The sequence below is a fragment of the Ricinus communis genome, chromosome 7, assembly GCF_019578655.1.
Source record: "Ricinus communis isolate WT05 ecotype wild-type chromosome 7, ASM1957865v1, whole genome shotgun sequence".
Taxonomy (NCBI): Eukaryota; Viridiplantae; Streptophyta; class Magnoliopsida; order Malpighiales; family Euphorbiaceae; genus Ricinus; species Ricinus communis.
The window spans coordinates 27,711,735-27,847,973 of NC_063262.1; the positions used below are offsets into that span (position 1 = coordinate 27,711,735).

Here is a 136,239-nt window from a genome sequence, read left to right on the forward strand (position 1 = left end):
AACCCAAAAACAACACTAACTAGACACTTAACTACCCCAAACAATGCCTATTACATTATTGCCAAACGATACCTTAATGTGTTTAACACTATTGCAACAAAAAAAAAAAAAAAACAACACATTAATAATAAATAGGTAGTTCTAAAAATAATTTTCTAAATTAAGATATTATTTATTGCATAATTACGATTCAACAAATTTAATCTTAATATATGCATTAAATATGCAAACAATACACTATTGGGCATCATTTATTTTTCTCATTTTCATCACTTTCATGTAAACAAAAAAACATAAAGTTACCACCTTAGTTGTTTTTAGTTCAAAAACCCTAATATATATTTAAAGTGGCAAGAGTGGATATTCTTCCATAAAAATATTCTTATACCGACATATATATAATCAATTAAAAAGCTTAAAACACTTTCTAAACCTATAAATAAAAAATTAAAGAACCCTTATACATAATTATTGGATGAATATAAAATTAAACAAGTACTTTTATGCTGCTAATTAATCACCCACATGGTAATGAGTACATCATGTGGAGGTGTTTGAAATCCATGCCTTTGTATGTTCTAATTTCCAAAATAGAGCATGCATGACAGATTAAATTAAGTTTGCTATTTCTCTTGTCCTGAAACTGTTGAGAGTGAGAGAAGAATATATATATACATGCCATAAATTTATTGGTCTATCAGCAACCCACATGCCACAGTTAATATGCTAAGAGTAGCACCCAACTTTCTCATACACATTCACACTACCTTTTAAATTACATAGGCACTTGCACATATAATATTAATATGATTATGGGCTTTGAATATTCCCATCCAAATCTCATTCTATTTATTATAAAATATGGAAGAGGATAGTAATCAATTAAATTATATCCAAGAAAACACCATGCTTCACATATTCATTACCAATTATAAATCTGGTATATTTGGATTACATTTTATATAAAGAGTCAGAAAATTTCTTACTTATATTGGATAGAGAATGTATATATATATATATATATGAGTATTTTATATTTTATATATTATTTAAAATTAATAAATATATATTAATTATCTATCAATTTGAGGTACGAATAAGAATATACAATAGATTTTTATGTTTTTAATTGCCTCTAGAAATTCTTTTTAGCTTCATTTATTCATATTTGCACTCAATTTTTTATTCAAAATATTTTTTATATTAGCCAAAATTTTTAAATTATTTATCTTCAATTTTTCACCATTATATATTATATTCTGAAGATTTTTTTATAGAAATTTCTAACATAATATATTTTCTTTTGCTGCCGACTTAAAGCCATTTATAGAAACTTGCACCAACTACAAGAAAATAAAATTTTCGGATAAAAAGATTTTTTTCAATAATATGTAATTATATTATTTTCAAATACTTAGATTTGAAATAGTTTTTCGTACACCCAAATAAACTTATCTAACTTATTTCATAACTATATTCTTTTCTTTTTTAGCCGAAAAAAATGAAATTTAAAATTTCAATTTATGAAAAAACAAAATAGTAAAAGGAACTAAAGCATAGTTTTCTTTTTCTCTTTTTAGACTTTTGTATATTTTTATTTTTGTGGACATAAATTATTAATTTGCTAATATTTTTTTTATTTCTTATTTGGAATTTTCGTGCGGCTAATGGGAAGCTTAGAACTGAATGCCCACATGGGCGGTCCGTACTGTCCGTCAATTGCTGACATGGCCGATTTTTTCTTTTTTTGTTTTTTAAACATTTCATCATTTTGGGAATGCACGTTCTCCCATGTGAGCTTTATTTTAATTCCTACTCAAGTGGGCCCGACCATCTCCTATTGCAAACTACTAGCCTTTTGATTCTCTTCTTTCGGTCGTCCTCAGCCATTCGATCAACATACATTGACTCCCACTTTATGCTGGGCGCTTTCTTGGTAGGACCCGGGAGATGCAAAAGTCTAATATCTGATTTGGGTATTTGTGTGGCACGAGTCTTCAGCGAAACATTCTCACCACTGACACGTGGCTTTCAGGGACTAATGCCATTTCGAAGACCACTTAAGCCATTCATTTCCTTTTAATCTTCTTCACTATCCAAGGGCATTATAAAAAAATGATTAAATGAGTGATATAATTATAGAATTTATATTTATATATATATATTATTATTTAAATAAAAAATATGTAAAATATATTTTATTTATGGGAAATTGGAGTATAAGATATGGGTAATAGGCAAGTCATTTCTATAATTTTTGTGAAGCAAACATGTAGTAAAGCAGGCAAATGATCACTTTTTGTGCATTATTATACATCCACATACCATATGGATAAGTACCACTTTTATTTTGGGTCATTTGTTGAATAGTATTATGATCTTTCCTTCGCCTAAAATCGCAAATAATTCAATGGAAATGCCCCCATATCTATTTGGTTGGTGGCCCTAATGCCCAATGGATTCTGCTCATACTTTTAAAAAATTAGCCTTCCATGTAAAGTATTTGTTTCTTTTATTAAATAAATATCATGGTCAACCGTTTATATACATTATATATATCTATTATTTTTAAAATCAATTAAAAGTCTTAAATTAAAGGGTTGCAACTCATTACTCTCCTTGCTTATCATCTTTATATTAAATTAGAAGATGATTATTTTTATTATGTAATTAATATATATTATTAGATATAAACTTTAAAAATAAATTGTAAATATATAATAAAGTATGAAATAATTTCACTTTTCACCTGAATTAGCTATAGGATCTATTTAGTTAAGTTGTTTACCGATAGTTGATAACTAGTATTATTAGATGAACTAGTTTAATACTCACAGTTTGGGTCAAATTTAATTAAATGTGTTTTATTTATAAATTAATTTTATATTTATATTTTTAGCTAAATTTATTATATCTTATACAATAATTATATTAATAAATTTTTTTATTTAAATTATTATATTTTCTACTATAAACTACATAATTAATAGAGCACATATATTAAATATTTATATTAATATTAATTTATATGTCAAATATAAATATAATGACTATCTTAGCATATATAAATATAGACATGGCAATGGAACCAGTTAGTTCCGGTTCTAACCAATTTTTATCGATAGTTGATAGCTAGTATTATTAGATAAATTACTAATATAGATATGAATAAAAAATTTATTTTTAATGATTGGTAACTAAAATTATTAGTTTAATGAGTTAAATATATTATATATAAAATATAATAAAAATTTAATTTTATATAATACATAACTTTATATTAATAATAAAAATATTATATATGATATTATATATTACTTTAAATTTAAAGAAAAATAAAATATATATTGTATTTTATTTTAGTTGTTTAAAAATTTTGAATTAATATTTTTAAAAGACAAAATATAACATTACATTGTTATTTTCATCTAAAAAAATTCACATGAAGTTAGTATTGGCTAGAATTAAATTTATAACAATTAAAATTAAAATAATGATAAGTTAATTATATAAATAGAGTTGTTGGTCAAAAGCTGTAAATTAGAGTTGTTATATGGGATTTTTTAATTATCTATTAACTAGCTATCAATAACTGTTAAAAATAATTATCAAACAATATTAAATTATTGAAAACTAAAAAAACTATCAATTACTCTCCCACTGCCACACTAAAGGGGTTCTTAATATTTAGCTTCTTTTAACTAAAAGCTTGCACATGAAGTAGAGGATATATAACTTAAGGTCTGATGGATATGATCCTAAAAAATCATGGGTAGACATATAATTGACAACATATAAATCAATCAACTTTTGTCTTCAAATTCAGAAAAACCATAGGTAAAGGATCTAATCAAGACACCAAATATATATTGTTTGTAGTCTTGCTGGTGCCATCCATCTTGCCATAAATATAAATCAATTTTTGGGTTTCATTCATTAATAATGATGTGACCCAAATTATGAATTAATGATGTTAGTTATACAACACTTTGATAAAAATGTCTTTATTATTAGTATTATTGTTACTCTACTTAATTTTTATACTCTACTTGATTTGAATTAGAGAAAGAAACTTGTACGTGCAATGTAGATTAGGCTAAATGTGATATAATTAAAAAGAAAAAGTGTAAGTGCAATGTTAGATTAGGCTCAAAATGGTATAAAATGAATGATTATTATTATGTTTACTAACATAATTGTTATTATTACTTGATGGAAGACCATATATATAGAAAGCCCTATCCAATATTTTAGCAAGGATAATATTAGAATTTCAAAGAAAAACTATATTCTCATATAATCTTAATATATAACAATTAGAATTGCTTCTTTATTCTTTAATTTTGACTGGTTATAGAATACCTCTTTGAGGGCTAACTTAAATTCTTCTTATGTCACCTCAATTTTTATTTAGTAGTTTTGATATTAATATTATTGTTATTATTATTTTTTTGAGAGTGTACTAATTAGTTTTAGCCATATCCAATATATATATATAACGAACATGGATGAGAAAAGGTATGTGATTAATTGTGATTTAGGGAGATAAAAGTTGAGTTATACATGCACCGATAATCAAGGTTTGTTTGGTATTAAAGTGCAAATTATCATTTAAACCCTAGATAGTGATGTCTTAGCCAACAATAATACATTATAATAGATGGTCCATCTTCATACTTCATTCCACCAACACTAATTATAAGTTTGTTGGTTTTGGCTTTTCTAAATTACATTAATCTTCATAGATCATTTAATATATTTGACTCGATTTACATCTTTAATGTATTTGGTTGAAATTTGTAAAATTTATTTACAGATTTAAAATTTACATTTGACCGAAATAAAATCAAATTTGTGAAATTAGTTATAATTAAATCAGATTCTAAGAAAATAGATAAAATTTTCAAACGGATTGTACATTAGCAAGTTAACACACACACACACATATATATATATAATTTTTTTTATATCTTTTTAAATATGTTTTAGTTCCTTAATGGATTTCAACCAAACAAAGCAGTAAATTAAATGCATTTTAAGCATAGAGCATAAGGTTTGCACTATTGATTTTATGGTATTAATTGATAAAAGGAGTAAATTAAGATTTCTTCTTAATCAAAATTCTTGTGCACCATTGAAAGTTTAAGAGATATTGCTTTTAAATAATCTGTTTCTTCTTTTTATGTGAAGAAAATGACATATAAAAAGAGATAATATATATTAAAGATTAATGTTTAACTATCTGGTCAAATTCTATCTATACGCTCTAACTAGTGGTATAACCACTTGAGAGTGAATGGGGTCAATTCTTCTTGCAACTTCCAAAACTAATAAAAGTATTGCTTATTAATTTGTTAATAGTTTTAGTAATCAATTTATAATGTATTTTAATTTATAGTTTGTATTTATTTTTTATTCTCCTATGTCACTGGATTTAACTAATTAAAAGATATATGCTATAATTTTTTTATGCAATATTTGGTTGAAATCTGTAAAAGAATTCATTTTATTTGAGAAAAAAATATAAGAGAGAAAATATAATAAAAATGATAAAATTAAAAGAGATATCTTAATATTATGGAATGTACTGATCTATTAACATGAAATTTATTTGAAAATTCTATCTGTTTTGTTGGAATTTAATTTAGCTATAACCAATTCTATATAAATTTAATTATATAGATACTAAATTAACTTCCATTCCATTTAAAATATATAAATTTTTAGATTTGTAAATGAATTCCATAAATATTATGAATTTCAACTAACACCGTCTTAAATGTCAAACTCATGGAGGTCCAAAATCATTGTAATTTCTAGGTTTATTGCTACTAGCTGTGAGGATATGTTCTATATAATAATGTATGAGTAATGGAGACATTCGTCCTACAAGCATAAGAATAAGAATAGAAGATGCCATTTACTTTAAAAGTTTATTGGATTAAGCTGTAATCAAATCAAATTTCATTCTTCTGAAGGTATAACATTTTCAAGAAAAAGCCAACATTTCAATTTCTTTAAAACTTAATTATGTATATATATAGTACCCTACACATGCAATGGGTTGCCTAAAGGATAAGGCAAATGCAACAATATCTACAGAAACATCAAGAAATTCTTGTCTTGATGTTAATAACATGAAGTTTGAAGGGTGTCAAATACATCACACCATCTCAACATGCCATGTGCTTGGTGGCCAATCCATGATAATGACAAATTAACTTCTCTTTCTTTCTTTCTATATATTGATCCATTACTTATTATACTAATTTAATTCATTCGTGTAGTATTCTATGAGTAATTACGTATAAGATTTTGGATTGAAAATCCCCACTCTACTTGTAGCCTTAAGTAGTATTGAACATTATCAACCATAGTGGAAAGTAATCATAACAATTCTTAAGTGGGACCATAGAGATATAGGTGATGCCTGGACTGGACTGGACTGGACTGGACCAGGACCAGGGAGTAATAAGAAAGCTGAGCCTAAGGTTGGTGTGCAAGATGGAAACAGACAGCAAGGCCATTAAGGGAAGGGAGTTTTACTGGTTGACAATAATACTGTCTAGCAGTAAAAACTAACCCTAGCTCCCAGGCAAGCTCTATGAACCAGTACGTGAAATCAGAGACTACGGCTTAAAAATGAAACTATTATAACCAAAACATCCTTTGATGGTACCAAACATGTGGCCCTTACAAGTATAAGGGGATAACCAGCGTAAGGCTTCCACTGACACTCGCACTGTTGTGTTGTGTTGTGTTGCATGGTCCAGTAGTCTCTACTGTTTAAGAGAACTGGTGGCGGAGTTAGACCCACCAAACCCTAAGAGTTAGATGAACTTTAAATAGGTAAACTGAGATTGAAGCTTAAGAGAATTGTTGGAGATCTGATCAGTAACAAGAAATATGAATTCGCATGAACTAAGTATAAATATAATAAGCCCATGCCGGGGAATATAAGGATAATGCATTTTCATGCACTAAATGATATACTATGCATACCACACCAAGAAGAAGACAATGTCAATGGCAAGAAAAATAAATGTACATAGATTTGATTGTAATAAAAAAACCAATGTCCATAGAACGTTCTTCTGCTCTTGTCTTTAAAGGTTAGTTTTGGGTAGGACCTTGGGCTAGCCCAACATTGAAACCCAAACTAATACACAAAAACAAAAGAAGAAATTTTAGACAGAATTATACAACCCCCGACTTATGTGCACCACCACCATCAATCAATATTGATATTGTATTAAGAAAGTTTTACATAGAAAATTATTTTGTCTCTTCGCTGCCTTTAAGTATTTTATCTCAATTATAATTTATTCTACGGTAGTTTTTCAAGTTAGCCTTCACTGGTAAAAATTTCTGCTAACCAGGAGTGTAGGATCATCAGCTAGTAGTGTCAAATTCTAACTGAGAATAGGTTTAGGTACAGAGTTGTAATGGCTTCAAGCCTTGGCTCTTGGAGATTTGCTGTTGTCTTCCTTTAGCCACTGCCAGTCTAGTTTCAATGTGCTCGAGCAACTACCCTTCTACCAACATGTCCCCAGAATTTAGATTGCAAGACAGAGAGAGACAGACAGATAGAAAACACGTTGGCAATCGGCAAAATAACATTGCCATTCAGATATTCCATCCTTCTCAGGTGAGCCAAAATCCTGCCTGCATGGTAATGTACAAACCATCATAAAAAGATCCCCAAACTGATCTTTAATTTAAAAGCAACAAAACGCTTAGCAATCACAACAATAACAGTGAACTGAGAAAGAAATTGATGTAACAAAAGGTTGTTCAAGTTAGATTATGAGTTTTGACTTGGCAGTTTTCAGAACTACAAAGTTACAGGTTTGAAATATAATTTAGTTTTAAGGAATAGTTGAAATATACAAAGAGCAGCTCATGCTGTAAATTTATAAACCCCGTAAAAAGCAACCAAGATCATTTGTTTGTATACGCCCATTTCTTTAATGAATAAATGAATAAACAAATAAAAGCAAAACTGCAGGCAACCTCTTCTTGATGGCTTAATGAGGAAGCCCATGGCCCATTAAAAAGGTTGGGAAAGTCAGCATCTAATTGGATTAGGAATGCAAATCAGCATAAATAAGTTATTAATGAACCTTAACAAATGTATCAACTATTAACAACTTGAGTCTCAAGCTCCAACCTAAATATCCAAGTCATTTGGTGCTGCAGGTTAAGTGAGCTTGGACCTTTTACTACCTAAAAGCTTAAATCTTCACAAATGCTGTCTGTTCTTTTTCTTCTATGTACAAAATAAACATGGAATCTAAACACCAAATGCAGAGTGTAATCCTGATGCTGAGGAGTTAAAAAGGGGGTAAGAAATTGGAAGGTCAGCCATTTTAATGGCTAACTTAGGTCAATATCGACCCTTTCTGGGTTCCCTCTTTCAGTTTGGTTGTTCACAAGTTCTGTGCCCAGCTGCCCTTTGTCTCCGGCACCAAATGCATACAGTTTCCCACTGTCAGTGAGTGCAAATGTATGAGCATTCCAGTATATCGAATTTGTCAGGCTGATCTGCACCACTCGTTCGTTCACCTCCTTCAGTGAGGTTACAAGTTCTGGGCTCAAGACATTGGCATGCCTTCCCTGAGAAAGAAAACACAGATTTTTATCAGTTCCACATGTTGCTGTCACTATTATTAGTCTGCCAACAATGAACAAACCTTTCAGAATGGGGGACAAGTTATTCAGATCCGGAAACCAAACAGTTGGTGCTTATAATGTCAATAAAAACAAACATTACATTGAACGACTTGGTAATTTTCACAGATATTTCAGGAACTGAGTCGCTGATTTTGAAATTGCATTCAAGGGGGAAAAGTTATGTTACTACTTATTTAAGCCATGCATATTAAATTGAACATATTAATCACTTAATGAATAAAGAAAACAAGGACTTGTGGAGAAGAGAGCCAGACCTGTCCATCAGCATTAGCAGCAGCAGCAGCATTATGCCCTAGACTAGCAGATTCACCACAACCAAATGAGTATACATCACCCTCCTCAGAAACTACAAAGGTTGTGTAATCCCCTGTAGCAACATGAACAGCTTTAATGTTGCTCAATGCGTCCACTACCTTAGGAACTGACTCACACTCCTCATTCCCATGACCCAAGCACCCATAACGACCCCAACCCCACGTGCAAACCCGTCCATCACGCCCTACCACAGCAGCATGCCAAGCACCAGCTGCGACCACCATAGGCTGAAGGTTTAAAAGCTGAAATTGTTCAATTAGTCGAGGATACTTCTCATCAGTTCTTGACCCATGCCCCAGCTTCCCACCCAAGCCGCAACCAACAGAGTACACTGACCTGATATGCATAAAAAAGAAGAAGAACAGAACATAGCTTAGTAACTACATTCATTGGTATAAAATACTAAAATACTAATCATGTACATGAAGTCACAAAAGGAAGTTGCCATATGTAACCAATTAGAAAACTGTAATTGAGGATTTTACACTGTGTGACTGCCTTCGTCAATGCCTCATTACAACTGTAACCATCAGAACAAACTATTTTTTTATTGAACCTTTTCCCAATGTATCCTACAATGTTAGATTGAGTAACTCACATGCCACTGGGCTGACAAGCAAGAGCAAGAAGGTAACAGTATCCAGCTGCAATCTGTACCACTGGAATATTTTCAAGTGCACCTAACAAAGGGTGAGGTTCAACATCAGTTGGCTCAGTCTGATGACCAAGTTTGCCATCACTGCCCCAAGAAAATGTGTAAACCCTGCCTTCTCTAGACAATACAGCAGTGAAGAAATTTCCTATTGCAGCTTGCACAACAAATATGTTTTTCAAAGACTCAACGAGTTGTGGAGTTGTAACCAATTTAGTTCCTTGAACTCCATACTCAGCTTCGCCGAAGGAGTCCTTTCCAAAGGCATACACCTGTCCAGCATCACTAATTAGCATTGTCCTGCCAGGCCCAGCAGCTGCTTGGATAATTCGAATGCCTTGCAGGGATCTGCAACATAGTGAAGTTCCATTAACTTTCTCTAGACAAGTATCTCCCTTTGCTTTTTTTCTTTATTTTCCTGCATTGACAAAATCCGGTCTTAAGTAATGATCATAGAATTAGCAACCTGATTTGTCGAGGTCGCCATTCCTCTTCAGTATTTCCATGACCAAGTTGTCCTGAGCTATTAGAGCCAAAGGAATACACTACTCCCTTCGATGTCACAGCAATGCTATGACCAGGTCCAGCTATTGCCTGAGAATTCTCCCTCCTGCAACATGCTTCTCCAGCCAGTAAAAATCTCAGGACTAGTTTCCATGAGCCCCCACATCTTTGTTTCAGATCTCGACGTTCTTCAGAAGTCATTGGCTTAAAAATGGCTCTCTTTTGGCACATATCAAGAGCTGCAAGTTCTGAGATAGACAATTCATAGTCGGGGGCAAAGTTTGCAGGCTGTCTAAAGAAGGAACATGTTGCCTGCCATAATCACATTCAAAATCAAATCAGCAGCATTATCAATTCTAACGGTAACAACTAGTTTCGTGACAAAATATCTACAGCAAAAGGGCACTTGCCTCTAGTTTCGCAAGATCTTGAGGATCCAAATTACAAGTAGTGAGTACATGGAGAACAATTGATGGACTGGCAGCTAAGGGGAATTCTCCAGGACTGGATTCCCCGAAACAATGGCGTTGATTTCGTTGAAATGTGGATACAGGAGCAGCAACAATTGCAGTAATGGGCTGGTCAGTTGTTATGTTATGGTATTGTATACTTGAGGTTCCACTCGTTGTGGCATCCATGGGCACTGCTAAGTTATTGCAGTGCCCAAACTTGGCAGAGAAAATTGTCTAAGTTGCTGAATAGTTCATAGAGAAACAGATATCAAAATCACCAAATTAGTCTCTACAATGATCCAACGTAACACCTAAAGTCGAAAACTTTAATACTGTCACTAGTCTTAAATGGTGAATAAGATTTGGTCCAATTTATCTACCTTAAAAAATTATGCACTAATCAGCAAGCTTCAATTCTCAAACCTACAAGTACAAAACATCCCCATAAATATCTTTACATGGCAACAAGATAAAAGGTTGTTTAAAGGCATCAAATTAACATATTAAGCAAACTAATGAATAAGATCATCGAACAAAAGAACAAGCAAAAATGATAGAACCAAAAGAAGCAAAAAGTGTGACTCGATCATCCAAAATTTAAGCTTGGTTAGAACAAATTTAATATCCAATTGAATTGGAAAGAAATGGCAATAAATAGAAAACACCAAACAATTTAAAGGTGGAGAGCTCTAAGAAGAGAAAACTTTGAGGAGAAGAATACTATTCTTGAATGAAAGGATATTCCACACCTAAAAGAAACCCAGAAAGCAAAGAATTCCATAATCAAAAGAGAAACTTCTGTTCACGTAAACTCATTACAACACACAACCAAAATAAAGTCTTTTTGACCTGATGAAAAATGACCCCCATAAGCAAAAGAAATTATAAAACAATAAAAAAATCAGAACCCATATCAGACCAAGAAACAGAGGATGTGATTGATTATCAAAAACACTCCATACCAAAAAAAATGATGTTTTTAACGAACCCAGATAAAAAAGAACCAATAAGAGATATAATACAATTGACAAGTAGTACACTTGACCAAAAACAAAAGGCACAAAATAATTCATAACCCAAAAGGGCCAGTAGAAAAAAAATGGAAAACAGAACAGAAAACACATGGTTAAACAACTTGATCATCTGTACATTATGATCATTACAGATCGTGATATAGGAATTAAGAAAGGAAGATTACACATAATCAAGGTCCATGATTGATCAAAACCCATCTGCATCTGTCAATAATTGAAGAGAATTACAAGGTTTTTAGGCCAAAAACAGATCAAAATTGAACAACAGAGAGTTAGTATGTTTGTGATGATCAAAGATTGTTCTGTTTCTCTAAAAGATTGAGAATTTAGGCCAGATTAAAAGTGAGCAAAGAGAAAATGAAGGGAATTTTGATTTTCTTTTTTTCTTTTATTGTTTTGTTGAAGAAAAGAGTGAATATGTGAGAGAGAAAGAGAGAGGAGAGGTGTCTTTCTTGGCTTGCTTTATATCTATACGTTTTATAAAGGGATGAGGTGTCTGTCATAGCATAGCATAGATGGACGATGGTGAAAGAGAAAATTAATAATTTTGGAAGAAATATAATGATGCAATTTTGCACCTCAGTTTTCTTTCTTGCCCTCTCAAAACTCTGGTAACTTTGGCTTTACCATTTCCTGTGGTTCTACCATAACTTTGGCTTTTCCATCATTTTCTTGCTTACACCTCATTACTTCGTGATTCACTACACATACATTTATAGTAAAATTTTCTCTATTACTCATATTCTTCTACCAAACTGATTTTATTACTATGTATAAAAAATTAGATTGTTTTATAGTTTTGAGTAAATATTTTTTCGTTCTATAGATGCATGTGGTTATAAATCATGCTAAAAAATATATATTATTATTAAAGAAATTTTAATTTGTAAAAATTTAATTATTTTTACTTAAATCAGTCATTATTATCACGTTATATGTATTTAATAATATATTTTTAAAGTATAACAATTTGAAATACTGTTATTTACCGTAAAATTGATCTAATTAAATTAGTAACTTCTTAATCCGTAATTCGACGGTCAAATAGTGAAATTAAAAGTTTTTAAATTTTAAATACACATTATCAAATGTAGGCAACATGATAACAATAATCGAAGTAAAAATAGTTAAGTCCTTACAAATTAAATTTTTTTAATAATGAAATTTTTTTTATCCTGATTTATAATTACTTTTTTTTATTTAAAATAAAAATATATATTAAAAATTATAAAAGGATAATTTTTTTTATAATTATACTTGTATTTTAATATAGACAAATTTTTTTTTATTTATAATAATTATTATTATACAAGTGATTTAAAAGTAAAATATATACTGTTTTAATATTATTAATTAATAGATCATATTAATAACTAATTGTAGCAGATGAGAAAAGAAATAGATACTAATTTCAACAAACTGTTGTTTAGAAATGAGAAAAGAAACAAATATAATTTTGGAAATCTTTTTACTTTAAAAGGAAGATGTCCAAATTATTAAGTATATACAAATTTTAAGATGGGGTAATTAATTCTAAAGAATAAATTATTATATCAGTCACTTTATATAAATAACTTAAATTTACCTCAATCTTATAATATAATATATCATAAAACTTTTGCAATATAACAAAATTATTATTATATTTTCTTAAGTTGATACCTAAACAAATTATAGTTTGTTATAATATAAAATTTATTTTTACTTATGATCGGCTTAAATTGAAATTAAAACTTTTATAATCATGTAGAGATTGTTTCGATATAAAATATGATTTTAGGAAGATTTTCATAAATATGAAAGGTAATATATATTCTAAAATTTGAATTTATAAAATATCGACACCTTGCATCTCAATTTAATTTAATTTTTTGTAATAAATCATATTTTAGACAAAAAATAATGCTCGCACTCACCATAAAAAGCAATAAATTTTTATAAATATTAATAGATAAATATTATTATATTTAAAATTAAAATTTTATTAATTTTCACAAATGAAGATATGAATCAGATTTTTATTTTTTAATTGACTTCAAAAGTGTTACTCAAAATTTGACCAAGAAAATAGTAAGGAAATGCATAGATTTTACTACTACATCCCTTTTAACCATTGTAATAAAAGCTCTGACCATAAGAAAATGATCTGAATTGATAATTAGGAATAAAATTTGGATATTATTCAAACTAATATTTGGAGAGAAGATTAATCAATTAATTATTAATTTTCATTGTAAAATCGATGAGTCTGAAAGAACATCAATAAATAAGAAACTTCAAAATTAATTTATCCCATCTCATTAATTAATTAAATTTAACATAATTGATACTATATTATTAATTATTAATCAATTCATCTAATGTTTTTTTGCCCATTTAACATAAAATATTAGTGCAGATCTTAAGTCCACATTCTCTTTACAAAAGTTTTGATTAGCAATTTAAACTAAAAAGAAAAGTTGGAATAATTATTTTTGGTTGCAAATTCTTTTGGAATAACTGAAGTAAATGTAGTATTATTTAGTATATACTATAAGTGTATGATATATCTTATAAACTTATAATAGCTAATATTAATTTACTCTTAATAATTTATTAATAAAATTGATTATTAAATTATTAAAATACGATTTGTTTATTCGTTACGGGCTTTTGTCGAATTTCATAATTTAATTTATGGTATTTCATAACTATGAGATCCACCATTATTTAAATAATGGAAAGCTTCTCCCTTCGTTACAAAATCACAAATTTGAATGAATGAAAAGAAAGAAGAAAAAAGAAGAAGCCATTTCCATAAGAAGACTTCCAAATAGAGAGAGGTAAACGTGTGAAGAAAGGAGAAAATGGAATTGCAAGGCAGTGTTTGAAGTGTACAAATATAATTAAGAAGAAGGGAATATGGGACCATATTTACTTTGTTGTTGCTTCCTGCATACCTCTTGTTATTGGAAATTATTCATGTGAGTTGTGAGATGATATAATCTTTCCCTCTTTGTAGACCCAATCTGTAAGAACATGCCATCACAACTTAGGATACTTATTTCCTTGTCCCTAGCTCAACTCAGTACCACCTAATTCTTTAATCAACAAGACCCTTAATGGGAGTATAATTTGTAGGTATGTTAGGGCTGCAAATAAGCCGAGTTACGATCGAAGATCACCTTGATAAAATTTCATTTCGATTTATTTAATGAGACTCGTTTTAAGTAAATAAGTATAGTTCAAATTAGAAAAAAATCGACTTGTTAAACTCGTGAATCTATTTTTTATAAATTGGTGAACTGGCTCGTGAATTAAAATATTTTATTTACAATGATTACAAAAACACTTCCTTAAAGTTATAAAAAAGCATTAAAAAAAATACATTTTAATAAATGTTATAAATATTTTAGTAAATTTTATATTGTTAATAAAAATGATTATAAGTTGGCTTAGAAGCTTGTAAGTCCAAACTAATCAAAACTTGAACCGGCTCATTGGTTTTATTACACCTTTACCGAATCAATTAATTGTTATTGGCATTTAATATTCATCTCAAAATCCTCATAACTTTTCATTTAACATAATCAGAAAATGATTTCACATTCAATTTCATATTTTAGTGGATAATTGGCTTAATTACACTTTCTTTAAACCCTTCGATCTCCACCATTTAAATAGAATTTGAACCTCTTAAAACGAATAGAACATTTTACAAAAAGGGTTACTAATTAATTATTTGGAGATGTATATTTACATTATATTGGCATCATAAATAAAGGGTAATTATTTAGTCAACCTTGTCAGGGATGCCAATTTTGAAATCATGTGAAACCCTATGGTATGATGGTGTGATGATTGATTAAGAAAACGAAAATGACATATTCAATCTCAAGATTAATTGTCTTAAGTAGAGTGATTAGAGCCAATTGCCCTGCTCAGAGAAATTGAGTGTCTCTTTTCCACAAAGTTGCTTCCTTTTGCTATCAAGAAAGATGAGAAATTGGTGTAAAACTACATGCAGGTGAAGTTAAATGCTGCACAGAAACCCAATTAATAAGGTTCGTTCGTATGCAAATGGCGAATATTTTTTAAAAGTTTAATTATTATCTAAATTCTAAATTTTATATTTTTAAATAATTTTATTTAATTATTTTAAGATTTTAAAATAAATAACCGTATTTTTAAAACACTTTTTGATGACAATTTTTAGAATTTTTTAGTAAAAAAAAAATGTGGCAAGTCAATGCTGCTTACTAACATAAAAATTTAATGTCAATAAAAAATTTATTGTATTCAGATATGAAATGTGTCAAAAAGATGGACATGTATAAGACTTTTAACATTCATATTGTTAAGTATAGAATAAATTTTTTTTTACTGACTTATAATTATTATTTTTTAATAAATACAGTCGACTTTTTATATCATTTTTCTTAATGTGAAATTTTTAAAATTGTCATCAAAAAGTGTTTTTGAAAATAAAAATAAATTATAAACATAGGTTTTTATTTTAAAAAGTGTAAAATTTATGATTTAATTGGTAATTAAACCTATTTTTTAATCTTGATATGAGATCTGAACTCAGTCGAATTTTATTGATGAAAAAAATAAATAAACTGTATGTTTTGTTAGATTGTATTTTACTATAATAAGAGGTTGAGAAAAAAAAAAAGAAAACATAGATTTAATATTAAAATTAAAGAAGGGTATGCCCTTCAAATTCACCATCTTTCTTTAGACCTACTTTTAGATGCATCAAATAAATTTATTAAACTTCCACTCAAGTTTGTTCCAAATGATCTTTGAAAATGTGTTCCTTCCCACTAAAATTTGACATGCATTAAAAAGTAAAGAAAGGAAGGACAAAAGATTAGAAGTTGGGTGTGAATTTGTTATCAATCTGCCATAAATTAATGGAACAAATGCATCTCTCAATAGCTGGCATGTGTTTTAGGGGGCAAATTATGGAACAAACCTTTCATTGTGTGACCCTCTTTGAAGGACATCATGCCTAAAAAGAGAAGAAAATTGCTTCTAATTAGAATCCATTCTTAACCCAAATACCAAATTTCATCATGCAATGAAGGGTAATTATTATTATTATTTTTCTCCTTGTGAATGACCCTTTGTTTATAACTGGGCTTTCTTACCAAAATTGGAAGTAGAAAAACAACAATTGGATCAAATTTCTTCAAATCTTTTTTTCTTTTGGCTCCATAAGTCTTCTAAATAAGATAACTAATACATGAGTTTGGATGAGAGAACTTATCAAAAAAAAAAATGAGAGTGCTTATCATCTGAATATTTTTATAATGAGAGTAGTTGGGAAATTACTCATTTTGGGCATTCTAGCTAACTTATTGTCATCCTGAAGCTACTCAAGTTGTTTTATATTTATATAAGAGAAAAATAAGCTTCATTTTGTAAAAGAAGATGATTAAAATAAAAGTAAGAACTGCCAGATACATGTTGATTGTCTACTGATACAATTAATATTATATTAGTTTTAATTTATGTTTGGAACATTGAAACAATAATGAAGGGTGGGTTATGGAGTTATGGACTACCTTATGCCTCCATATGAAAAGTTTGTATTTTATTTCATATATATTTGTGCAACTCCAGTAAAGGGAACTCACTCTTCCCCCACTTAACACTTTTTTTTATGTTAATCAACCAATGCCTACATCAGCAACAGTAATTTGGAAGCTGCCCAAATAAGAAGAATAATGTATTTATATTTAATTTTTTTTTGAATTACGACCGAAAATAAAATTAAAATTAAAATCTAATTCAATTGAGATATGTATCTACTATCAGATTAGATTTACGGCTACAACTATGTATTAATTAGTTATGTAACAAAGTTTTGTTCGATCACTTTCTTGAATGCTATGAAGAAAACCATATTTTTGTTTTTTCTTAAGTACTATTTAATTAGTACTTTTGTACTAATTAATATATAATGTTATTTTATTTATTATAATCTCTTAAAAATTTATTTTACTAAATTTTAAAAATATTAATCAATATTGTATTACCGCATCAGATATTACAGTAAATTAGTATAAAATGATTAAATTAAATAGCATTACTCTTTTCTTATTATTCTGGCTTCACAATAGTCATTGAATTTGATTTCATACGTACGACTTGCTTGCTAGCTTCTTCTTTTTTTATTGATTTTCTATTTAAGAGTCACTATTTTATTCTATTTTTATTTATGTTTACCATTTAGGAAAGATATTAATATCAAAACCAATGAGGATCTAAGGGCTAGGTTATGATTTTAAGAAAATTTAATTTCATATTAAAACTAACAAATGCTGTGATTCTAAACAAATTATATGTATGGTATGAGATAATAAAAGAATATATAATAAAGCCATTAAATTAATTATTTTATACTAATTAATATAGAAGTAAACCAAACAGACAACTTAGTCCGCAATCGAGTAATTGGTCCATCATATGTTAAGGGATTCTTACTCCATGGTTTTATGACATCCTTGGTTGCATCACTCCGATTATTTACTTTTAATGAATTCATATATATATATGTTTTGACCTTTAATTTAAACATGTTAGAAGTGCATTTAAAATTATATTAGACCTACTTTCAAAGCACTGGCTACCAAAAAAATTTGAAATTAGATAAATTGTACCACTTTAAGATCCCACTGATCCTTAGTTTAATCAAAGTACAAATATCAAAAAGAAATCCACCAAGATGATAAGAATGAATAGTTTTCCCCTTGGATTCCATTCTCTTTTAACAAACCATAGCTCAGATAAGGCCATGATCAATTTGTCAATTTTCAAGTGCTGCCTTATCATTATGCCATTTTTTTTTTTTTAACCAAGAAAAGAAAAACTTTGACTTTCTCCCAATATGCTTACTCCTGTCAATGCATTTATAATTCTTTAGTTACTATAACTTGTGTTTACATTCTATTGAACTCTTTTTACATGTGAGAAAGTTAGTAGATACAGGAGTTGTTTTCATGGATTACACTTCCAAAGGCAGACCACCATAATGATTTTTCATAAAATGATTTGATAGCAAATTAACCAAGTAGAAGGCTTGCACAATAATACTTAATCAAGCATTCATGTGTTCCAGCAATTGGAGATCAAAAGGACACTTCAAATCTTAATTCACAATCTTTTGTAAATTTGGTGTCTGCCTCTGTCCCATTATTGGGGACAAGGCACCTTGCTGTCACCAATTTGTTAAAAGAAAAGAAGAAGAAGCACAAGTTGATTATTTTATAATTTATTAGAGGTTAACTGATATTACAAGTAAATTTTCATGCATAATATTTGTTTAATTCAATTAAATTTTCTTTTTTAATTTGTTAGAAATTCAAACTCGAGACTTTCCTAATTCTCAGATGGATGATGAAAAGAAGACTCAGACCTGAAAATTTCTCAATTTTCACAAATAGAACTATCAATTAGACCACCATTTGATTGGCCAACAAAAGTGCAGAAATATGGCGTAATATTATTTGTTTTATTCAAAAAAGAAATAAAGGAAAGGAAGAAAGGCAAGCATATAGGACTGAAGAAGCGAAGTCATTTGGTGGATTGAGAAATGCAAGAAAAAGCAAAGAAGCAAGCAATCATGTAGGTGCATGGTCAAGAATGCAGGCAGTGATCAAATGGGACGTGCTACAATTTGGGTCAACCTGCTCAAAGATGAGCACTAATAAATAATAATGGTTCCATTTTTGGCTTAGATGATCATTTGTCATCTAAGCATATATACATATATATATATTATAATCATTTTCTTGGCCAGAGAAATATCATAGGTAGAAAATTATTTTACCGAGTCTGCCCACATTCTATTAATTAATTCAGCATGCTGTTTTAAAATATGCGTAAGATGAGTTACAACGTGTACGGCAAGACATTCCAAGCATGTTCATCTGAGAGCCTCTCTTATTTCTATCATTCACAGAGAAGAGAGATACACTTGGAAAAGCTTACAATAATATTTGGACAACTACAGCTGGATTACGAGTTCACTCGTCAACTGTATATTATAATTATTGAGTTTCTGTACTACAAAATAGAAATGCAAGGAGTAATATTTTAGACATTTCCTCGCTCATAATTTAATAATTCTTCGCTTTTTGCTTTGAAGGAAATGGAGACTTCTATTTTATGATTCTACAGTGAACCTAAAAGAATATATAACAGCTCTTAGCACATACCACTGAGGACCCCCACCCTCAAAACTTCTCATTGATCTAAAGATTCCACCACCATACTGGCCATTGTGAAGCATCGAATATCCCGCACCAGGCATGTAAGTGAAGGTTCTTTGCTCTTGTTCACCTTTCGGGATAGAACAATACCAGAGCTGGCTCTCCGCGTTCAACATAACAGGTAACAATCATTCCTGTCAGTCTTTGTTATATGTGCAATTTCTCATAGAAACACCCCATGGATATTCGAGAAGAAATTTCCAGCTAGTTCACTTTCTGCCGAGTCAATCAACAAAGAATATTGGCCATTAGATATACATAAACCAAGAGTGAAAGCTAAGGTCCGGAATGCACAGTGGAGTAATAAAGCATTTATGATGAAAAGGCTCGTCAAATAATGAAGGATATGCCTATTCTAGAGCTATATTTGTACCTTCTGTTTATTTTCATCGGACTGTTGTTCAACCCTCCCAGAGGACTCGGAATTGGAAATTTCACCATTTATAATAACTCCAGCAGCAGAGGAATCGTGTGCAAACTTGTCATCAACCACATCAGCACCAGACATGCTAACCCCATTCTCCCTCTCAGATGCATGTAGACTACCATTTGCTGTTTGACTACTTATTGCAGCCGCCTCTTCAGCTTTCCTCTTCTCTTCTTCTCTTTGTTGTTTTCTTTTGGCCTCTTGCTCCTTTAGCTGTTTAAATCTGAATGAATGGACAGATTTAGACCATAAAAAACCATAATCGGCGAACAATATAGCAAATTGGTGAGGAAGTGAAGAACCTTTCCCCAGGACGTAATCCTTCTGGAGTCAGTTTCTCAACTTGTATAGCCTTAGCTTTTGTTGAATCTAATTCAGAGACAGACTTCTGAACCTGAAGTTGGTCTACAGACTTCTGAACCCGGAGATGATCTTCTTGGCTAACAGGATTTTTTGCACCCCCTAACTTCTGAAGCCATACTTGTTGTGCTGTACTCAATATGTTATTTGTTAACCTGCAAGATGTTATAGAAGTTCCAGAAAAACACTGGAAGAAATAATGTAGGAAACAGTTTCTCTTGTATGTCTCAAAGAATATGCTGCAATGCTCTTAGAATAGCAAGCCTCTTATCTGCTTACCAATAAAGACTTAGACCAGAGGGAACTGAAAGAGCAAAATAACCAATCATTAATGGAAGGAGCTGTGTTATAGCTTGAGAACTCTTCATGTTTGGGTCATTATTCTGCAAGTGAAGAAATGTGTTTAAAGATGAACAAGTAATGGATTCTAGCACATCATAAAAGCTAACTATTACACTACCATCCAATATAGTTGAGGAAAACAAGAAAAAAAAAAAAGATGTCAGAATTAGACATAAGACATGTCACGGGCCTCCTAAGGCTTTAGTATATTTCCCAAGTTTCTCAGTACATGCAAAGGAAATAAAGCAATCAACACCCAATGCCTTGATATTTACAATGTTCATTTTCCATGTCTATGTTGACACCACTATCTTGGATTTAATATTGAGAAGGAGAAAGAAAGAAAATGACAAACAAATAACTCGTCATATGCTCTTATCTCATAGGGATTTTTCTCTTTCTATTATAGTGCTACTGTTAATAGATTGCAGAGCCCAATATAATAACATCAATTCAGAGTCACAGAAGAGAAAGTTGATAATTGAAGTATTTGTCATGTCATTAACCACTGCAATATAATTGTTGTCTATGAACTTGACATGCAAGGAAGTTCTAAATTGCTAAGAAGGTGAGAATTCATAGTCTTAGTAAGACAAGATGCATAGCCATAAATCTAGAATCAAACGAGTTGGAAGTTACTGACCTGTGATGATTGCATAATTTGGACAGAAATATACTGTGAGACAACCAGCAGCACAGGCAAGACAAGGTATGCGAAGGTATCATACCATCCAAGTGGTGGATGTCCATCCTGATAAGAACAATCAAGAATCAGTTCTATATCTCCAGGAAAAGAACATCATTAAACAAAAATTTTAAGAGAGAGAAACACAACTAGAGATATCTAAGGTAAAAGAACAGCAAATAGGAACAAAAAAATACACGCCGACTGTTTTACTAAATTAAGATATACATTCTTAGTTAAGAGACTCACATAAACACCGGTTCAGCTTCTTCCTAATAAACGTAGCGCAAAACAATGCTTGCATAGAGTATGATGACCACATATTCTTGAGAGATTTAGATATCTCCCGTAAACAATGTTCAAAATTTTAAACAAGTAACTTACAACAAATGGGAAAAGCCACGAGATGCCACTGCCATTTTGACGGGCAGCAACTGTAGTTGGACCAGCAAGGGAGGGTATCCAAAAGAAGCCTTCAGTGAGAAGCCCCTTGTATCAGAAATAAAGACTCATTTAGAAGAAATAAATAAGTAAAAATTCATAAAGCTAAAAGAAATAAAGATAAAGAAATGCAAAAAGAGAATGCTACCTCATCTGCTACATTGGAAAGGGCTCTATATAATCCAATCCATACAGGTATTGTAGCAAGAGTGGGCAGGCACCCTATTGACAACAGTAAAAAATATGAAAGAGATTGGCAATAGTAAAGGATCACATGAAGAGATAAAGAAAATTCCTCTTCACAAACCATTCAGTAACTAGACAGTTACAGAAAAAAGTGTCGTCAATGAATAGATAAAAGCATTAACCCTTTCCCTTAAGACTCGCGATTTAGAATAGTAAAGGATCACGTGAAGAGGTAAAGAGAACTTCTCTTCACAGTAAAAGAAAAATGTTGTTCAATGAATGGATAAAAGAATTAACCCTTTCCCTTAAGACTCATGATGGTCTCCTGTAAATGCCAATAAAACATTTTACATAATGCCTAAGATTAATCCTTTAGACATAGCAAAGTCTCAATCATCAACAACTTGAACAATTTTTAAAGCAGATACTTTTACACGGAAAGTTACCCAACTTTACAAAGAAGAGGGTCAAAACAGATACCAATATCATTGGTTTATGAATGCTAAATGTGTTTAGCAAGAAACCGTTATCTTTAATCACATCAATGTTCATTGACGAAGAAACTCGATTCTCCTCAGCAAAAGCATAAGAGAAGTCTCCGGAATTCACAATTATCCAGAGTTTATATCAAATGTAAGAATAAGTATACCATAGAAGTACCTGCAAATGGATTTATGCCAGCTAATTTATATAACCGGGCTGTCTCCAGTTGAATTTTCTCCTGTCAGTAAATCAAAGTATTGAACTTGGTCAGTGAAATGGAACAAACTCAAAAGCTAGAACTGCTATTGATTTTGTATCGGCACTACCTAACACAATTGTGACTTACATTTTCCAAACAATAGTATTAATCTAAACTTATTCAAAATTAAACAAAAAAGAAACAAACATACACCTGATTTCCAGCATATTGTTGTTGAATGGCCTTTATCTGAGGCTGCAGCGATCGCATTGCCATAGCAGATTCTACCTGTTCAAAAACAAAAATTACAAAAAGACATATACCAATCTTTTTTATTTATTGAAAAAAAAAAAAGAACTTGAATATTAGCAGAACACGAACCTGCTTCTTAGTCAAAGGAAAAGTGGCAGCTTTAACAAGAACAGTTAACAATATAATAGCAAACCCATAAGCATAAGGAACGTGCAAACCAGACAACCCATTTTGCAAAACCTGAAATGGAATTAAAATAATACAAACCCTATTAACTAAATAATCATTAAGCAACAAAGAGTATACAAATTAAGTTAAAAAGAACAAAAATAGATGATACCTTTAAAACGGTCTCCATATAAGAGGTAATACCAGAGAGCCAATCATTATTGTTGGTTTGTTTGGTTGTAGTGTTAACAGTATCAGAACTAGAAACAGCAGCATCAGCAATCGTGTAAAGAAGACTCTCAGCTTTAGTAAACAAATCTTTGATTAACCCTTCATCTGGGTCAGGAAACAAACCGGGTTTGAACCCATAACGAGCAACGAAAACCGACCCACGAAGAAATGGTTTGTGGGTAGTTGAAAAGGAACCAAATTGAGGTCTGAGGAGTGGGTTGAAAGCGGTGGTTTTAATTTGGTTATGGAAAGGGGAGAGCACGAGGTTTGGTAATGAAGAAGACAAAGAAACAACCACCATTTGATTTTTCTTAGTTCGGAAAAAAGAAAAACCCTAGATTTTAAGGTTAATTATGTTATGAGTTAAAGAGGGTTGTTTCACTGTTCATCAGTATCTATCTATATGTCTGGTTTTTATAGTGTTGGTTCTAAATTGTTAGCGAAAAAAGGAAAGGAAAAGGTGGGTTCTTTCTTCTTTTTCCCACTTTTTAGATAGTTTGGGAGCTGCAGATATACTTCAAATATCTAGTTTTTCTTAAAAAAAATAGTTCTCACGTGGCCATTTGAGCATCTCATATCCAATCTTTTTATGTCATTTATTAATAATTTAGGATTATTATCAACTTAAAATTCTCAGAAAAATATTAAGATTCATCGTGTGGTTGATGCCTGCAAATTTTAGACAATCAGTATCATTTTGTTCGTTTGTTTTGTTATATTTGTCAAAGAATATCCCTAATGTTATTATACATGACAGTTTAAATTCTTTAATCAGGTACAGATATTAATTTTCTTTTATAATATCAGAATAACAACCAATATAATGCTCTATATTATATAATTACAATTACTTAAGTAGATTTTTATTCTTATTAATTCAATACATTTATTCAATTTTGAATTTAATATATATTAACATATCGTGTTAATATTATATATAGGATTAGATAGATTTATATATGATTTAAATACTTTCGCTTAACAGTTTAAATTTCTTGATTAGATAAAGTTTCAAATAAGTATTGCTCACCATTTAATTGTAATTTTTTTATTAAGACAGTGATTATTATTACTAGTATACTGGTATATAAATGTATTTCTTTTCTTAATTGAAATTATGCTGGTTTAGATGCTTATGTGCAACTTTGAATCCAATCCAAAACTTTTTTTAGATAGAAGGATGCAAGAATTACTTTGAACATTTATCATGGCTTTGTTATAATTTTCTCTTTCTTGATCAGAAGAAATTCAAACTCAAAATCTTCTGATGAACATCTCAAATATTTATTGCTTCTTTCATAGAAAGGCATTCCAAGATATAAGGATCAGTGATAAAAGGAAATCCTATTGGCTTTGACATCAACTAATTCTCTAGAGGGATCTTTATCAGCCAAACCAAACTCTCCAAGATTAAGGGACTTGTTTAAACTAGCATCAACATTATTTTTTGAGCCAACTATTTGGAGAAGCTTTCCCAGATAGAGTTCAGTTCTGGTTATGAGACTCAGAATCAATGCTGGAATTCTGTCTAAGCTGACTTGAGGATGTCAGAGGAGGACTTGATGTTATGATCATAAATCAGAGGGTATCTGGCCTTCCAAAGCTGCCAGAGAATATAGATTGCGGATCTGATAGCTTTTTAAGCCATTTATCCTGGTTTTTAAGAAGATCTTATATTTTCTCAGGCGCAGCAGCATTGAATTCAATCCGTTCGAAGGCAGACAAAGACTGGAAGACCATCTTGGTAAGGTGACAGTTGAAGAAAAGCTGTCTGATTGTTTGGAGGGCACCACAAGAAGTACGGAATAGAGGTCTTTGTTGAATCTAGCTAATAGAATGTCACCTGTGGGAAGGCAGTCAAACGGGAATTTCCATATAACGAATTTGAGCTTGTTGGGGGAAGCTCCAGTTTCCAAATGTTCTTCCAGGTCATAGATTTATCTCTTGAGTAGTTGATCTTGATTGCTTATAGATTTATCTCTGAGTAGTTGATCTTTATTAGTTTAGTTGGGTTAAGTGAATAGAGTCCAAATACAAACCTTGGAAAAGCAAAATGGGTTTGTTGGGCCTCTAGGTTCAAATATGAAGATGAACTGATTAAAAACTGGGGTCAAATATGGGTTAAAAGTAGAAACACAAAGGCAAACGGGTCCTATAATGTTCCAGAATTTTGTTCTCAGTTGGGCTTGAGCAAGACAGCCCAAATATCTGGTTTATTATGTGAAGAGGCACCAGCAAAATGGCTAAAGATAATTCAATACAATTCAACAAGTGATCACCCAATTACTACCCATTTATATACTGACCTTTTTAGGCCCCCATTAGGCTGCAGAAATGAGAGTTTACACCTTATTAACATTAGTGATTCTATTGATTAAGAATCTTAATCCAATATTATTTAAGTTTAAGCAAAGGGTTAAATACCCAATTTCCAAAAAAACATGTGGTGTTAGCTAACAATACACTTGAGTTGAAAGGAAGTGATAAGAAAATGGAGTGGGGTATGGAATATGAGGTCCATATCTCACCATTTCCAATCTTTTGGATAAGAGAAAAATCTAGAAAACATAATTCCATTGGACCTCAATTCACTGACTTGGCTTTTACAATCCTTTTGTGTTAGCAATTTCTCAATCTCACACACATCTATCTACTACCTCATTTCAAGAAAAGAAAAAGAAAGTAAAAGAGTTGCTAGCAAGAAGCAGAGAAGATCAATCCAGATGGCAGCAACAATGGCAACAATGGCAATACTGAATACCAAGTGCTTGAGCAACATCAACTCAGGCAAAAACATCAACAAGCCAACAACAACAAAACCTATCTCCCTCCTTTCCATGCAAGAACTACCAAAAGGTTTAACCATCTCAAAACCAACAAATGAAAACAAACTTCTTGCAGGAACAGCCATAGCAGGAGCAATCTTTTCTACTTTAAGTTCATGCGATCCAGCTTTTGCTGCTCAACAAATAGCAGAAATAGCAGAAGGTGACAACCGTGGCTTAGCACTTCTTCTTCCAATAATACCAGCACTAGGTTGGGTGCTATTCAACATTCTTCGACCAGCACTTAACCAAATCAACAGAATGAGAGAAACAAAGGGTGTGATTATTGGGCTTGGATTAGGTGGTCTGGCTGCAACAGGGTTCATGGCAGCAGCACCTGAAGCATCAGCAAGTGAGAACATTGCTATGATTGCTGATGCAGCGAGTGACAATAGGGGTCAGCTTTTGTTATTTGTTGTAGCTCCTGCTATTCTTTGGGTACTTTACAATATTCTACAACCGGCTTTGAACCAAATCAACAGGATGAGGTCTGAATGATTATGAAATAATTAAGGATTGTGTAATCTGGGGTTTTTGTTTGAGATGGGTGTAATATTGGTAGAATTTTACTTGTAATTGCACCTTATCTTAATGCAGAACTCTCTCTTCTCTTTTGGTTTTTACTTTCTATTGTAAGTGTTACTTGTTTAATTAGTTACATGCATGTATAATTATGTAATATATATGTGCATATATAGCCCAATTAAGTTGATTGCAAATCCATAAGTGTATAGACTTGTAATTCTTTCTTATATGTACTTTTTCTCTTAGTTATGGAATTAGATTAACTCCAAGGGAATAATTCCACTTGGGTTAAGATTACCAAGAAATTCATTGAAACCTTCCCCAATCTAGAGAAGAAGCTAGCATTTGAGCATCTAAAAGATTCCAGTACTAAAAAGCCTAAGCTCAACTGAGAGAGTGGAAATTGTCTTGGCTTATTTGGCATCATTACTATTTGTTTATTTATTATTTCAGAAACTCAATGGAGAAGCAATAGAGTTAAGTGTTCATTCTCCTAATTTAATGGTTGAATTTGCCAGTCAGAAAATGACCTGTGATGGTATCTCAAGAATCAGGATCTCATTTTCCCAGGTCGGTAGCTAGCCTTGAAGTTTCTGAATAGCTTCGGGAGTATGATGGGTAAAAGGGCAAGACAAAGAGAGGCAGAGAGGACCTGCAAAACAAAAAGAAGACAGTCCAACACTGAAGTCAATTATATATATAAGAGAGCTATTAATAACTAGAGAAATGTTCTTCTGGGTAAAGAACATGAAGACTGATAGTGTGGAATGTGTAAAAGAGTTTCAGAGAGATCGGACCATGAAAGTTATAGGTTGTGAGAGTTGGTTCATGAGGGTTAGGTCATTCTCACATAGGGAAGGTTCTTCCTCTTCAGGATGCTACTTGGAAGCCATGCACGAAGTAACTGAAAGTCTCCAGACACAATAATGAAATGACAACTCTGACTGGGGAGAAAGGGAGGCGTTTTTGATGACCAAGTGAAGCGTTGGCTGGCCATAGAGCTAGACGAACAGGATCCTTGTAGGAAACTTGACAGGAGGTAGGGCTCTAAGAGGTTCGTAGATTTTATAAATCGCATGGCATAAAATAAATAGGAGGTTCCTGGAATGAGGTTCTATGAGTGAAGCGGAAGCTTGAGCCTGAAAGCAAGGAGCTGTCTTAAACACCCATCAACTTCATGGGTACTTTTATCCCTAACAATCCAAGAGATTTCTAATTCCAGTCAGCTAATTCATCATTCATTAATAGTAATAAAAGATGGCTACCCATATTGTATAATCTATAGTTCATTAATTTTCTATAAATTAAACAAAAATAGTTGAATTCGATTTGATTGAAAATTGAGAAAAAAATGTTTCAGAAAAGAAGGAATATAGCTCACATTTTTTGGTTTTATCCAAATCCCATTCATGCTCCATTAGTCCCTAAAGGAGAATGAGAATGGGAATATGAAGAGTAGACATCAGTGAAGCTAATCTTTACCAAATGCGGCACTGTGATTGGTTCTGTTCTTTCTGATTTTTTTGGAAATGCTCATTGTTCTTTTGAAGTTGAGTGGAGGGCTTAATTACTTGTTAATTTATTATTATTCTCTAATTAAACTAGACTTTCACATTGCACTAGGCACGCAACTAATTATTGGTGGTACACTTAATGTGTTACTATAAGATGCAACATTCTTAATGGACTTACAATTAATTTAGACATTTCTAGCACCATATATATATAAAAAAGAAATATACAAATAACTCATATGCAATCAAAAAGTATTCATAATTTATAGATTTTAAATATATTTAATAAAAGTCTTGTAAATTATACTGTTAGAATTGTAAGTATCCCACATCTTAAAAAGATCGAAATGAAAACATTTAATCCGTTCTATAATAATAATAATAATAAACTGATTACTTAGTAGCCGTCCAAAAATATTAATAAATAAATCATACATTCACACCACATTGCAAGTATCATCATTTTCATGAAAATGCTCCAATACCATAATCATACAAACAAAAAACAAACAGTTTCGTTCCGTAATACCCACCACATGTTTCTTCATCATTGGCTCCTTCTCTTTGGAGCTTGAATCCTTACCTTTTGTTTTTCCTATTATACTCTCATGCAAGAACATTACTAAAACAGACAGAATTCTGTCCAAAGAGTCAGTTTTAGAGAGAGAGAGAGAGAGAGAGAAACCTTATTACATGCAGCAAAAAAAAGAAAAACATGAAACCAACAAAACCACCTGTACTGAAATACTTTCTTGTTTCCCTTTTCCTTTCTCTTCCTCTCCTTCTCTTCTTCTTCTTCTTCTTCTTCTCTCTCAAAACCACCACCAACCCACCACCGGCAAACGACCGTTCTTCCACCGCCACAATCACCGGTTTGAAAATCCGACCAGGGTACAAAACCTACGATTCATACATACAACGTCAACTAAACAAAACCCTCAATCCTAAGCTAAGAAAAACATGGTTAACACGTGATTGGGATCGTAAAGTTAGAGTCTTTGCACATTTTTTTCAAGATTTGAAACAAGAAAACCTTGTTTTTAACAATTCTAAGGCTTTAAGCATTGGAGCTCGTGTTGGCCAAGAAGTTGAAGCTTTTAAACGTATTGGCGTCACTGACTCTGTGGGTATTGATCTCGTGCCCTATCCGCCGTCTGTTATAAAAGGTGACTTTCATCATCAACCGTTTGATGATGAGACTTTTGATTTCGAATTCTCGAACGTGTTTGATCATGCTTTGTTTCCTGAGAAATTTGTTTCTGAGATTGAACGGACGTTGAAGCCTGGTGGGGTTTGTGTTTTGCACGTGGCGGTTAATAGACGGTCCGATAAGTATTCTGCTAACGATTTGTTTAGTGTTCAACCGTTGATTCAGTTGTTTAAGAACTCGGAGTTGGTTCATGTCCGGAAAGTTGATGGGTTCGGATTGGATACTGAGGTGGTTTTCAAAAAGAAGAAGGCATAATTCTTCTTTTTTCAGTTTGTTTGGTTTTTGTTATTTTTTAATTCTTTTATTTGTAATCTTCTTTTACATCTATAGTAGTTTCTTTTTCAATATTTTAAATGTTCGGTATTGTCTTATTTGTTTGTATAAGTACAATGTAATGAAATGTTCAGAAAGAAAAAATGTCAAAGCATTTCTTTTTCATGTAAATGCAGTGTAGTTGCAGTAAGAAGCTATGGATCTTTTTCAAAATACTGAAAAAGAATAAAAATTGTGCTCTGTAGATTAGTTTGAATGGTGTAAATGAATAGCTGTAACAATTCTTGCATTTCTTTTTCTGCATTGCGTAAATGGTTTGTTTTCGATTAGATTATGGATATGCAGATCACTTAATTGTTGAACGAGAATAATAAAAGATATTATTAGAGAAACTTAGCCTTAAAAACTCATTGGAATGGGAAAAAAATAACAAAATAGTAACTCCATTTGTTGAAGTGCTCAAATATGCAAGATAAATTGCAGAAGTTGAAAAAGGCTACAGTAAGAAGAGGAATATGATGTTCGAGCTGATGCAACATCCCATCATTGGGTTCTGCAAGAAATGTGAGTATGAATATTACAGGATGCAAAAGAAAAATTGAGATTTGCCATAGAAAAGGAAATAATAACAGGCTGTTTTGCACTTGTAATGGGGTCCCAAAGCATTCTAATTATATGATCTGTAAGAAATTGAAGGTTAAGTGAAATTAACGTAAAGCTAATAGAATAAAAAGGATAACTAAGCTTGCAAGTAAAATGAATTGGTTTTGTCTTTAGCAGACAAAAGGAAATTCCCATCATACTTCCACTCTAAAAATATAAATTAATGCCAAGGACTCCATATAAACTAAAAATCAAAAACAAGAAAAGATGTTTGAACCAAATACATCTACGAAGGTTGTTTTGTTCGACCACGGTGGCCATGAATTTGTAATTTGCAGTCTTATAGAGACTGGTGCAAGACTAGGTACATTCTTCCTAAAGATTCAGTTTCGAAGAAATAAGAATCTAAAATCTAAATTTCTTTCATTGTAGTTGAATGCTTCCCATATCGTTAACAAGGGGAAAAACAAAAATTTCACAACATTAATCGTGACTATCTTGGCAAGCCGAAAAAGATCCAGGAAAAGGGTGTTAGCCTCTGTAGCGGCCATCACTGAGAAAACAAAACTCCTGGAGAAATATTTTGCTTTTCTAAAAAAAAGATGACAAAATTACAAGGTGATTTATGGCTTCGCTTGACTATCAGGGACGAATTCAACTGGTTGGCTCTCGGTGTCCTCGAGTTGTAATTGAGCAGCTGTTAGCTTAGCCTTCTTGTATCTGCTTGAACTTCTAAGAATTGCATCCAAGGTCAAACCAGAAGAGCTGTTTCAATAAGATGAAAAATATGCAGGTTTTTAGAGAATGTTACATCATGAAAACACTATATAAATTGAATTTCTTTCTAAAGCAAGTCTCTGTTTCTCTTTTTCAATATTTAGAAGCTGAATAGTAGGCAAATGCAGCACCATAACATGATCAAAGACCTAGAAAGTAGAATTTATTGCTAGTAACAATAAGAGAGGTAATATGTTGCCTGTTCCCCACTTACAGTGGTTTTCTGATGGTTTTTTGACCTCCATCCTTTCTTTTGCAGCTGTTAGATCCTGTGGCAAATTTCAATTGAAAGGCTCAGCATATTGTCATTGCAAACAAGATGTAGACAGCTAATATGAGATTATCAATACTAGTGCGGCATATACTATCATTTCAATGCTGTTAATACGCCAATGTCTTGCTTAGAGAAAGCCAAACATCCACTTACTGATATGTCAAACTCAGCATCAGGAATAAATGGGAAAATGGGAAAACAAGCACCCATAACTTGGCTCTTTCATATATTCTAAAGGGTATCAGCCAAAACTAACAATTCATTTACAACTTAGGCAATCATAAGTCCAGAAACATATTTTAGATTTACCATTTAGGGGTGAGTTAAAATCTGCATTGCTTTCTCCATCTGAGTAGTCAGAAGACAGTGATTTATCTGATGGAGTTCTGGTGCTGGCATCTGAATTATCATCTTCAGTTGAAGAAGCCTCATCAGTGACATCCTTGAATATTGAATCTGATACCCCTATTAAGCTCCTTTTATGTTGTGACCCATTCACAACTTCCCTACTATTAATTGTAGAAGTTCTTCTGCTATTCATACGATTATCATCCTCATGTAATTGAGGTCCATTAACTCTTCTATTCAGGAAATTCGTGTCTTTAGAACTTTCCAAGCTAGAAACTGATCCAGCCTTTTTATTCTTTGCATGAGTACTGGTAGCAGAGGGCTTTAGAGCATTAGATCTAGTGTTTTCAGAAGCAGAATCAAGCTTATCAGACTTACTAGGCAGTGGAGCTTTTACTTCGCTATCAGAAACCTTCAAAGGCTTTGCTCCAACACCATGGTCCTCAGTTAAACTATATGAGTTTTGCAAGTCAGGTGAAGGACCATGAGAATGTGCACCAAGCTTCTTTTTGTTTTCGTTACCTTTCATCTCACCATATGCTTCCATTGTTTTAGTTGCTTTGTCAACAAGCGCCTCATCAGAACCAACAATTTTATTGCTCTGTTGCCTTGGCACAAAATAATTCTTGAAGTTGATCCCACTGCTTTCACAGGAAACATCCAAATTACAAGTACCTTCAATTGCATGGCCACTTTTAGAGGGATTTCCATTGACAGCAGCTTCAAGGCACCTCCCCTCCCGGTTGCTTTTTGTTTTATGTGGTTGACCTTGCGAAGATTGACTTTTGAGAGGACCATTAGATGAATACTCTGCCTCCCTTATCTTATTACCAGCTGGTGCAGAAAGTTTCTCATTTTCATTTTTCAATTCTGGGAGATCCTTTACATCTGAAGTTCGCTTCTTCTTAGTTTTTTTTCTTGATTTCCCATCCATGTTTTCAGCACTAACTTCAACTTGTCCAATCTGTTGTACAGATTCCATTGCATTCCGTATCACATCATCAATTTCCTTTTCAGTAGCCAAAAGAGATGCACTTGTTTCCATTTCTGATACTTCTTTCCCCTCCTTTGGAGGCACATTGCTTTCCTCTTTATTAACATTGTCACCAGAGTGATCTCCATTGGTAGCTTTATGAGGCTTGGTAGGAGATGTGCCACTAACAAAACCTTCAACATGTTCTATAACAGATGTGGACAGTGTTCCACTTTCTAACTCCTTTGCTTTTCTGGATTTCTTTTTTTTCTTTGATAATTTTGACGGATTGACAGTTTCGCTAACCAATATAGAGGTAGCAGCTACTTCTTTGGTTTTTGAGGTTAGTTCATCCAGAGCAGATGGTTTGTATTTTTCTGATGGCACAGTTTTAGAAGATAAGTTCAGTGCCAAATTTTGTTGTTCTTCCACTCCATTGCTCTGATAAACAACATGATTTTGATGATCTCCAAGGATCATATTCTCATGCCCAGAAACTTCAATCCCTTTCTCTGCATTTTCAGATTCTAGAACCCCAAGATATGGATTGCCTTCCACATCGATGGCAGAGCGATTTTCTGAAACTTTCACACTTCTGGTATTTGATGCAGTTGCTGATCTATAGGTGTCATGTCTGCCTTCTATGCTGCCAGCATCTGAGTTGCTCATATCAATCTCTACAAATGATCACATAGATATCAGCATGTTGTCGCCATGTCCTCTTTTTGTTTTTTTTTTTTTATTTTTTTTATTTTTTTCTCAAATAAGAGGATAGTGGTGATAGAGGACAGAAAGGAACAAAACACTAATAGGAGAAATGCACAAGTGCCTATTAAATTTGTATGCCAATATAATCCACATAACTCACCTTGGGAAGGCCTTTTAGTTAGTTCAAGGAAAGGGTCCCCATTCTTTTCTATCAGAGAGACTACTCCACTCTCAGAACCTATCCCTTGTTGTCCAGGGACAAGATCTGCATCAGGTTCTTCACCCAAATCCTTAGGGTTAATTCCCAGCCCAGAGCTCTCACCCCTAACATCTGAACTATAAGAAGGAACTGCAGCAATTTCTTGATTAAGGGCATCTTTTAATTTCCTTTTCCTTTTCCTCTTTCCAGTGCTTGGACTTGCTGGCTGCAATTTGACATCCTCCAGAGTTTCAGTCAATGAACTGCCTGAAGTGGGATTTTTAGTATTTGATTTGTCAACTAGAGAATGTTGAGAAAGTGATAAAGGCTCAATCATCTCCTTATTAGAATCAATAATCAAAGTTCCATCTTTTTTCAGTACATCCTCATCACCATGTTTTTCCTTTTCAATTTTACGCTTCTTCTTTGCTGGGCGCTCTAACTGCAAAGTATCTTCCACTGATTTATCACATTGCACATCAACACTACCTCTCCTCACTTTATTTCTTTTGAGTTCAACATGGTTACCTAGCATTCCAGTCCCTTCAGCACACAGAACAGCAGTCACTTGCACTTGGGTGCTTGTCCCACCAATAATATTTCCATTTTCCATCTCACCACCCTGGGAAACTACTGACACCACAGTCTCTTGCTGTAATTCATTTTTACCAGCTTTGGGTACTGAAGCATCCTCTTTTAAAGCAAGCTCATGGAGACCATATTTACTTTTTCTTTTACTCTTATGCTTTTTCTTTGTATAAGATTCAGTTTCCAGAACTGTTTCTGGCTGTATAATACCCTGCACATCACAAATCTCATTCCTGGAATTGCTTTCCCTACCTCCAATAGGTGTTCTCTCAATTTCATTTTCTTTCTCACAATGATTAACATCACCATCCAAAGACTTAATTTTGCTATTACCGCCAGTACATTCTACATCAACAACATCCCAACTCAACTGGTCATCAGCAACAGGTGTCTTCCGTTTCAAATGCCGGTTATCAACAACATCAGACAATAGCTTATTTGGAAGAGCATCACTTAAAAGATTAACCCCATTGGCACAATCATTGGTAATCATACCAATGCAATCTTTGTTCTCCTCTACACTAACAGAAGAAGCATCAACCTTTACAAACCAACTTTTATTAACACCATGAAAAACACTTCTCACAAACATTGAATCTGATAAATGATATAAGCACCCTTTTCTCTTTACCTGAACTTTATAAAACCTTGTCAGAATGAGACATGATATAAGATATTAACAAAAAATTAAAAAAGCATGGATTTTTTATATCAAGTACTTTACTTTACCTTTAGAGCATGGATGTTTATTTCGCCAATTTGAGGAAAACATAATGAATGCTCATGAATTATTTTCTCTGCAAATTAATAGCATAAACAAATATAATTAGCACCATAAACAACTTAATTAGGGTTTATTATATCAAATTGCAATAACTTTTGTAAATAGAGAGAAAGCTTTAAAAAGAATACGCTTAAGATCGGAGACTGTGTCGGAGAAGGAGACGATGGTAGCGAAGTGAGTGTTGAGGCTGGTGTCTATAAACACGGCATTGTACGGAGTGGCATCACGCCCTGGCTTCGCCATTTTCGATATGAGACCACACTTAATCGGTTGCGTGTAGCATAGGAGACAATGCTTTTAGGGTTTAGGATCGTCGAGGTGTTGAGGTTTTATGTAGTGGCGAAGTGCGTTTTTCTTTCTTTTGTATTCCCATGGCGGCATATCAGCAACGGAGAAGAAAAAATAAAATTAAAAAGAAAAAAAAGAGTATAAAACGGCACCGGTTAAGGTGTTGAAATTTTAAAAAGAGAGAAAATTATTATTTTTATTTTCAACTATATGGTTAAAATTTTTTAGTTTTTCAAAAGATTTAATATTATTATTATTCTAAACTATGATGAGTTATAATTACTTATCATGGTTTAGAATATAATAATAACTTGAAATATTTTTTTAAGTGTTTTTTTAAAAACATTTTTAATATTTTAAGATGATATTAATAATAATAATATAAAAGTTATTTTAAAAATTACTTATTAATTAATATTTTAGTTACATGTACAACCAGTACTACAAATCTAATTATTATAACTATTAGGATTAAAAATCATTATATAGTAAGAAAACTAAATAATTAATTAACATAATATTTAAAAATTAATATAGTTATGATATATTTTCGTTTTGCTAATGGATTTAATTATGCAGATTGATTAGTATAAGTCAAAACTAAAGCAACTATTTATTTAAGCAATGAAACACACATGAGGTCAATGAAGAGTTATATGAACAGTAACAAATGTTCAAGCTCGTCTTCTCAGAAGGAAAACACACAATTCGAATTCTGAAAAGTAAAGAGTATTTAAACTTAGGCAACACATGAAGCTTCAGTCTAAACATAAGATTGAATTTCCCGCTGAGAAGGCTTCTTCCACCACTCCATCATAAAGGAGGATAGATTGAAGAAACAAGTTTTCCATTCTAATCACATAAAGAATGCTTGAAAGCCCTTAAAAAAATGAAAAGAATGTTGGCTCCAATACAGTAATACAAGGGCTTCAATAATAATTGTAACAGTAAAGCCTTTTAATAATAATAATGATAATAATAATCATAGTAGCTCTTCATAAAGATCGTGTTTCTGGCCAATGAAGAGTGAATGTCATCTGGACGACTGGAGTTTGGGGACAGTACAAAATGCATGAATTTGAGGTTGTTCCAACAGAATTTTGTCAAAGGGACAGAAACATTCCAAAAAAACAAAAAGAAAAGGAAAGAAAAAACACAGTACCACCATGCATGAACTCAAATTTTCAGCATTAAAGGGGTTCTTTAAATAATGTATCATCAATTTTACGTGTTCTGCAAGTTCTTTCTTGCATGCAAAGCAAATAGCTGAAAAACGTAGTTCATACGACTAAAAATGCTAATGATCTCCCAACAAAGGTGATTGAAGTTATTAAATTTAAGTACTAGTACCAGGCATTGGCAACCTAAGAGTTCAATCCACCAAAAGATTTAGCCTACTGCGATCAAACACCAATAACTCAGTTCATACAACAGAGTACAGTTTACTCCTTTTTCCTAGCATCTTTTTGTTGTCCTCTCTTTCGGATTCCAAGGTTAAACTTGTACCGCCAAGCATCCACAGCAAATTCTGGCACTATAGATATCAAACCCCAAATAAGGGAATGCGGCCAGTAAGGTGTGCAGCGAGGTTCGTAACCTACCCAACGCAGCCCTGCCCGGGCATAATCATCTGTAGATGGAACAAAGAAGGATGATCTCCTTATTGATGCCATCTTCGTTGCCACATAGAGCGGGACCTGGATTAAGAAGTTCTTGGGTTCAGTAAAACATACACAAAGCAAACTGATATAGTCCATGATAGTAGCAAAGTTCTGGTGCTCAACCCAACTTTTGATAATAGGCGCACTAATATTGCAGTGCTTCTCATCCACCATGATTTTAATGTCAATCAGAAGTGATTATTAATTTAAATGTTTACACACGCCAGTATACTACAACTAGAGACAATGTAACTTCACCTCCATTGGCCCTCTCACCTCACAATTGCAAGTCATCTACAGTTGTGCTAGGCAGTTCTTATAAAGGAAAGAACCAAGAATGAAATCTAAAGGACAAGAGAGAGATCCAAAAGAACAGGAAAATAAGGCAGACGAAGTCCAGTTCATGAATAAAATAGGACTCCAATTACATGCAGCAATTTGTTTTGGTTTGGATCTCATGTGATATCAATGATTTTCAGACTTTAAGGGATTGCCTTGTGGAAACTGCATAGCTTATTATATGCAGTCAATAATTAGAATTAAAAAACTAGTTAACAACCAGAAGACATCTATAGGACCAGCAATTCTTTCAAACTAACACTCAAAAGACTACTGAGTCACAAGTAAGGGATGCGTGTAAGAAGGCATTCTTTTAGTTGTCTCTATAAGCAAAACGTATAAAGTATGGATATACTATATTTTGATTACTGAAAAAGAATAAAAGATAAGACTTTACCAACCTAACCACTATAATTAGCAAATCCAGTCATCAGAATTATCATTGACACAAGAAATTATTGCCTTGGATATACTAGCAAAATAAACTCTATCTAAAATTTTGATAGGCAAATCTGGTTCTGATGAAACCAGCTTCCCTTTGTTACTAAAGAACTACATGTTGGGTTTAAGCAGAGCAAAGGTCAAGTATTCCCCAACCAGGGCAAGTAGCTTCTTGCATTGGATGCACAACTGCACCATTTCTATCAACCCACGTTCAAGTGGCTAATCATAAAGATGGAACCAACTGATATTTTAAATTACATAGTTATTTTATATGAAAGAATGCAATTATTATTTTCGTCTGTCTATTTCTATTAAAAGATGTGACCTCTACCAAATTTTCCATGTAAAATAACAAATGCGAATTCTCAGTTCTTATTTAGATATAAGCGCACACTTTTATACAGATTTCATATAAAAACAACCAACCACATAACCATTAGTGAAAGACTGAAAGAAATAGTACCTGACACTGCACATCGATCCCACTTTTCTTGTATTCAACATAAAGGCATCTGGAGAACTGATCTATATACCTGATAACAAGCAAAAACATGAAACACCTTAAACCATCAAAACAAACTCAAGATTATCCAATTCAAATCTCTAGAAATGACTTAAATTGCTATAAATTACTGTGAAATAAATCAAAAGAAAAGCTTACGCTTTAGTGGCGGCATAAACTGCATAAAGAGGATCAGAAGGAATAACAATTGCAGCACCAGAACCAATATTAATAATAGCACCTTTTTTCCTCTTCAACATCCCAGGCAAAACAGCATGCGTAACTTTTGTAGTACCTTCTACATTGACTTTAATCAAATTCTTTAACAGTTCCTCATCAACTTCATGGAAAAACCTTGCATAAGGATATGAAACCCCAACATTATTAATCAAAACACCAACATCTAATCCTTCAACAGTATCCTTAATTCTCTTAACACCCTCGTCAATATCACCACTAAAATCTACAACAACAGTCTTGATTTGCACTTTCCCATATTTAGACAGAATAGAATCAGAAACATCTTTAAGCTTATCAGGATTTCTAGCGACTAACACCAAATTCAAACCTTTTCTAGCCAATTGAAAAGCAAAACCTTTACCAATACCATCAGTAGGTCCCGTTACAAGAGCCCAAGATCCATATTTCTTCAGATTCTTAGCAGGCCTAAGGAAATTAACATAAACCCAATTGAGAATAGTGAAGAAACATCTCAAAAGTGATAAAGAACCTAAAGAAAACAGCACAAGAAACCATAAAGGCTGAGACTTTAGCTTATCGACAAAACAGAGCTCCATTTTTTAATGTGATACGTCCTCGTGGATCTGAAAGAGAACGGGAGGACTTTGAAAAGTGGGTTTTAGCCAAGAGGATTAAATACAAGAACCCAACACAGAGACAGTGAAAAGAGTTATGAATTTGGTGGAAATGGGTGAGATTTGACTAAGAACAGGCAAGGCGGAGCTATCGAGAGGAAAAGAAAAGAAAAAAGAAAAGAAAAGAAAGGAGATTTTCAATAGTAGGGGTTAGCACAGATTGTTAAGAGCAAGAGAGATTGGATTTATTAAAGATATGAATGAAGATAGAGAAGGGCCAAAAAAAGGTGGAGAAGTAGATGAGCTGAAAACCACCGCATTTAACTACTCATGGTTAGAGCCATTGATAACAGAACGAGAGGGCACCTCTGCTTCTTTCTATTATTACTACTATTAATATTTACTAAGTTTTATTTTCTTTTTTTATTATTAAGACCAGCTTTGGTATCCTGTTTTGACTAGGATCTTTTTTTTTTTTTCTTTCTTTCTTTCATTTGATTTTCTTTGTAATTGAAAGCCAAAATAGCTGGAACTATTGTCAATGATTTAGTACCATTGATTATAACATATATCATTCATGCATTCAATATAAATTTGTCTTATACCATCATTAGTATAAATTCAAATTCATAATTCAGAAATATTTCAAACACAACATTCCATGATTGTTCAAAAAAGAAGGTAATGATCATGTTTGAAGAGGTGATATTCTGCTGGAAATGAGCTAGTTGAACAACCAAAATTATCTAGGTTAACAACCCTTTTGTGGAGATCTCCATTAGTCCACTACAGGGTTGCTTCAGAGGAAAAATACTAAGATGGAATAACTTCTTGTGAAGTGAGTTATATTTGTTTGTTTTCGCTTGGAATTAGGCCACTTTCAAAAAGATTGGCAGTCTCTATATTAGCCTAGACAAGGGCAGTTTTGTAATTGCCTTTTCCTCATCTTGATCTTAAATAACGAATGGGACTTCATTTTCTACAGCAGGAATGAGAAAGGTACGGGCTCCATTGGGCTGTGTGAATATGGCTAGGCATGGAATGAATATGGCATTTATGACATGGATAAATGGGTGCTAGTAGCTTTCTTTCCAAGAGTTCATCCTCATGATGTTGAATACTTTCACTATCAAGTACTCTGGCAGATTTAAGTATTACTCTACCACTCAGGCAACGATCCCGGAGTCATGTTTAGGGTGGCAGGTTCAAGTTCTTCCTCCAGTAATGCTGGTTATAGTTAAAATCTTCCTTCCTGCAAATCTAACATACTAACTACCTGTTTAAAGAAACAGATATTATTCATTTGTCAGTGAGCATTTCCAATCTCCATATGAACCATACAAGTAAACACGTGATTTCATTAAGACATGATATACAAGTGACATAAGTTGAACATAAGATTGGGTGGTTGAATAGTTCAAATGCAGGCAGATAATTAGAATAATAATACCTGTTAATTCATTCAATAAGAAAAAGAATCAGTGAACTGCACATGTTAAAATGGGATAGCTTTGGTTGATAACCAGCCCGTTATATTGCAATCATTAAACAGAAAGTTGCAATATCACAATCTACTATCCCATTACATAATCTGCAAAGTGCAAGCTCTAAATTACTGCTGATACAACTTGCCTCTATGTCTACATTTCTCTTACTCAACCTTGGCTAGCTTGCAGTTGGCTCTTCTTAAGAAGTTCCTTCTCCATTCCTTTCTTGCGCAAACCGATATAGTGGCGAAAAAGAGACCGATCTAAAAGTTCCTCTGGCAATGCTTTTAATATCAACCATTGCACAGAATGTGACCAAAAGGGTGTGCATAGTTTCTCATAACCAATCCACCTTATGCTTGCTTTTGCATACATCTTTGGTGATGCGATGATGAGATTAGATTTCTTGATCCTTGTCATTTTTGTTGCCACAAATAGCGGAATCTAAGAAAAAGAAAAGAAAAATTTTGTAGCAGCAAAGCATTCACACTTCAAGAAAATCTTTAACACCTAACAATATGAAGTTAAGTGAGAATCTTCTGTATATCACAAGCTAGGTGCTGTGAGAGGCAATAGCGCTTCTGCTGTTTGTAGATTAGCTTATGTTTAAGATACTAACATGCATATACATATAAGTAGAGTTTTTACCTGGCACTGAATGTCAATTCCTTGATCCTTGTATTCTAAGCTGATGCAGCTTGAGAACATTGCTAGGTACCTATATAAAAAGAAGTTACAATTTTACAATTAGCTGGAGCTTTTACCTTTTTGGCAATATATTAAATATCCCAATTCCAAATTCATCCTATCCTAAAAATTAGACCTCCTGGCCTTATAATAGAATCATAATTCTGAAAATTTTACCAATTAGTATGTTAAATTAGCCTAATTTCCTTAAACATATAAGGTTCAATCTGTTCTAACATAAAACATCAACAATTAAGAGAAAGAAAAGGAAGAGGAACATACGCTTTGGTAGAGGCATAGATGGCATTTAATGGGTATGAAGGAATAATAAAAGATGAACCAGACCCAATATTAAGAATTGCACCTTTCTTCTTCTTTAACATAAAAGGAATCACAGCTTTAGTAACCCAAGTAGCACCCTCTGTATTAACCTTTATAAGACTCTCTGTCAACTCCAAATCTACCTCATGAAAGAATCTCGCATAAGGGTAAGCCAACCCTGCATTATTAATTAAAACTCCAACATCTAACCCTTCTATACAATCCTCTATCTTCCTTGATATCTCTTCTCCACTTGTCCTTGCAAGATCCAGAACAATAGTTTTAATCAGAACTTGTGATTTCTTGCCATTTCTTTCTTGAATTTCTTTTGATGTATCTTCAAGTTTTGAAGGGCTCCTACCCACTAAAACCAAGTTAAGCCCCTTTGATGCTAGCTCAAATGCAAGAGCCTTGCCGATTCCATCAGTGGAGCCAGTGATTACCGCCCAGGAACCGTATTGTTGCTTCAGATTCTTTGCTGGTCTCAAGAACATGGCCCACACCCAATTCAAGAAAGTGAAAGTTTGTTTGATGAGAGAAATGAAACCTATGCCACTCACTGTTAGTAGGATGAAATCTTGCAGTTCCATTGCAATGGAAAATCGCGGTGTCTATTAGATTAATGAGCGAACTTTTGTGTGTCTTTTATCTTTGAGAGAGAGAAAGCCGCAGTGTGGCAAATCCTAATTTACTATCTCCATGTATACAATTGTTTGTTGCAATAACGGTTTCTTATTAGTTTCAGGTTTTGTCTTTTTTTTTTTTTTGTTTTCTTTTTCTCCTTAGCTAATGACTTTTACCCTCGAGGTTTGATCTTCCTTGCCGTTGGATTGATATTAAATATTAATTTAAATAAATTTTATTATTTCTATCAATTAAAAAAATAATAATTTTAAATTTATTTAATTCTAGAAAAATATAAATAATAATCGTTTAGTCTAAAGCTCGAATCTCATGTGGTCCAAAGAATCAGACTCCGGCTAGTTTAAAAGGTCGGACTTTTATCTCGAAAGACTTATTTCAATAAAGGATAACACTTATATAAGAAGGTCTCCCGATCAAGAATAAAACCTCTACTAAAAATGACAATATAATAATTTTATAAAAAAAATATTAAATCCTAATATTTAACGGACATAATTTTTTCATTATTCACTAACTTTAATAGAAAACATACAAATTTCTTGTTATGATCTAAAAGAGTTGGACCTCTAGAATCTGGCATCCACTCGGACATCTCTTCTTCTTTTTATTCTACAGATTCTATGAACCAAGAATCTCTAAACTTTTTCTCAAATCCATCCAAAGTTTGCTAAATTCATCAAATCTTAAATTCTAAAAGATAATCAATAGATCTTTTTTCAAAAAAATTATCATTAAAATAAAAAATTGAAACTTTTGAAAAATTAATCATAATATAAAGATATATTGATTTGTTTTTGTCTATTAAATAAAAATTTTGAGTTTTAAATCTTTTGTATCATGAGAATATTGATATTTTAATTGGCCACCAAATTTAATATCTGATTTCTTTCCAAAAAAAAAAAGAATATAAATGCATTTAAGGTTGTGTAAAACTTTCATGGAAAAGAGTAAAAAGTCTCAGTATAATAATAATAATAATAATAATACAAAAAGTAATTATAGTAATAAACAAATGAAATATCAACATGTATATAGTTAGAGAAAAATTTTAACCAACTTTTTTTTTTCTCTTATTTATTCTTTTCTTACGCATTATAAAAATTTTATTATTTAGCTCACTATTAGACCTGATTAGCTTAGGTATCCATTCGGCCCGTCCAAATCCATTCATAAATTTTTAAAATTGAATCCGTTAATATGATTGATACTCATTATGGTTATATATATATTTTTTATTTTTAATATTTTTTTTATATCAAGATTTATTTATTAATTTTTTAAGTAAAATGTTAATATTTTTTCTAAAAAAAAAAACATGTTTATAATTGATTTAAATTTATCTTTATTGGATAATCTGAGAAGGCAAAAAGGAAGGTAGACCACATGTATAACCATTCCTCTTTACTATATAATCACATTTGATTATCACTCTAAATATGATGTTAACAAAGAATAACAATCTCTTGATATAATTTGTTAATAGGCTTGGATTTCTCACATTTATTCTTCTAATGGAATATTAATCATTCATTATTAGAGTAGGTAATTATTTATTTCTTTTAGAAAGTTATATTTTTTATTTTTTAGTATCAATTAATTTTATTCTAATTAAATATCTCTTTTTAGAAAATAAATATCCTACTATATATACTCCAGGACTCGAAATAAATCTCTCTAGGGACGGTTTTTTTAGGAGGTTTGATCCCTTTACCAAAAGAAAAAGGTCCAGTACTAAATGCCAAAGACTAGTGTATTACCATTTATTCTCAATTTATTTTGGTATTTGTAATAATAAGGTGAAATATATTCTAAGCATTTAAATTTTTTAATTTATTTTGCTGCGTTCTTTAATTTTATTTTTATATTATTATATTTAAAATTTATTAGTCCTTAATCAAAATAAAAATAAAAATATAAGAGCTCAATAGAATAAATAAATTTTATAAACTATATATAAGAAATGATTAATAAAATTAAAAAATAAAAATATAAAAATTCAATAAAACAAAGTAAAATTTTGAAAATTTAATAAAATAAAATAAAAAAGTTGAAACGCTTAATAATGATTTTGCCTAATAATAATGATGGAAGAGTGATCAGAATGAAACCACCGAATTTGCTGGTACTTGTAGTAATTAATGGTAAACGTGGTAAATTATATTGACAGTTTCTAATAAAAAATATTAATTTTTATTATTTATAACTAAATAATTATTAAATTTTAATTTTAATAATACCGATAAATTTATTCGACACATTTAAAAAGTAAGTTAGATGAATAGTCACTAAATCTTATACTTTATAATATAAAACTATTTTTTTTATTTGTTATAAGAAGAATACATTTTGTGAAATTTTTTATAATTAAAATCTTAGTATTTTTTTTATTATGAAAAATAAAATTTAGTGACCATCTATATTATTTATTCTTACACTTATTAAAAAAAATATACCAATGTTGCCAAAATTAAAATTGAATAACAATTTAATTATAAATAAAAGATTTGACATTTTTTTATTATAAATTTAATAATCGCCTTTATAATTTACCTGCAAGTGGTATATTGAATGAATAATTTTATGTATATAAATGGGTATATTATTTCTTAAAATAATGTCAAGCATCTAATTAATGTAATGAGCATCAATTCAAACAAGTTGATAAGAATTGGAAATAATATAATCAACAAATTTATTTATTTATTTATTATTATAGTTGCATTAGCTAGGGATGCAATGTTGAGTTTTTTTTTTTTTTTTTTAAATAAACTATTAACAAAAAGCCAATTTCAAATTAATCCCCAAAGAGAGCTAAACACAATATGTCATAAACACAAATCTCTTGATTAAGTAGAGGATCATTCTCTAATCCTTTCTTCCTCAGAAAATTATGGATGCGAAGAAGAAGCCAATCAACCACAGAATCTGGCAATGCTTGCAATATAGACCACTGCAGAGAGTGCATCCAGAAGGGTGCACATAGTTGCTCATAACCAATCCTTCTTATGCTTTCTTTTGCATACATTTCTGTTGATGATACCAAGAAGCTAGATTCGAGCCTTGTCATTTTTGTTGCCACAAATAGTGGAATCTGATTACAGATAATTTCACAATATTAGTGCCTAACATGAAATCTAACACTGTACAATGAAAAACTTCATTTACAAAATGGTAATTTTGCAGTTTTTCTGAAACTTTTAAGAATTGTTCTTTTTTAGAAATGAAATTAATGAGATATATTATGAGACTTGTATGCTAATTCTATTCAATAATTCTGGTTCAGATTTCTACTAAAGATTAATTACCTGACACTGACTGTCAATTCCATGATGCTTGTATTCCAAATTGATGCATCTTGACAACATTTCTAGGTACCTGAAAAAGCAAATTATATATTATGATGAACAAATAAATTTCTCAAGTACAAGAAAATAAGATAAAGAGCAAGAAAGTAGCATAAAGCATACGCTTTGGTAGAAGCATATACTGTAACTAGCGGGTAGGAAGGGAAAACAGCAGATGATGCAGATCCAATATTAACAATTGCACCTTTTTTCTTTCTCATCATAACAGGAATCACTGCCCTGTTAACCCAAGTTGCTGCCTCTGCATTTACTTTTATTACACTATCTATCAGTTCCTGACCAACCTCATGAAAGTACGTAGGGTAATATGCCACTCCTGCACTGTTAATCAGAACACCAACGTCTAACCCTTGAATAGCATCCCCTATTTCTCTTGATATCTCTTCTCTATTTGACCTTGCAAGGTCGAGAAGAATTGTTTTAATTTGAACTTGCTTATTCTCTCCGTTTCTTGCTTGTATTTCATTGGATGTAGCTTCAAGTTTTGAAGGATTTCGACCCACCAAAACTAGGTTAAGGCCCTCTGATGCTAGCTCAAACGCAAGAGCCTTGCCAATTCCATCGGTGGAGCCAGTGATTATTGCCCATGAACCATATTGTTTCTTCAAATTCTTTGGTGGTCTCAAGAACATGACCCGTACTCCCTTCAAGAAAATGAACATTTGTTTGATGAGAATAACGAAACCTAAACCACTCACTGCTATTAAGATTGAATCTTGGATTTCCATTGAAAGCAATACGTTCTCTTGGATCCGAAAGACAAAAGAGAGGTTTCTGAGAAGTGGGTTTTTGACAAGAGGGTTTAAAATATAAACCGACAGAGAATGAAAAGACATAAATAGAAAATCTAATTAAATGAAGAAATAAATTTAAAGGCATACTTAAAGTCTTATAAAAATAAATAAACAGTATCTTTAGTGTTTTTGAAACGTGTGCTAAGGTTTCCATGGAACCTGTTCTTCAAAGAGATAGACATGAGCTGCATTTTCATATGGGCCGATGGGGTATCGAGAAATGAAAAACAGATGAGATCATTAATGGCAGGGGTCCCTGAATTTAGTAAAGACATTAATGAAGAGAGATGAGCACAATAGTGGAGAAGTAGACGACCTCAACATCACCTCATTTCACTACTATTTATGTTAACCTTGCTACAGTAAATAATTTCACTCCTAAATTTATTTATTTAATATTTAATATTTTTAATTTTATATTAATTATGGTATTCTTTAATTTTTAACTTTAGTTATCCGTGTTTTCAATTTTTATTTTTATGTTTATTTCTGTATATATTATTCATTTATATTATAAAAAATTAAATAAATATAAATATACATATACGATGATGAACACAATTAAAAAAAGTTGAGACTCTTATATTAAAATATAATTAAAGAGTATCAGAAGTTAAACTAATAAAATTTAAGATGAAATTATACATTAATCGGTAAATAAATAACTAGATAAAGAGCATTTGTAAGGAATTTTTCATATGTAATTCTTTTAATAAATAGCTATTTTATAAAATAAAAATGTAATGAATTTTTTATTTTTTTTATTCTTTACTCTTTTAACGGAACGTGAGAGAATAATGAATGAGAGTTTATAATTTTTAAGATGGGCATAAAACAATAATTACTGATATTATTTAGCCCAAAACTTATGGCTTAAGAGCCATTTTGGCCTCTGAACTACTTTCAGATGCAATTCGTCCTAAATGAGCTTCTTGATCTAATTAGGTAATATATATATATATATATATATTTATCTAATTCCCCTTGAAATATTTCATCCAAAATCTTAATAAGTCATTTGTTCCTCTTTCAATGAAGGAAGGCTTTAGTCATAAGAGATTGTAACTTGTTCATTCTAGAGCTAGCAACATCATCCTTTAATTTAACAAGTAGGGGAGACTTGGAAGGAAGGGAAGTTTTGAGTCACATTTGATTTCTTTGAAACTTTTTAAAATTAATTTAGTTGATATCATTGTAGAAAAATATGAACCTGATAGAGCAAAATCACAGCTAATAATTTGAGAAAATAAAAATAAAAAAATAAAATAAAATACACAATAAAACATACAGATTTACGTGAAAAACCCATAAACAAATTAGGGTAAAAACTACGGGCAAGGATAAAAGAATTTTACTATAAGAAAATAATAGGAGTTACAAACTCTCTATTTATAAAGGAGAAAACATTAAAATTCTCTCTTTATAATAGGAGAAAAATAATTGCTTAACTCTCTAATATTTTTCTCTTATTTTTGGGATGAATGAATAACAAAGTGAGGCCTCTATTATATAAGCTTGGAAGGTACCTCAAGATTATTAACTTAGCAATGTGGGAGAAATATTCTTCAAAATTAATAATTTAGCAATGTGGAGAGATACAAATCCCTAAATATCAACAATCTCTCATTTGAAGATTTGATTGAGGATCAGTTAGATCTTCACACCTTTCTTTCTTTCTTGCCTTTCCATGCTGCTTATGCTTTTATCATGTCACTAGAGGATTGACACCAAATAAATTTATCAGTGTTAACTGTCTTTATCAAAAAATCTGCTAGGTTGTCTTTAGTATGAATTTTATGCATATCCATAGTGCCCTCTTCCACTTTTTCACGAACGAAGTGATACTGGATTCGTATGTACTTTGACTTTGAATGAAAGCTGGATTTCTTGCGAGATGCAAGGCACTCTGACTGTCACAAAACAGAGGAATATGCTCTTGTTTGTGCCCGAGTTCTTTCATCATCATTTTCAACCATACTGCTTCCTTACTAGCTTGTGTAGCTGCTACATATTCTACTTCTATTATTGATATTGCCACAACTGATTGCAGTTTTGATATCCAGCTCACAGCTCTGCCAGTAAGTGTGAATACATACCTTGTAGTAGATTTGCTTTTATCAAGATCATCTGCATAATCTGAGTCAGCATATCCTCTGATAATAAAGTCTGATCCTCCATAACACAATGCAACATCTGAAGTTCCCCTAACATATCTTAGGATCCTCTTTACAGCATTCCAATACTCTCTGCCAGAATTCGCCATGTACCGCTTTACTACTCCTACTGCATGTGCAATGTCTGGTCGTGTACAAATCTTCGCGAATATTAAACTCTCCACTACTGATGCATACGGTACTCGAGACATTTTCATCCTTCCTTCTTCACTGCTAGGACTCATATTGGAGGATAATTTGAAACTAATAGGAAGTGGGGTAGAAATGACTTATGATCTTGCATATTGAAGCGTTGCAAGACCTTCTTCAAATAATTTTTTTGAGAAAGCCAAATCTTCCTATTGTTTCTGTCTCGGTGAATTTGCATCCCTAGAATCTTGTTTGCTGGTCCCAAGTCCTTCATTTCAAATTTCCTAGCCAATTGTGCCTTTAGTTCTTCAATGTGATCTTTGTTGGGGCCTACTACCAACATGTCATCTACATACAACAGTAAGATAATAAAACCACTTTTACCAAACCTCTTGAAATATGCACAAGGGGCTGCATTAATTCTGCTGTATCCAAGGCTCGTGATGAAGGAATCAAATCTCTTATACCAACACCTCGGCGCCTGCTTTAAACCGTATAGAGATTTGTTCAACCTACAAACCAAGTTCCGCTTTCCTTTTTCTTCAAAACCTTTTAGCTGAAGCATATAAATTTCTTCCTCAAGATCTCCATGAAGAAAAGCTGTTTTCACATCTAGCTGCTCTAGATGTAAGTCAAATGTTGCACACATCGCCAATACTATTCGAACAGTTGTTAATCGAACCACAGGGGAAAATATTTCGTTGAAGTCAATCCCCTCCTTCTGAGCATATCCTTTCACCACCATTCTTGCACGAAACTGCTCTACTTGATCATCACTATTTCTTTTGATCTTAAAGACCCATTTGTTGCCAATGGCCTTTCTTCCTTGTGGTAGTGGCACAAGCTCCCAAGTCTTGTTCTTATGCAGAGCTTCCATCTCTTATTGCATTGCTGCCATCCACTGAGATGCATCTGAACTGCTCATTGCTTCTTTGAGAGTTGATGGCTTCCCTTCCTCAGTTAGAAGACAGTATGCGACATTGCTACCTATATCATAATCTTTCTGCCAGATTGTGTAAATTTTATACGTTTTTCCTTTCCAAGTTCTGACTCTTCAGACTCGGTTGGCTCTTGAAACTCGACTGGTTCTTCCTCTTCATGCTCTGGTGCTGCTTCAGAAGAATCTTCTTCTGTAGACTTTCTTTCTACCTGTATAGTTATAGTCTCTGAATTTTCCTTTAAAGTGCTGTCATCTTCTCCCTTCAATTTATCTTCTAAGAAGATTACATCCCTGCTTATTATAACCTTGTGGGTAGTAGGATTCCACAGGTGATACCCCTTCACACCATCAGCATATCCTAAGAACAAACACTTTCAGGATTTTGGATCCAGCTTTATAGTTTCTTGGGTATTATACATCACATACACATGACTTCCAAATATATGGAGGTTTGAATAATCAACTGGCTTCCCAGTCCATATCTCCATCGATGTCTTTTGATCAATTGCTGTAGATGGAGACCGGTTAATCACATAACAAGCGGTGTTAAATGCCTCAGCCCAGAATGCCTTATTCAGGCCTGTAGCTCCCAACATTGCTCTAGTTCTTTCTAACAGAGTTCTGTTCATCCGCTCTGCTACTCCATTTTGTTAAGAAGTGTATGCCGTAGTGAACTGCCTTTTGATGCCTTCTTGCTTACAAAAGCTATCAAATCCATTACCTGTGTATTCTCCTCCATTATCTGTCCTCAAACACTTGATCTTATTGCCTGAATCAAGTTCAACCCGCGCTTTGTAAGTTTTAAAACCTACAAATACATCTCCCTTGCTCTTGATAGGATACACCCAATATCTCTTGGAGTAATCATCGATGAAGGACACAAAGTACTTAGCTCCTCCTAGTGATGAAATTGGTGTTTTCCATACATCAGAGTGAACTAATTCTAGAACATTCTTGCTTCTAAAATTGGATGTATTAAACTGTAGTCGATGCTACTTGCTTGTTATGCAATGCTCACAAAAGGGTAATGACACCTTTGTGAGACTATGAAGTAGATTTTTCCCAGCAAGAACCTTCATGCCTTGTTCAGACATATGTCCAAGCTTCTGATGCCACACCATTGCAGATCTCTCGCTTGAACTACTTGAAACAACAGATGCTTCTGCTTCATGCACAGTCTCTTCCAAAAACATATACAAATTAGCAGTAATTTTTTCTCCTTTCATAATTACAAGCGCTCCTCAGCTAATCTTCATAATTCCTTTCTGAACTTTGATGATACAATTAAGATCATCCAGCTGTCCCAGAGATAACAAATTCTTCTTCAGACCTTCCACATGTCGCACTCCTTGAATAGTGCGGACTGTACCGTCATGCATCTTCAACCTGATGGTTTCAATGCCTATAATCTTTAAGGCATTATCTTCACAACTATACACAGATCCTCCTAAGATAGGTTCATAATGATGGAACCACTCTCTTCGAGAGGTCATGTGATAAGTTGCTCCTGAGTCAAGAAGCCATACATCAGCAAATCTCTTCCTGCTCTCAGTTGATATTGCTGCTTCACAGCATAACACATTTCCATTATCCGAAGTGTATGCCACATTCCTTTAAGGATTGAAATTCTTCAGACTCCAACAATCCTTCTTCAGGTGACCTTTTTACCACAATGGTAGCATTTATAATTCTTCTTACTCTTTGATTTTGGTCTACTATGATTATGACTCCCATTTGGGCCATGTTCTGTTGATCTCTCTCTCATCACCATCAAGGCTTCCACCTGTTGTGAACCTGCCTTCTTGTCTTCCTTGTTCCTTCGCCGATTTTCTTCTTCAAGAATAGCGGCTGCTATATCATCAAAGACTAGAATTTCGGTAACAACATTATTTGTCAAACTGATGATGAGTTGATTATACGACTCAATTGAAGTAGAAGTTCTGCACGTTCTTGTGACTTTATTTTATAGCCCAAAGATGTGAGTTGAGAAAATAGAGTATTCAAGACATTAAGATGCTCTGTTACTGAAGTAGATTCTGACATTCTTAAGGTGTAAAATTTCCTCTTAAGAAAATTTTTATTGTGTAATGACTTGCCTCGTACAGTCTAGTGAGGTGGTCCCAAATCTCCTTTGCCGTTTTCTTTTCTTCTATAATGGACAAGATCCCATCTGCAAGTGCCAGATGAAGGTTTGCAATAGCATTTCCATCCATCTCGTTCCACTTATTATCATTTGTAAGTATTGTCGGTCGTTCACTGATAGCCGCAAGACAATTGTCTTTTCTCAATACAGCCTTTATCTTTAATTTCCACAGTGAGAAATTACTCCCTTTGAACTTTTCAATCTCAAATTTTGCCGCTATTGCTTCTATCACAAACGGTGCCTTTTAGCTTGTAAAATGAACCGCAGTAATAAACACAACTCACTAGGTAAATTCTCAGGAAAGACTGGAGGGTCACAAACAAACCTCTTAAGTACCAATCTTCTTGGACAAAACCTTCCCTAAATTGTAAGTGTTCTTACTACTCTACACAAGCTCTTTTGAACCAAAGAAACCTCAAAATCCTCTTCTGATGTGAAAGATCAGACTGAGCTGCAACGACAGAATTTTAAGGAATTTCTTACCAACCAAGCTCTAATAACAATTGTAGAAAAATATGAACCTGATAGAGCAAAATCACAACTAATAATTTGAAAAAATAAAGATAAAGAAATAAAATAAAATACACAGATTTATGTGGAAAACCCCTAAACAAATTAGGGTAAAAACCACAGGCAAGGATAGAACAATTTTACTATAAGAAAATAATAGGAGTTACAAACTCTCTATTTATAAAGGAGAAAATATTAAAATTCTCTCTTTATAATAGGAGAAAAATAATTGCTTAACTCTCTAATATTTTCCTCTTATTTTTGGGATGAATGAATAACAAAGTGAGGCCTCTATTATATAGGCTTGGAAGGTACCTCAAATTGTTAACTTAGCAATGTGGAAGAAATACTCCTCAAAATTAATAACTTAGCAATGTGGAGAGATACAAAATCCCTAAATATCAACAATCATGAGCTTAAGTTTAGTCAATTTCACTTCAATTCGATGTTGATTTTGATTGGACTGAAATGAATTGGACTAAGATAAAATAATTTAGTGTAAGTAGACCAAAATCTAATTTTGAGATGAATCAATTCTTTAGAAATGGTTTAAGAGCCAAATTAAATCATTAATTCCACTTATCGGACTCGATCAGAAAAAACAAGAGAGAATATTTTGAATAAAATTCTTGACTAATAAATTATTATTTTCAAGGCTATAAAAAGCTCTCTATTGGCTAAGGTTATATTTGGTATAACACAATGAAATATAATCTAACTAATCATGTAATGTAATAAAAATTATAATACAATATAATATAATAATCATTTCATTATTTTATTTGGCTATAACAAAATAATATATGTAATGTAATATAATTATAATTTTTATTTAAAAATATTCAATTTAATTATAATAATTTATGTATAAATAAAATATAAAAATAATATTAATATTTACTAATTTTTTAAAATATTACTGATCGTCGAAATTTAAAATTTGATTAATGATTACTGGAATCCAACAATTGAATGAAAGACTTGATGGAGAGTTGACTATTCAATTTTGTAAACTAATCGAGACAGAAATTAAAGAAAGAGATTCGAATGGGGAGGAATAATGAATAAATGAAGGAATATGAAACCATTATGTTTCAATAGAGGTACTAGAAATGGATGGGGGGGATAAAATAGGTGAAGTGATTGCATTTTATGAGTTGTTCCAACTACCCCTAAATGTGATTCCAAGAGTCGAACGAAAATGAATACCAACGCACAAAAGAGATAAAAATTGAGCTCTTTAATAGAATATTTAACCAATTTATTTCGGATGGACCGAATTGGTACAAGAGTTATAATATAAGAAAAACATCAAAAACACAATCTATTGAATAATCCGGTGATATATCAACTCTAAAAATAGAATATAAATAATACTAGTCGGTGGTAGTTGAAAGTATTTAAATTATATTAATAAAAAATTTAAAATAAGATATATATATTAAGCATCATATTAAATTAAAAACAATTAATTATATCATGTATCTATTATTATATTATAATAAAATAATTTATATTATGAAATAAAATAATAATAAAACATATAATATAGTAAATTGCATTCTACCAAACATATCGTATTGGGATGGAATGGACTTTTTTTGTCGAACATGGACCACACCAGTGGGTCGTGTGGGGGAGTGGCCTTGCCTTGGCTCATAATTACACAACTGCTTCAGCATGTTGGTGTTTAATTGGGCAAGTGGTGATAATAGGACTGCAAGTGGCAAAAGGAACACCATAGATATATTAAATGACTAATTTTGAGATAAAATAATGTTAGTTATATTATTGATGTAATTAGTATTACATATTTTTATCAATTCAAACAATGTGAAGAAAATTACAACTAATATAATCCCCACCACATATTTATTTCTTATAGTTGCTCATGACCGATCCATCTTAATTATGCTTACATTTCTGCTGATGCAACCATAAATCTAGATTACAACATTGGAAAAGTTTCATATTTGTAAATGGTATTTGCAATTTTAAGAGATTATTAATTAAGACTATATATTCATTTATAATTACTTAATTTTTTCAAAGGTTAGTATGAAATTTTATGGGATTTACTTAATCATTCTTTTTAAATTTGTGCAGAGATAAATTACCTCACATTTAGGCCTGGGAACTGGGGGGATCACTCGAGCTTAGATTGCCCCAAAACTGCGCCTTAGGGAAGGCAGACAAGCTTTGCTCGCCAGCTTCGCTAACAAAGTCTCAGAGTGGTGCCTGGTCCCCCTCAAGCTCGTCTTTAAAATGGATCTAATTGCACTTCACGCTCCGTCACCCAGAACTTTTATGATGTTTGTATTCCAAATCGCTAGATCTTGAGAACATTGTAGATATTTAAATAAGAAGATTACATGTTATAAATTCCGAGAAAATAATCACTAGGCTTTAATTTGGTGGGTAGATATTTAGTGTCGGAGATTGAGGTCTCGAGTTTGAAATTTCTTTTCTTTAAAATATAGTAATTTATTCTTCATTTTATAAAAAAAGTTTTTCCCTTTCCTTCAACTTAACAACTAAAACACCAACTATATTTGTCGTAACAAAAAAGAAAACTACGAGAAAATAAAATAAAAAACAAGTAGCATTAAAAATTGAGTAGGAAGGGATAGCGAGAGATGATCCAGATTTAATGTTAGCGACTGCACCTTTTCTCTTATTCACCATCATAGGAATCACTGCCCTAGTAACCCTCTGCATTTAACTTTTTAAGACTATACATTAGTTCCTTATCAACCTCATGAAAGTACATAGGATATATGTATATGCCAATCCTGCATTATTAATCAAAACACCAACATCTAACCCTTGAATACAATCCTTTATTTTTCTTGATCTTGACTTGGAAAGATCAACAATAATTTGAACTTGTTTATTCTTGGCCCACTTCTTGCTTGTATTATCCCATTTGATGCTAGCTCAATGCAAGAATTTGAAGAAACATTATGGTTCATGGGCAATAATCTCTGGCTCCACCAATGGAATTGGCGAGGCTCTTGCATTGAGCTTGCATCAAATGGCCTTAACCTAGTTTTGATGAGAGAAATGAAACCTAAACCACTCACTGCTATTAAGATATAATCTTGGACTTCCATTGCCCTGATAAAATATGTGTTTGCAAGAAACATACTGATATAATGAAGTAAGTATTAGGTGAGTTCCAACTATCAGTGATTCTCACAATAATAAATTTTAGGTAAAAACTATAAATAAATCTCTGCAAACACGTAATTAGATCTCCAAATTTGAAAGTAGTTTAATTATATTCTTAAAGTTTGAAAATATAACAATTATATAATTGAAGCTAATTCTATCTATTTTTCTGTTTAGTGATATGAGACCCGTTAGTTTTAGGCGCTAAAAGAAACTATTTTAATTATTTTCAGCTTATTTCTTTTGGCATGTTATGAAGTATTAAATATGTCTTTAGTGGGTAAAAATTATAAAATTATAATTTTTCTTTTACTTTGACAAAGAAAAAATCAACACCATCGTTATTAGATATGAAATGAGTTGGCTCCAAAAATATAATTATTTTATTTTGGCAAAACCATTCCAACTACCACGATCTCTTACCATTTCGCAAATATACCATCATCTTTTAATTTTATCTTTTTAATCCGTCATTTTTGCGTTCTATATCAAATTTACCCAAATTGTTTCAGGTGTGTGCCTTTTATGACATGACATATGCCCATATGTCTTTTTTTGCTGATATAGAAATGCACCGTCATCAAGCCCAAAACTCACCATTTTAATAAGGAATTATAAAAAAAAAGAAGGAAGATGCAAATGACATAGTATCCATCTTTCTTCATTTCAATCTAAATAAAAGCTAGGGTTTTGCTTTTTCCATTTGCAGATTTCTTACGTTTATTCCTATACAATAAGAAGCACACAGTGTTACTTGATGCTTCACTGAACCTTTCTCGTTGTCCTTTTAACTATAATTTCTGTAAATGTTCTATTGGCATTGGCAATGCCTATGAAAACGGGCATAGAGAAAAGGATTTTGAGAAAGAAGAAACGTAAAGACTATCAATCAATGGCAGGTACATGTATATACTCCTGCTGCTTTGAATTGCAATGGATGGTCTGCAAGTGATCCTCATTATCAATGGAGATTGTGATCAATGTTGGCTAATTGCATATATTTTTGTTGCCATAAGACTAAGAGAATTAGTTTACTTAGTTAACATATATCAACCCCTAGGATCTGAAGGGAGTTCTGATTCATTTTGGTTGGTTTCAGTTTTGTTAATAGAGGTTAGTATGTTCTTTTGGTTTTTAATTGGGCTAAAATTGTATATTTACTTTTTTTTTCGACACGTTATATAAGGAATATGTTAAAGTTGTTCTTGTTTGCCATTGCTTGCTGTATCGCAACATATTTACCACCAGTAGGGCAATTTTCTTTTATATTACATAAAGAGTTTAACAAAATGACTAGCCCAAATCCAACCACTAGCGATACAACGATTCTTATCAAATTTTCAAGGGAAGACAAGATGCACATGATAATCTTCTTCTAAATTGAGCATAATCATTTAAAGGTCTCATTTAGCATCATTTTGACTTGGCCAATTCTCTATAATCCAATACCTGAAAAAGCAGGGTTTGCACAAGTCGTGCCTTTAAAAACTCCATTCTAAACCACTCTGTTGAAGCTTCTTATTGTAGAGGAATAAAGATGGATATAGTGTCGTTTGCATCTTCCTTTCTTTTAAATATTCCCTCATTAAAATGGTGAGTTTTGGGGTTGATGATTGTGCATTCCATGTTAGCAAAAAAAAGACACACACACACACACACATATATATATATATATATATATATATATATATATATATATATATATATATATATATATATATATATCATGTCATCGAAACACATACCTGAAATAACTTTGGTAGATTTGATATAAAATATAAAATTAATGGATCAAAAAGATAAAATTAAAAGATGAAGTTATAATTTACAAAAATAGTAGATGATCAATGATAGTTGAAATGGTCTTGCCTTTTGTTTTTTGAATTTTAAAAATATCATTAAACTATTTTAACATATAAGGTTTAATTGTATTTTATCTAAAAGCTCGAGAGCTTATCCGTCTTTTTCGCCTAAATTATATTATGCCTAAATATTTTTTAAAAGAAATTTTTATCTAGAACATACACCATAATAAATAGGAAATCTAGCTAGTATAGGCATTTACAATTTGAGTAAAGATTGGAATTCAAAACCAACAATGTAAATAGAACCAAACAATGAAAATATTGGATGCAGCCTGATGCAATAAACAATGGGACCTTCTGCAGTTTGCACACATGTAAATCAACATGCATGTTTGTTTTATATAACCCACTTTAGATGGTAATAAGTTTATCTTCATGTTTATAATTCAAATTCAAATTCTAGAAAGCAATCAGCATGTTTTTAAGTACGCCAACCAGTAACTTAATCCTAGACTACTCTGCTGCCATCGCCATCTACGCCAGCCGAAGTACTTGAGGTGATGATGTCTCCCCTGCGGTGGATCCCTATGGAGAGGCGCCAAGAATCAAGAACAGCCTCAGAAAGCAGCCGGGAGAAGAACCATTGAAGCGAGTGAGCCCAGTAAGGAGTGCACCTTGCTTCATAGCCTATGCGACGGACTGCAGCTTCTGCATAAGCTTGAGGTGATGGTATAAACAAAGATGACTTTTCTATTAATGCTACTCTTGATGTCATATTTGTTGCAACGTACAATGGTACCTGATTCATCATTAAGCCATCTGTCAACTGCAGCAGTTCCATTTAGTGACAAATATTCAAGATTTAGTGTCGAATTGTAACTAAGTAAAAGTTTGTGTCAATGATGTATATATTTGTACACTTAGTTTGCGTCAATGATTGTTCGAAAATTACCAATAGAATAGACCAGCTTGAAAGTATAATTATACCTGGCATTGCACGTCAATTCCGCAGCTTTTATATTCCACGTACAAACATCTTGATAATCGATCGATATAGCTACATTATGATTCACCCAACACTTGAATTACAACGAGGACAAGAAAGAGACATGATTTTCATTAAAAAGAAAAACACAAACGAAATGATTTAGTTAAATAAATGGATAACTTTTATGGCAGATGAGATTGTTTTCCAAGGTACAAATAAAAGTTAAGTGCTTGATTTTGAGTTTTAATTCAGAGATTTATTTGTATAATAATTTATTGAAAAATTAAAATAATTATTTTTCTTCAAAAAATTTTAGAAAACTAACTATATAGTAAAAGAATTGTCAACTTTTGCTTGAAGAAGAAACTCTCTCCACTCTTATTAGTATTGTGTATGTATAATTTTAGATAATTTCTTTTTTGATTTTTTGATAGTTGAAGTCGCACGTTAACTCCATTAAATAGGTTCCAGCAAAACTTCACAGGCTATTTACAAAGGCCATCTATAAAAAGACAATACGTGAACTTTTTGATTTTGCAAACTGATTCACAAGTGTAAGTAACAGCAATAAAGAAATTTAAATCTGACAATTGCATGTGCGACGCTGTTATTCATGGGAGAAACTATTGACATTCAGCAATCTATTGCCTTGGCATTTCTTTCCTTTTTCCCAAAACAGATTGATTTAAGGCACAACACTACATGCATGCTGACACCTATTTTCTTAAATTCCTACTCTACAGTCAACAGAACTCACATGAATATTCAATGTGTTTCTATAAGAAGGAAAAGAATCAGTAACCTTTTCTGTTTCTTTTCTATTTTCCTTTTTTTCTTGTTTGTGTTTTTGAAGAGAATAGTGATCCATTTCATTCAGTTTAATCACTAGTTAAATGTGATTTTGAAATGCAATATTATATAAAATAGAGAATAAATCACAGTATGTAAAATCTGAACCCAAATAAAAGAAAAACAGTACTTGAACCAAAAAAAAAAGGGATAATAGTGTACTTGAAAGAAAGAGTAACTAAGATTGAAAGCTTACGCTTTTGTAGCAGCATAGATAGTGTAGAGAGGATGTGAAGGAACAACAATGGAAGCTCCTGATCCGATATTAACAATGGCACCTCTTCTCCTTTCTATCATTCCAGGCAAAACTGCTTCTGTGACCCTAGTAGTTCCTTCCACGTTTACTTTTACTATACTCATCCAAGTACTCTCATCTACTTCATCAAAGAATCTTGCTCGAGGATAAGTAATACCAACATTATTTATCAACACGCCAACATCTACCCCTTTTATGGCCTCCTCTATCACATGAACTAACCCACTGGAATCTTCACTTGAAAAATCAAGATTCATTATCTTGATCTTGGTACTTGGAAACTCTTCTTGAATTTCACTAGAGACAGTTTTCAGCTTGTTTAGGTTTCTGCTGACTAGTATTAGGTTTAGACCTTGTTTTGCTAATTGAAAAGCAAAGGCTTTCCCTATACCATCTGTTGCTCCTGTAATGAGTGCCCATGAGCCATAATTTTCTTTTAGATTCTTTGGTTGTCTGAGAACTGTTTTGTAGACCCAATTCAGAAGAGTGAATGAGTAGTTCAAGAGAGACAGAAATCCGAGAAATGAGACAATAGGAAGCCATAAAGGTTGAGTTGTGAGGTGGTTGATGCACGCTAGCATTTTCTGGTTTCTTTACAGAAATCTCTGTTATGAGTATCTCTTGAATTTGATATTTTGCAAGAGTTCCAAACGCAGGTAAAAACACAACTAGATGAGCAAAGAGCAATGTTAGAACAGTATATGGAGGACAGAGGACAGTATTAATGCAGCGGTAGATGCAGATAGAGATACAGAAGCAGATGCCACATCTTATTGTGAATACAACATATGTAGTGCCCAATCTTCAAGCTCCAAGTCATGAACACCTAATCATGTTGTATTTTATCTGATTTATATAAATCCTGCATTGGTAAAGATTAATTAAATATATATAAAAAATAAAAGTAAATATCAAACATTAAAATATATAAATATATATGTAATTTTTTTTTAAAATTATTAATCATGTTGATAGAATAATAAACTATAATTTTATAAGAATACTATTCCAATCGGTAACACTAAACTGCATATTAATTTTATAAGTATTTTTCAACGAATTTTATTATTTGAATGCCGAATTGAATTTTATTTTACTGTTCAACACCTTCGCAATAAAAAATTATAAAATTTATATCAAATAAGAACTCAACAACTCTATAATGAAGAACTATAAAACTCCTAAAAAATACATTAATATTTATTTATTAAAATTAATTAATATAAATAAAAAGAAAAAAATACCGCTTATTTAAAAATGATAACTGATAAATCAAAAAATGAAATTTCACAGAAGAAAATAAGAAAATGAAAAAAGAAGATAATATAATATGTGTTAGTCATAAACTATTTTATAATATTATGTATTTTTTATAATAAATTAATCTGCAAATGGATAATATATTAGAATATTCTTGTTTTATAATAGATTTGTTTTATAATTAAATACATATTAGTACAATTTTGCGATAGGATTAATATATTCCTTTTTAAAAAAAATAGAATTAACGTTAATGACGAATAATTGTTTAGGTGATGGGTTATCGTCATTAAATTTAAGTACACTAAATTTAGCGACAAATTTTTAAGCTGTCACTATAAACTTCTAAACATCAATAATCCTAAGAAGGATCTCCATTTTCTTTTTTGGTGTAAAACTGGAGATTAAAACTTTAAATGAACATTTACTGAAACAGGAAAATAGAAAATAGTGCATCAAATAAAGTCACAAATGGAAAAATAATAGCATGAGCACTTGAAATTGTTTGCTATTTACTTGCATTTAGCTAGGATGCAACATTGTTGGGTCTAAAGCAAACAATAACAAGAACGCCAATCCAAATTAAAGTTACAAGAGAGATAAATGTAGTATGTCATAAACATTAATCTCTTGGTTAAGTAGAGCATCATTCTCTAATCCTTTCTTGCGCAAATAATTATGGATACGGAAGAGCATCCAATCTAACACAGAATCTGGCAATGCTTGCAATATAAACCACTCGAAAGAATGTGCCCAAAAGGGTGTACACAGTTGCTCGTAACCGATCCATCTTATGCTTGCTTTTGCATACATCTCTGCTGATGCAACTGTAAAGCTGGATTTCAACCTTGTCATTTTTGTCGCCACAAATAATGGGATCTGTTGAAATTAAGATAATCCTATACCATTAGCATTCACTAATATTAACATTACAAAAAGGAGAAACCTCACTTTAAAGAAAGTGCTTGCAGTTTCTAAGAGTTATTAAATATGCAGAGTTTATTTTGAAAACAAAAAAATTATAAATTTATTTAACATAATTTGTGATTTTATTCAATAGTTTTTTTAAATTTTTTTTATAAAGACGAATTACCTGACACTGAGTATCAATTCCATGATGCTTATATTCCAAATTGATACATCTTGAGAACATTGCTAGGTACCTAAACCAGAAAATTACATGTTATGATCATGGAATGAATTCCTACAGATATATCAGCAAAAATAATATAGAAAATAATAGTAAAATAAAATAAAGAACAAGAAAGTAGCATAAATACATACGCTTTGGTAGAGGCATATAATGCAATTAATGGGTAGGAAGGGACAACTACAGATGATCCAGAACCGATGTTAACAATTGCACCTTTTTTCTTACGCATCATCGCAGGAATAACTGCCCTAATAACCCAAGTTGCTGCTTCTGCATTTACTTTTACAAGACTGTCCATCAGTTCCTGATCAACCTCATGAAAGTACATAGGATATGAATATGCCAATCCTGCATTGTTAATCAAAACACCAACATCTAACCCTTGAATACCATCCTCTATTTTTCTCGATGTCTCTTCTCCGCTTGACTTGGCAAAATCAATAACAATTGTTTTAATCTGAACTTCTTGCTTGGCGCCACTTCTTGCTTTTATCTCATGTGATGTAGCTTCAAGTTTTGAAGGGTTTCGCCCCACCAAAACTAGGTTAAGCCCCTTTGATGCTAGCTCAAAAGCAAGAGCCTTGCCAATTCCATCGGTGGAGCCAGTGATTATTGCCCATGAACCATATTGTTTCTTCAAATTCTTTGGTGGTCTCAAGAACATGACCCATACCCACCTCCAAAAAATGAAAATTTGTTTGATGAGAGAAATGAAACCTAAACCACTCACTGCTATTAAGATAAAATCCTGGACTTCCACTGCCATGATAAATATGTGTTTGCAAGAAACAGACTAATAAAATGATGTAATACAGACTAACTCTAAATGTATAAACCGTAAGAAACAGGTAATGACTATGCACTAATGCCAATTTGCCATTTAGCCAAATGCTTGAATACTATAATGCCAAACCTAGGAAATAGATGCAGTAAGTGGCAACTCTCAAAGTCTTAACTAGCTAGTATATGCATTTACAACCTTAGCCTGATATAAGTACGTTCCTCAATTTGGTAAAGATTGGAAGTCAAATCCGACTATGTAATTAAAAAATAAACAATGAAATTGCACGCAACCTAACGCAACACGACGGCCGGACCTTCGGCAGCTTGGACCACATGTAAATCGACATGCATGTTTGTTATGAGCCGTATCCCTAAAGAAAGATGAGTTGTTCGCACCAAATCAGCGTTAAATCTGTCTAGTTAAGGATGCCATTTCTATATGAATGACTGATATTTTATTATAGAAGATCTTATCATCTTAGTTACTTTGTTAAGTGATAAAGAACCGGAAAATTTTTGTCTAGACTTAGTATATGTTTCCACCTATACACCAAATCAATAAATGATCGATATATATTAGTTTATGGTAAAGTATCTATCAATCATCCAATATCAAAATATAAACATTGATACATCTGTATCACTCTCTTATTAGTTGTGGTGTATACACCAAATCTAAGTAAAAATCTCTCGTAAGGATTAGCTAATTATTCGAAAAGAAGAAAAAAGAAATGAGTGGTGTTAGGCGGATGGAGTTAACATACACTCTAAATTGTTACATTTATAAAGTTAAACTACACTTTCCTCATATTTCTGTCAAAATAATGTAATCTTTATTTTATTAAACGATTGCAATTTTTCAAACGAGGTCGTTTCATTGAAGCAGAACTACGCTCTTTAGTTATGTTATAAATACATCTTTTGGTTAGCATCCACGCTGGCAATATGTTATACACATGATTTTAACAGCAATTGCATTATTGCGCTTGACGATCTATCAATTAAGGACATAGTAAATATAAAAATGGAAATCTAGGGACTAGTTAAAACACAATAAATTACGAGGGACTAATTGAAATAAACACAAAATGTGCAAGACTTACTTTTATTTAACTTGTGATTTGGTGAAATTCCCACTCCAAACTCTATTGAGATTTCATTATAATTATTCACATCCATCTATTAAAATTACTAGTATGTTGTTCATATTGATCACAAATACATTTACAGATTAATGTATATAAACTCATTATTTCAAAGAAATAATGAAATTTTAAAATATTAGAAAACTATATACTAACATTAACAAAGTATTTATTTATGCTAAATATATATATAAGCGAGTTCAGGCAATGGGTATTTAAATACCCCAACCAGTAACTTAATCCTAGACTACTCTCTGTCATTGCCATGAACGCCAGCCGAAGTACTTGAGATGATGATGTTTCCCCTCCTGTGGATACCTATGGAGAGGCGCCAAGAATCAAGAACGGCCTCCGGAAGCAGCCGGACGAAGAACCATTGAAGCGAGTGAGCCCAGTAAGGAGTGCACCTTGCTTCATAGCCTATGCAACGGATTGCAGCTTCTGCATAAGCTTGAGGCGATGGTATAAACAAAGATGATTTTTCTATCAATGCTACTCTTGATGTCATGTTTGTTGCAACATATAATGGTACCTGATTCATCATTAAACCATCTGTCAACTTTATGATGATTTGTTTGCGCTCTAATTACTCAAACAAATCTGAACTCTAGACTTTTTAAGAATTTTAGTTAATTGTCTTACGGATTATTTTTGAAGATTACCAATAGAATAGAGCTTGAAAGTGTAATACCTGGCATTGCACATCAATCCCGCAGCTTCTATATTCTACGTACAAACATCTTGATAACTGATCGATGTAGCTGTATTAAAACTCACCCAACAGATTAATTACAACAGAAAACATTAAAAAAAAAAAAAAAGACTTGGCTTAATTATGGAAATTAATTAGGCCATAGATTTCATTCAGAAATTATGCAACAAGTTTATTTTATTTTATTTTTTTTTATTAATTTCTTTGTATAGTTTATATAATTCTAATGACTTACAGCAATTAGAAATGACAATCAAACATATAGTGTGGTCAAACAGAAAATATGAGTCTTATAACTATAGGTACATTCTTTTTTCCTTCACAAAGTTCATTTTCTAAAATTAATTTTACACAATTGGTATCATACCCACTCTTTTGTTAAATTACATTTGTAGTCACTAAATTTTATATTTTATAATAAAAAAATTATCAAACATTTAATTTATAACTAAATGGTCCTGAATTTTATTTTTAATAACACCAATAAGTTTTTTCGGCAAATGTAAGGATAAATTACATTGGCAATATAAACTTTTACACTTTTTAATAAAAAAATTACTGAAATTCTAATTTTAAGAGATACATGATTGGCATTTTTTTATAACAAATTAAAAGTTTGGTATCTTTTTATTATAAAGTACAAAATTTGATGACAATAAATTTAAATTACCTTCTAAGTGTGTCAAAAAAAAATTAAGATGAAGCAAGGTCAGGAACAACGAATCTCTTTATGATAAACATATTCATTTTGTAAGTTCGTTATTACGGGTAGCCCTATGAAGACACGCCTTCGCTACGGCTCCGGTGACCCTACATAGCTTGAGAAGAAATAGTACTTCCTCGCTTAGCTTACTTGATACTAGAACGATTTAGTTACAAATTGAAAGTTTAGTATCTTTTTATTATAAAATACAAAGTTTGGTGATCAACAATATAATTTATCCTCCTCTCTAACTATAATACTCATATATTATATCCTTAGCAATTATGTACCTTTTGATAGTGAGTTGGCCTTATGGGATTAGAGTATTTCCGAGGATAGTAATTCTGAAGTAAAAAATAAAATCTCTCATTAGTCATACTTTAGATAAAAATAACTTTTATATAATTATAAAAATTTCGATTTTAATTTGAGTTAGTTGTAAATAACAATAAACTCTATATATTGTAATAAATTTTTCAAGTTTTATTTTAAAAAAATTATTCCTCTATAAAATAATATTGATATATGTATTTTTTTAAATATACGTTATATATTATATTTTGTATTACTATATTATTATCTTATTTCATCAATTTTATTTATATAATTTGATAAGAATTAATAAATTTTATCTCTGTTTACTATTATTTTATTTAATATAATCAAGTACTAAATTAAGAAAAATAATACTCAAATTCTCATTAATTATAACATTCTTATAATCATAAATTTCACACAGTATACGGAATGAAAAAAAAAAAAGAAGATATTTAAGTATTGAACATGTTTAATTTTCTCACTAAGTTGATTTTTCAAGATGAATTATATCCCTAATCCGGTGCCATCTGCCATGATTCGTTAGGAATAGTAAATATTCAACTTAAAAGTTGTGATTAAGATTATAATCAATGTTAAAAATGGTGTTATTGCAAGAATATGTTTATGGGCAGTAGTTTCTTTTTTCTTTTTTTAAATTTCACATATGACTCAGTTATTGAACTCGCACATTAATTCCATTCTAATTAAACAGATTACACCAAACAATATTTCACAGGCTATTTACAACAGGACAAGACATGAAATTGTGATTTTGCGATGCTGACAAGTACAAGTCTAACAGTAAACAAGGTTATTCGGTAAGGTTTAGTGTCAGATTGGATAGACTGATGTATGAGAAATTAAATCTGACAGTTGCATGTGCGATGGATTTAGTTATGTTTCATAGGAAGACATTATAACCTTGGAATGTGTTTCCTTTTTCCCCATGCCAGGTACGATATTGACAGCTGTTTTCTTAAATCCCTACCAAACCCATATAAATAATCAATTTATTCCAGAAAAGAAAAAACAAAAATTTACTGATTTTTCTTTTTTGGTGTCTCTGAAGAGATTTATAACCCATTTCATTCAGTTTGATCACTACTTAAAATTCCACTATTTAAGGTTGGTATTAATTATTGTTATGTATTATTATGATTATTATTGAACACTCTAGCTATGAGTTCAGAATTTAGCTTTTTACTAATTGTTTTCATATATAGTGTCAAAATTGAATCTAATCTTTTCTTTTAAATTGGATTTCAAGTCGCAGATTGTCAGACTGAGAAGACAATTCCTAATATGTTATGCCAATGTTAGCACTTCAAATCTGAACCCAAACGAAAGAAAAAGAGTAATTAAGATTGAAAGCTTACGCTTTTGTAGCAGCATAGATAGTGTAGAGAGGATGTGAAGGAACAACAATGGAAGCTCCTGATCCAATATTGACAATGGCACCTCTTCTTCTTTCTATCATTCCAGACAAAACTGCTTCTGTAACCCTAGTAGTTCCTTTCACGTTTACTTTTACTACACTCATCCAAGTACTCTCATCCACTTCATCAAAGAATCTTGCTTGAGGATAAGTAATACCAACATTGTTTATCAACACGCCAACATCTACCCCTTTTATGGCCTCCTCTATCACATGAACTAACCCACTGGAATCTTCACTTGAAAAATCAAGATTCATTATCTTGATCTTGGTACTTGGAAACTCTTCTTGAATTTCACTTGAGACAGTTTTCAGCTTGTTTAGGTTTCTGCTGACTAGTATTAGGTTTAGACCTTGTTTTGCTAGTTGAAAAGCAAAGGCTTTGCCTATACCATCTGTTGCTCCTGTAATGAGTGCCCATGAGCCATAATTTTCTTTTAGATTCTTTGGTTGTCTGAGAACTGTTTTGTAGACCCAATTCAGAAGAGTGAATGAGTAGTTGAAGAGAGACAGAAATCCAAGAAATGAGACAATAAGAAGCCATAAGGGTTGGGTTGTGAGGTGGTTGATGCATGCTAGCATTTTTTGGTTTCTTGAGTACATTATGGATACCACTTGAATTTAAAGGCTTGTATTTTAGTTTTTGGCTATTTTATTTATTTGGAAATACAATTGTTTTTCCATTCTTGTATTTGAGAAGGAACATCTTTTACAATTTGTGGGATTTAAACCCTAGCGCCTTAGAACTGTACCAATTTAATTGTGCAGCCGAACTGAAATAAAGAGGTAGACATGATGATGTTTTAGAGTTTTAAATTGTTACTATTATTATTAATAAGACTTAAATACTAATTAAATTCTAAACTTTATTTTTTCTAATAATTTTATTAAATTGTTTTAAAAATTTAAAATAAATATCTATATTTTCAATTTATTTCCAATCTGATGACAATTTTTGAAATTTAAAGATAAAAAAGATGATGTGAAAAGTTGATTGTACTAAATTTTTTATTTACTCACTAATTTTTATATTAGTAAACATAATTGATTTGCCACGATATTTTTTTTTTTGTAAAATTTTAAAAATTATTATCGAAAAATATTTTTAAAAATAAATTAAAAATATAAATATTTATTTTATAAAATTTTAAAACAATTAGAAAAATTATAAAAAAAATATAAAATTTAGAATTTAATTAGTAATTAAGCCTATTGATAATATTATTATATAGCAATAAAATTGTTTAGCTTTCTCATATTGTGATAGCTTACTGTAAAGAATTGGTTTAATGAAGCCAGGGAGTGAGCATCGAGACAAGAAAAAGATGTCCAAACAAAAATTTGCTCCTGACAGACTTTTAAAATGGCAATGCTTAACATATAAGGTATATGAATAAATCAAACTTCATACTGAAATAAGGTAAAAATTGAATAATAATATATAAGTAAAGAGTTGGAACCAATATCCAAAAACGTATAAATAAAATGATAAGGGTATCTTCTGGCTTAACCAAGATCTCGAGTTCGAACTTGGTAAGCGGCTGTGTTAAAAACTCTTGAGGGATTGTTTTGTCTCTCGTAAGGGTCTTATCTGATTCACTCTAGATTAACTCTAAATATATGTATACCAAAGAAAAAAAGAAAGAATTAGAATCAATCAGGTAGGGTGTTTTTTGATAGTTTAACTTAAGAACTAGGAGAACTTTAAAATTAAATATGGTGGATTGAAGAAAATTTCAAAATAGATAACTTTTTGAAAAATTCTCGATCTATCAGGAAAATTAAATCATGAATGAAAATCAAAATGAAGAAAATCCATGAAGCTAATAGGGATTTGAGAAAAAAAAATTAAGAATGGTTAACTTCTTAATAAGTTTTCGATTACCAAAAGAATAAAATTGTAATATTTGATGTAATTTAGACCCAAATCCTTACACATATATGCAATACTTTTTTTCACTATTCTTATTAATTTAGATATATGGTTTAACCTTTTAGGATAAAGGTTTCGTGATTTTTTCTATAGCATTTTAATACTTTGAGAATTAAAACATTAATAATTTGCATTCAAATTCACTAAAATCGTTAATTGAATAGTCATAATTTATTCATTTAGTACTAATTAGTTGCGATCATACCATCATTCCACTACTTACCAACTTATTTTTCATCCAAAACTAGCCATATCAATTTTTATAGAGTTAGAGAGTAAAATAAAAGAGAGAGACTTTCACAATTTGATTTTTTTCTTTAATATTAGTCTATTCCGATGAATTTTGAATAATTTGACAAGATTAGAAAATTTTGTACTTCATCATCTAACCGACAAGACAGATTTTACTTGTTGAAATTAACAATATAACTTTTAGAGTATTAGAGTGTCAAAAAAAAAAAAAAAACCGGAAAACCTTTTATATTAAAAGATTAAGCCACATGGTTAATTCTTGTACCTCCTTTTAATTTATTTATAACTTCAAAGTTTTTTAGAAAGAAGAAACATATCATAAAGACTTCAAATCTTTAATCATCAGTAGATATTCGATGACTAAACTACCCAGATAACATAATATAATACATAATATTATAAGACAAACATTGATCACTAGATTATATTATAAAGTAAGCATTCGATTGACAATTAAGAGCCTAATATATGGTAAAGATATATGAGGGCGTGGAAGTTGAATGGCCGCACAATACTACCGAATTAACCCTTGTCCGTGATTACCTCTATCAGAGGACGTGGAACCTAAACAGATGATTCTCATGCGGCAGTAGCTCGTGATTATCTCTATCAGAGGCATGCATTAGCCCTTGTCCGTATGGACCAATAAATTCTCTTGACTTGCCTTATGGTCACCGCTTATGGAGTTACTAATCTGTCTCTGCATTTCCCTTGCTATCGTACTTTTCGTGCAGCTGAGAAAGGAATAGAAACGTATTAAACCATCCATCTTTCAGCATTTCACTCCCTCAGCTCAGGACCACATGACACAGTCCCTGAAAACCAGAAGGACATTGACAATGGGCCAGGAGACAAACTGGTTCGGCAATTTACATCATAATTATCTAATCCAGAATGACTATGTCCTACTCCATGATCCCTCACCGTACAAAGTTGAAATAAAATAAACCCTCCCAAGTATACATGCTGCTGTTACCTTCACTGTTAGACACTTTATTGGCCCACATTTGGAAAACATTGAATTACAGAAATGGTAGGGGAAAGGGAGAAATAGGATTACTCTGATGCATCTACTATTTCTGTAATTCAATGTTTTCCAAATGTGGGAGAAATTCGGTAATCCACATTCGGCAATTTGCATCATTCCGAATCTGTATGTTGAGCGTTTATTCGTTATACCTGATGTGCTACGCTCCCATGTTTCTGAATCAAATTTGCAGTAAAAACAGCACGATATTCACAACTCTTGGCATCTCGCATCTAAATCATGACCAGTGCAACCAGAGCCCTTTACATGAGGTTCTTGGTGGAATGGATCATCCAGGCCATGCACAGAACTAAGTCTAGGAGAGAAGTTCCAAACTGCCATCTGCTCCGGGTCATGGCTATGGGATCTCAGACTGGCTTCTTCTTTGAATTTGATGAAAAACATAGATGACCAATAATCTTTTGCCAAATTCTTCAGGTGAAAAGAAATCATTTCAGACACAATTCACATTTCTAAACTAATTTAAAAAAAAAAAAAATCTAAGAACATCTGCCAGCACCAAGCACCCACCGTTTTCATCAGCTGCAGTAACTCATTTATTGCCTTATTAAAGAGGTCGGGGTGTGCTAAATTGGCAGTATTTAATATTTCTTCTCGAGTTCGATGAGATATGTTCACTTCCATTGCTGCACCTGTATAACAGAAAAATCTTTAGAAGTATGTATGACTGAGAAGTCAACCCCCACATAATCCAATAAGCAGGAAACATAGGTGAGAATTCCATTAACTTTTCCCCCCAAAAGTTTCATAAATTCGAGCAAAAATCTTGTATGCAGCTAGAACATTTTATCTTAAAGGTGCAGAGTCTTAATCAAGATCGTCCTCCTCCAGTTTTCAGTTTGCTAGTCCCTAGTGAATAATGAGGGATTAATTCCTATATTATTTTTGTTTTCTACTCTAGGCAAAGTATATTCTCACCATTCCTAAACCTTAGATACTTCTTTTCACTATTTTTTCTTTTTTTTTTTTCTAGTTGCACCATAGCACAAAAGAGAACCACAGATGAAGATGATACAGAACTATGAGGTGGACTCTACCAAGCGCCAATGTTACTGAATCATAGCTACAGATTCATGAACTCGTCTTCAAGATAAGTTTGGATTGTTGCTATAGGGAACATGTGATTAAATAGGATTAGAGGTCCCCGGATACATAAGGATGTATATATAACTTCGATTCCTTATTCCAAAGTACCAACCAACACCTCTACCTTAACCTATCCCTACCAATGTCGTAAGCTTATCCAGGTGGAATTAGTCATGTAACAAGTAGGCTAAAATAGGATTACTAAGAGATTTATGGTTGAAGGTAAGAAAAATGTTTGTGGGAGATTTGACAGATATAAAACATCACAAACCTGCAACTATATATTTCTCAATAATATGCCGTGCCATATAGATCCTTCTTACAGTGTCATCTAGAGGAATTTTGCCACGTTCATGCACTTCGTTATAGAAATGAACATTTTCCCCAGCCAAACAGCTACATATACAAACACAAATTATACTTTAGTCTTCAATGATCAATTCTTCTCTCTCAGATCTTTTGAATTATTTCTAGAGTTTGTTTCTTTGTTTTCCAAGTTGTTCCACTGGAAAATTAACAACATGAAAATATTTGTGAAGTCTACGCACTATTTTATGCATGCATTAAACAGCGGTAACAGCAGTGACTGCAGTCACTCGCATGTAATGCAAACAGGCCTATAACTGCACAACATAAGAGTAAACTTTTTTGTAAAAATTACGAAATACATAGAATCAATAAATTAAGACATACATGCACTTAAAGCTCATTGGAATTAATAAATACAACTATCTAACAAAGCATACATTCATTAAGAAAAAGAAATTTGATCCAAAGAAAAGATTTTTGTGTATATCAAATTAGAAGAAACCGACATTATTATCTATAATTACCATAATACAATATGTTTTTCATTTTTTATTTTTTATTTTTACTTAACAATAAAAATAGTTTTAAGTGATCATTATACATTAACTACAATAACTAGCACAAAAGACAATAGAAGTCCAAAAGATTAGTTATGTAACATGCTATCACCACCAAAAAGAGTGTTTAGGAGGCTCTTAGTCTCTTATTCGCTTTGGGCTTGAAAGCTTTGATCTTGATGTTCTTGTGCACCATAATTACTTTTAGGATGTGTCAAAACTTTATAGATATTGGTAGATCTACCATATGAAGGTGTCATATTTATAAATCTATGTGGAAAAAGCACATGGTACCTCTTTAAGAGCATAATTGCAATTATTAAGGTAATATATTTGAAAGGACAAAAATTTGTTGTAATCATATTTGTTAGGGTATTAGACCCAAAAATTGGTGGCAAGAAAGAATAACATATTCGGCCTTAAAAACCTTACAGATAAAAATTTTAAACACTCCTAAAAGAACAGGAATAACGGTAATGTGAAGGCCTTTCTCTATTGAATAATTACTGTTACATAATGTAATGGTCATGTTATAAAACCAAGATTTTATGCTTCAAGGAAATGACATACTTAATTCCACTAAATCTTAATCTCAAGGAAATACCATGAAGCTTATAAATTTCAACATCTCTTAAGTTAGCTAATTACTAAGTTCTATCAAATTTACTAGGGAGGAGAAAACACCTGTCTGCAAATGCCATAAAAGACTGGCGGAATCTTTTATCCTGAAGGAGCTTGTCCAGTGGCTCATTAGGATCTACCACTGGTGCTGGGTCTCTTTGCAGTAGCACTCCACTGTCAGGTATACCCAGAGCCTGACCCATCGTTTCAAATTCTAGAGGTTCCCTTTTTCTCAGGCTGATTTGAGAAAGCAGAGGTTCTGAACTGGATATAGAGAAGAAAGCCAGCACAAGAATACTTGCCTGCGAAGTATACCTGAGAAATCTTAGCAATATGCATGAGCTGAAAAATGACGCTTAAACTGAACTGACAAATGCCAGCATATGCATGAAGTTACAGAAGAATAACAAGTCAATAACACATACTGTAACTAAAAGCAAAAACCGGGAAAGGACTTGAAGCCATGAGACATCATCATGAACTTCATTCAAAATATAAGCAGCAACCCATAGTCCTGAAATCGAAAAGAATATAAGTTAAAATGGTGAAAGCCACGGAGGGCATATCAATAGCAGTCATTCATAAAATACATAATTTATCACCTCATGATAAAAAAAAGTTTGGAAATTGTCTTCTATCAAACTAACAGCAGAAAACAATTTGAAACCATCATTTTTCACTATGTTTACATACAGTGGCACAATCCTCCTCACTTGGACAGCATCCAAACGAGTTAACCACAGGAAACAAAAGTAAGTACTTGAACAACTACCAAAAGTATAGAATATCAAACCTAATTTGGAAATGATAATGTGTATTCATTGAATTTTCAGTCTACAAGAAGACTGGCTGATCAGAGACAAATGGCCTGATGACTTGCACAAGTGCATAGTGAACAAAGAAAATAATTACAGAGGCATGTATAGAACCAAGAAAAAGCTGTACCAATAGATGACGCTGAAACAAGTATCCCCTTCCACAGGTCTTTGAGTTCATCAAACCTGAACTCTATATGTCGAATTGCTGCTGTAAATCCAACCAGAGCAGCAATAAAGGATGCATGAAGGCATATAACAGGAATGATCCAATGAGTTTCCATGTGGCACCGGGCATTCAGCGGCTTCTTGACGTGGATAACTACATATAGGCGAGTTGATCCTTATAGTTAGAAATGAGCACAACAGAGAAAAGTTGACATGTATGAAACAAATTCATCTGGAAAAGTACTGCTCTGCTATTGAGGAGAAAATTTAATTTCATTGCAGTAAATTGAATTTGACAAAAGGAAATATCAAATAAATAAAGTGATCGTATGTGAATCTTACAAGCAGCCCCAGCAATCCATGGTAAGAGAATTACTGGAAGAAAAATATAAGATCTAATTGGTGGTAATCGCCTCCTGTAATATCATTATCAAATAGTTAGAGCCAAATTTTGAAGATGGTTAATTATGACTTTGGGAAGTACTTTATTTAAAGTGATCTAGCATCATCATAACACTTCTCAACTTTTTTTAGTCCAACAGCTAAAGAAAGCTACAAATTGAACTTGTTAGCTGCTTTAGGGAGAACAATCCAAGCACTGGAAATTTCTCCATCTGTAAGCAGAAGAATTCTGCCATTACAATGGTTCTAGCTGGCCAATACATAAATAACTAACAATAAAATTAGCACTCAAATATAGATTTCACCAAAATCTATTATTCAATTTTGATCTCTATGACAAGTAAACTTTCTACTCACTTGACAAATATGTGATACAGTTGGAAAGCCTGTGCTATGCGACAGCTCAGCAGCAAACCAAAACCAAGTGGACCTTCAAACCAGACTGAGAAAAAAAATCATAAATATTCATTATGCATGCTTTAAAACGTATATATTAGCAACCAACTCAGAATGCAACTGAAAAAGTCTAAAAGATAGTGAAAAATGTGGATAACCTGCCCAAACATAGCATGATTGCCACCAGTGCCTCTCTCTGAATTTCAAAACATTGGCAGACATCTAAACACAAGATAAGAAAACGAGGTTTAATACAATGTTAAAGTACCCACCAAGCATGTTTGGTGGATGAAGCCACTAAAGCTTAACTAGGTGGACTCATATATCTGTAGTTTACCATAATTGATAACAAAAAGCAGAAGCTACCAAAAACTTGAATCACTGGAATCCAGAATCCACTGCCATTAATACGTGGAACCTTGTGGACCAAAAAGGGAAAAATTGACCGTGAAAGAAGCCTGAATGAAAAGGAGCAACTTAGTAAAAGGAACCAAAAGTTATCATTATATGATAAAACTTTTCTCCTAAGATTATAAACCCAATAGCAATGAAATAAGATAAGAAAATTGAACATGGCATATTCAAAATAAGATATTGGTCTCCATGATTTTAAAGTGTCTTCTGCAATTTTTAGACTTGCAATGGTCCTGAGTCGCCCTTATATGAAAAGTTCAAACCTATTAGTCAACAAGTTAAGCTCCGAAAAGCAGATATCACAATGCTTAACACTGTTAACATGCCCATTCAAGAATAAATCAAGTTTCCATTTTATCTCGGCATACCCAGGTGCTATATTCTCTCTCTTCTCTCTTTCTCTCTCTCTCTCTCTCTCTCTCTCTCTCTCTCTCTCTCTCGCAACCAATAACTTAGCGAGGGTTTAATTCGAGGTCAAAACTAGAGAAGGACAAAGCCCTCTCTCTAAGCTTCTTTTAATGACCAAGTTGCTTCTGTCCTTTTGCAGTTTTATGGGCACTTTTAATGGTCAGGAGTTCATCTTTTGGTTGGTGTCTCTGTAGTGACACCCTAACCGACGTAGTCAAAGACAGCTTAGGTTCTGTGTATGTTCGACAAAAGTATGTGCTAAGCAAAGCAAGTGGCTAGGAAATTGAGGGAGGCATAACTAGTGAACTCGATCCTTCCAAATGTTTATTCCCAGTTTCATGAAAGAAATATATAGGTAAAGCGGATTTATAATGAAGAACAGAGTGCTCGAACAAAAAGTATACAACTTGACCAAAATTATATAGCAACTTAAAAAGAAAGTGGAAAATCTGAAAACCCTTAATTAAAAAAGAAATTCTAATTCATTTTAGGCATATCATCAAACAGGTAACAATCAGAAAAAGAAAATCATGCCAAACCAAAACAAAAGACAAGAATCTAAACGTTTTAGGCAAAACAAACAAATTCAGGTAATCCAACAAAAGATTCATCATTGTACTTGTGAAGAACAATCCAGTTTAATCATCAGGAGACCAACTCAACTTTCCCACCAAAGAGATAAGCACCCACAAGAAAAACCAACATATATGCACAAACAAACGCACAGAGAGACATTATAAAGCAAAATTAAAAAGAAGAAAAAAGTTTAAGACTTGAAAAAGAAAAAACCCACAAAATTACGGAGAGGATAGCTATAGAAATAGCAATGTAATCACTGGGGCAGCCTCCTTGGACGGCACAGCTTGCCATTTCTCTTGCATTTACTGTTTATCTCTTGAACTTATTTGGACTACAAACAATAAAAACAAAACCTTTTTTCTCACATATATGCTTTCTATTATCATACCCATGTGATCTAATCTAATACAGAGATTGACCGATCAACATGGTTTTTGGAGCAAAAAGCAAAAGTCTTCGAGTTGTGCTGAGTTGCTAGCTACTTGTTAGTTATTGGATTCATGTGTTCCTTTTCTTTGTTTCGACTGAAACCAGACATAAGTGGAAAAGTGGATTATTATGTAGATGTCTTAATTTGACATTTTTTAAAACCTAATTTAAAAATAAAAATAAAACAGAATAAATATTTTATGATAATTTTTTATTCCTTAAAAAATTCTTAGAATTTGAATTTGTTTACCCATTATTCATGATGTGTATCCACGACTATAACCCTGTAATGAAGAAGAAGAAAAAGGTTAAAAGAGTACTTTGGCTGGACAATAATAAATAATATGATTGTATTGACCATCAATCCTCAACTTCTATTTTGAGCAATGTAAATCATATAACTCATTACAAAAGCTCTGCCTAATAATGACTTTGCCATTTCCAGGATTTTAGGCAAAATCTTCAATTCAAGAGTTTGATGGCAATTTGTATATACATACACATGCTTTGATGCCCATTTGCTTGGACCATAATTTACATACTATTATTGGAAGTTATATACATTTTGGTAATAAAATTGGTGTCGATTGCCTTATATATCAATTAAAATCGATCATTATAACTTGCAATTTTTTAATAATTTTGATTAATTCTATAGATTTATTCAAAAATCTAAACTGAAGTAACATTTAATAATTTTAATTAAAAGATCATTTTAGTTAATATTATTATTTACAGACGAACGATGTTAAATTTAATTAAAAGGTCATTGTAGTCAATATTATTGTTTATAGACGAATTATGCTCGATTTTAATTAAAATTTTTCATAAATTTTAAAAGCCTAATAATTTAGAATTGCAAATAACTTCTTAACTTATATCATTTTAAATCCAAATCTCAATCTTTTTCTATATAAATCTATAAAAATTAATATTATTTTAATTTTAATAATCAAATACTAGATTAGTACTTACAACTAAATACGATATTTTTATTTATTAAAAAATTTTCTATATCTTAAAAATTTAATAAGTGATATTTTAAATTATAAAATTCATTTATATAATTTTAATTATATAAATAATTAAAAACTATTAATAAATTCATTGACAATCTAAATTAATAAAAAGATATACATAATTAATAAATTATTCAAAATAACATTAATTAATTATCTATAATTAAGAAATACACTTTTAATGATATAGTACATTGTTACTCTAGCAAAATCTATATTTTATGAATACTCAGACTACACGCATGTAGAGTACATCGATATTCAAACCAAACTCAGTCCAAAACATAAAAAATTGAACTATATATATATATATATATATATATATATCAAAGAGGTGAATCCAAATACGAATCAAGGGGAAATAGTTTGAGGTAATAAAAATTTGTATGTAAATGTTTTTTAATTATTTTTTTTATTTACTAAATGAAATTTAAAATGTTATTATTTTAGGGTACACTTGGGAGAGTTGATGATACACATTTAAATTACTGTTCCAATTAAAGATCGAACTAGGTATCGAAATAGAAAAAATGACTTAAGTACTAACGGCTTTTGAGTTTGTGATCCAAAAATGAAATTTTCTTATGTCTTACCTAGTTGGGAGGGATCTGCATCATATTTTCAAATTTTAAGTGATGCTCTTCATAGACGTCACGGTTTGAAGATACCCTTAAATAAGATTTTTTACTAGCTTAAAAGAATTATTTAGCATATAAAATTTTTAATTAAAATATCAATTGATTATTTTAGTAATATTGTATATAAGTATTATCTTGTGGATGCGGGGTACACAAATGGTCTTGGTTTCCTAGCTCCTAATAGAAGGATACGTTATCATCTTAATGGAGAGGAAACATACCAACAAATTATAATCTTCGACATAAGAAGATGGTGGTTATAACAATATATGATATTGTAAAATGGAATGAATATGTTAAGATATATTATGGTTACTTATAATTTTTTATTTTTTTATGGTAGTTTTGTTATATTTTAATTCTATTATATATAGTTGTCTTTTTATTTATTTTTTTAACTGACTATCTATTATACATTTATCTATGTGATTCTTTTTATACATTTATCTATGTGATTCTTTTTATACAATTATAAAAGATGAACTTTGGAGTTTTATAGGTTAAATTAATTATCATATATAGTTGTAAAATTTCTAATTAATTATTTATTTTTTTTATTGACCCTCATTCTTTTAAACTATTTTAGAAATTTCCTAAAGCACATGGCTATCATAACAAAATAATAGAGAATTGGGGATGATATTGTCATATTATGTGATAGTAACAAAGCCACTGAAGATGGTGCAAAAAATTTTGAAGATGCTGCTGAAGCAATGGATCAAGAAGGGAACAAAGTGCAGTTTAATATTAATTTGAAAGAGCAAGAGACTTTAAGAACACTTCCTAAAAGTTCTAAATATACTAAAAGAGTTAAAAAAAGATCCTTCAGTTGATGCAGTCATAGAGATAGCCCACTTATTTAAAGAATATTTAGCAAATAAAAAGAGTCTTGAAAGAACATAACCTAGCGGAGAAGAATTTCATTGCCATGGTCTCGCAAATTTCTGTATTTCGTCGAGTAGCAATTTTTTCAATAGTTCAGAAGCTAATGAAAGGTAATCTAGAGAAATTTTATCTGCTCAAGTCACTTCCGGATGATAAAAAGAATGATTGGATCCAATTTCTTCTTGAAAGTGACACTACCTAGGTTTATGTTTGATGAATATTTGTATGTTAACGAGTTTGTCCTCAAATTATATGAAATATATATTTTCACTTAGTTTTGATGGAGATGTTTAACTTTGTAGATTAGTATAGATTAATACTATTGTTTACTAGCTTTCATGTGCATAAAAAAAATTACACTAAGTCACCCGCTTATTAACTATTTGATTACCTTATTGCTTAAAAATTTAAATTTCTTAAGTTTTGGATACTTTAAAGTTACTTTTTGCTAATTGTCATATAAATGTATTGAGTTATTATTAATTTCTTGATACTTTGTAAAATTTGAATTTGTTTAGATTGAACAAATTTTGAGTTTTAGTTGCTTCAAATACATGTACAATACAAATTGATAAAAAGAAATTAAGACAACCAGCTGATGGTTGAACTTTGATCCGATGAGTTTTTTTATTTTAAATTATTTTGATTTTCTATTTTTTATTATTATCTTAAAAAATATATTTCTATATTTAGCTTTATTTTCTTTATGATAATAAATTTTGATATAATATTCTTTTAAAATATTTAAGTTTAGTAGTTATTTTAAATTTTATTTTAAATTTAAATTTATTGAGTAAAAAGTATACAAACAATGAATTTGAAATATATGATTTTAAATCCTTATACAATCCAAATGGATAATTTTTAAATTGATGAATTTCAAATGTTAGATTTCAAATACAAATAAATGTATCCAAACGCACACTAAATTAATCAAAAATCTGAACTGATGCAACATTTTAGTAATTTTAATTAAAAAATCATTTTAGACAATATCCTTATTTATAAATGAACTATGCTAAATTTTAATGAAAAGGTCATTTTAACCAATATTGTTGTTTATAGATGTTGGGCCAAAAGTTACTCTAATTTTTAAAATTCAATTGCTGAAATATATGTACCAATACATCCAATTTTGCGTGGGTTAATACCTAGTTCATCATAATTTCTTTAAAATATTATTTTAAAATACCAACAAATAGTTGAGAGATGCACTTAAAATTTTCAAGTTCTGACATTAAATTCTAGTACTATTAATTATACAAGCCTGCTTTCCTAACTTCAGAAATATACATATAGGGCTGGCTAATTTTGGCATCAGTCATCTTTGCAGCACTTCACGCAGACAGGTGGGACTTTTTCAGTGTCGCAGTTGCAGCATGGACAGTTGCCTATGCCCACACAAGCTGCTTAAACATTAACATTGTTGTCATTACATCAATGCAAGAGCTTCCAAATTAAGACTCTAATGACAGAGGTTGTATGAGTGAAACTTAGGTAATAGCCCTCTAATAATACCTATTCTAATGACTTCGACAGCTTGGATGTGCTGCGCCACAGGATCCCTCCAACCAGATTGTACAATGCATGAGAAACCATAGGCACAATGATGCTCGAGGATGCAATGGTGGCATACCCGTACGCGAGTCCGACAAACGTTGCCCTGAAGCAATGGTGCAAAGGAGAATGATGGATATAATCATAGTCTGAATATCATTCCACAAGGCTGTCATATCACAAGATAACAAAATATGCATATGGAATGATGTAATGCGTTGTTTTCGAAAAGATGAATACCAGATAGCAAAGGAGTACTTTCGGCCGCTACCCAAGTGTAGAACACCAAATACAGCAGCTACTGCTAAGGCACTCTTCCAGTCCATTCCAAAAAGTGGTAGCAGTGCACCGCGGAAAAGGAGTTCCTGGATAATTTAAGCATTTGCTTTAATATCTATCCTCCGCTTGTTCCCGGAGGAACGTTTTGATGATTCACTTACCTCACTAATTCCAGGCAAAAATGAAACTACAATGTAATCCAAAGGTTGAAGTGATGTGAGGACCTACATCAGAAAAAGAAAAAAAAAAAGTTTAACGAAGCAATCAAACATGGACTTGAAGCCACAGGGATAGCCAGCATCCAGTAAGGATGCCATTTCCATGGTTGAAATTCATGACAGAGCAATCTCACTGTTGCATCAAGCCCTATTCCTCTTAGTTTGATAATTTGAAAAGAAGGAAAAAAATGTATTAATCTTTTAACAACTCAATGAAAACTACTCATATGATTCTAATTGTCCCGGTGCCAATAGAGATGAATAATAAATAACTAAAGCCATAAATGCCAATATTGCGGCTTCAAGAATACAGGTGGATAACTTGAGTAGGCTACCTGCTGATTAGCAGCTTCTGTAGATTCAGCAAAATCTGGCCATGTCATCAGCAACAAGTACCGAGATGATGATATCAGAACAACCAATCCTATAACCAACTCAAAATGCCATGTCTCAGTACCAACTGTAAAGAAAGAGTAAAAGACTAATGAGTGAAACTTTTATTGTAATGAACACCGCATATTTCTTTTAGAATCAATGTTTCTAGATGAGTAAATCTCATTAAGAGGAATGGGTTTCTATAAGCATATATTGGCCATTTGACTAATTTAGATTATAAGCTTAGCCGTTGGAAACAAAAGAGAACTCCAAAGGATCAACATTTTTAATACTATTTATTTGCATCAGAGGCAGAAAAGGTAAACATAAAACTTATACATGAGACTTCTGAAGAGCAATCAAGAATTGGCAATCCTTCCACTGATGCAACATGAGATACCTGGAAATTACAAAAGCAATAAAGTCTGTTCACAAAATCACAATTGTTGCTTAAAAAAAAGTACTGAAGCTAAGCCTAATTTTCAGTTCTCTTGAGAGTAATGTGTGACATGAACATGATTTCTCAGCAATTAGGAAAACCATCACCACAGCTATATATGAAAATCACAGTCCTAATCCACTAGACCAAGATTTTACAATTCATAAAAAAATTGCAATTAAAAGAAAAAACTCCAACAAAAGATTGTAGCTTAATACACAAGAACCAAAAATTGAACAAAATACCTGTCTAATTAAAATACCCAAAGCAGCTATCAAGCCAGAAGTAACAGTGCATGCCTGAAGAACTGCCCTTCTTGAAGGTATACTAATTAACTTTTCCATAATGTTATTGACAGTACTATCTTCTAAAGAAGACCCATCATCATTTTCAGTGAAACTTTTATCAGTAGTAGTCTTCAAAGCAATCCCATTTTCTAATTGTCTATTTCTCCTCAACTTTTTCTTTGGTATCTGCTGCCTTGCAAAAGCTTTTGTGCAAAATCTATAGTTCTGGAGAGAGAGAGAGAGAGAGCACATCTAAAGAGTTGCTTATATTTTCTTAGATAAAAGGAGATGAGAAGTGATTAATTTACTTACCCTAGTTGAATTATTAGGCAAAATCTTGTGTAAATGACAGAGGCCAGTCAGCCTCTTAGAGCAACAGGTAGGAGTGAGCAAAGACATGGTTACTCCCAGTTGGGTATACCTCTATTGCATCTCCGCTAACAAGGATGTGCAGTTTCTGTGTGCTTCTTGATTGGAGATTACAGCAAGATTCAAAGCTAGAAGTTGATGTTTCTTTTCCTTTTTCTTTTGTAGTAAAGATTATATTTCTGTTACCTGTTATTTCATATCTTCCCTCTAAATCTTTGGGCTCTTGCCACGTGGATGGATAGTCCATCGCTAGTTCAGCAATTCTTTATGTTTCTTAATGTATATTAAGGTAAAAGGATTTAGAATTCCATCACTAATTACTAAGAGATGCAACTAATTGAGGGAGTTTTCATCTTTCTTATCCACTCTACAACTTTTTAAGACAATAATTTTTAGTTACATTTGCTGCCTAGAACCACAACGCGAGTTTAAATAGAGAAATTTATCCAAATTTCCACTGGAATGTTGCTTATCTAGCCTGTAACTGGAATTTGTGTATAGCAACTGCATGCTAAAAGGCAGTGAGAAATTACAGTACCAATTTGATTGTCAACACTAGAACTTCAAAGCATCGTACAACATGTATTTATGTCAAAAGAATAAATAAACAAAATACATGTAACAAGATTTAGTACAGGAGCTTGCACAGATAAAAAGTAATTGACTTGATTCTGATCTACCATACATGAAATTATCTCAGTTTTCCAGTAGTTCTGACTAAGAAAAAGGGGGAATGCGTATTATTTTCCACTAGTATAGAGGCTTCAATTCTCTGAACCCTAAAATATGATTGCAGAGAATTAACAAGGATAAGAATATGCATATAAACAACATATTTGCCCGGGAAAGGAAGAAGAAATGAATGGAGAAAATTTATCTATGATACAAGTTGCTAATGCTGACAAGAACTGCTGCAAGTGTGCTTAGAAATGTAATGATCCCGCTCTGTTACAAAATGGATCCCAATAGCCATAGATGCAAGACCAAACAATAGGCAATAAGCCCCAACCTCGCTCTGGGACGACTCATTAGAATTCGACCACCAGAAACCCTGCATAGGTTTAAAGAGCAGCTTAGTTTAAGTTATTACGTGTATCAAGTTCCACCAATATTTACAGCAGTCTTCATTCCTGACCAGCTAAACTTGTCCAATATCTATTCTTCCATCCCAATTAAACAAATATCTGAAAAATTGTCATGGATATGGATACCAGAACTAGCACTTGAACGATTGCCCCTCCCCACCTTATACCCACACTATAAGGAGCAATATTCCAAGTTTTCCCTCATTACTTATGTTATGTTTTAAGGGGATAATTAAGAACTTTACCATATTCCATCAATCCGATCTGCAAGTGACTTCCCTTGCTTGGGAATGAGACCTGATGTGTTGAGAGACTTGAACACATGACCTGCCAAAGAAAAACAATAATAAATTGTCCACGCCCTGAAGAGGTGTTATTTGGGTGAGCACAAGAAGGCCTACCTTTATCCTCGTCAGTTTCTTCATTGTTGATCAGACTAGCAGATTCTGAATCCACATTGAGAACAAGATGGTCAGTTGACCCTTTCCGCATAGTCCGCAATTGAGCAGCAGAGGCAACAGGAGATATTGTATTCTTTCCAACTGGACCCTGCATAAGCATCCAGAAAAATAGTTTAATAGAAGCAGCTTCTCTATATTCAGCAAAGTTGAAGAGATCATTTGATTACCCAAAAGCAAGTAAAAGCAAGCATTTTAATATTATTATCTAACATATGGATAATGGTGCAAGCAACTCAATAACAACTCTCTTCATACCAAACCAAAGCTTTCATTTGTTATCTTGAGAGGTGGAATTCCAATTTTGTATATGAAATGTCTTAAAAATGTGGCAAGCAGATACTACTATCTAATATGTTTTATGTAATTCCCATAAAAGAAATCATAATATGATTCCTTTAGAATGGGTTAAACCTTATTATTAGCAGATCTCAAAGTCCAAGTAGTGCCCAAGGACTAGTGTTCAAAAGATTGAAATAATAAAACAAATATGAATAACATATGGTGAAAAAGAAAAGAATTAAGGCAAAAATAATTAAATTACAGTAGAAAAACAAACTCGACATCTTTGGTTGGAATAATCACCATCCAAAAAAAGTGACACTGTTAAGTTATGGCATCTCATGAAAGGAAAAACTAAGGTGGAATATAAGCCAAAAGAAAATATTACCACATCTTCAATTTCAGATATCTCTGAACCAGTAGGTAATGAAGGTGCTTCAAAGATTCTCCTTTCCTGAACAATCTCTGGTGCAACAGTTTTACTTTCAAATGAATCTTCAAGCAGTTTAACCTTGGTTGACAATTCATCTATAACCTTCTGGCTCCCAAGCAACCTTGCACCAAGTTCTTGAGCTTCGGATTTTGAATTTTTGGCTTCCCAAATCAAGGCTGTGATCTGTTTTTCTACTAGTGGCAAAAGTCTCTGTGCGCTAGCAGATTTTTGGTCTCCAACAATTTCACTACCTCCCAACATACTGATAATTTTATCCAAAACTAATGTTACCTCAGCAATTTCAGTCTTTGCCTTTTCAGATTCTTGGTTATTTCTAATGAGGGTTTCAATTTCCTCCTTTAAATGTTCAATTTCAAGAACCTGCATTGCCAGGGTTGATTGTAGCTTGTCTTTGTCATGGGATAATGTATTCATTTGATGGTGCAACTCAGATGCACTATCAATGATGTAAAACAGTTTCTGTACATCCACCAAATTATGGGACTCCAAATCTCCAACTTCTGACTCTACATTAGGAATTTCAACCTTCCTTATCTTATCATAAAGGGTTTTCAGTTCAGATGGCGACATGAGAACATGTTCTGCTTCTAGAACAACAAACATTGGTCAGCAAGTTACTACAAGTAAAACAACTAAATCAGATAGATTCAACAGCATTATGACAAAAGTATTCACCTTGTTCTTTCATTGACAAATTGTTATGTAGAAGCTCTGCTTCTGTTTCCTTCAACTTCTCCTCTATGACTTGATAATCTTCTGTTTTGAGCCTCAGCTCTTTGCAAGAATTTTGTAAGATATCTACATCTGTCTCCAACTTAGAAACCCTCTTCTGAATCATATCCCTTTCTTCTATGGTACTTTCATAAGCTGCTCTGCTTTCTCTCAATTTCTTCTGCAAGTCTTCAATTGTGGAAGCTGCCACGTTGCTTGTGCTCTCAAATAGTTTGGTTAGAGTATGAACTTTTCTTGCAGCCAATAACAAGATTTCGGCCATGTTTTCATATCTGCTGCCATGCTCCATCTCATCACTATCAAGTTCAGTTACTTCTGGAATCATACTATTTTTCAACTTTTCAAGCTCAGGAATAGAGCACAGGTCCAGAAGATTGTTCTTAACTTCAAACTGCAATCTGCTTGTGGCATTAGCACAAGCAGATAATAAAACTCTACAATCCTTTTCTAACATGGCAATTGTTTTATCTTGTTCCCCTTTATCCATTTCCATATTCATCATTTTCTGCTTCACAAACTCCATATGCTCAAAGATATTGGCTACTGCATCCTTGGTTACCCTTAGTTTTACTAAAAGAGCATCAATAAGCTCAGTTATGAATGTAAAGAAACCATCAAAATTGCCTACAAGATTTGAATTTCGCAACTGGAACTCCTCAACGGTTTTCTTAAGAAGTTTGGAAATACTATCAACATCTGCAGCATTCAAATTGCTATCATCCATTTCTGTGTCTATGATATTTCCAAGGTCATGAGGGAAAGGTTTTATTAGATGCAAATCTTCCTGGAATTAATTAAAATTGCTGTCAGATGAAAGTCACATTAACATAATATAAAGGCCCAACAAAACTATCAATACAACAAATTTGTGACATTACCTCCATGATAGGGTGACTTGGCAGGACTTCTGAACTTTTATTAACAAGATGGCCCTTTATGTCTCTGAGAATGAGATCCATGTTTCTAAGTTTTTCAAATTCCTCCTCAAAATGTTGTCTGGCCATGGATAACAATCTCTCATTTCTCACAAGCATTTGAATGTCACCAAGGTGATGAATGAGCTCTGCGGACCTGTTCTCTAAGCTACCATTTGTTCCAGGTAGTTCGTCCATGTATGCCCTCAACCTGGAATTAAGTGCAGAAATTTCCTGCTCAGCAATTCTCTTTTCACCTTCAAGCCCGGAAATAATGTTTCCTGCCTTTGACAAAGCATCTTCCAGTGACTTTATGGTTGCAGAAGTATCTGCCAACCTACTAGCCTGTGAAGTAGCTTTTTCTTTTAGCTTCTCTAGTTCACTCTCCAGATCGATTCTTCCAACCTGGAAATGATTGTTTTCTTCAGAAAGCAAAGATATATTTGCCTCGGCCTGAGAAAGTGCATCTTCAAGAGACTTAATAGTGCTATAAGCCTCTGTCAGCTTCTCAGTTAGAAAAGCAATTTCCTCTCTCACTTTCTCTAGTTCGGTCTCTGTAGCAGCTCTGCCCAGTTGAGCATCTTCCAGTTGTTTTATAGTTATAGAGGTATCTGCCAACCTACAAGCCAGTGATTCAGCTTCTTCTTTTAGCTTCTTTAGTTCATTCTCCAAATCAGTTCTTCCAACCTGGAAAAGACTGTTTTGTTCAGAAAGCAAAGTAATATTAGCTTCTGCCTGAGAGAGTGCAACTTCAAGAGACTTTATAGTTCTATAAGCCTCTGTCAGCTTCTCAGTTTGACCAGCAACTTCCTCTCTGGCTTTCTCTAGCTCGGTCTCCATAGCAGCTCTGCTCAGTTTAGCCTCTTCCAGTTGTTTCATAGTTGTTGTGGTATCTTCCAGCCTACTAGCATGTGACTCGGCTTCTTCTTTTAGCTTCTTTAGTTCATTCTCCAAATCAGTTCTTTCAACCTGGAAATGATTGTTTTGTTCAGAAAGCAAAGAACCATTGACCTCTGCTTGAGAGAGTGCAGCTTCAAGAGACTTTATAGTTCTATAAGCCTCAGTCAGCTTCTCAGTTTGAACAGCAGCTTCCTCTCTCACTTTCTCTAGTTCCGTCTCTGTGGCAGCTCTGCTCAATTGAGCCTCTTCTTTCTCTTTAACAAATAAAGAAATGTTATTTTCTGCCAGAGACAATGCATCTTCAAGGGACTTTCTAGTTGCACAAGCCTCATTAAAGTTGCTAGTCTGGGCATGAGCTTCTTCTTTTGCCTTTTTCAAGTCCTGCTCAATATTTTCCTTAGCAACTTCTATTTCCTGCTTCTCTTCAGCAATTTGAGATATGTGGTTCTCCGAAGCTGACAATGCATCTTCCAGATACTTTATACTTTCTTCTGCTTCTGCTAATTTACCAGCCATAATAATGGTTTCTTCCTTAATATTACCCAACTCTTGCTCTGCTTTGGACTTGGCTATCTGACACTCATTCATGTAGCCTGCAAGCCAGTTCACTTTTTCTATAGGCTCTTCAAAATCTAAATCTGGAGGAAGTACAATACGGTCAACTGATTCAATCACTCTCTGTAACATGCTGTTACTCTCCAGTAAGAATTGCTCAAATTGATCTCTTTGATTTTTCATATCAACAAGGTCGGCCTCTAACTTTAGGGCTTGCTCTAGATCAGCAGACAATCTACTTATCTGATCTCTGCACTCAGACATTGCAGATTCTTGATGTTGTAGTTCGAGCTTCAACTTCTCAATTTCTGAGTTCTTATCATCAAGAGTAAGTTTCAAGTTTTTTAGATCCTGAAACACTCCCTTGCCTTTCTTAACTGCTAATGACAACTTTTCCTTTAACAAAGCAGATCTCTCTTCTGATTGCTCAAGAGTTTTCCGTAGAGAGTCTTTTTCCTCCTTCAGTGCAGCAAGTTCTACAGATGCCACCCTCAATTCATTAGACAGATTATTCACCTCTAATTGCACTAGTGCATCTTCTTCGAGGAATTTTGCATAGAACATCAATTCTAAATCCCTGACATACAATAGACTCTGTATTCTTTCAAACACCTCAGCATCAGCAGGAGAAGCATCAAAGGAAGAAGCAGTACTTTGTTCTTTTACCTTCCCAAAGCATCTTTCAACGAGTGTAGCCACATCAGAATAAGTATCCTCTATTCCAGAACCCTCTAACAACAGCCTCACCATCTGATCCTTCTCCAATGAAGCTTGATGTGCTTCTTGAGAAATCTCTTCATATTTCTGTGCTAGCTCATCCAGCTCCATTTTAGCATATTCCTTTTCTTGTAACTCTGCCAAAAGTGCACCACTTAAACTGTCAATCTCCTTATGTGCAGCTTCCTTGGTTCTAGCAATCTCTTCTTGCAACATGTTTATTTCATCTTTTGCCTGTTTAACTGAATCCTTAAGCCAACCTATCCGAGTTTCCAAATCAGAAGATGAAGTAGTTTCTGGTATATCAATTAAAGATAAAGCATCTTTCAATCTGTGGAATTCCAGCAAATTACTCTTAAGAGCATCTCTCTCCTCCATAATCCATTTGAATCTCTGCACAGCATCCATTGATTGAAGTTCTACAGGTGCATTGACCTCTGAAATCATGTCTTCAAGGCTGATGAGAATTTTGTTTCTTTGTGATATCATTTCCTGCAGTGATGTAACCAAATTTACAAGCCCTTTCAACCGCTCAATCATATCCATCGACTCTATGTCCTCGGAAATACTAATCTGAGAAAATATTTCGTTAGAAGTTTGAAAAACTGCATTATTTTGCAAAACTGTTTCCTGCAGTGAGGCAACCTGATTCACAAGCCATTTTAATTTATCAGTAATATCCAATGATTGAAGTTCCTCAGGTACACTGGTGTGAGATAGAAATTCCTCACAGCTTTCAAGAACTGCATTCCTTTGGCTAAGTGTTTCCTGCAATGTTGCAGCCAAGTTTTCACATTTAGCCAACTCCCCCCTGCATAGCTCAGCAGAATCAGCAACATTCGACTTCTCTTGCAATTCAACCAAGCATTTCTCAAGCTCACTTGTTTTCTCAGCCAGAGACTGCTTTAGTGAATCTCGCTGCTGAACCAATGCCTTCCCTCTTGTCACAGCCATACCGAGCTTTTCTTTAGTATTAGCATACCTATTCTTTTCCTGCTCAAGCTCCATCTTTACCTTTTCAAATTCGGAGTTCACAATCCCTGCCATTTCTTTTTCCTTCTCAACTTCCTCAACCAATTTCCTATTTACATCTTCCAGATAGCTTACTTTTCCCAACATCTCCGCTTCTGTTTTTTTAAGCTCCAGCAACTGATTACGGGCAACAGCAAATTCATAACCAAACTCCTCGTGCTGCCCAACACTGAAACCTCCCTCTACCAAGCAGTGCCTGAGTTTATCAACTTCATAAAGAAACCATCTATACTGCTCCACTAACAAATAAGTACTTCTCTCAACATGAGCAAGTTTCCCAATAACAGAATAATCCACCAACTCTTCTTGATTGACTACCATATTAAGAACACCCAACACCCTATCCGCAACCATATCAACGTTCTGTTCCACTTGAATCTTCATGTTAAGCTCTTCAATCTGTTGTTGAAGCTTCCTTATCATGTTTTCAGTCTGCAACTTCTGTTCCAAAGAAACTTTAACATACTGAGAACACTCACTCATCATCTCATTCAATGAACCACTACCACATACTAACTCTTCTGAATCCTCATTATTACTCAAATTCTTGAGTTGGTGTAAAAGATTAGCAACTTCCTTTGAAATTTGCTCTCTTTCTTCCTATAAAAGAAAATATATATATACCCATTAAAAACGAAAGACCTTTTACAACATTCATTAATCAAATTGAGTAAGAAAAGAAAATAATAACCTTGTACTCTTTTGAAACAGTATCTTTATCATCTTGATTAACCTCATTATCAGTATCTCCATTATTATCCATTTCTTGAAACTGATTGTCTTCAATATCATCAGCTGCATCAACAAACATATCTTCTTTACTATCCACATGATTAACCTCTTCTTGTTCTTGTTCTAGTTCCTGCATTTTATTTACAAACTTCCCCACTTCAGCCCAAATCAACACAGACCCATAATATAAATATAAAAATAATATCAAAGAGTTTGGAGCTTTTTGACATTTAGCAAATAAATAAACATGTAAAAGTACCTGATTAATGTAAATTTGAGGATCAACAACATGTCCATTTGATGATGGTTCCTCTTTCTCTTCTTCTGCTTCTTCTTCTTCTCCATTTTGGAGAGATAATTCCACTGAATCATTACTTTCTGACATCTTTTTATGCCTATTTATCAATATTCATTCATTACCAAGAAAAAAAAATTGGATCTAGAAAAATTGTAAATGTAAGAGATGAAATATATTTTTTTTTAGGGATTTTGACTCTGGAAAGTGATGACTAAGAAGGTACCAAAAAGAACACATTAAACATAAAACAAAATGTTGGAGAGTTGGATTATAGGTGTGAAAGAATCAACGGTGATTTGGGGGTTTGATAAGTTTGATGGGATCAGTTGGGGTTTGATCCGAAGGTGGAGAGAGTAGTGAAGTATGTGATTAGTGTAGGTGCAGTAGTAGAGTAACATGTTCTCTTTTCGGGGGAGCCTTTGGCAGTAGTAAAATTTGGAGTAATAGTAGCATGTTTTTGGTGTCAACTATAAAAAGGTTCCCACTTTAATGTTCCGACATAACTGGCGTCACTTTGGAAGTTATACGGGTAGTTTTGCTATGGGTTAAATGTGTTGTTTTGTGAGCAATGAATCCAAATAGTGATCAAAGTGATGAAACGGGTTGGATTGAGTTGAGTTGGAATTAATCGGGTTACTATATTTATATAATCGATCGTTTTATATTAAATATTTAATAAATTAATAAATTTAAAAACTTTGATTTTATTCTAAAATTATAAATTATATTCTAGACACTATTTTAAATTTACTAAAATTGAAAAGCAATCGTGTGAAATAATAAAAGAAGAAAATAAATTGAAAAAATGTCAGATGTAATTAAAAATTTACTAAAAAAATAATAATTTTATTTTATATTATAATTACAATAACAAAATACTTATAGATATGCTAGATTATTATTCATAATTTAATTAGATAACGTTAGCTTGCAATAAGCAAATATGTAAATTTTATTATTATAAAATTATTTTTTGTAATATAAAATAATATTTTATAGCAGACAATGTTATAAAATTAAATTATATAAATTTTAAATTATTATTACTAAATAATATAAATCAAATTCTTAAAAAATCAAAGAATTAGTAAAACCAATACGAGTATTATGAAGCATAAGTTGAGATAATACGTGTAAAAAAAAAGAAGATAATCTTAGGGGTTTTTTGAACTTTTGGATTTAAAATTTAAAATTTTAATTTATTTTTATTAATATAGAGAAAATTGATTTTATTAAATTAGACTAATATAAATCTCTTTTACAAAATTACATCATTTTGGTCTATCTCGTTAAGCTCATCTGAAATGGTCATTTTAATCTGTCATTCCGCTTTAAAATGTTTAAAGTTTTAACCGATATAGAATAAAAAATGTCTTTTCTCAATAAAACAGGACATTTTGACTGTTTTGATAATAACAAAATAAAATCGATAATTTTTTTTTCATTCGTAATTAAATATTTAATATTTTTTATTTAATAACATAAATTGTTAATTCTTTACATATTTTTTCTGAATACTTTATATAAATATTTTGATAATTATTAATTTAATATTTTATAATTGGCAATAAATTTGGAATTCGAGAAATAACCACATACAAAAACTATATAAATTATTAAATATAAAATATTTTTCTATACACACGCCACTAAAAGAATAAAATAAAAAATATACTTTATGTTACAATTTGATAGTCGCTATGAAATTATTTTAAAGTATTTTCTTTATGGTAGTCACTTGTTGATTGAGATCTAAATAATTAGCTTGTATTTTTATAATATAAATATTTATATAATAATTTATTAGTCTTTTAAGTTTATGTTTGTATTTTTCTCTAAATACATTAATTTTAATTATTTTCTAAAAACTTTATTCTCTGTAAACTTAATAAATAAATACTTTTAATACGTTAGTGTTCTCTTTTACCAAATGTATAAGTTAAATTTTCAATAGTAATAGTATATAATTAATTAATTAATCAATAAATATCATATATTTTATATACATTTCATTAATAAATTTTAGAATGCTAAAATTTTATTAAGGAATATATTTAGAAACTTTAAGTTATTATTACGACAATACGACTAACTTTTTTATACTCATTTTTATTACTTTTTCTTTTATCAAATTATTTTTGGCTTTTTTTTATTTTTAATATATATTTGTAGTGTAAATTTATTGTATTTTATACATAATATGAGCTTGGAATGAAGGTCTAGATATGAGTTTTAATAGGCTTAATTATTGATTAAAGTTTGAATTTTTGACTAAAAATCTAATTCTTTTAAACTTTAACTTTCTTTTTTTAGAATAGAAAAGAAAAACTATTGGTATTAAAAGGGACTTTAAGCCCAAAAATAAGGTACCAAACCAAATAAAACATGTCTTATAGCGCCCAGAGAACCAAAAATAGAAAGAAACAAAACACCGGCATCAAAACGGTGAGTTTTGTCTCTTCTTTTCCTTCTCTATCAGTCCTCTGTCCCTCGTCATCAAATAAAACTGAATCCGAAATTTAACAAGTTAGTTCGGCTCGATTCAGTTTGATGTTTTAAATTTAATCCGGTTTGATTTTAAAATAATTAGATTAAATAATATTTTAATTCATTCAGTTTTGTTTAAAATCTAATTATTATTGAATTAATCAAAATTTATTTAAATATCTAAAATATTATATATGTAATTATTATTTATAGAAAACTATAAAATATAATATAAATATTAATATAATATAATTAAATATAAATATTTATTGTTTAAATTACAGAAATAAAAAATTTCTAATCTGAATCAAATTATTTTAATTAGGTTATATTTAACTTTTGATTCAGTTCAATTTATAAAATTAAAAATCTTAATTATTTAGATTTTGATCAAAACCCGATGGAATACCCTGACACTATGGCCACTCCTTCATCGTCACTTCTATTCTCAACTTCTCGCCTAGCCTTTCCATCACTTTTTTTCCGTCAAAATCAGAACTACTATTGCCAATACCACCATGAATCCAACGATCCTAATTGGAATTCTAACTCTCCCGATTGAAACCCTAAAATTCATAAACAAAAACTGCTTTCAATTTTTTAACGTTCAAACACTTTGTTGTGATTTTTCAATTTTAGGTCCCGAAAATCGGAAAAACACTCTCCTGGAAAAAAAAAAGAAAAAAGAAAAGGTTCAAGAGATTATCAAATATAGTTTTCCAGATTCAAATAGTAATATTACACTCTCTCGATAGATTTGATTCCTATAATTTGATTTCTTCTCCCACTACTAAGGAAGACGATTCGAAGGCTCGGTACCGTCTTCATGGATCCATCGAATCAATAGGGAATATTTGTTTCGATTGTGTATACATGAAAGGAATGACTGTTGAAGGAGAGAAGAAGATGGCAAAAGGATAGAGGACAGAGAACCGATGGAGAAGGAGAGAAGCAACTAGATAAAACTCACCGTTTTGGTGTTTAAATAAATTAGCTTGCTGATTCATAAATTTTTGTTCTCTTTGGTGCCATATACACAAAAACATTATTGTTTTCAAATTTTACTTTTTAGAATTAAATAAATACAAGAGTTTTATTCAGCTTCACAAGGCTAAGTTTGTAAGTGTTTATTTAATAATATTAAAATTAATAATTATTTAAAATTTAATTTAAAATTTAATGGATAATTAGTCTTTTCAATAAACAATTTTATTCAAAATGAATTAGAATTTCTTTTTTCCAAGGTAGATTCTTTTTTTTTTTCTTCCCTCTTCTCTTGATTGTAGATCTAAATATAAGAGAAGATCCTGGAATGAAAGTCCAATGGTTCATTAAAAGTCCTTTCCAACATAATATAAGATGCAAGTAAAGTATAACTTATAATTGTGATAAATATTATTGCTAATAGGTTATTTATATTTTTCTTTCGGATGTATTTTAAAATAGTATAGAATCTAATTTAATCACTTATCTTATTGTTTTGGTTTAATTTAGTCATTTACTGATCTTATTATTTTGGTTCAATTTAGTCATTTTTTAAAATTTATGAACATTTTAGCCTTTACATATTTAATTTAAATTAATCATATTTGTTACAAAATTAAAAAGTAATTACAATCTACAAAAAAAATAGATACAATCAAAAATAAAAAATTAAATTATTTAAATTAAAAAATAAATATTGATATTTAAATAAAATACAATAAAAAAATAAATATTTTAATTTTTACTTTTCAATGTCTCACTATTTTTTCTATTAATAATGACTATGAATGAGACAGTTACATTAGTAGTAGTAGTAATAGGAGTAGTGCAAATGACAATAGAGGTAAAGCAGTTTTAGTGAAAATAATAGGGTAATGACTACTTATTGTATAAATATATTAATTGTATTAAAATTATAAAAAATTTAAATATTATTATAAATTTTTTAACTATTTTTTATTTTTAAAAAAGTGATTCACTTTCTCTTTTTTTTTAAATAAAGTTAATTTGAGTCAAATATATAAAAATTTGAATTAAAAAATTCATAAATTTAAAAATAACTAAATTAAGGCCGAATGAGAAGGTTAATAGCCAAAATTAAACTTTATTTTTTTAAAATCTTAATATAAAATGGCAAGACTTCCATGGAATGTTCTATCTCTCTTACACCAGGAAGTACATTTTCATCTCCTTTCTTTCGACCATGCACTGGTTTGTTTGACATAATGTCTTTAGATTGATTTGATGCTCCAAGGCAAGGCATGAAGCTTTCACTCTTTTTATATGCTAAAGGTGGGACAATGGAAAATAATGTATAATTGTTCTTTTAACGAATCAACCTATAATTATGATGTAAAACATGTTATATTCAGGATTGCTATTTCTAGGTTAATGCCTCATGTCTTTATATCCTTGGGTGTTTTTTACAAGTACTTTTATTATTAATTTACAAATGTAATCAATATATTATTAATAATATTGGAAAGAAAGGAAAGAATAATAAAATGTATTAGAAATTATATAGGAAATTTTTTTGGATTTCATCATGATATAGTCATTTATACTGTGTATTGATTTTTTTTTTATGTATTTAATTTTATTATCAATCAAATTTATGCATATATAGGCTTTTTAAAATAAATAAGTATAGTTTTAGTTTCTCAAATTGAAAAAGAATTCATAATCAAAATAATAATAATAATAATCTATAATGCATAGTTAATAGAAAAAGAAAATTTAGATGGATTAATATGAGAAGCATTGAGCTTAGGAGCATAAATGAGTTTAATAAATTTATAAATTATTAGAAACCGTTTTTATCAAGTTGACGAATTAAACTTCAGTTATATAATATTTAATTAGAAAATCTTGTGAACTCGGTTGAGCTCCTACCATATTATTTTCTCTCTTTTTAATTTCTTAAAAACTCAATTGAATTTAATTTAAAAATTTTAGAGTTGGAGCATTTGATTCTAAAAAGACAACTCGATCAAACTTTAAAATTTATATCCGAATCCAAATCCAACATGAGACTAACTTCGACTTATTTATTTCAACCACGCCCCTACAGTAGCCTTCAAGTAATGTCAAATTTCCAGCTCCATCCATATGTATTGTATGGGCTTGAGGTTCTTTCAATTGCCATAACCGATTGAGAAAATGAAGAAGAAAAGAAAACCCTATCTTAGGCTGCCAAAGAGACTGTATTTATAGTTGTAATTGTTCTCTCTTTTTAAGAGGGTATTTATGTTACCAGCTTACCATTCCACAAGCAGTTGACGTGCATAACGTTGTAATGGCTTAGGACACCTCTCCAAGATTTTGTTATTATTATGTTTGATTAAGAGAAAGGAGGGCTTGCCATAAAAAAGAAAGAAAAAAATGACATAATTGTATAAGGTTAAATTCATATTAAGGAAAAAAAAAAGAAAAAGAGCTGCATTCGCTGTATGGTCTCTTAGCTTTGCTGCCGATATCTGCTATTCCTAGAATTGCATGAAGTAACACATGATACGAGGTATAAGAAAAAAAAAGACAAAGAAATTAATGTTTTTTTTTGCCTACAGTAAAGGGCTAGTCTCCATGTGTTCATTGTCCAAGACCAAGAATGTTTCTTTCTTTGTCTCTCTCTTTCTGTAAGGGTAATAATCCACTCAGTGTCGAAAACCAGAAACTCGACACAGCGACTCCCAAATTTTAAGGCATTTTTTGCCTACAGTAAAGGGCTAGTCTCCATGTGTTCATTGTCCAAGACCAAGAATGTTTCTTTCTTTGTCTCTCTTTCTGTGAGGGTAATAATCCACTCAGTGTCGAAAACCAGAAACTCGACACAGCGACTCCCAAATTTTAAGGCATTTTTTGCCTACAGTAAAGGGCTAGTCTCCATGTGTTCATTGTCCAAGACCAAGAATGTTTCTTTCTTTGTCTCTCTTTCTGTGAGGGTAATAATCCACTCAGTGTCGAAAACCAGAAACTCGACACAGCGACTCCCAAATTTTAAGGCATTTTTTGCCTACAGTAAAGGGCTAGTCTCCATGTGTTCATTGTCCAAGACCAAGAATGTTTCTTTCTTTGTCTCTCTTTCTGTGAGGGTAATAATCCACTCAGTGTCGAAAACCAGAAACTCGACACAGCGACTCCCAAATTTTAAGGCAGGAATGGTCACCTCCCGTCGCCTAAGATAATGGATCTTCACTTCCTATTTCTGGAACAGAGTAAAGGTATATAAAATGTCCAAATGCGGAAAACAAAAGAAAAGAAAACATACGAAAGACAAAAATTAAAAACTCAAAAAATAGAATTAAACATTCTTACAAGATGAGGAACTTTGAGCGTTCATTCCTTTGTATTTCATTCTTTATTATATGCTTATCATCATTTTCTTCTGCAACTTTTTTCCATCACAGACATCACAAACATCTTTTTGATCCTTATAATTGTTCTTGCCATAGATCATCTTCTTCCGGTAATACTGGCTTTTATGGTGAAGGCGGTGTTTCTGGCGGAGGCGGTGGTTCTGGTGGAGGCTCGGGAGAAGGTGGTGTATCCGGCGGTGTTTCTGGCGGAGGCAGTTTTTCTAGTGGAGGTTCTGGCGGAAGCTCAGGAGGAGGTGGTGTATCTGGTGGAGGCAGTGTTTCTGGCGGAGGCTCGGGAGAAGGCGGTGGTTCTGGCGGAGGCTCGGGAGGAGGTAGTGGTTCTGGTGGAGGTTCCGGCGGAGGCTCTGGAGGTGGTAGTGTAGTTGGCGGAGGCAGTGTCTCTGGTGAAGGTTCTGGCAAAAGCTCAGAAGTAGGTAGTGGTTCTGGCGGAAGCGGTGGTTCCGAGGGAGGCAGTGTTTCTGGTGGAGGTTCCGCCGGAGGCTCGGGAGGTAGTGGTTCTGGCGGAGGCAGTAGTTCTAGCAAAGGTGGTGTGTCTAGCGGTGGTACTGGAGGAGGTAGTGTTTCCAGCGGAGGCGAAGGTTCTAGCAAAGGCGGTGTTTCTGGCAGTGCTGCTGGAGGAGGTAGTGTTTCTGGCGGTGGTGTTGGAGGAGGCAGTGTTTCCGGCGGAGGCTCTGGAGAAGGCAATGTTTCTAGCAGTGGTTCGGGAGGAGGTGGAGGTTCTAGCAAAGGCGGTGCTTCTGGTGGAGGCGGAGGTTCTAGCAAAGGCGGTGTTTCTGGCGAGAGTGCTGGAGGAGGCAGTGTTTCTAGTGGCGGTTCTAGCAAAGGCGGTGTTTCTGGGGGCGGTTCTGGGGGAAGTAGTGTTTCTGGTGGAGGTAGTGTTTCTGGCGGAGGTAGTGTTTCTGGCGGAGGTTTTGGAGGAGGCAGCGTGTCTAGTGGCGGTTCTAGCAAAGGCAGTGTTTCTGGGGGCGGCTCTGGAGGAAGTAGTGTTTCTGGAGGAGGCAGCGTTTCTAGTGGTGGTTCTAGCAAAGGTAGTGTTTCTGGGGGCGGCTCTGGAGGAAGTAGTGTCTCTGGAGGAGGCAGCGTTTCTAGTGGTGGTTCTAGCAAAGGCAGTGTTTCTGAGGGCGGCTCTGGAGGAAGTAGTGTTTCTGGCGGAGGTTCTGGAGGAGGCAGCGTTTCTAGTGGCGGTTCTAGCAAAGGCAGTGTTTCTGGGGGCAGCTCTGGAGGAAGTAGTGTTTCTGGCGGAAGTTCTGGAGGAGGCAGCGTTTCTAGTGGCGGTTCTAGCAAAGGCAGTGTTTCTGGGGGCAGCTCTGGAGGAAGTAGTGTTTCTGGCGGAAGTTCTGGAGGAGGCAGCGTTTCTAGTGGCGGTTCTAGCAAAGGCAGTGTTTCTGGGGGCGGCTCTGGAGGAAGTAGTGTTTCTGGCGGAGGTTCTGGAGGAGGCAGCGTTTCTAGTGGCGGTTCTAGCAAAGGCAGTGTTTCTGGGGGCGGCTCTGGAGGAAGTAGTGTCTCTGGCGGAGGTTCTGGAGGAAGTAATGTTTCTGGCGGAGGTGGAGGTTCTGGCGGAGGTTCTTCTTCTTATAACCAACAAAATTATACTAGTCAACACCATTCATCATCGTCATTCAATTTTGGTTCTACTTATAGCCAATGGAATAGTCATAGCGAAAGCTCATTCAGTGCAAACTTTAGTTTCCGAGGATCATTCTCAAAGGTTTATGGATTTGGAGATTCATTTACTGATACAGGAAACGCAGTCTCTATGGAAGGTGTTAAATCATTTGTTGGTGGATTATTCACAAACTCTTTCTACGGCTCGAGTACTAACATGCCTGGGCACAGATTAACCAATGGTCGCTTGGTCGTTGATTTCCTATGCGACAGTCTTGGCTTGCCTCCTATTCAAGCATATAAGGAGAATTCTGCTAGCTTCGACTCTGGTGCTAACTTTGCAATAGCAGGATCAACTTGTCTTACAAGTGATTTCTTTGCTAATTACAAGATTCCTCATAGCTTTATGTGGAAAGCAAAACCTGAAAATGTCTTAACCCAAGTTGATTGGTTTAACAGATTTCTTCTGAATGTGGCTTGCCAGGGTAAAGGTGAGGCTGAATGCAAGTCTCAGATAGAAGACTCCCTTTTCTGGGTCGGTGCTATAGGTTTTAGTGATTATGCACGAATCTTTGGTGCTGCTATATCTGGTCGATCACTAACAGAAGCAGCTGTGGATAAAACCGCCAAAATTTTGAAGGTATCATTTAAAAGAACAACATGATTTATGAATAATCAGTATGTACTTTTGTTGGTCAATCTCATAATCCTGGAAACAACTTAAATTACTCTCTCTACATATCAGTGTGGTCTGCATGCATATTTAAAGCCTTTTTTTCCCTCATGATAGGCAATGCTTGACAGAGGTGCAAAGTACATTGTTGTTCAAGGGCTACCACCAGCAGGCTGCTGTCCATTACAGTTGCTCATGAATCCATCAAAGGATCGTGATAGTATGGGATGCTCATCAGGAATCAATTCGATGATACAGGCTCACAACGACATCCTTCAGAAGAAATTGGGAGAATTCAGGGCACAATACAAAGGATCTGTATTGGTTTATGCAGATACCTGGAATGCATACAAGGCAGTATTGGTAAACTATAAGAAGTTCAACTTCCAAGAGCCCTTCAAGGCATGTTGTGGAGCTGGAGGAGGAACCCTCAACTTCGATTTGCATTCGCTCTGTGGATCAACTGGTACCTCTGCCTGTAGCAATCCCCAGAACTTCATCAGCTGGGATGGAATTCACTTCACTGAAGCTATGCATGCGGTACTTGCTAATATGTTCTTCCACCAAGGCTACTGTTCCCCTCCATTTGATGCGTTGGTTAAAGCCAAGACGGGTGGGAAATAGATTAAGCATTTAAGTATTTGTTTAGGCCGGTATTTCCTTTTTTTTTTGAGCTGATTTAACCAATACAAGAGGCTTATATGTGCTGCTCTGACAACACGAGTAGTTATATTAAATAAAGCCCTGATGGTTTAAAAAAAAACGAGTTTCAGATATAAGGTGTTATTTAATTTTTTGCTAGGTTCAGAGTAGAATTATTTATGTAAATGAGAGGTTTAATTTACCTCTATTGTTTAGCTTACCAATCGAGAGATTGAAAGTAATAAACCATTTTATTCATTACATTTTCATCACTTTTGTACTTCCTCGTTGCATTCTATGCAGCTGTAACTTGTAGACTAGAAATTACCAAGAAGAGGGCATTTTTACTTCAATATATTTGAAGTAACAGGAAACTTAGACATGAGAAATTTAGTGGAATTGCAAGGAGAATGAGATGGGAAAAGGAATATCGTATTTTCTTTGTAGATTGACTGACCAGACAAAAGGGCAATGAGGGTTTGTTCCTCTGAGTACTTCAACATGGTCGCTAGCAACCATGACATGATAAAGACAGCTATCTGTTTATTCTCCTGCTCTCGAAGCACGCATTCTTGTTCTGAATTCTAGAGTTTGCAAGTGATTTGAAAATTCTGCATATCAGTATCTTGAATTGTTGATACCAGTTTACATTATAGGATGACAACCATATGTCTTAACTAAATCCAGAGGTGAATCGTGATAATAATAAGGTAGCGGACTAGTTGCTACAGTTACAAGTTGGACAAAGAAACCATGTAATAGCATTAAGAAAAAGAGCAACTACAGAAGCAATACCAGTTCCCATTATAATATGAGTAGGTTGAGTATACTATGGCCACCATATGCCCTAAATCAACTAAAAAACCACAGCTGAAATCATACATCTTTATTATATAAAAGACCGAATTTGGTGATACAAATATCAGATGAAGGCCACCAGAACTTAGTAAGGATCTTCCAGTTAGTTTTTAACCCGCTTATGATCTTTAAAAATGAAGCTTTTCCATTAATTAGAAATTTACACTAGTATGAGGAACATGAACCTTTCCAAGAATGAAAGCTTGAGATCAAGAATATGTGCAACAGCATTTGGGAACTCAAGACAAGCATGAAGCATGAGATGAGATAAAATCATTTTTGTCTATGAATCAGAGACACGGGATTCTATTTACATTTGGAGGTCGGCTTTTGCTATACATCGATTCTCTTACGCACTTCAATTCACATTAGGTATTCATAATATACTAAGAAAAGAGCATCTGGGTAATCTTTTGGTAAGCTATTGATATAGAGGTAGAAGCGCAACAAATCTTCCTTAGTAATTGTTTTAGTGTCAACGACATCATTGTTACAAGTGAGGACCCATAGATCTTCTGAGTTAACTCTCTTTAAGCTACCGCGACAAAAGGGACAGGATTCAGACCTTGTATTCCTGCAATTAAGAAGAAAGAATCAGTATGAGTGCAAACAAAGGCAACTCTATTCCACATCCATTATTCATAATAAGAGGGTCTTAGATAAATATTATGATATCTGTGGTTACCAATTGCGGTAGCATTTTATGCACATAGCATGACAACAATTAGGCAGGACCATTTTCTGGCAAGGCTCCAAGCAAATTCCACATTCATCTTCTCTCTCTAAATCAATATTCGCAAGCCTAAAATCTCCTTCTACCTTCTTTTTTGCCAAGCTGTCCATTCTCAAATGTCCATCCTTAATATCCTCCAACTCTTCCAAGTTACTATGAAGCCTTTGAAGAGACGGTAATATAACACCTACATTTTGGTTCTAATAGATATGAACAAAGTTGAAGACAATAAATAAGCAATAACTATTGGAAAGCAGTCGATCCCCAATTATATTCCTATGCAGAGTAGTTGATAGGCAATAAAGATAGGTATGATATAAAGTTCAGGCACCTAATAACATACCATAGAATTCCTTAATAGTTGCTTTCCTTCCGTGTGTAGATAGGTTTGGTCTACCATCAGCATATACCTACATGACATCAAAGAGCAAGGAATAGAACAATGCACAAGGTACATACAGCAAGAAATGGATCACCATCTTATCTGATTAATCCACCAAGTAGAAAACTAACCTTATATACAAGTATGTGAAAGAGATTTAGATATCTAGGGAGTAGACATATGCAAGAGCAGTCTATTCGTTGTAGCAGAAAGAGAAAGAGTGGAGTCCATTGATTGTAAACTAATTTCATTTCAAGACGTGTACCATGCTTGCCTCTAGGAATTGCAGCAGCCCTAGTGCACCATAATTCACATTACATTGCAAATTAGCTCAACTGATCCACATTGTAATCAAGCTTTAGATTTTAAGTTCATAATACTAATCAGATGAAAATAAAGCTTTTAACAGATTTTGCTAAAATAAACAAGAAAGAGATTGCGACTGTCAATCATCTACGCAATGGACTAACAACATCATGGATTCTAATATTAGCCAAAGCAAGCGCCTTGAACTGAATTTGACTCGGCAGAAACTACAGTGCCAACATCAAGATAAAACAAGTGTTGCATATGTGTGGAATAAACACACCAGAAAAAGTTGCAGTCTTTTCTATATTTAACTATGAATTTCTTACTTGACTGTTACCTTCTAACAATTCCCAAGTTTTAAAAATTGCACAGCCCAACTGAAATTCTAACATCAAAAGTAAATTCATAATCCAGATACCAAAACTGGTTCTTTTTCTATCCCCAGTTAGCATAACAACACAATCATGAAGAAGTTGATCGTCACAGCTACATAATTTAAAATCCAAAACAGCAAAATTGGTCAAACGTACAAAAAAAGAACAAGAAACACCCAACTCAATTCTCAACCAAAATAAGGAGCAGAAGAAACAAAGTGAAGAAAAATTTAATTAAAAAGCATGAATTTTTATTTTATTTTTGAAAGCTTACTTACAAGGCATTAGCATGTTGTATATCAGCCTCTAAAACTTTGAGAGACTCTTGATAAGAAGAGTTACCCAGTTGCAAAAGCATCATCTCCATACCACCCAACTCAATTCTCAACCAAAAAAAAAAAAAAAAAACAGAGAACTGATGTCTAGACGTATCAGAAAAAACCCAATTCACCCAAAACCAACACAAAAAAGAAGAAAGAAAGACTCTTTCTATTTGCTTTCTCTTTTAGGCGGCTATAAAAATAAATGTTTTATTTTTTTTTATTTTTATGGATTCTGATACCTTTTTATCATGGTCAGAGAGAGAGAATAATCAGGAGAATTTATAGAAAAGAAAAATAAAATTGGTGTATTTGCATGATGATTAAATTGGTGCGTTGGGTGGTGGTATTGTGTTTGTATGTTGTTTGCTGGTTAAGGTTCCTTTATTTAATTTCTTTTGTTCTTATCTTAATCTTATTAATTCTTTTTCTCTTTTTTATATATACTTTTTGTATTTGTTTGTCTTTCTTTTAATATTATTCCTTTTCATGTTATTATGGTCATTATCTTTTACTACATGTCAAAATGTGAATTATGCTAATCTTTGGAATTTCCTAGTGAGTGTGCCTTTTCAAGACTCTTTTTTTTTTTTTTTTCAATTTTTCTAGTATTTATAACAATCCTAAGATTAAGAAGTTTTCTAATGGTAATGTGAGACTGAAAATGTCAGATTTAGACTTTATTTTAAAAATTTATTAAATTAAGAAAATAAAAAACTTCTAAATTTACTAAAATCTAAAGACTTCAAATTTTAGCTCTAGTTAAGATTTTCTAACTTTTTTTTTTACTTGATTGAGAAGAGGGCTTTTCTATTTTTAATTTTTTGATTTTCCAAAAACCCTCAATCCTAATTAACACCAAAAAAAAAAAAAAACCTTCTGAAAAAGATAAACACAAAAAAAGGGTTTAATTTAGAGTAGCATAGTACATATATTAATTGACTGACTTTTCCTAATTATTATTTTGAAGGGTATTGATTGCATAATTTAGGTGATTATAATAGGTCATGATTATTTAATTAAGTTGGCTAATAATGTTTGTGGTTGATGACTCTTTAAGTTGCTTTATAGACTTGGTGACAGTTAGGTTTCTGATACAAATAAATCCCTAATAATGAGGTCAATCATATTCAATATTTTTTAATTTGTTTACTCTTCTAATACCAGACGTGTAATTTAATACAAAAACCAATTCAGATTTAGTAGATGATATGAGATAAGATTAGACTTGCTACTGTGTTATTATTATTATATTATATTAATTACTATAATTCATTAACATACACTCTAAGCTGATTAATAATAGCTTTGGGAAATCTATTTTTGTTAATAAATTTTGGGTTTTGGCTTATACATATAAAGTAAGATTTTCTGTTAAAGATTTACATTTTTTAAGGTCAATAACCTTATAAAAAAGAACATATCATAAAATCAGTTTGGACCACCTAACTATTTGGTAGGGCAACTAAAACCTTATGCAATCAATACATTTTGGAGAACATAATTATTAATTGGCAAACATTGTTTGATTCTTTTAAAGAAAAAGATGAATATTAGGTTACCAAGTCTAAGTTTGTTGCCTCTTAATAAATGTATTGTGAATTTTGTCAAACAACAAAAAATTCTAAAGTATAACTTATGATTTTATTTCTAAAATAAAGCAAAAGAGTACATTTTGACTCTAAGAAAAATAAGGACCATTTGGGTACAAAGAGAGAAGTTCAAGTTTTATATGGTAAAGGTTTTTTTGATAGAGAGAAAAGTTATATGAATACCCTTTACAAAAATATAAGCATAGACAAGAACCTGATCAGTCTAGATGCAGTAGTCTAACTATATTACATGCAGGTATCATAACTGTAAATGGTCATAATCAAAATTCAATGCCTCTTTCCTTTTAAAATTTGGTTTTAGAAAAAAGAAAATTTGCAAATAAACAACATAAATGAACATGGGTGATTTTGGTACAGATTATACATATTTCGAGGTTGAAGCTAGAAGAAAACTATCTGGCAGCTGGGACTAAGCAACCATTTGATAAGTCAGGGCTCTCAATCTCAAGGAAGCTTGTGAGTAATGTTTTTCTTGAAGATTGTGCCTTAGAACTACCACTGTTAGAAAGTTTTTGGCTGCCATCAGTCCCTTTCTCTATCTTGATAGCTTCCTGTATAGACAAGATTACTTCTTGCATTCTTGGCCTGGAAACTGCACGTTGTTGGACACACTGGATAGCAACTTCTGCTACTCTCCAAATTGACTCAATCTTGACATTTCCTATTAGAACTGGATCCACAATGCTAACCACATCGCCTTTTCGAATCAAAGCCCTTGCCTGCAAGATGATAACTCAGGTTGATTTATGTCGTTAGTTTGTGAAAAATATATATAGTTCTTGAATTAAGGGAACATGAATTCAAGAAAGAAAAAACATGTACAGAGAAGTGTATATATTATAGAGTCAGCACCAGAACACCTAGCTGATCAAAACCATTTAGCATCAAAAGCCAAGTACTTGATCATTGGGTTGCTAGCTATCTACCCATTTATAGGCTTAATGGTGAGGGTGAATAACTCAACGATTTGGAAAGAAAGTTGCAAGCATAGATACCCAATGCACAATGTTCATTTCAGCACCAAAATCTTCTGTTGAGACGGGCTTTTTTCCAGAGATAAGTTCCAAAAGGACAACACCAAAACTGTAGACATCACTTTTCTCTGTCAACTGCTGATTTGCGTAGTACCTGGTGGAGCACAAACATGATTAGTTAAGGAAATACAGGAAGAACAAGTAATCCAGTTATGCAGACCTGATAAAGTGTTTGCTTACTCAGGATCCAGGTAACCGACTGTTCCTCGTGCCACACTTGATATATGGGTTAAATCATCTTCAGCTTGTCTTGAGAGTCCGAAATCTGACACTTTTGCTCTCATATTGATGTCTAGGAGAATGTTGCTCGTTTTTACATCTCGATGTATGATACTGGGGCTGCATCCAGTGTGCAAGTACTCAAGGCCTACAAATATCTAAGTTCATGTTTGTTCTATGAACTTGACAATTAGATATTGCATAAATTAGGAGTTTTATATTGAACCTTTTGCTGCATCTTCAGCAATCTGCAGCCGAGTTAGCCAATCCAAGCTTTTCCGGTTGTCTATACCTGCCAGTAGATCGTTTCATGTCATTTTGATTTCAATTTGAAACAGAGAAGACAGGAGGCAGACAGATCATTAATGTATGCAGACCATGTATGTGATCACGCAAAGTTCCGTTGTGCATATATTCGTAAACAAGAATTCTCTGATGCTCTTCTTCACAGAATCCGATTAAAGGAACCAAGTTTCTGTGATGAATTCTTGACAAGAGGGCAACCTGCAGGTGTTGCTTGTAAAGTTAACCAACACTGAAGTTCATGATTTATTGATAACTTGATATGATATTACAAGCTTTCATCTTAAACTAATTGGTCAGACTTTTCCTTTGATCTTTTGAGCTTCAAAACTCTAGTAGTTTCAACAGACTATTAGCTCAAAATGGCATTTACCTCGGTCACAAACTGCTGTGTCAGATGGCTACATGAATCAGCCATTATCTTGACGGCCACTTCTTTTCCATCTTTCATCTGGCCGTAGTAGACACTGCCAAAACTTCCTTTCCCAATTTTCTTGAAAAAATTTTTAGTTGCTTCTTCAAGTTCAGCGAATGAAATATAGTATGAACCTCCTTCATCCATGAGATGCCAACCCCGAGTAATAGAATAAGCTGTCGAAGGTTTTGTACTAGCACGCATAGAGTTACCTGGAGAACATAAGAAAGAATTTAAGGAAAATGCAGAAGATTCTGCACTGTAAGAAGAAAGAAAACTGAGTTTTGCATACCAGGATTATCTGTTTTCTGATGAGATGTCTTCCTTTGAAGTCTGCGTAGGTAAATTAAAGTTCCTAATAGTAGGACTAACAGAATTGCAAGTACACCAATTGAGATTCCAAGAGTCAACTTAAAATGCATCTTTTTTGCTACCTCTTTATGTAGTCCAGGATTATCTTCATAACTGCAAGATAAAATACTTATAAATCTGTCTCATACCATTGTCTTAGTAATGCAGAGATTGTAATAAGCTAGTGATTGTTGTTGTGACAGATATTATGTGACTGCAAAATAGTAATGAACAGAGAAGAACAGGTTCATCTTTTGCTGCCATTATACATTTAAAAGTTCTAGCAACGAAATACAGTAACAAGAAACATACTCACTTAAGATTTACTTTCCCAGTCAACAGTGCTGCAGGTACTTTCCCAACAAAGGAGTTATTCTGTATGTACCTATCTTGTTAAAAATCCTTATATCAGATTAAAGTAGAATGAGTTTCTGTGATCATATATCCAATGAAATGTGAAATCTCTCCCTAACAAGCAATAATATTGATCAATTAAGAAAGTCCAAATACTTACAGTTCTCTTAAGTTTGGCAGACTACCAAGATACTTAGGTAATGAACCAGACAGTTTGTTGTTCTCTAGATGCCTGCATATGCATTATACATAGCAGGAAATGGATTAGTCAGTTGCTCTAGTGTAAGTGAGGGAAATACAAAACATTGAGTGTGAAACTTACACAATTTTCAAATTAATTAGATTGCTTATATCTGGCAGTGGTCCTGTGAGGAAGTTATCATTCAACCACCTAAGAACATGAAATGGATTATCATATAAATCAAGAAGAATAAGCATAGGTACATTGCAGCCTAATAGCACTTACAGTTCTGACAATTCCACCATGTTATTAATCTCAGGTGGGACCTCCCCTTTCAAATTCTTTCCTGACAATGCACTGTTAATCAGGTTAGTTCAATCCATTGCTTGTAAGGTTACTCTATTTTAGAATCAATGAAACAAGTGGGGCATATGATCTGTTAATAACTAAATAAGAGCTTACATTTTTGTGATTCTTGGTGGAGATGTTGAGGAGCAATTCACCCATTCCCACTGAGCTGGAACACAAGGATCACCTCCTTCAGTTGTCCAATAACTTCCGGCAGATATAGAACGAAAGGCATTCAGTACATTTGCTGCCAATAGGAAAATTGAATACTTAGTTATTCATATGCAGGTACATCCTTTCACATACACGTTTGTAGGAGATCATGCTCTTACCATCTTGAATATCAGTCTTTGATTCAATCTTCAGGTACTTGCTAATCTCAATGGCATTTATCAGTGGTCCTTGAGTAGAATCACGGGTCTTAACAAATGAAAATGACAGAACAAAATCTAAAGTCACATTCATATAGCTTGGTTCATAAAGTCTGTAACTCCCATTGGCATTTTCTGCAATATTTACAACTGCATTACTATAGTCAGAGATATAAGGTTTCATTAGTTTGAACTTTCTAGTCTCATTTGATCCCAAATCTTCAATTTCAGAAAAATATGCATAAGCACGAGCATTTGCAGGAAAATCTTCAAGGTTCAATCTGTAGCTAAGCAATCCTTCTGTGCCAACAACAGCTGTTTGCATTACTTTGACAGGAGGGTATTCTCTTGTCTGAATATCTATATTCTTTGATGTATTGATTCTAACTGTTCCAGGAGCCACCCCCACAAGGAAATTTTGCCTTTTAGCAAGATCTGAGTCCCAAATTCTATCATAGGGGTCATCTGGATACCTGTGAAAACAATATCATCTCAACATCTTGGCACCAGCAATATCAATGTGCAATAAAATTACACAAGAACCAAAACTTAGTATCAGCTCACCTTAATGCAAACTCATCTGGAGCACCAAAATTTACTCTAGCTGCTAACTTCAAGAAAAATCTATCTTCATAATCGGTTGCATACATTGAGAGATTCAGAGGTCTAAGCTCAAGAGTAGATATGAATGGAGAACCAGTTGTAGCACAACAGATGCACACATCAATAGAACTCGACGGAGCCCTGATGATCATTTCTTTAACATATATTCTTGAAGCTTCCAATACTGTCACAGTTGACCACTTAGTTGCATCCAAGTAGAGGTCAAATTTCGGGTAAGAATCTTCGTTTTCCAAGCTTCCATACTGAAATGTTGCACGAACAAGATACCGCCTTCTTTCTTTTGTGCCTAGATTGTAACAATACTTCTTGCTGTCTATAGGAAAGTCTCTGCGTTTTCCATACTGTGCCCAGTATCCATCTGGATTTTTTACTTCTACTGATTTTCCATGATTCATGATACCATTGTCTGAAATCCATTCTAGCCCAGTTCTTTTATCAGTATAATTACTTGTACTTCCACAATCTATACTGATGAATTCTGCAGGGTGAAAAAGAAAATAACATATAACTAGATTATCAGAAACTTAACCATATTTTATAATCTAACCAAGGACAGAATAACTTGTATTTCTGGAAGACACAAGTTGCCATTCTTATCATTTCTACAGTAACATTTTGGGGGTAACTTGTGATCTAGCAGGCACTAAACTACAGGAAATTAAGTGGGCTTCTACTAATTAAGTGGTTACTGAATATAGTTGGACTTTTCTAAGATTATAGTTCAACTGCTACTACTGCAGAAACATGTGATTTTACAAGAAACAGATTGCTCTATATATATCTTCTCTACTATTGACATTGCTTTTAAAGAAAAACTATGAATTGGGTATCATTTCTTGGAATCTATGCTCTATAAGATCATCACAACTACATGCAAAAGATGCAGTTAATGTTGGCAAGAGAGAAACAATTCTTCAAACAATAGAATTGCAGAATCAAGGAACAGATACATACCTGTAACTTGACACACAATAGAAGAAACCAAGGATATATAAAGAACAAGATATATATGAGAATATAAAGCCATTGAAGAACAAGAGGGACAAACCAATCCTTTTGATTTGTATTATGTGTTATAGTGTATGTATTTTGAGTGATTGATTATAATTTTTCTTTTTTTTTTTTCTTAAAAAAAAAAGAAAAAAGAAAAAGACAGTTTACTACCTATGTCGTGTTAAGCATCTATAACCCCCACCATGCTACTTACCTTTCACTTTATTTTTTTTATTTTGTTTTTTTGATTGATTGATGAGTTTGTGCAATGTTCATTCACAGGTTGTATCCTTTCTTTTCTTCAATTTGGAATCTGCTTTTCCCAAGAAAATAAAGATTTCATGTTTTCTACTTTATTTTCTTTTGGAAAAGAGTGTGGCACAAGATGAACCTATAAAGTGAGAAAGAGAACTACCAACTTTAGTAGTAACTTGTTTATTTTTTGTTGTTTTAGACCAAAACCAGAAAATGAAGCCAATAACTTATATACTTAATTTTTCATGTATTTATTGTTTGATTGATACTGAAAATGACATGGGAAAATGGAATGCTTATAAATGGGCACCACACCACCACTTGTATTTCAACATTTTTCTTAGTATTCTTTTCTTAAATTTAATTCTCTTAATATTTGCATTATTAAATGTCATACTTAATGTGATTTCTAATTATCATTAAGCTATATATAACAATATCTTCTTAAGAAAATATTATTCTAAAAAGATAAAAATAAAAAAATTGAATTATATATTTATAATATATATTCATTACTTTACTATAATCATTACAAACATTAATTTTACTTTATATGCATAATTTATTACTATGAATGAATTATGACCTTGGGAGCAAAATCACTATCACCATTATTATCTTGTTACCATGTGAGGACCATTATTATCTTGATTCCATGTGGGCATTCATTAATTTTTAAGAAACATAATTCTGCTAATTAATTTTCTTATACTTATACTAATTATTAGATGATAGCACATAGTAAATTATACCTGTAAGTGCAATCAATTTTATGAAATTTTAATTAAATAACATAAGTTATTAATCATTCAAATATTAATTTAGGAAGGTAAAACTGTAGTTTTTAACATCAAACAGAAATTTGAAATCAATATATTTTTGTTATAAATGCCAAAAAAAACTTTAAAAAGGGGAAGCATATAGGGATAAAATATTTCATGGGGATTAAGGAAAAAAATAATGGCCATGCAGAAAGCATCTGTAAAGAAGGAAAGAAAAAAGGGGGCAGCATTATCACTAAAGACCTATTTAATTATGATTCTTTACTTTAATTTGCTTTTGCTTTTGCAAACCACAAAATCAACTTTTGTGTCCCATTGGACCAACTTGTCTTTGTCTTTGCAATTTGATTTTGGGAAAAAAAGTATGTTGATGATGCTTGTTTCAATAAGGACCCTATTTCCTATGCTAATTTATGAACTTGACAATTTCAAGACAAAATAACAATTTTTTTTTTTCAAGAGAAAATTAAGCATTCCAACTTCATGAGAAAGTGGGATTTGTTCTTCAATCAAGACATTGACAAATTCTTCTTTTCATGGAGAGATGTGACAAATTATGAAACTGAGCACCACAAAGGTTTTCTCTGTGATTGAATGTTTTGCTACCATCAAGATAATCCATATTGTTATTTTATTTTGATTCTATCATATGCTTAATATCTTAAAAAAAAAAAGTTGTTATATATTCTCAATAAATAAAAATTAAAATTACATAATTTTGTACATTTTTTAGCAAACAAAATTGGGGGAAAAGAAGAAAAAGGAAATGCAGTAGAGGCTTGTGAGTTCAAAAAGTGGAATCATTGTACAATGATATTTTTGCAATCATGTAAATATGGTGCAAATTAAGATGGCAATTCACATCAAGTGAAAGCTACAATTTAGTACTAATTAACATCAACATTATTAAGCAGTTAGCTGCAGATAGAGTGTCTAAATGAAGAAGAGATGTTTGCCAGCTTAACCTTAGTAGTTCATAATGTGATGTCTATTTGTCCCAAAAACTTAGCAGCTTCCATCACCCATCAGAATGGTTTGGTTATTTGGTACTAATAGTTGTGTACAGTGACAAATTGACAATCAAGGCAAGGCAGCCCGAGGAATAAGAGCCTTAATGAAAAAGGCCTATATAAATATATAATACCCAATTATTGAAAATGGGAAATATACCATTTTCTAGCTTCTAGACATCCCTCTTGTTATCTGAAATTAAAGAATTAGTAAATATTCTGTGCAGGAGAAAAATAGATTAAATTATGATTGGGTAATATAATCCAATAATTGAGTTCAATACATGCCGGATCATCAGACTGGAACATATTTATATATATTTTTATTATAAATAAATATAGTCAGTCATTTTTACATATACATCTCTCTTTATTTGAAATGATTTTATTTTTTTTCAATTTTTGTCAAATTGAAAAATAAAATATACGAACATGATTATTTATTTATTCAACATAAATATATAATATAATTTAAATTTTTTTTTAAATAATTCAAATCAAAATAATTGAATGTCTGACTCGAATATTTATATGTAAGTATGTATGTATATGAAAATAAAGATGAGATGTTAATTAACAATTGCTAAGAAGATAAATCATCTTATGGTTAGCAGCAGATAAAGTAGGACTCTTGTCAAATCATTGATTTATCCTTCCACAGCTTACCATTTCTCAATCACTAAAAATAACAGGACATTAAAGTCAATGAGAAGCCTAATTGTACAAATATTTAGCCCTCACAGTGTCATTTTGTACTCTTTTGGAATGGCCTGTAGTAAAGTGTAATTGCCAAGACTCTTAGCCTTGGGCCTCACTCTCTTGGCCCATACTCTTCTTCATGATCTAATTTTCTTGGCTATAATAAAAAAAAGTCAAAATTTTGAACATTTTCTGAAGTTCAAGGTCCAAATTGGAAAAGCATTATCACAAGTTTGAAGATCAGATATATTCCCATGCTTGTGTTTCTAAGCATCTATCTCTTTGTGTTTTTGCTTTTTTTTTTTCTTTTTTATTAATAAAAAGTTTAAAGAATCTGAATATCTGCAAAGTGGAGTATAGTTTTTTTTTTAATATTATATTTAATTGAAATATAAAAAATTATAAAATTTATCTATAAATTTAAATTTGTATGATTTGAATAAAGTAAAAATTAATTTAAAATTTTAAATATTTAAATTTATATAAAATTAATTATAATTAAATTAAATTCTACAAAAATAGATAGAATTTGCAAATAAATTCTACGTTAGTTTTGTTAATATATTTTATAATACTAAAATATTTCTTTCAAGTTTATTATTCTTATTTTATATTTTTCTCATATATTTTTATCAAATGAAATGAGTTTTTTAATAGATTTCAACTAAATATAATATCAGTAATTTTTATTATAAAAATACTATATTAAAATGCAAAATAATGTACAAAGACCAACAAAAGTTATTATTTTATTGTTTAGTATTTAATAAGACAGTCATTTCTTTATTTACAGAAAACAATTATATCTTTAAATTGACTATAAAGATAATAATTCATTAGTGGAGAAGAGAGGAAAAGAATAAAAATTGGGAGCTAGATTTCAAATATTTCAACTGTCATCTTGGTTAATAAATAGAAAAGAATTATTTAGTGGATGATTAAGTAATTAAGAACAAAGACAAGGAAGAAAAGTCAGACAAGGAAATAATTGCAAGCATAATTAAAATTTAGCAGTTTTATATAATAATTATAATAATGGAGGCAAAGACAAGAAAGATAAGAAGCATTGGAGAAACAAGGTATCCCTTTCTTTTCTTCAACTGTTACAGAGGTTTGAACACTAAGCAAAGCTGCACTCTTTCTCTTTTTCTCTCTCTGAAAAGTCCCAATCTAATCTTTTTATCTTCCAACATTCCCTCAACAGACCAAAAACCTCTCTCTGTTTCCCCTTAAAAGCTTTGCCCTTTTTCATATATCTCTCTTTCTCTCCCACTTTTTATTTTTTTTGAATTTCTTTTGTTGTCTCCTATTTTCTTGTCAAGACTCAAAGGGAGAGGTAACAAATGTGGCAAAAGCAGCCTAATAATAAATCTTCTTCCTTTAGAGAATCTCTCAAAGCTCTTGAAGCTGATATACAGCATGCTAATACCCTGTAAGTTCTCTAGTTCTATCCATTCATTTCTATATTTCGTTACTTTTTTTTTTGTTGGCACTATGACTTAAGTTCTGTGAAATTCGTGAAAGTTTTGATCTTTGATTAACTTTTAAGAAAGTAATTCTGTTTTTTTATTGTTTTTTTCACCTGTTTATCATTCTGGGTTTGTGTCATTGGTCCCATTCATTTGTGGTAGGTGGGGTGGAACTTGTGATGAACAAAGATAAAAGTTGGTGAATTTTTAAAATTTGGAAATTAATGGCAATTAGATGTAATTTGAGAAAAGTTGGTGAATTTGAATATGCATTTGGGTTTCTAAATATGGAAGACTTCATTTATGCTTTTTCTAGATGGAATTTTTGGTTAGGATTCTGTTATTGCTAGTGAGATATAGCCTATACTTCTGTCTGTTGTCATGGAATTGGTAAAGATTTAAAGTTGTTTGTCCTGAAAAATTTGTAGAGGATGTATCATTGTCTAATATGCTTTTGATGCTGAAGGTTGACTGTTAAGTCTTCATTTCTCAATTGGGGTGTTGTGTTGGGGCTTTGCAGGGCAGCTGCTATTCCAGGAGATTATGGCGGGGATCGTGTGCAAATGAGATTGTCATACAGCCCTCTTGCCCCATTCATCCTTTTTTTGGTTGAATGGATGGATTATAGTTGTACAGATGCCCTCCCTAGTTATCTAGGGCTTCTCCACATACTTGTATACAAGGTGGGTTGATGATGTCTGTTTCAGCTGATTGTTGCCTTTTCTCATATTGCTGAGACAAAATAGAATGCTATTTCTATACTTGCGTTGTGGCTTTTGGTTCCTGTTTCACATCTTAAAAACTCAAAACAAGCTTTTCTGTACTTTATTCAGGTTTATGTTGATGGAATGCCGACATTGTCATCTAAAGAAAGGAAGGCCACACTAAGGGAATTTTACGGTCTGCTCTTTACGGACTTGTCATTAATAACTGGCTTTAGCCAACCTTTCTTTCTTTTTGTTCTTCCTTGATTTCTAAATGCATTCACTTGAAACATACTTGCAGCTACTATATATCCTTCACTTAGGTTGCTTGAAGGAGAGTTTATTGAATTGGAAGATAATCCTAGGAGAAGCCAATGGACTGAAGCTTTCAGCAGAAAGAGAGTGGAAGACAAGAGGAAGCGATCTGATTACGACATTGAGAGAGATGATGAATGTGGGATATGCATGGAAGATAGTGCAAAGATGGTACTCCCTAACTGCGGGCATTCCTTGTGTATTAGCTGCTTCCACGACTGGTATCTCCTACTTCCATCTTCTGTCAGAATTCTTTTAGTTTGCTTCTGTATATGCATTTACCACTGCTCTGATATGCCTTCTTTTTAAATGTACTTCCATTTCTGACAGGAACACAAGATCTCAGTCCTGCCCGTTTTGTCGAGGGAGCCTTAAAAGAGTGAAGTCTTTAGATTTATGGGTTCTCATTAATAACAGTGATATAATTGATACGGTTACTATTGCAAGAGAGAACTTGAGGCGTTTCTACCTTTACATTGAGAAACTGCCTCTTTTAATGCCAGAGACTCATGCCATTCTGTTTGATTACATGATCTGACATACAGAGAAAGAATGTAGTCAATCGTAGGTATAACCGGCCACCAATCGTACATAGGATATAGTGTGGGAGACCTTTGATCCTATTCGCCGTTGCTGGTTGAGCAGTTATTTAGTCTGCTGTATATAATTAACTAAACACCGATGGTTACCTTATGAAGTTGGAACCAGTTGATAAGGAGGCGAAGATCGTCGCAAAAGTAGCTGGTACAAAAGCAAAGATTAAGCACCTGGAAGTATGTGGCAAATATAGATGTAAATAAAAAAAAAAGATGATAGATAAAAGGTATGCTTGGCATTCAACTCAGCTTTTTGGAACCTGAGTGTTGGAATGGAAATACTAGAAATTTGCATGTTCAGATTTCTGCTTACTATCAACTGTTGTATGAAAAATATTATGAATTAAATGTATTTCTATAGTATTTTTATGACACTTCTCCTACTGATCTACCCTTATGAAGTTGCTGATATAGTAACAGGACTTTGCCATGGCTCTTCTTTGGTCCCAATAGTGAAGCAATGGCTGCATTTAACTGTAACATAACAATTGGAAAAATTTAAAGTGCTCTCTAAGCTACAGCAATCTATTATTGACTTTGCTTACAACATTTAGCAACAGTAAGTTAATTAGTTGAGATCAGCATGTAATTAGGAGCCACGTATGATGCTTCTGTGTTTACCTTGCTAAATAATGAACTTTTTAGTAATTCCATTAACTGCAAGCAAAAGTTTAAGGTTTCATGTTAATCTTGATGCGTTTAGCTTCATTAAATTCATTAAGTTGCACTTCACTGTACCTTTAAGAATAGAGTTTTCTAGGAGTGTTAAGGCAAGCAAAATCAGGTACAATGACGGGATTGTGCCGAGACAAGTTACTGCAGTGGAATAAATATCTGACACTAGTTTCCTGAAGTACTTGGAGGCCCCAAAAACAGTAACTTTCATTTGGCAATTGATTGAGGCCATCCTTTTTATGATAAAAATAACCTAGAATTTGGTAGTTTCCAAGAACAAAATGACCTGCTAGCCAGCACCTTCTTTCAAAAAGAAATGGTGAAAAATAAATCCATAAAGTTATAAATAATAATTAAGCAGGTAAAGATGAACCTTTAACTTTTGATTAAACAAATTAAAGTAACATTCCCACTTAAGCGATTTTGCGTGGTGGTTGTTTCATGACTCTTGACTAATAGAATTTTAGCTATTGAAGTATTGATCAATCGATTCATCAAATTTTAACTCTCCTTCTAGTTCTGTTTCGTGATTCTTGGGTCTAACCAGACATGATGATCCATGGTTTCTCTTCACCTCTAAACAATGATTTTCCTGCTGGTCTTCGTGTTCTAGTTGTCGATAATGATCCCACCTGGTCCAGAATCCTTGAAAAAATGCTGAAGAAGTGCTCTTACCAAGGTTATAAATGTTCATTAGCTCTGTTAAAGTTCTCAATTTATTATTGCTTAACATTCGGTCATGCTTGCTTTATTTTCTTTTCTTGTATTTTATGTCTTGATTTCTAACTACTCTTTAGTATCTTACAACAATATGTTCTCTTTATTACATATCTCCTTTTCTTGGTGAAAAGCTGCTTCGTGTTCCATTAAGAATTCTGAGCTTCTTTTTGAGCATGTAAGGTAACATGAAACTGCAGGAATTGGAGATATTTTGCATTGATTTTGTTGTTTTTGCAGTATAAACAATTTTTTTTTAGCTTAGAATTTAGTAATCTATGGATTTGTTAAATGAAATCACGGTTTTGATCACTTATTAGCACACTATATTGAGAACATTGCAGTAAACTTTGGAATCCTTGATTTGCTTGAAGTATATTCGATGATAGGACCCTTGGATTCTTGAAACTGAGATTAATGCATGTAATACTGCTTAGAACATCTCTCTTGGATTCTTGAAACTGAGATTAATGCATGTAATACTGCTTAGAACATCTCTGGTGCACAAGCTCCATCTCTGGCACACCACCATACCTGAAGATTCTCAACATTTTTCTTTAAGTTCATGTTTTTGTAAAATAACCTTTTCTGGTAAAAGAATTGCATTATAATAGATGTCTTCTATTTCTCTTACAATAGTTTCAGCTTCCTAAACCCCATTACTTTTGAGATTTTGGATTTGAAATGCTTTTGTGTTGTGCAGTGGCCACCTGTGGTTCAAGAGATGCTCTGAATATGCTTCGTGGAAGGAAAGATGAATATGACATTGTAATTTGTGATGTGACTACGTCTGACATGGATGGTTTTAGGCTTCTAGAGCACATTGGTCTGAAGATGGATTGTCCTGTCATTAGTCAGTTCTTGGTCATTTCATCTTGAATATCAAACCTTTTCTTACTTGTTTGATCTTGTATATACTGGAGGCATGCTTCATAACAAAATGGATTATGCCACTCTGCAGTGATGTCTGTTGATGGAGATGCAAGTGCATTGCAGAAAGGTGTTCGGCATGGAGCATGTGATTATCTTCTTAAGCCAATACGCATGAAAGAACTTAGGAATATATGGCAGAATGTATTCAGAAAAAGAATACATGAGGTAAGAGAATGTGAAATTCTTGGATCAGATCAGGCCTGTGATGGGCCCTTGCTTCGTGGAGAAGATCTGGCTTCAGTCAAGAAAAGAAAATATGCTGATCAGAAAGCTGATATTTCTTCCGCAAAGATGGCCAGATTGGTTTGGACTGTAGATCTTCATCAGAAATTTGTAAAAGCTGTTCATCAGATTGGATTTGATAGTAAGTTTTGTTCAAACCTTCGTTTAGTCAAGGAATGATTTATGTACAAAAACTCCATCGGCATCTACTTGCATTTTATGTGGCTTCGATTATATGGTTTCCAGCTTTTTAATGTATTTAAGGAATGAAATCATGTCTGTTTGGCAGAGATTGGTCCAAAGAAAATTCTTGACAGGATGAACGTGCCATGGTTGACGAGAGAAAATGTTGCAGGGCACTTGCAGGTATTCATTGATTAACAATACCGACATCTTTATTTCACATTGGCCTCAATATTTTCTTTCATTTTTTACTAACGCTCATCTTTACAAAGGCTTTTTTTTCTTTTCTTTTTTTACCTTTTGCAGAAGTACCGCCTTTATTTGAGTAGATTGCAGACTGAAAAGGACCTAAAATTTGCTGGCTTATATTCGAGTGTGTTGAAGAAGCAAATTGGCCTGAGAATTGCTTGTGTTTATCTGAACAAAATTGCTTCTAACTTTATAAATTTCTCAGTTTCCCCTTCTAGAGACTCCCCTAGAAGTATTAGCACAGGGTACTCGTGCAACATCCGGCAAAACTATGCTTCTAACGGTGGTGGTGGTAGCTCTGGATTTACTGGTAATGACTTGATTCTTCACAATGTGGAAAATAGAAGCTATGAAACAGATGAAGAGGAGATTGTCTCAATGCCTTTGATAAAAGATCAAGAGAGAATTGTTTCACTGCCTCTGGCAGAACCCTGGACTTCTACAACTGTTGATGATCCTGATCCTTGGAACTCCAGGACTTCACAGACTGGATTTAGTCGTTCTTCAGAATCAGAAGTAAGATTTGCAGCATTTGATTCTACTTTCCTGTTTGGAAAATCAAGGGATGATGAAGAGGAGCATAAGAATGATGAAGAGGATTATATGGATGAAGACCCAAAATGACAGGAAAGTTTTCTTGCTCATTAAAGCAGTGACCCTGTCTTTGCTAGTGGATTTGGACGAATTCTGCACACCCAGAAAATAGTATCAAGAATTGGGTTTTAATTTTTGTTCAACTTGAGGTTCAACAGACTGAATTTTATATGCATTTACTAATTCTAATTTCTCATTTCAATTTCTGAAAAGAAACTCCGGCAAAAACAAAAATATGCAAATTAATTTTGATGGTCATAAACGCTTAACTTGCTCCAATTTTCCATTTTTAAGTGTTTATATGAAAGAATACTTGAGAAAAATCAAAATGTCCGAACAAAAATCAAGACACAATTGTTTTGTTTTGTTTCCTCAAAAACCTTGGAAGCCAGGAGTTTCAGTGACTCAAAACACGAGACAGGACAAGGCTGTATCGTATTCCATCAAGTACGGTCGTTTCTTCTAATGACACACCCATAGAAGAGATTAATTATTATTTCATTTACAGACTATCGAATCAACTAACACTGTATTGATTATTAATTATATCATATTAACGTTTATTAATATTATATATTTTAATAAAAGATAAAGATGTGATATTTTGATAGCAATTTAAAAAATAAACCAAAGTAAAAAAAAGCAATTTAAAAAATAAACCAAAGTAAGACAAAAAAAAAAAAAAAAAACAAAAGTAGGTTACTTTGGTTTCTTTTTCCATAAATTAAAACCAATAAAGAGTCTATTTTGGTCCAAATTAAGGTTCTAATTCTTTTTTAAATTAAAGTTTAATTAAGAAGAAAAAGATTGGAGCTGATTAACTGAGACGTAAATTGGGCGCCACCTAGCACCGATTTTCTTTGCACTTTCTTTCTTTCTTTCTTTTTCCAAAGTTTAACGCAGTCCATTCCTGTTGCATTTCTGCGTGCGTATTCTTGAATCTCACCGCTTATTATGGAGAAGGTTCCCTCTAACACTCGAACCGATGCTTTTCCTGCTGGTTTACGAGTTGTTGTTGTGGATGATGATCCCACCTGGTTGAGCATCCTTGAGAGAATGCTCAAGCGGTGCTCTTGTGAAGGTTACTTGCTTTATACTTCTGTTCTGTGCTGTTCTTGTTCTTGTTTCTTATAACTCTTATTGCTTATCACTCTGTCAGAAAGCTTGCTTGTCCGTATCTTTTTCTTTACTTAATTTTATGGCTTATTTTCTGTTACCTATATTGTGGCTGCTGGTCACGTTTCATCTCCATCTGATGCTAAGCTCAAGAAAACTGGACTCTGACACAGAAAATTCTTTTACGGTTTATTTTCTGTTTTATGAATTTGATTAGATGTTGATATTTACGCTCAGCCGACATGAATCAGTTGGATTTAACTATTCTATAAATCAAATTCCAGTTGTTTTACATGGGTTGTTCATAATAGCTTCAAATCTTGGTCGAAAAGTGTTTTTTAAGCTCAAAATTTATTTTGTTCAACTCTACGTTACACTTCTGAAACACTAAAATGAATTACGTTCCCGTATTGGACACATAGCAATGATTATAACAAGGTGAGCCTTGTCTCATTAGAAGGCACATTCAAGTTTCTTCACCAACCCAGAAAGTTAAATTAAAAAAACTGATAGAGACTCGTCTAAGGTGAGTCGTTCTAAAGGTGAATCACCAGGCGAGTTAGAAACTCGCTTTTATCAATAAATCTGGAACTGATTCAATGGACATAAAACGGGAGACCCTTGCGACCACAAGGCCCTACCTCTATAAAACTGGAACACGCGACGAATATGGACATGGACATGACTGACATTACTCCTAGAAATACCCACATAAAACAACAGTAAAGGTAATGCTATTACAATCTTTAAACACTATTTCTTGAACTCCCGCTAAAAACTTAGACTGTTTTTACATTTCGCTTGTGGTGACATCAGGAACAATTACTGATTTGCTGAGATTTATAAAGGATAATTATGAGTTCTTGAACTGGATTGATGCATTTCAAAAAGACTCGAGTACTTGGACAGGAAGAAACGCAAGTTAGGGGATTCCATAACTCCATACAACTAATAGGACTCTTGGATTGTGTACTGGCTAATCTTTTTATAGATTCAAGTTGTGGTGCATCAGAAATTGGTCAGTTTAACACCACATGCTTCCTTAGTGTAATAGATTATCTGCTCTTTGACATTTCCTCTTTGCATGCATTTGTTTTGTTCAGTGACCACCTGTTGTTCAGCAAGAGATGTTCTGGCCTTGCTTCGCGAGAATAGATATGGATATGACATTGTTATTAGTGATGTGATCATGCCTGGCATGGATGGTATTATGCTTCTATAGCATATCAGAAGGGAGATAGATCTTCCTGTCATTTGTCAGTTTCTTTGCCTGAATTTCTTAGTTTTTTTGCATCTATTATTTATCGGAAGCATGCTTCTGACAGAGCATTTATATCGCTTCACAGTGATATCTGTTGACGGAGAAAGAAGTCGGGTAATGAGAGGTATTCAGCTTGGAGCATGTGAATATCTTCTTAAGCCAATACGAATGAAAGAACTTCGAAATATATGTCAGCATGTATTCAGAAGGAAGATACAAAAGGAAATAGACATTGAAAGTATAGAAGGAACAATACAAGTTCAAATGGCTATAAATGGATTAGACAAGTCCAATGGTGGGCATTTGCTTTGTGGAGAAAATTTAACTTCAGTGAAGATAGGAAAAGAAGTACAAAATAAACATGACGACAAAGGCCCTGGTGGTAATTTTTCTACAAAGAAATCTGCAGTTATTTTCCATCAGAAATTTGACAAAGCTGTAAATCAGATAGGACCTGATTCTAAGGAAAATGGGATAAAATGTTCGGATTCAGCTTCAAGAGACTCTACTGCGAGCATTGGTACTCAGTACTCATGCAACTGGGAGTACATAGCGCTTCCAAATGGTACCTGTGGGTTTTCAGGCAATAGCACAAGTCTCCTCCGCAATATGGAATCTACGAGCTATGATGGTGAAGAGGAAATTTCTTCAACTCCTGTAGCATACTCCAAAAAGTCTGATTTTTCTGATCCTTCAGAGTCCAAAAGTTCACAAACTCAATATAGTCATTCTTCCACATCTTCAGGATCAGGAGCAAACTCTACAGCATTTGATTCAACTTTCCTGTTCAGATCAAAACCTGATTATTGATTGATGATAACAAACATTGTGTAATAATGGAGTCAAGACCAATCATATGGAAATAAATAGGGGCTAATTTCCCAGAATGAGGATCGGAAAACACTCATTCTTATAGGATTACATGACAGAGATACTGCCCTGCTTCTTATGTCGTCAAGAATTTGAATTACAGTCTATTTAGGCCAAGACATTATGAAATCTATACTGTATATTATGGAACCTGAAACTCTCTCTCCCCCTCTGATACTCTTATTCATATTGTTTCTTTGTCCTCTTGTTTTCCCTGCTTATCAGGAAGTCAGGACATCATCTCAACACTGAATTGGGCCAACTGTGCAAACCCTGATATCTGTTACAGGATGGCTTACCAGCAACTATGACATTATGCCTGAGGCCCATCTTTTCCCTTGCATTATCAATAACCTCCTTCTACCTAGGAAGTTATATGAGCATTTTCTTTATGGGAAAGGGACATAAACCTCTGAAGTTCAATGAGAATCAAAGGGTATTTCTGAATTACAAATGTACTATTACTATCATTGCCTTGATCTTATTTCCAAATGGTTGTATGACACACAATAATATGCGTGCACACTTATGGCATCATGGACAACAAGAGGCTGTTTTCTAATGAAAAAATCACTCATCTGAAACTCCACAATGAAAAATGTGCATAATTGAATAAAGAAAAACTAGACACCAAAGTTCATGCTGGATACCCCATTAACTGAGGCAAAGCCTAAACTTTGGCAATTGGCATATTCCAAGAACGACCTGGCCAATGCTAATATTATTCAGAATAATCCTACCCAATAGAAGAAATAGTGAAAAAAAATGAAAATGAAAACCATAAAGTAAAAAAGAAAAAAGAAAAGAATAAGCAGGTAAAGATCAATTAGCACCTGAAGCATCATATGAGAGCATTAAGGAGAGGGAGAGAGAAAGAGCTATATATATTCTTTTATATAACTTTTAATTAATTAATGAAAAGCAACATTCCACTTAAGAGAAGTTGCATGGAGTTCATCCTTTCAATTTGTTAGTCACTAATCATGCTCATCCTCTCCTTCATTGTAAAATAATTCTCTTTGACATAAAGTTGTTTTTGTTAGTGGGCATTTTCCTTTTAGAGCCATTGAGGTGTTTTATTTTTATTTTTAATTTTTTTGGGATCCTTTCTTCTCCTACCCCACTCTCTAAAAGGATACCTTTAAACCCTTTTATTATTATACTTGATAGGTGAAAAAAACCTCAATTAACAATATCAAATCATCAACTAATTGAACTCAAATAATTAGCAAACAAATTACACCCACAATCAAGTCTAGTGTTTCAAGGATAAGGAAGGGTTAGAGATCCACTAATTTGTTCCAAGAAGTACTTAATTAAATTCATAATGTTTTTACATTTGAATGTGAAAATTATTAAGTGGATTAGAAGAAAGGGTAGGAAACTTCCTCTAGTTGGTGAAGAACTTAAATGATCAATAATTGGTGCAAGAACTTTTATCTTTTATTTTTTTTCTTTCTAAAAACTATATAAAAAATGGTGTTCATTTAAGAAGATGCCACCTTATCAGCACCTAAATTTGGAGCAAATGGCACTATGGTGACCTCACATCTTTCTTTTGGTTATCATGGCCTCAATCAACGACAAAGATTAATTAGCACTTACTAGTTAATGAAGTAATCTCCCATTTCTTTCACATTCGAAGCACTTGAATGGATTGATTTAGCATTCTATCACCAATGATGAAAAAACATGACAAGATGGGGGTGGTTTCTAAATGTTGTTTTTTTTTTTTTTTGGAGAATTCTTTTTACGTTTGAGTGCTTAGATCATGAGCTTGCTTGTCATTTGCTCAGAGGCCTAATTGTAAGTGCAACAAGTATCCAATATGTTCCTAAACAATGACACATCACACATTGATTAATTAAATTAAGACCATGAAACAATATTAAACAACTCTAACCATCACCCATATTATAATTTTTCATGGCAACTACAATAAGAGCATAATAATACTTAACTTTTTAATCATAACTAATATATTTTAGTACAAATCTTATATAACTTCATTGATTTTTTTTTTTTTTTTTACTTTAAGCATAAATGTTAGAACCCAAATCTCATCAAATTATTTAGGTATTTTGAGAGTGAAATTTTTAAAACAATAATTACTTTGATATAGTTCAAATGTAATATTTTGGGTTTCTTTTTTTGCAAAAGAACCCACTTAAACAAAAATGTCCTTTCATGGTAAGTACTATACAATTCATCATCATTACTAAAAAAAAAAAAAGAAGAAAGTATGTAAGAACATGAGTTCAGGATCATTAAGATTGATTGATTAATTAGAATCCACTTCTTAAACTCAAAGATTTCTTTTTTCTTGAAGCTCCATTAAATAAAAACAGAGGAAATCATGCACCAATAAAACTTAGACAGCAAAAATTATCAGTTATTTTCCCACTTGATAAAAGATGGTGAATTAAGGATGTTTGTCAATTAGCAATTGGAATTGTATGTGTGAAGCTTTATTTATGGGGCCAAACACTTGTCCATATGGGAGAGAATTTGATGAGACTTTTGAGTGGGGCATTGTCTGAAAATATTTAAGTTAATCAAGAACCTTAATCTAGCTTTCAAGTACATAAAGATGGTTTAAATTAAGGGGAATAATTGAGAATCTAAAAGGCTTTCCATTCTTCCACTATTATTAATTTATGAGTTCTTTTTTTGAAAAAAAAAAATAAAATTCATTCTCAGAAATTTTTAGAAAGTTGGGGTAGTAGCAGTTGTCTAACACCTGGATGTAGAGTAAGATAAAAACAAAAACTTTTAACATAATGCCATTTGTGATTCATTTTCATTCTAAAGTGAACAACTCAAAAATGAAAAGGTATAATTAATTTGTGCAACTCATACAATTTAGAGGCAAGTGTCAGTTTTTCAATTTCATAACAATTATATTTGTTTTGTATATTTCTTTTAGATTAATATATAAAATTCACAATTTATTGAGATCAAATCTGGAATATCTCATCATTTTATATCAAATTCCAATATATTATTCAATATGAGAAATAGGAGACCTAGTATGTCTTCTAGAGAAAGTCTCCTCCATCACCATATGAAAATGATTACTGGTGTTTCTTTGTTTTGGTCTCTTATCAATTCCTTGATTTTAAGATGCTTTATTTTTTGTATAATTCTTTTTTTGGATTAATAGTTGTGAAAATATTTTCCATTATAGGGGAATAATATTCGATGTCCGAATAAATTTACGATTAATAAGTTAAAGAAAATATGAAGTGTCGAGAGATATCCGGTGATTTTAATTTATTAATAAATAATATAGACAAAATAACAAATCACTTCCTTCCCTATTGCAATTTGTCAGCATCAAATGGCTAAGCAATTAGAGATTTTGAAATCTAAAAGTCTTTGAGAATAGGACTAGAAATATTGACTTGGAAGAGTACATTGTGGTCCATTACAATAGAAAGGCAGAAGAAAATGTTCAAACCTTTAATTATAAAAATAAAAGAGATGTACAATTCATGCAATGCTCAAAAAAAAAAAAAAAAAAAAAAGAATTCAAGAAGAAAAGAATAAAATCTTGTCTTGTCTTTTGGTCTACTTGTTGAATCCATGTACTCTGGTTTGTCAAGACATATGTTCCATATTACCATTAAAAGAGAGAATACAACAAAAGAACATGGAGGCTTCCTTTCTATTGTTTTTCTCTTTTCCACTTTAAAGTGCAATGCAACCCATGACACCATATACAACAAAAGTTGCTATTTATTTTTTTTCAATGCTTTTTATATTTGTTCACTTGATGACAGGATATCATTTTAATTCATTCCAAATTTTCATTTTTAGAGTGGAGCAAACAACTTGTGCATTATTATGTATTGACCAACATATCATATCATGTCAAATAAATAACTCTCAACAATTGAATTTCATTGTTATTTTAAAGATAGACTGATACATCTTCAGGGTCCCCAACTCTTAATGCTACTACTTCTATCAATGTAGCCAAGCATAAAATTGCTAAAGTTACAACCCTAAGGAATATGATATCTTCTGCCATGAACAAAATCTCTCATGGAGATTGGAGTTGGAGCTTGCTATTGCATCAAGGGATGCACACGAATATTATGTTTGACAAAAACAAAGATAAGGTTGTATGAAGTAAATAGATGTCAAAATTAAGAAGTAAAGTAATGTTTTTATATAATTTTATTCTATTCGAGAATGATAAATGGTAAATCAACATTATTAAATTAAAATCTCCTTTAACTAGGATTTTGTGATCAAATCTAGCTGAATTTAATACCATAAAAGTTCGAGCTGAATCCAAACTTTCATATTTAAGCTAGAATTTGTTCACAAATTCATAAAATGTTCAAATAATTAAAATTGTTTAAGCTCGTTAATAATTTTTACTATTTATTATTATTATCATATATTATATATTAAAAATAAAGTTAATTAGCATTCAAATTCAAATTAATAATAGCCTATTAATGAGTTCATAAACTGCTTACTAATTAAATCACGAGCTTCATAAACAAATCGAGTTGAAGCTCGAGCTCACTAACATTATCGCAAGCCAATAAAATAGCAAGTTCGCAAGTTAATGATCAAATTTTGTCAAGCTCGAGCTCGATATAAATGTATTAACCTCACATTCAGCTTAATTAACTTAATAAACTATTTCAAATGATTTTTCTATCTAGCCGAACCTAAATAGTTCACTACCCCTATTCTCAACGTACAAATAATTTTAAAATTTTTAAACTCCTTCAAATGTTGTATGATTATAAGATCATATTTATTCTTTGATCTTGCAAATTTAATCAAGTATGCAATCATAATGTTAGCAATTAGAGTTGAAGGGTAACAGTGAATTTTTATTTTTTACCATGGGTAATAGTGAATTGAGTTTGCTGACTTTTATGTAATGAGATAAAAAGAAGTGTCGGATGTGTCATTATCTTGAAGGCTCCATCCAAAACAAGTTATGCTTTTAAGCTGCAAAAACAACAGTAACTTGATCACTTTATTTTTACTAATTTTGATCATATCCAAATATCAATATCAAGTAATTTTTCAAAAAAGAAAATTAAGATTTATCAGTATCTAAGTATCTAAGCAAGCACAAACAAAAAGGCAGACCGAAAGGGTAACCAGGTATTCCGTGGTGACGGTAAAAGCAAAAAAGTAAAGAAGAAGAAGAGGAAGAAAAGAAAGTACAGTATACAGCAGTAGCTAGCTGCTTAGAGGCACACATGTTTTGCTAGCCGGCGCCAAATATTCTTTCTTTCTTTCTTTGCATAATTTATTTTCTTTCACTTTCTCGGTCTTTCTTAACTAAAACCCAGACCCAAACCAAATTAAAAACCCCATAACATTCTCTTCATTTTAATACCCTTTTTCACTTCTTCTTTGTCTCTCTCTGTTCTCTTTCTTCTTCTTTTTATCTCCTGATTACACTATAACACACTGCACTGCACTGCTCTTTTTGTGTTTGTGCTTCTTGATTCTTGAAGAATCTGATGATGGAGAATGGTTTTTCTTCACCTCGAAGTGATGCTTTTCCTGCTGGTCTTCGTGTTCTTGTTGTTGATGATGATCCTACTTGGTTAAAAATTCTTGAAAAAATGCTCAAAAAGTGCTCTTATGAAGGTTTTCTTTTGTTCTCTACCTCTGTTTGTTACTTTTCTTTTTTGCTGCTTAACACTCGATCAAAACAAGCAATCAAGATTTCTTCTTTTCACTGAAAACAGTTATTATGGCTTATGTTTTTTTTGGTTCCTTTGATGCTCTGTAGTGGTTATGCTCGCTTTTTGTTTCTATTTTGGTGCTTTACTACATGGGCTCTTTAAGATAGCTTGTTTTCTTGGTGAAACTGCATTGGAAGCTTACATTTTTGCTTTTTATTTCACCAGAAATTGTATGTATTTCTTGTTTAAGCATGTAGGTGAATGTCATGCTAATCTAGTTCAAGAATGCTATTTGTGTTGTTTTTGTAGTGTTTGTGTAGATTTTTTGTGGGATTATTTTTTTGGTATTGGCTGAGAATTTAATTTATTGGTTTTGTTGATAAAAGCACCATCATCAATGAAAACAGTCACTTACTGTTGATTATCCCATCAGACTAGGAGAAATTGTCAATGCCTGAGCAAATTTTCGTCTAATATCCTTTGAAATAGAGGCTTGGATGAATCAGACTAGAGCTTGTATTTGATGTGCTTTGCAAGTGTTTGAAGATAATCATACCAAAAGCTTGTGACATAATTTTTTTTTATTTACTTCACATGAATGTATCTGGAATTAGTTTTCTGAGAGCTTGTTGGGGCGGAAATTTTGATTATTAAGCTTGACCATAAGGTTAAGAGATTGTTTCAAATCTGAAATAAACAATTGGAGCAGCAAATATCTTGAAACATTTGCTTAAGAGTCTTGAAGATTACGAGGGATTCAACTATGAGATAATTTTTCCCACGAAGCCTTATAAATTCCTTATTTGAAAACTCTTGCCATAAGTAGTGTTGATCTATCTTATATAACTTTGCCCTCTATTAGAAGGCATCCATGTTTCTTCTGCAGCCAATAAAGTTGTATCAGAAGGATTATTACAAAAGAAGTTATAATTGGGTGAATTGGTCTAGTACGACATTTGATTTGGATGATATGCTTTCTTTGGTCCGATTGAACTAGATGCAGCTCAAGTACTTGATTGAAAAAAGGTTGCAAGGCTCGATTAGAAAAACATCGAAAGTCCCTAAATTACACGATTCATTTAGATTTGAGAATTATCAGCTAATAAGATGATGAAGGTTCGGGCTTCAGCTTTACACAACTTCTACACCATGTTCACTTCAAGATTAGCTCATGTTTTTGGTAGAGGCCACTAAGTTGTGTTCTTAGACAGTCATGCTTGAGCAAAATCAAGTCTATAAGAGGCTGTACACTTTTTTAGGCCATCATGCAGTTATATTAATCGAATGTAGAAAAACTATTTCCCTTTAAGAAAGGATCGTTATGATTTTTAATAAAAATCTGTTTGAAGAATGATAAAGTATTTCAGTGAGCTCGTTGATTTAGTTCTATGAATATTAGCATCCATAATGATAGGACTCTTGGATTCTTGAAACTGTGATTCATGCATGTAACACTGCTTAGAACAGCCCTGGTGCATAAGCTCCAGAGCAGGCATTCTACATTATTCTGTCCTTGTAGTAATAACAACCTTCAATGGTAAAAGAATCGCTTGTTTAACAATATTCCTTGATACTTGTGTTGTTCAGTGACCACCTGTGGGTTAGCAAGAGATGCTCTGTACCTGCTTCGTGAGAGGAAAGATGGATATGACATTGTGATCAGTGATGTGAACATGCCTGATATGGATGGTTTTAAGCTTCTAGAGCATGTTGGATTGGAGATGGATCTGCCAGTCATCAGTATGTTCTTTGCCTAGTTTAGCATTTGGACTTTGATCTTGAAGGCCAAATCGTTTCTTAGTTCTCTATGTGATATGATTGTAAGCATGCTTCTGACAAAATCTATTTGTATCACTCCACAGTGATGTCTGTTGATGGAGAAACAAGTCGGGTAATGAAAGGTGTTCAGCACGGAGCGTGCGATTATCTCCTTAAGCCAATAAGAATGAAAGAACTCAGAAATATATGGCAGCATGTTTTCAGAAAGAAGATACATGAAGTTAGAGACATTGAGATTTTGGAAGGAATGGAAAGTATACAAATGGCTAGAATTGGATCAGATCACTCTGATGATGGCTACTTATTTTGTGGAGAAGATCTGACATCAGTCAAGAAAAGAAAAGATATTGAAAACAAGCATGATGACAAAGATGGAGAGAGTTCAACCACAAAGAAAGCTAGAGTAGTTTGGTCTGTAGATCTTCACCAAAAATTTGTCAAAGCCGTGAATCAGATAGGGCCTGATAGTAAGTATCATTATATCTCTGATTTCAAAAGTCTGGTCATTGGATCACTATCATGAAGACTCTGGATCTGCATATATTATATGAAAAATGTGTTAACATATCTTCGTCATATATGATGTTTTCAATGACACAGCCTACATCTTTTTGCTTGATGAAGCCATGACATGCGCATCTGTTTTGCAGAAGTTGGCCCAAAGAAAATACTGGACTTGATGAATGTGCCATGGTTGACAAGAGAAAATGTTGCAAGCCATTTGCAGGTATTTTGTGACAAAATAATTGAAAGGACACTCGCATTGTTCTCTCAGTTTACATCCAAATTCTCTAAGATCTTTTGATCTTTAAGCAGTATGGAGATTCTCATTGTAAAGGTTTTCACTTGTGCAGAAATACCGTCTCTATTTGAGTAGATTACAAAAGGAAAATGACTCGAAAACTTCTATTGGTGGGATTAAGCAATCAGAGTCTTCTTTGGGAGAATCTGCTGGTAGTTTTGGTACTCAAAACTCAATCAACATGCAGCAGAAAGATGTTTCTAATGGCAACTACGGATTTTCTGGTAATAGCTTATTTGTCCAGAATACAGAGCCTAGAAACCATGAGAGTGAGAAAAAAGGCATTGTTTTAAAGAATGCTGCAGAAAGCAGAAGAGCTTTAACTGTGGATATTCCTGAAACTCGCAAGTCCAGGAGTTCACAGGTGGAATTTGGCCACTCTTTTATATCTACAGCATCAGAAGTAAACTTTGGAGCAATTGGTTCAAGCTTTCCAACACAGTACTCTTGGTGTGAGATTCCACAGATACAAATGAAACAAGAACCTAAGCCTCTTCAATTAGATGATGGGTTCAATAAGCTTCAATTGCCTGGTCAACAGCAGCACATTCAAGCTGATTACCCGCAGCCAGTGCCACCTGTCATTTCTGGTTCATCTATAACTGAAAGAGATATAGATGGTCCTAAAATTAAGCCCTTGTATGAGAGCAAGCAGAATGCTAGCCATGTAACTTCAACAGGGGGTGCAATTGACTCTAGCCATATTCAAACAAAGACCTTTGTGCCCAATAACCAAGTTTTTGAGCCCAATTGCACTAGCACATCGACCATAAAAAACCAGGGATTCAACCCGAATTGCATATCGGACGTGGAATCTGCACAAAAAAGTGTAAATTGGGGAATGTCGCCTTTGGATGATGACTTTCAAGTCTGCTGGTTTCAAGGTGATTATTATGCCATGAATGTTGGACGCCAAAACATTGAGCTTCCAGAGAATTATGACCCCGGGCTCATTGCTGATGTTCCAACACACTTGTATGACGCAGTCAGGTTTGACTGTGACAGTACTCTCCTCTATGACCTTACAGAATATTCCTTAGTGGAACAAGGTTTGTTTATTGCATGACCTTGCTCCATTGCTCCACCTTTTGTGGAACTTCACCATTTCCTATTTATTTTGAATGACCAATCCATAGAGCCGTCTTTCAATTCTGTGAATTGGGACATTGTTTTGCCCATCAGCCATGGCCTCAGATGCTGAAACATGTATAACAGGGGTAGCCACAAACGCTAAGCATAATAAGTTTTTGCTTCTTCAGGTTTCTCTAACATGCTACCTACATTATTAGTGTTGTATATGTATGTATGGTTAAAAGGGGGTGTGCATATGGACGCTCGTAGTAACTCTCATAATTCCCTGAAAATTTTGTATGTAAGCCGCTGGAAGTTGAATATATCATCTCCCTGAAAATGTTTTTCTAGCTTTTAAGTTGAATGGTACTGCACTCGGTTTTTCTTGATGCATTTCCTGGCTCCAGAAAACTAATCCTGGAAAACGATGTCACATACTGTATAAGACATGGTATAAAACATAAAACAGAGTCATATAATGTGAAGTATTATACCAGTATTTTTTGGCTCAAGAGCATAGTCAAATTATGTAGCAATAATCATTCAAAATTGCATAACAGCATATCCCCTTTTACATGCAGCCATGTAACCAACCTTTAATACAAAAGTAATACATTCTATTATATCTCCAAAACTGCTTACCTTCCTAGGTACCCATATTATGACAGATAAAGGACCAGTATGACATTTTGCTGGATGCTGAAAGCAGTTCTCAACAACAAACACTTACTCTTAGCTAATTTTCCTCTAACCTGAATCCCACTGCCATTACAGGATTATTTTCTGCTCTGTAGTGTGTAATTACAAAAGAATATCTGCACAATCACTAGCTGGGTCAATCACTTCGACAGAATATCCAATTGGATGCTTCCTTGAAATGCCCTCTCTATGGGAGCTCAATGCTGGATATTTGGAGAAGCATTCTCATGTGCTTTCTTCTTTGGTAGCAAAGTGACTGAACGAGTTATGCTTTGATTACCTTTGGATACAATACGCTTGGAGCTTGCAGCATGTGCTGAAGGCTGCCTAGGAAGTGGAAAGCTTGTTTCCTGTACCACATTGGACGAAGGCTTTCTTCCCAGCTTTGGTGATCGAGGTCGTGTCAAAGGAACCTGCAATAGATGATAAATCTAAATTAAAATGCACAGAGAGGTAACTCCACTCCCACTAATATATCAGCATTACAGTAGGCTATATAATAGCAACCTTAGATTTAACTTGCACACGTGTCTTTTCTACCTCCTTTGCACTGTTCTTCTCTTCAAGCTTCTGAAAGAACTGGCATAGCAGATGGAAAAAAAAAATATATTAAGGGCATAGTATAGGTACAAGGAGAAAATGAAAAAAAAAAATTATCGTTTTCCAATCTTGCCTCTTTACGTTTTGCGGCCCTTTCTTCACTCCTAAAGCTAAAGGGTGAGGATATAATTGACGATCGTTCTTTGCTTCCATTTGAACTTGAAGACTTTGTGCGGCTGCCATTAGGTTTGAATCATTTAGATCATATAAGCTATGGTTCTCTTCTATAATGTTTGCTAATCATGCAAGCTCCAAGAAAGGCAGTAAAATCAGGAAAAGGAATGCATGAAAAACTGTTGAAATGAGCAAGCAATTTCCTGACATGGAAGCTACTTTTTATAATGTCCAAGGTATATGCATAATATTATATTTTGGCAAGTATAGCATTTAGCTGGTAAGAAATTTTTGGAAAAATGAGCATGTGTCTATTGTTTGATCAATTTAAGGAAATATTTAAGGTCTCCATGAATATGAACCATCTTGAAAGTTAGGAAGCGAAGTTCTTACTCCCCAGAGAGGGCCTGCAATATCCCGCCTGCTATTGTTCCGCCAGAAACTGACTTATTGAGAAATGACCGGGTTCTGTAAGAATAAATTGTAACTGTCAGTGAAAGAAACGGGCCTACTGATGCATCTTTAATGGGGCAAAAAGTACCTTTTCTCTTCTGATGACCGGTTTATTGAAGAAAGAAGCTTTGATATCCCAAAAACAGATGCCTGCAGTTAAGAAAGGCAACTCATCAAGGTGTACTAAAAGACATATTTCCAGAAGACTCGGGAGTATATATGTTGCGTTTTACACAAGGCAACAGAGAAACATAAAGCTCTGCAAAATGGAAATACCCTTGGATTTTTTGGTGTTGTTGAACTCTCTTTCGACATTCTGGCAGAACTTTTACTGGTTTCTCCAGAGCGAGGAGCCAAATTGATTGACATATGAACAGATTTTGGAGCTAATCTCTTTCTGTCAATCATGTCTCCTAAGGACTTCTTACTGTTTGGATGAACATTTGTTGCACCTTTCAGCTGTGCGGAACTGGGCTGCTTGGTAGAAGACTTTGGGAGTTTGGAAGCTCTACCCTGATTTGATAATTTTGATGACAAATTCATTTGTCTTTTATTACTTGGTAGTGCCGAATTCTTCTGTTCAGCAGCATTCTGATTGAAATGGTAAAGAAATGGAGTTAGCATGATACGTGGAAAAACAAGAAATAAGGTAAATAATTTACCTTATTAGACATTTTCTCTTCTGCTGAAGCCACAATCTTGTCAAAGTCATTAGCATTATCAAGCTGCTTTGAATTTTCCACCTGAGTAAGGTTCTCCAGCTCAACAGTTTCTTGTATTGCCACTTCAGCACTTTCCACAATTGCAATTTGTGAACTATCCTTTCCATCGTCTGTATAAAATGAATTTGCATCAGCAGAATGAGGTAGCTTCAGGGAATCTTTCTCCTGTTGCTTATCAAGGGCAGCAGTATTTGTTGCTTCGGCTGATATCGAATCCATAGGTGAATCATTCTGAGTTTTGTCCGCAGCATCTACCTCCGCCAGATTAGATGCAGTTTCTACTTCTGGGATAGTACTAACTACATTATTTGCTTGCTCAAGCGAGGCTGCTGCTTTCATGGCAGCTCTCTTCTTATAATGAGCTTCAAAATAAGCTTTCTTCTGAGCAACAGAACCTGGCTTGGAAAACTGCTCAACTTCTTCTAAGTATCTGTTGTGAGAGAAGGTTGACCATTTTTCCCAGGCTAAAGATTCTGACATAAATCTCCCAAAGGATATTGATTCTGTTAGTGCTCGAAGAGGGTCACCCTGTAATCCAAACATGTTTCCAAGGTTGTATTAGATGTTAATGCAATTCAGAAGATTACCGAATTTCAGAAAACAATAAACAAACAGCTCCGAAATTGTATACTTTTCTGAATCAGTGAGTACGCCTCCAATGCTGCTATAACCAGAAACCCCACATTTACTTTCTAATCGCTAAAATCTTCAAGGTATTAATTAATGGTAAGTTAAAGAAACTCAAAGAAAGCTAATGAAGGTAAGAAATCCAATCATCTAAAATAAGCCAAAGGTGTCGAAAAAGAGAAACTTAATCATCCATATCCATCCGACAAGTCCAACAATATGAAAACCAGAACGGAGGGGACTAAATAAAAACAGCATGTAAGGTAACATATGAGGGACCAAAAGAAGAAAAAGAGAAGAGAGAGAAACACCTGTACAACGTTTGAAACTCCCTGTTCTGTTTCTCGGAAAACATTGAAAGAAGATAAAAGAAACTCATTTAAATTAACTTCTTTGACCTTGGATATGAAATCATTAAGCATAATCAAGAATTCATGTTAATGAGCATCCATCCAAGAACGGATTCACACTCAGTTTGGCCCCTATGCAAGAGAAGGAAAATATCAATCAAAATTTCATTTGCCCATTTCAACCACAATAACGTTTATACATGTCCAAGAAATCTCAATAACCAAACAGACCATAGAAATCAAATAATAAAAATAAAACCAAGACCCATTAAAGATCACTCAAAATAGACGAGATACCCATTAATTAAACACGAGCAAATAAATATATAAGAAGCAAAGTTTTCATGAACTAACTTCTTTGGCTTCACGAGAAGCATTAGATGGATGAGAAAATGATCTCAT

The 136,239-nt window shown here is 32.7% G+C and overlaps 22 protein-coding genes across 35 annotated transcripts in view; 7 read left to right on the plus strand and 15 right to left on the minus strand.

Moving 5' to 3' along the window:
• Window positions 1-8,079: 8,079 nt before the first annotated feature.
• Window positions 8,080-12,128, minus strand: LOC8285450 (ultraviolet-B receptor UVR8). Of its 2 annotated transcripts, XM_048376784.1 has the most exons (7): window positions 11,816-12,128; window positions 10,998-11,040; window positions 10,576-10,859; window positions 10,128-10,477; window positions 9,608-10,009; window positions 8,949-9,345; window positions 8,080-8,616 (listed from the first exon to the last, which is right to left on the minus strand). In XM_048376784.1, the coding sequence occupies exons 3-7, from the start codon at window positions 10,801-10,803 to the stop codon at window positions 8,377-8,379; spliced, it is 1,617 nt and encodes a 538-aa protein (XP_048232741.1). In that variant the 5' UTR covers window positions 10,804-10,859; window positions 10,998-11,040; window positions 11,816-12,128; the 3' UTR covers window positions 8,080-8,376. The 2 variants fall into 2 exon arrangements, with proteins under 2 accessions (XP_048232741.1, XP_048232742.1); XM_048376785.1 differs by lacking the exon at window positions 10,998-11,040.
• Window positions 12,129-19,638: 7,510 nt separating this feature from the next.
• On the minus strand, window positions 19,639-24,184 carry LOC8285449 (ALBINO3-like protein 1, chloroplastic). Its single transcript, XM_002514989.4, has 11 exons — window positions 23,628-24,184; window positions 23,417-23,527; window positions 23,249-23,323; window positions 23,014-23,074; window positions 22,316-22,389; window positions 22,111-22,215; window positions 21,685-21,792; window positions 20,979-21,082; window positions 20,642-20,854; window positions 20,286-20,562; window positions 19,639-20,128 (listed from the first exon to the last, which is right to left on the minus strand). The coding sequence occupies exons 1-11, from the start codon at window positions 23,985-23,987 to the stop codon at window positions 20,117-20,119; spliced, it is 1,500 nt and encodes a 499-aa protein (XP_002515035.3). The 5' UTR covers window positions 23,988-24,184; the 3' UTR covers window positions 19,639-20,116.
• Window positions 24,185-26,272: 2,088 nt separating this feature from the next.
• On the plus strand, window positions 26,273-27,134 carry LOC8285448 (photosystem II core complex proteins psbY, chloroplastic). The gene has a single exon (XM_002514988.4). The coding sequence runs from the start codon at window positions 26,410-26,412 to the stop codon at window positions 27,007-27,009; it is 600 nt and encodes a 199-aa protein (XP_002515034.2). The 5' UTR covers window positions 26,273-26,409; the 3' UTR covers window positions 27,010-27,134.
• A 1,878-nt stretch (window positions 27,135-29,012) lies between these two features.
• On the plus strand, window positions 29,013-30,299 carry LOC8285447. Its single transcript, XM_002514987.4, has one exon. The coding sequence runs from the start codon at window positions 29,266-29,268 to the stop codon at window positions 30,013-30,015; it is 750 nt and encodes a 249-aa protein (XP_002515033.1). The 5' UTR covers window positions 29,013-29,265; the 3' UTR covers window positions 30,016-30,299.
• Window positions 30,300-31,034: 735 nt separating this feature from the next.
• LOC8285446 lies at window positions 31,035-35,866 on the minus strand. The gene is made up of 6 exons (XM_015716734.3): window positions 35,416-35,866; window positions 35,233-35,300; window positions 33,877-35,134; window positions 31,997-33,685; window positions 31,628-31,682; window positions 31,035-31,401 (listed from the first exon to the last, which is right to left on the minus strand). The coding sequence occupies exons 1-6, from the start codon at window positions 35,528-35,530 to the stop codon at window positions 31,260-31,262; spliced, it is 3,327 nt and encodes a 1,108-aa protein (XP_015572220.2). The 5' UTR covers window positions 35,531-35,866; the 3' UTR covers window positions 31,035-31,259.
• An 876-nt stretch (window positions 35,867-36,742) lies between these two features.
• Window positions 36,743-39,805, minus strand: LOC8285445 (very-long-chain 3-oxoacyl-CoA reductase 1). Its single transcript, XM_002514985.4, has 3 exons — window positions 38,681-39,805; window positions 38,483-38,552; window positions 36,743-37,272 (listed from the first exon to the last, which is right to left on the minus strand). Exons 1-3 carry the CDS (start codon window positions 39,316-39,318, stop codon window positions 37,018-37,020), a joined length of 963 nt encoding a protein of 320 aa, XP_002515031.1. The 5' UTR covers window positions 39,319-39,805; the 3' UTR covers window positions 36,743-37,017.
• A 966-nt stretch (window positions 39,806-40,771) lies between these two features.
• Window positions 40,772-42,649, minus strand: LOC8285444 (very-long-chain 3-oxoacyl-CoA reductase 1). Its single transcript, XM_002514984.4, has 3 exons — window positions 41,793-42,649; window positions 41,472-41,541; window positions 40,772-41,267 (listed from the first exon to the last, which is right to left on the minus strand). Exons 1-3 carry the CDS (start codon window positions 42,419-42,421, stop codon window positions 40,992-40,994), a joined length of 975 nt encoding a protein of 324 aa, XP_002515030.1. The 5' UTR covers window positions 42,422-42,649; the 3' UTR covers window positions 40,772-40,991.
• Window positions 42,650-45,151: 2,502 nt separating this feature from the next.
• LOC8285443 (very-long-chain 3-oxoacyl-CoA reductase 1) lies at window positions 45,152-46,752 on the minus strand. The gene is made up of 3 exons (XM_002514983.4): window positions 45,944-46,752; window positions 45,782-45,851; window positions 45,152-45,567 (listed from the first exon to the last, which is right to left on the minus strand). The coding sequence occupies exons 1-3, from the start codon at window positions 46,675-46,677 to the stop codon at window positions 45,271-45,273; spliced, it is 1,101 nt and encodes a 366-aa protein (XP_002515029.2). The 5' UTR covers window positions 46,678-46,752; the 3' UTR covers window positions 45,152-45,270.
• Window positions 46,753-57,862: 11,110 nt separating this feature from the next.
• LOC8285442 (very-long-chain 3-oxoacyl-CoA reductase-like protein At1g24470) lies at window positions 57,863-60,860 on the minus strand. 2 transcript variants are annotated; one of them, XM_015716693.2, is made up of 3 exons: window positions 59,541-60,860; window positions 58,495-58,564; window positions 57,863-58,306 (listed from the first exon to the last, which is right to left on the minus strand). In XM_015716693.2, the coding sequence occupies exons 1-3, from the start codon at window positions 60,179-60,181 to the stop codon at window positions 58,016-58,018; spliced, it is 1,002 nt and encodes a 333-aa protein (XP_015572179.1). In that variant the 5' UTR covers window positions 60,182-60,860; the 3' UTR covers window positions 57,863-58,015. The 2 variants fall into 2 exon arrangements, with proteins under 2 accessions (XP_015572179.1, XP_048232346.1); XM_048376389.1 differs by having other exon boundaries at window positions 57,863-58,333.
• A 441-nt stretch (window positions 60,861-61,301) lies between these two features.
• On the minus strand, window positions 61,302-62,994 carry LOC8285441 (very-long-chain 3-oxoacyl-CoA reductase 1). Its single transcript, XM_002514981.3, has 3 exons — window positions 62,145-62,994; window positions 61,954-62,023; window positions 61,302-61,739 (listed from the first exon to the last, which is right to left on the minus strand). The coding sequence occupies exons 1-3, from the start codon at window positions 62,777-62,779 to the stop codon at window positions 61,449-61,451; spliced, it is 996 nt and encodes a 331-aa protein (XP_002515027.1). The 5' UTR covers window positions 62,780-62,994; the 3' UTR covers window positions 61,302-61,448.
• A 1,061-nt stretch (window positions 62,995-64,055) lies between these two features.
• On the minus strand, window positions 64,056-67,856 carry LOC8285440 (very-long-chain 3-oxoacyl-CoA reductase-like protein At1g24470). The gene is made up of 3 exons (XM_002514980.3): window positions 67,051-67,856; window positions 64,633-64,702; window positions 64,056-64,473 (listed from the first exon to the last, which is right to left on the minus strand). Exons 1-3 carry the CDS (start codon window positions 67,710-67,712, stop codon window positions 64,189-64,191), a joined length of 1,017 nt encoding a protein of 338 aa, XP_002515026.2. The 5' UTR covers window positions 67,713-67,856; the 3' UTR covers window positions 64,056-64,188.
• A 1,812-nt stretch (window positions 67,857-69,668) lies between these two features.
• On the minus strand, window positions 69,669-76,720 carry LOC8285439 (regulator of G-protein signaling 1). The gene is made up of 11 exons (XM_015716796.3): window positions 76,312-76,720; window positions 75,034-75,154; window positions 74,855-74,918; window positions 74,658-74,742; window positions 74,241-74,314; window positions 73,861-74,052; window positions 73,341-73,429; window positions 72,979-73,217; window positions 71,700-71,824; window positions 70,853-70,974; window positions 69,669-70,753 (listed from the first exon to the last, which is right to left on the minus strand). Exons 1-11 carry the CDS (start codon window positions 76,386-76,388, stop codon window positions 70,532-70,534), a joined length of 1,410 nt encoding a protein of 469 aa, XP_015572282.1. The 5' UTR covers window positions 76,389-76,720; the 3' UTR covers window positions 69,669-70,531.
• A 3,558-nt stretch (window positions 76,721-80,278) lies between these two features.
• Window positions 80,279-82,914, minus strand: LOC8285438. Of its 3 annotated transcripts, XM_015716675.3 has the most exons (8): window positions 82,536-82,914; window positions 82,182-82,448; window positions 81,831-81,897; window positions 81,458-81,582; window positions 81,066-81,128; window positions 80,866-80,990; window positions 80,587-80,731; window positions 80,279-80,474 (listed from the first exon to the last, which is right to left on the minus strand). In XM_015716675.3, the coding sequence occupies exons 1-7, from the start codon at window positions 82,620-82,622 to the stop codon at window positions 80,587-80,589; spliced, it is 879 nt and encodes a 292-aa protein (XP_015572161.2). In that variant the 5' UTR covers window positions 82,623-82,914; the 3' UTR covers window positions 80,279-80,474. The 3 variants fall into 3 exon arrangements, with proteins under 3 accessions (XP_015572161.2, XP_015572160.2, XP_002515024.2); XM_015716674.3 differs by having other exon boundaries at window positions 80,279-80,731; window positions 82,536-82,896; XM_002514978.4 differs by having other exon boundaries at window positions 80,279-80,731; window positions 81,837-81,897; window positions 82,536-82,859.
• Window positions 82,915-83,233: 319 nt separating this feature from the next.
• Window positions 83,234-91,152, minus strand: LOC8285437 (trans-Golgi network-localized SYP41-interacting protein 1). Of its 3 annotated transcripts, none has more exons than XM_015716737.3 (8): window positions 90,713-91,150; window positions 90,413-90,583; window positions 86,482-90,321; window positions 85,547-86,387; window positions 84,806-85,452; window positions 84,079-84,226; window positions 83,923-84,004; window positions 83,234-83,643 (listed from the first exon to the last, which is right to left on the minus strand). In XM_015716737.3, the coding sequence occupies exons 1-8, from the start codon at window positions 90,836-90,838 to the stop codon at window positions 83,541-83,543; spliced, it is 5,958 nt and encodes a 1,985-aa protein (XP_015572223.2). In that variant the 5' UTR covers window positions 90,839-91,150; the 3' UTR covers window positions 83,234-83,540. The 3 variants fall into 3 exon arrangements, 2 of the variants coding, with proteins under 2 accessions (XP_015572223.2, XP_002515023.2); XM_002514977.4 differs by having other exon boundaries at window positions 84,806-85,458; window positions 90,713-91,149; XR_007216837.1 differs by lacking the exon at window positions 83,234-83,643 and adding an exon at window positions 83,663-83,758 and having other exon boundaries at window positions 83,818-84,004; window positions 84,806-85,458; window positions 90,713-91,152.
• Window positions 91,153-97,479: 6,327 nt separating this feature from the next.
• On the plus strand, window positions 97,480-100,788 carry LOC8285436 (uncharacterized transmembrane protein DDB_G0289901). Of its 3 annotated transcripts, none has more exons than XM_048377352.1 (3): window positions 97,480-97,928; window positions 98,049-99,844; window positions 99,995-100,788. In XM_048377352.1, exons 1-3 carry the CDS (start codon window positions 97,541-97,543, stop codon window positions 100,499-100,501), a joined length of 2,691 nt encoding a protein of 896 aa, XP_048233309.1. In that variant the 5' UTR covers window positions 97,480-97,540; the 3' UTR covers window positions 100,502-100,788. The 3 variants fall into 3 exon arrangements, with proteins under 3 accessions (XP_048233309.1, XP_048233308.1, XP_002515022.2); XM_048377351.1 differs by having other exon boundaries at window positions 97,481-97,868; window positions 97,929-99,844; XM_002514976.4 differs by having other exon boundaries at window positions 97,481-99,844.
• Window positions 100,789-101,640: 852 nt separating this feature from the next.
• Window positions 101,641-104,096, minus strand: LOC8285435 (E3 ubiquitin-protein ligase AIRP2). Of its 3 annotated transcripts, none has more exons than XM_048377354.1 (5): window positions 103,738-104,096; window positions 102,624-102,786; window positions 102,454-102,520; window positions 102,063-102,297; window positions 101,641-101,951 (listed from the first exon to the last, which is right to left on the minus strand). In XM_048377354.1, the coding sequence occupies exons 1-5, from the start codon at window positions 103,746-103,748 to the stop codon at window positions 101,741-101,743; spliced, it is 687 nt and encodes a 228-aa protein (XP_048233311.1). In that variant the 5' UTR covers window positions 103,749-104,096; the 3' UTR covers window positions 101,641-101,740. The 3 variants fall into 3 exon arrangements, with proteins under 3 accessions (XP_048233311.1, XP_048233310.1, XP_002515021.1); XM_048377353.1 differs by having other exon boundaries at window positions 103,450-104,096; XM_002514975.4 differs by having other exon boundaries at window positions 103,454-104,092.
• Window positions 104,097-105,365: 1,269 nt separating this feature from the next.
• LOC8278479 (probable LRR receptor-like serine/threonine-protein kinase At1g67720) lies at window positions 105,366-110,416 on the minus strand. Its single transcript, XM_015716747.2, has 15 exons — window positions 110,263-110,416; window positions 109,249-109,786; window positions 108,646-109,157; window positions 108,428-108,560; window positions 108,251-108,322; window positions 108,107-108,175; window positions 107,945-108,016; window positions 107,747-107,815; window positions 107,372-107,544; window positions 107,038-107,291; window positions 106,739-106,865; window positions 106,588-106,653; window positions 106,323-106,509; window positions 106,104-106,236; window positions 105,366-105,827 (listed from the first exon to the last, which is right to left on the minus strand). The coding sequence occupies exons 1-15, from the start codon at window positions 110,333-110,335 to the stop codon at window positions 105,501-105,503; spliced, it is 2,805 nt and encodes a 934-aa protein (XP_015572233.1). The 5' UTR covers window positions 110,336-110,416; the 3' UTR covers window positions 105,366-105,500.
• Window positions 110,417-114,100: 3,684 nt separating this feature from the next.
• On the plus strand, window positions 114,101-116,505 carry LOC8278478 (E3 ubiquitin-protein ligase AIRP2). The gene is made up of 5 exons (XM_002514973.4): window positions 114,101-114,479; window positions 115,037-115,199; window positions 115,350-115,416; window positions 115,522-115,756; window positions 115,866-116,505. Exons 1-5 carry the CDS (start codon window positions 114,391-114,393, stop codon window positions 116,071-116,073), a joined length of 762 nt encoding a protein of 253 aa, XP_002515019.1. The 5' UTR covers window positions 114,101-114,390; the 3' UTR covers window positions 116,074-116,505.
• Window positions 116,506-116,650: 145 nt separating this feature from the next.
• On the plus strand, window positions 116,651-123,398 carry LOC8278477 (two-component response regulator ORR26). Of its 3 annotated transcripts, XM_048377251.1 has the most exons (8): window positions 116,651-117,485; window positions 118,227-118,376; window positions 118,485-118,820; window positions 118,968-119,044; window positions 119,168-121,548; window positions 121,637-121,838; window positions 121,924-122,076; window positions 122,167-123,398. In XM_048377251.1, exons 1-5 carry the CDS (start codon window positions 117,356-117,358, stop codon window positions 119,732-119,734), a joined length of 1,260 nt encoding a protein of 419 aa, XP_048233208.1. In that variant the 5' UTR covers window positions 116,651-117,355; the 3' UTR covers window positions 119,735-121,548; window positions 121,637-121,838; window positions 121,924-122,076; window positions 122,167-123,398. The 3 variants fall into 3 exon arrangements, with proteins under 3 accessions (XP_048233208.1, XP_048233209.1, XP_015572151.3); XM_048377252.1 differs by lacking the exon at window positions 121,637-121,838 and having other exon boundaries at window positions 119,168-120,785; XM_015716665.3 differs by lacking the exons at window positions 121,637-121,838; window positions 121,924-122,076 and having other exon boundaries at window positions 119,168-120,785.
• Window positions 120,659-122,891, plus strand: LOC8278476 (two-component response regulator ORR26). Its single transcript, XM_048376959.1, has 5 exons — window positions 120,659-120,785; window positions 121,637-121,717; window positions 121,812-121,838; window positions 121,924-122,025; window positions 122,146-122,891. Exons 1-5 carry the CDS (start codon window positions 120,659-120,661, stop codon window positions 122,889-122,891), a joined length of 1,083 nt encoding a protein of 360 aa, XP_048232916.1.
• Window positions 123,399-128,049: 4,651 nt separating the features above from the next.
• LOC8278475 (two-component response regulator ARR11) lies at window positions 128,050-132,630 on the plus strand. The gene is made up of 5 exons (XM_002514970.4): window positions 128,050-128,582; window positions 130,208-130,360; window positions 130,483-130,866; window positions 131,050-131,126; window positions 131,254-132,630. Exons 1-5 carry the CDS (start codon window positions 128,453-128,455, stop codon window positions 132,265-132,267), a joined length of 1,758 nt encoding a protein of 585 aa, XP_002515016.2. The 5' UTR covers window positions 128,050-128,452; the 3' UTR covers window positions 132,268-132,630.
• Window positions 132,631-132,789: 159 nt separating this feature from the next.
• The window catches only part of LOC8278474 (protein WVD2-like 7), a 4,134-nt gene continuing 684 nt past the window's right edge, over window positions 132,790-136,239 (minus strand). Inside the window, exons 1-9 of one of the 2 annotated variants that reach the window (XM_015716764.2) lie at window positions 136,192-136,239; window positions 135,799-135,969; window positions 134,801-135,388; window positions 134,415-134,729; window positions 134,227-134,288; window positions 134,079-134,153; window positions 133,645-133,747; window positions 133,479-133,550; window positions 132,790-133,384 (exon numbers count right to left, since the gene is read on the minus strand). The exon at window positions 136,192-136,239 is cut by the window's right edge and continues 684 nt beyond it. In XM_015716764.2, the coding sequence (XP_015572250.1) occupies window positions 133,169-133,384; window positions 133,479-133,550; window positions 133,645-133,747; window positions 134,079-134,153; window positions 134,227-134,288; window positions 134,415-134,729; window positions 134,801-135,388; window positions 135,799-135,909 (1,542 nt within the window). In that variant the 5' untranslated portion in view covers window positions 135,910-135,969; window positions 136,192-136,239 and the 3' untranslated portion in view covers window positions 132,790-133,168. The remainder of the gene's footprint in view (window positions 133,385-133,478; window positions 133,551-133,644; window positions 133,748-134,078; window positions 134,154-134,226; window positions 134,289-134,414; window positions 134,730-134,800; window positions 135,389-135,798; window positions 135,970-136,191) is intronic. The other variant, XM_002514969.4, reaches the window with a different exon arrangement.

Excerpts from the sequence above, each read along its gene's own strand:
- LOC8285438 (XM_015716675.3), bottom strand. The coding sequence starts at position 82,622 with ATGTCTTTGCTCACTCCTACCTGTTGCTCTAAGAGGCTGACTGGCCTC. Across the intron at positions 81,129-81,457 it reads CAGAAGCTGCTAATCAGCAG|GTCCTCACATCACTTCAACC; the intron begins GTAGCCTACTCA and ends TTTCTGATGTAG. Across the intron at positions 80,732-80,865 it reads AAGTACTCCTTTGCTATCTG|GGCAACGTTTGTCGGACTCG; the intron begins GTATTCATCTTT and ends CCATTGCTTCAG.
- LOC8285449 (XM_002514989.4), bottom strand. The coding sequence starts at position 23,987 with ATGGTGGTTGTTTCTTTGTCTTCTTCATTACCAAACCTCGTGCTCTCC. Across the intron at positions 23,075-23,248 it reads AACAATATGCTGGAAATCAG|GAGAAAATTCAACTGGAGAC; the intron begins GTGTATGTTTGT and ends ATTTACTGACAG. Across the intron at positions 21,083-21,684 it reads AAATTATGCAATCATCACAG|AATAATGACCCAAACATGAA; the intron begins GTCAGTAACTTC and ends CTTCACTTGCAG.
- LOC8285435 (XM_002514975.4), bottom strand. The coding sequence starts at position 103,542 with ATGGAGATGATGCTTTTGCAACTGGGTAACTCTTCTTATCAAGAGTCT. Across the intron at positions 102,787-103,453 it reads ATACAACATGCTAATGCCTT|GGCTGCTGCAATTCCTAGAG; the intron begins GTAAGTAAGCTT and ends ATGGTGCACTAG. Across the intron at positions 102,298-102,453 it reads AACTATTAAGGAATTCTATG|GTGTTATATTACCGTCTCTT; the intron begins GTATGTTATTAG and ends ACCAAAATGTAG.
- LOC8285442 (XM_048376389.1), bottom strand. The coding sequence starts at position 60,181 with ATGCTAGCGTGCATCAACCACCTCACAACTCAACCTTTATGGCTTCCT. Across the intron at positions 58,565-59,540 it reads ATCTATGCTGCTACAAAAGC|CTATATCGATCGATTATCAA; the intron begins GTAAGCTTTCAA and ends ATCATAATGTAG. Across the intron at positions 58,334-58,494 it reads GAATTGACGTGCAATGCCAG|TTGACAGATGGCTTAATGAT; the intron begins GTATAATTATAC and ends GAACTGCTGCAG.
- LOC8278478 (XM_002514973.4), top strand. The coding sequence starts at position 114,391 with ATGTGGCAAAAGCAGCCTAATAATAAATCTTCTTCCTTTAGAGAATCT. Across the intron at positions 114,480-115,036 it reads ATACAGCATGCTAATACCCT|GGCAGCTGCTATTCCAGGAG; the intron begins GTAAGTTCTCTA and ends GGGGCTTTGCAG. Across the intron at positions 115,200-115,349 it reads TCCACATACTTGTATACAAG|GTTTATGTTGATGGAATGCC; the intron begins GTGGGTTGATGA and ends TACTTTATTCAG.
- LOC8285443 (XM_002514983.4), bottom strand. The coding sequence starts at position 46,677 with ATGTCTTTTCATTCTCTGTCGGTTTATATTTTAAACCCTCTTGTCAAA. Across the intron at positions 45,852-45,943 it reads GTATATGCTTCTACCAAAGC|GTACCTAGAAATGTTGTCAA; the intron begins GTATGCTTTATG and ends TTGCTTTTTCAG. Across the intron at positions 45,568-45,781 it reads GAATTGACAGTCAGTGTCAG|ATTCCACTATTTGTGGCAAC; the intron begins GTAATTAATCTT and ends ATCTGTAATCAG.
- LOC8285444 (XM_002514984.4), bottom strand. The coding sequence starts at position 42,421 with ATGGAACTGCAAGATTTCATCCTACTAACAGTGAGTGGCATAGGTTTC. Across the intron at positions 41,542-41,792 it reads ATCTATGCCTCTACCAAAGC|GTACCTAGCAATGTTCTCAA; the intron begins GTATGTTCCTCT and ends CTTTTTATATAG. Across the intron at positions 41,268-41,471 it reads GAATTGACATTCAGTGCCAG|ATTCCGCTATTTGTGGCAAC; the intron begins GTAAAAACTCTA and ends TCTTTTTCTTAG.
- LOC8285439 (XM_015716796.3), bottom strand. The coding sequence starts at position 76,388 with ATGGCAAGCTGTGCCGTCCAAGGAGGCTGCCCCAGTGATTACATTGCT. Across the intron at positions 74,919-75,033 it reads GCTTTTTGTTATCAATTATG|ATGTCTGCCAATGTTTTGAA; the intron begins GTAAACTACAGA and ends TCTTGTGTTTAG. Across the intron at positions 74,743-74,854 it reads ATCATGCTATGTTTGGGCAG|TCTGGTTTGAAGGTCCACTT; the intron begins GTTATCCACATT and ends TTTTTTTCTCAG.
- LOC8285448 (XM_002514988.4), top strand. The coding sequence starts at position 26,410 with ATGGCAGCAACAATGGCAACAATGGCAATACTGAATACCAAGTGCTTG.
- LOC8285447 (XM_002514987.4), top strand. The coding sequence starts at position 29,266 with ATGAAACCAACAAAACCACCTGTACTGAAATACTTTCTTGTTTCCCTT.
- LOC8285440 (XM_002514980.3), bottom strand. The coding sequence starts at position 67,712 with ATGTACTCAAGAAACCAAAAAATGCTAGCATGCATCAACCACCTCACA. Across the intron at positions 64,703-67,050 it reads ATCTATGCTGCTACAAAAGC|CTACATCGATCAGTTATCAA; the intron begins GTAAGCTTTCAA and ends GTTTTAATACAG. Across the intron at positions 64,474-64,632 it reads GGATTGATGTGCAATGCCAG|GTACCATTATATGTTGCAAC; the intron begins GTATTACACTTT and ends ATGATGAATCAG.
- LOC8278475 (XM_002514970.4), top strand. The coding sequence starts at position 128,453 with ATGATGGAGAATGGTTTTTCTTCACCTCGAAGTGATGCTTTTCCTGCT. Across the intron at positions 130,361-130,482 it reads GATGGATCTGCCAGTCATCA|TGATGTCTGTTGATGGAGAA; the intron begins GTATGTTCTTTG and ends ATCACTCCACAG. Across the intron at positions 131,127-131,253 it reads ATGTTGCAAGCCATTTGCAG|AAATACCGTCTCTATTTGAG; the intron begins GTATTTTGTGAC and ends TCACTTGTGCAG.
- LOC8278479 (XM_015716747.2), bottom strand. The coding sequence starts at position 110,335 with ATGGCTTTATATTCTCATATATATCTTGTTCTTTATATATCCTTGGTT. Across the intron at positions 108,176-108,250 it reads ATGGTGGAATTGTCAGAACT|GTGGTTGAATGATAACTTCC; the intron begins GTAAGTGCTATT and ends TCATGTTCTTAG. Across the intron at positions 107,545-107,746 it reads ACTGGGAAAGTAAATCTTAA|TTATGAAGATAATCCTGGAC; the intron begins GTGAGTATGTTT and ends TTTATCTTGCAG.
- LOC8285450 (XM_048376785.1), bottom strand. The coding sequence starts at position 10,803 with ATGGATGCCACAACGAGTGGAACCTCAAGTATACAATACCATAACATA. Across the intron at positions 10,478-10,575 it reads AAGATCTTGCGAAACTAGAG|GCAACATGTTCCTTCTTTAG; the intron begins GCAAGTGCCCTT and ends TGATTATGGCAG. Across the intron at positions 9,346-9,607 it reads GCTTGTCAGCCCAGTGGCAT|GTCAGTGTACTCTGTTGGTT; the intron begins GTGAGTTACTCA and ends TATGCATATCAG.
- LOC8285436 (XM_002514976.4), top strand. The coding sequence starts at position 97,541 with ATGAGGAACTTTGAGCGTTCATTCCTTTGTATTTCATTCTTTATTATA. Across the intron at positions 99,845-99,994 it reads AAACCGCCAAAATTTTGAAG|GCAATGCTTGACAGAGGTGC; the intron begins GTATCATTTAAA and ends CCCTCATGATAG.
- LOC8285441 (XM_002514981.3), bottom strand. The coding sequence starts at position 62,779 with ATGGCAGTGGAAGTCCAGGATTTTATCTTAATAGCAGTGAGTGGTTTA. Across the intron at positions 62,024-62,144 it reads TTATATGCCTCTACCAAAGC|GTACCTAGCAATGTTCTCAA; the intron begins GTATGTATTTAT and ends TTTCTGGTTTAG. Across the intron at positions 61,740-61,953 it reads GAATTGATACTCAGTGTCAG|ATCCCATTATTTGTGGCGAC; the intron begins GTAATTCGTCTT and ends TAATTTCAACAG.
- LOC8285446 (XM_015716734.3), bottom strand. The coding sequence starts at position 35,530 with ATGGCGAAGCCAGGGCGTGATGCCACTCCGTACAATGCCGTGTTTATA. Across the intron at positions 33,686-33,876 it reads AACTAAAAGGCCTTCCCAAG|AGATTGATATGAGCAACTCA; the intron begins GTGAGTTATGTG and ends GATCATTTGTAG. Across the intron at positions 31,402-31,627 it reads AAAACCATCAGAAAACCACT|CTCTTCTGGTTTGACCTTGG; the intron begins GTAAGTGGGGAA and ends TTATTGAAACAG.
- LOC8285445 (XM_002514985.4), bottom strand. The coding sequence starts at position 39,318 with ATGGAGCTCTGTTTTGTCGATAAGCTAAAGTCTCAGCCTTTATGGTTT. Across the intron at positions 38,553-38,680 it reads GTTTATGCCGCCACTAAAGC|GTATATAGATCAGTTCTCCA; the intron begins GTAAGCTTTTCT and ends GCTTGTTATCAG. Across the intron at positions 37,273-38,482 it reads GGATCGATGTGCAGTGTCAG|GTCCCGCTCTATGTGGCAAC; the intron begins GTACTATTTCTT and ends TTCTTAATCCAG.
- LOC8278476 (XM_048376959.1), top strand. The coding sequence starts at position 120,659 with ATGGAGAAGGTTCCCTCTAACACTCGAACCGATGCTTTTCCTGCTGGT. Across the intron at positions 120,786-121,636 it reads CAAGCGGTGCTCTTGTGAAG|GAACAATTACTGATTTGCTG; the intron begins GTTACTTGCTTT and ends TGGTGACATCAG. Across the intron at positions 122,026-122,145 it reads GATCATGCCTGGCATGGATG|AGCATTTATATCGCTTCACA; the intron begins GTATTATGCTTC and ends TGCTTCTGACAG.
- LOC8285437 (XM_002514977.4), bottom strand. The coding sequence starts at position 90,838 with ATGTCAGAAAGTAATGATTCAGTGGAATTATCTCTCCAAAATGGAGAA. Across the intron at positions 90,322-90,412 it reads CTGTTTCAAAAGAGTACAAG|GAAGAAAGAGAGCAAATTTC; the intron begins GTTATTATTTTC and ends TTTCTTTTATAG. Across the intron at positions 83,644-83,922 it reads GATCGGATTGATGGAATATG|GGTTTCTGGTGGTCGAATTC; the intron begins GTAAAGTTCTTA and ends AAACCTATGCAG.
- LOC8278477 (XM_048377251.1), top strand. The coding sequence starts at position 117,356 with ATGATGATCCATGGTTTCTCTTCACCTCTAAACAATGATTTTCCTGCT. Across the intron at positions 118,377-118,484 it reads GATGGATTGTCCTGTCATTA|TGATGTCTGTTGATGGAGAT; the intron begins GTCAGTTCTTGG and ends GCCACTCTGCAG. Across the intron at positions 119,045-119,167 it reads ATGTTGCAGGGCACTTGCAG|AAGTACCGCCTTTATTTGAG; the intron begins GTATTCATTGAT and ends TACCTTTTGCAG.